Genomic DNA, 135203 nt, shown 5'->3' with positions numbered 1-135203 from the left:
CCAAGTTCACACAGCTGGTAAGGGGCAGAGCTGGGTTTGAACTCAGGTCAACTGGCTTCCCAAGCTCTTGACCACCATGACTGCCTTATTTACATTTACAGTATTTAGAAACTACCAGTTAAGATATTACTATTTTTTTAAGATATTACTATTGATATAATAATTACAATCGTGGCAACCATGTAGTTATTATTTTCAAGGCATTGTTCTGAAAGTGCATTCTTTATTTGATCCCTCTGCTAGTGCCAAGGAATGAGGACAGTAGCCATATTTTACTGACAAGAAACTGAGGCTAATGTAGGGAAGTAGCTGGTAGAACCAGGAACTGAACCCAGGCCTGGATAATTCTAACAGTTGAATAACTCCAGCCCCCTCCTGGTATCCACATCCTTACTCCTTAAACTTTCTGGCATTCCTATTTTGACTTTGCTCTTGCCCTTGAGGTTGTACTACACACCTCATCAGCTCTGTATGTACTATATTATGTTTTACTGGGGAACTACAGTCAGGACAATCATAGGGAAATACAAAGGCTTGATGTTGATCCCTCTACTCTCTACCCTCTACTGCACCTATCAGCCCTGGTTTTCTGCCTTTTTCCACACAATTATCAGGGCTACACTCTCACAAGGTCTTGAAAGTAGATGGTTGTTGGAAGGATGCTCCTGCTCTATGAGAGTATATCTGGTTAGAAAAAGTGTGATGTGGGGCATAGTTTCATTAACGAGCAGAATGGCTTCATCAAGGAGAATCTCTCTGAACATTCCCGTAACCAAACACTAAGCAACAGAAAGAAAAGTAAATATATGTGCAGATGCTAAGTGGAATCCCCTTTAATATGTAGGTTTAGGCCCTTTCAAATTATGTTATAAAAACCTATAAAAACCTGTTGGAAAATGAATAATTCAAAGAGATGCCTCTGGGTGTTTTCCAGAAATAAGCATGCTGTGTTGTTATCATTAGAATCAACATTGTCAGAGTGAGTCTTACACAGTAATTGAACTACCAAATGCTTCTGAGTATAACTTAAGCAATCAAGGAATGACGGTAACACCCCTTAACATCTGTATAAATTTATGGCGTGCAATATTTTTCCACATACATTGCATTGTTTTGTCCTTATCACAACCCATTGAGATCTATAGGATCTCTGTTTATTTTTTTAAAATTTTTAAAGATTTTACTTATTTATTTGAGAGAAAGAGCACACACAAGCTGCAGGGAGGGGCAGAGGGAGAAGGAAAAGCAGGCTTCCCACTGAGCAGGGAGCCTGATGTGGGGCTGGATCCCAGGACACTGGGTTCATTACCTGAACCAAAGGCAGATGCCTAACCACCCAGGTGCCCCAGGATTTTCATTTAGATAAAAAAAAAACTAAAGTTCAGATTTTAGGACTCCTGAATTCAAATCCACTGTTTTTTCTATTACTCTTAAATGTAGTAGTAGTAGTAATAATAATAATAATAGCAATAATGAAGGAAATTAAGGGAATGGTCTGAGAAAGGTGATATCACCCCCCACCTCCCTCACAGACACACACACACACAATTCTGTCTGGGTCTTGCCTGATATGTTGGCTTCTTGTATTTTACTAGGGATGGTGAAAAATAAGTTAAATAGATGTGATCCCTCCCTTCTGGATGATTATGTTTCAGTAAGGCAAAAGCGCTGCCCATCTAAAGAGTATACATTTATTCATTCATCAAATACAAGGACATATGGCTTTGCTGGAACACAAGAAGGTTTTGTGAAAATTATAGAAAAGTGCACCTCACCTTCTGAGGTGATGTGACCTCAGATAAAGGCACAACCACCAACCAGCACAGCCCTAGCCAGAATTTTAACCCCCTATTTGTCCCTCCAGCCTGACTCCTTTGTCCAGTGCACATATTTCACAACCAGAGGCAGAGACTCACACTCTAGAGGAGAAGACATCTATAAGTGGATCATTACAGTGATATAACCAATATCATAAGAGATTTGAAAAAGACACTACAGGAGTTAATTCCGCTCAGAATTTTACTCTAAACTATTGCTAAGGTTTGAGAGAGCCTGACTAGTGGTATCCTTTCCCTGCCTCTGAGCCAACTGAGAGATAAATTTTAGAAATAAGCTACTATCAGAGGATATGACTTTAGGTCTATGGATAAGTAGACTTCTTCATACTAAGCCCTAGAATGAAACCAGTTTACCCACCTGGTCAGTTGCAGGCAGTATCGGATTTTTACTGCATACAACCCCCCTAGACCCACACTGGGGCCTGGCCATGCCAAACTCAATTTTTGGAGAAGTCAAACAGAATGTGTGTTTCCTGAAAAGTGGATCATGTACCAGAGAAAGAGGGAAGTAAAGGTTGAGACTCTCATTCCCAGTTACCAATCCAAAATACGCAATTTCAAAACTTTGAAAGGCTGGAGTCTCCATGGAAAGAACAACCAGAAGTGGGGAAGAATTCCCCTCTACCCCACTCCCCATGTAACAAATATGATGACGTATTCATTCCTATTCCCAACACCACACCACGAGCAGGGACCATATCTGTTCCACTTTCCACTTTATCTCCATGGTACCTAGTAGGCACTCAATAAATATTTGTTAAAAAAATAATGATTTAAATGTTGACTGAAATGATCAGAAAAGGCTTCTAGAAAGGAAATAATGTTTAAGCTAAGCCTTAAAGAATCAGTAGCCAAGAAAAAGCAGAAATTAAGGGCAACTGCAAGCAGTTCAATGGGACAGTAGATTTTGTGAAAAGTGCAAGGTTGGAGGTGGCATGGGAGAAAGCACATCATAAAATGTCTTGTGTGCCAATCAAACAAATATTGGAATACAGAGAAAATTAAACAAGGATGAGCTGTGGATTCATGGAGTAACGTCTGGGTTCACACGACAGCAAGTTGTGACCTTACAGGTATGCCTCCTCCACACCTCCTATTCAAATGCCCAAAGAGATGCTCCAAAAGGTAAAAAAATCTTTAACAGGGTGAGCAAAAGATAAGGGAAAATTGTAAATCACATATCTTCTGGAAGTGATACATGCAGTGGGAAAATTGAGAAAAAGTAGAGCAAGGTAATCAGAAGTGCTGAGTTGTGGGACGGTAGGGGTGGGGCAGGCTACAGCTTTTGCCAGAGTGCTTAAGGCAGGCCTGCCTGTGGAGGCAGCATTTGAGGAAAGATTCAAAGGAACCGTGGAAATGAGGGGAAGTGTGCCAGGCAGAGGAAAAGCCAGTGCAAAAGGCCTCCACTGGGGGTGTACCTGGCCATTTCAGGAACCACATGAATTCCAAGGTGGTTTAGGTGGAATGGGCAAGAGGAGGTTGGGAGGAGATGAGGACAGGGGGTGAAAAGGGACCTCACCAAAAAGACACTTTGAAAAGCCTTTGACTTTCTCTGTAGGACTTTGGAATTTTAGGAGGTAAGGGGGTACATAACTGAGTCTATATAAAAGAGTCACTTGGGGTGCTGTATTGAGGCTAGACCATGGGGGTCCAGGATGGGAGCAGGGAAACAGCATAGGGGGCTATCACAGTAATCCAGCTCAGGGAAGGCAGTGGTTTAGACCACAGTGAAAGATGGGAGATGAACTTATTCTGGGCCTATTTTGAAGGGAAAGTCAGTATGATTTCCTGAGGGATTGCTTTAGGATGTGACAGAGGATCAATGATGATAACACCATTTGTGGCCTGAGCAACCAGAAGGAAGGAATTGCTATCAACTGCCTAAGTTTGGGAAGGCTTTGAGGGAGCAAGTTTAGGAGTCAAAAATGTTGAGTTCGAGAAATCCATCAAACATACAAGGGGAAATGTTGGGTATACAGTTGGATGTGTGAGTGCAGAGTTTGGGTGAGATGTCTCAGATGGAAATTTCAATCAGAGTTTTCAGCATATGAGTGGCATTTAAAACCATGAAGCTGGATGGAAGTATCAGGGGAATGAGTGTAACTGAGAAGAAGACCAAGTCCGATTCTTAGGGCTCTCCAGTAGCAGACGAGGGAACACAGAGGTAACAGAGAAGGAGCAGCCAGAGAGACAGTGGTACTCTAGAAGCCAAGGGTGGAAGCAAATTAAGGAGGAGAAAGTGATCAGCTGTGTAACATGCAGTTGATGGACAAGTAAGACAAAGGCTAAGAAGTGAGCCTTGGATATAGTCTCAGGTTAGGCATCGTGGACCCTGCCCACAGTACTTTCAGTGGAACACTAAGGCAGATCAGAGTGGGTTTAAGAGAAAGTGGGAGAAGAGGAGATAAAGACAAGGTATAGACAACTCTTTTGAAAGAATTTTCCTGCAAAGGGAAACACAGAATAGAAAGGCTTTGGGAAAGTAGAGTCATCAGTAGTTCATTTGTTTTTAAGATGGAAGAGAGAACACACATGCATGTTTGTGGGTTTGATCTAGCAAAAGAGCAAGATTGATAATGGAGGGGAGGGAGGGGAGAATCACTAGAAATATCATCAAGTGATTGGTTTTAGATTGCGTAGCGCATTTAGTGTAAGGACAGGGCAGGCAAAGAGGGTGGGGGTGGACCTGGGAACAGCATGGACAGCAGGGCAAGGAGGGCATAGAATAAAGGGTTGGGTGTGAATATAGTATGGTATTTATGAATAATCAGTGTATATATTTAAATTGAAAGCCCAAAACTATAATAAAAATAAGAATTATATGGTTTCACAAAAATATATGATAAAATATTAGTAGTGATGACAAGAAGCTGGCTCTCTAACTCCAGTTTAAAGTCGAAAAAAACCCTAGGATATAAGCGGTGAAGGGAGGCAGAAGATGAAAAGATAAAAAAAGAATCCTCATGGGGGCACCTGGTGGCTCAGTTGGTTAAGCATCTGCCTTCAGCTCAAGTCCTGATCTCAGGGTCGTGGGATTGAGCCCTGCATCGGGCTCCCTGCCCAGTGGGGAGTCTGCTTCTCCCGCTGCTCCTGCTCTCTTTCTCTCTCTCTCTCTCTCTCCCTCTCTCTCTCTCTGTCTCTGTCTCTATTTCTCTCAAATAAATAAATAAATCTTTTTTTAAAAGTCCCTATGGATTCAGGGATTAAAAGTAACTGGTCCTCAGCTCTGATAATTAGAGAGAGATTTCAAGCATATTATTATTTCAGAGGTAACAAAAATCTGTAGAATATAAAACAAGTATTTTAAATCTGAATGCCCTAGAAATCTGAGAGGTCTGATCACTCGTCCCTATAAGCCACATGGGACAGGCCACGGCCACACCCAGAATGAGGCCCCAGAGGTTAGAAGAGCTCCATGGGAGAAACAGAGGCTAGGTAGGAGAGTGGCCTACTTCACTTTTGTTTTTCCTTTCGGGGATATGAATCATTTGTGAGATTTGCAAATTTGAAGGCAAGCAGAAACTCCCACACATCCACTGGGTACAAAAGGACAGGTCTGTCACCTATAGCCATCATCATTGTCAGCAAGGATCATTCTCTTGGGGCACCCACTGAAGGCTGGCTGCAGGAAGGTCTCTGCTCCTTCTTAGAAGGAAGATGGGAAAAAGCCTGCATTCCTATTCTCTGCACTCTCAGAGAGCCCCACTCCACCCATCCTCCCTCCCCTTCTCCATCAGTCCTACCCCTCCCTACACACACACACACACACACACACAACAGCCCCACTCCTTCCCAACACACAAGCAGCTGTGTTCTCATGATTGAAATGATATGAGGTCTATTTATTTTGGTTAAGAAGAAAATGTTTATAATTCACAAAGTCAGTGAATGGTTTCCTAGCAACTTCTTGTATAACTATTGTGAAATAATATTCTCTTTCTCTCTCTCTCCTTCTCTCCCCCTTTCTCTTTCATATTCTCTTTCTGGCCACCAAGGATTTTTTTTTCTGTTTTAACTAACAAAACACATTGAAAATTTTTTTTTTTTTTAAATATTTTTTTTATTTATTTATGACAGTCACACACAGAGAGAGAGAGAGAGAGACAGAGGCAGAGACACAGGCAGAGGGAGAAGCAGGCTCCATGCACCGGGAGCCTGACGTGGGATTCGATCCCGGGTCTCCAGGATCGCGCCCTGGGCCAAAGGCAGGCGCCAAACCGCTGCGCCACCCAGGGATCCCCACATTGAAAATTTGATTAAAAATTGGGACTCTCTCTCTAGGAAATACATGTGAACACATACGTGTTCACTCACAATTCAACTGCAATATAGTCAATTCTATACATAACTCAAGAAGTTCCTAGAATTCCTGAAATGTACCCATGGAGCCCAGTTAATTACCCTGTCCTACACACAGATAATAAAAAATTCATTTCCGGGATCCCTGGGTGGCGCAGCGGTTTGGCGCCTGCCTTTGGCCCAGGGCGCGATCCTGGAGACCCGGGATCGAATCCCACGTCGGGCTCCCGGTGCATGGAGCCTGCTTCTCCCTCTGCCTGTGTCTCTGCGCCTCTCTCTCTCTGTGACTATCATAAATAAATAAAAATTTAAAAAAAAATAGATTTTCTGACTATGGCAAAGAAATTGGGAATAATTAGAGAATAACTACCAAAAAAAAAAAAAATTCATTTCCTACCCCTCTCATCCATGCAAGAAAAAAGATGACTACATGTGGTCACCCCTTCAAAAATTTGATGGATTCAGATCACTTCAAAACATCTCTTCCAAGCAGCCCGGGTGGCTCAGCAGTTTAGCGCTGCCTTCAGCCCAGGGCGTGATCCTGGAGTCCCCGGATCAAGTCCCACGTCAGGCTCCCTGCATGGAGCCTGCTTCTACCCTCTGCCTCTCTCTCTGCCTCTTTCTCTTTCTCTTTTTGTGTCTCTCATGAATAAATAAATTTAAAAATCTAAAAAAAAAAAAGATTTTATAAAAAACAAAATAAAACATCTCTTCCACCCTTCTCTGACATTACACATTTGAATCCCAAAGCATCAGTGGTCCTGCCGGGAAGGATCTGATCTGCCTGCTTTTCCCTACATTCTCCCAGCCAGCCAGCACTTGGGAAATGTGAACACACTTTATGATGGCCTGAGGAATATGCCATTGAGATAAGGCAACTTGAAAGCCTTCCAAAACCCAACAGAAATGGCATCGGTGGTTTCTTCACAAGGCTTCGTTCCACAGGCTCAGCCTCCACTAAGCATCAACCATCTGTGAGTGTCCAAGAACCAAAGCCAAGTGCAGATGCTGAGTTGCCCTTCTCTCCCTCATCCCTTAACACAGCCCAAGGGCCCAAGGTTGATTTCATTGCTTCATGAGGCCCAGGGGCCTCATAAACGTCAGCTGGACTGGGGTTAGTCTTAGATCCTTGATCACATCAGTGTCACCAAGTTGGAACATCTTGACCCAAGTCCTTTATAAAATGAAAAACACATTGAATAAAGGAAGATATGAACAATGATCTTGCCTTGCATGTGTTTCTTTAGTCTCATAAGCAATCTTCTGAAGTATCACTTCAAGGAATCCGTATGGCAATGGGAATTAAACAGGTAGCCTCTAGAGACAGAGGAACCTGGTTGGAAACCCATCACCACCACATACCAGCTGTGTGACTGTGGACAAGTTGTTTACCTCTCTGTGCTTCATTTTCATCTGTAAAAGGAGAATAAAAATAAAAATAAAAATACCTCTGGTATAGGGTTGTCCTGAGAATTAAATGAGTATAAGCCATTTGGAACAACCTCTAGCCATCATAAGTTCTCAGTAAATGTAAGCTGCTACCACTCTTCCCATTTCACAGGTCAGAGACTAAGGCTCAGAGGGCAAAATGCCTCTCTCAAGATCACACCATCTCTAGCAAGTGATTCTAAGGACTGGGATGCTGTTGATCTTTCTCAAACACCAAACTCTTTGAAACCAATCACCTTTTTCAAATTAGTCTTTATGATACTGCATTGTACCTGGGATATTCCTGCCCAAAATGCAAACCTGTATCTTACTATAAGGAAACATCACACAACCCAAATTGAGGGTCATTCCAAAAAAAAAAAAAAATAATAACTGGCCCATACTCTTGAAAAATGACAAGGTCATGAAAGACAAAGCCTGAAGTTTACTCCATATTGAATGAAATTATAGAGACATAATGATTAAGTTTAACACACAATCCTGGATTGCACTCAGAACCAGAAAAATGTGAGGGGGTTCTGCTACTGGGACATTATTAAGTCAATTGGCAAAATCTGAATAAGGTCTGCAGGTTAGTTATAGTATTATATTAGTGGAAATCACCTGATTTTGATTATTGTAAGAGAATGTCCTTGTTACTTGAGAAAATACACATTAAGTTATTTTGAGATAAAAGGACATCATACCCACAACTTCCTCTCAAGCAGTTCAGAAAGAATAAATAAATAAATAAATAAATAAATAAATAAATAAATAAATAAATAAAATATATATATATATATCTTAGAGAGAAAATAAATGTAGCAAAATGGCAACATTTAGAGAATCTAGGGAAAGAATATTAGGGAATCTGTGCTATTCTTGCAACTTTTCTCTAGATCTGGAATTACTTCAAAATAAAAATGTTTTGGGAGGGGCATCTGGGTGGCTCAGTCAGTTAAGCAACCAACTCCTGTTTTCAGCTCAGGTTATGATCTCAGGGTCATGAGACGGAGCCCGGCATAGGGCCCCAGGCTTAGAGTCTGCCCTCCCCTGCATGCTCTCTAAATAAGTAAATAATAGTCTTTAAAAATAAACCGTTTTGAGAAAAGAAACACAAGGAATCAATCTTCTCACTGCCAGTGATTGCCCCGAGCTACAAAGTCTAGAGCAGAATTTCTCTGCAGTGTCACCTACAGATACAGCTTCATTCCAGAGAAGCCTTCCTTGTTGATGTTAACATAGTGTATTTGTTTTTCCAAGAGAAAAAAATACTCTGAAGCCACTGGACCCTTAAAAAGAGAGACATTTTTAAATTAGAAGACATCATTCTCTGTTGTCCAAGAGGACAGAGAGATTTTTCACCCCTTCCCCCACTCCTAAAAAAATGTCCATGGTTACACTCATCATTTGACACCCACTCACAAAACCCTTTTTTGTCTGCCAGATTTTCACAGGCTTCTAAAGAATGTGGTGAATTTGCTGTTCCTGAATGTGGTTCATTTGCACAAAATTCCTCAACCCCTTTTTCTATCCCCGCTTTCATCATCCATGCCCTTTTGTCCTATAGGCCACTTAAAAACAGCACCACAGAGTGAGCCGATAACCAGGACTGGAGAGGAGGCCGCAGGTTGCTCAGTGGGCAAGCATTCATTCAGGGAGCACCTACTATGCACTGCCCACAGACCAGGCACCCAGGGAGCAGTGGGCAAGCCTGCCCCCCCTCACAGAGCTTCACTGGGGAGAAGTGGCCACTGCTAACCAGAGCTTGGAGGCTGTTGCAGAAGGAGAGGTACAGGGTGCCGGGGGACCCGTACAAGGGGGGGCCAACGTATCCTGCCCAGGACTGGAGAAATCCCACATCACATATTAGTTAGATCAGAGGGAGTTGGGTGGATAGTGGGGAGGAAAAATAATGCTTTTCACTCATAAAAATGAACACCCATACTTTCTCGAAGCAAAACGAAACAGCACTAGAGGTAGAAAAGGGACTGCTTCTTCCTTAGCTCTTTAACCCACTGGCATGGATACTCGCAGAGTCCCTGTCCACTTCCCCTCCTGCCACCCTGCCAGCATCAGGTCACCTGGCCAGAGCCAAAACCGGGTGGCCAGTGGAAGGAGGGCCCCTTAGTTGTCTCTCACTGATCACGACTCATCCCAGGGCTGGGTAAGGGCTCAGCCTCTCGGAAACAGCACAGCCACCAACATGCAAAACCAAATTGTTGTCCTGGCAGTGAGCAAGGAAGAATGGGGCTGCTGGGTGGGAAGCCAAAGGTGTTTGCCAAATCCGTGTCTCTAGCATTCCCCCACAACTCGGACAGCCCGATTTCACATGGAGCCTCGGAACAGTGATTCTCCAACCTAAACGCATATCATTGTCACCTGGAGACAGAAACTTCCACGCTTGGAACCCTTGCAGTTTTTGCCCTATGTATGACTTTACCAGCTGTTCATTTGTATCTTTTATAATGAAATGGTAATCATAAATATAGCACCTTCCTGAGTTCTGTAGGTCCTTCCAGTGAATTATCAACCAGGGAAGGGGCAGGTCATGGGAATCCCCAAGTTCATAACCAAGTCAGACAGAAGTGTAAGTAGCCCGGGGACCCCACTTGCAGCTGGCATCTGAGTAAGGGCAACTTTGGGAACCTTGCCCTTCAAGTAATGGATCTGATGCTAACTCCAGGCAGTTAGTGTCAGAATTAAACTGAACACCCATGTGTCAGAGGTCGGTATGGGAATGCACACGTGTAATCATTATACATATATAATATACATATATAATCATAATCCCCAGTTTAGACATGAGACGTGGACACTGAGAGGCTTTCCCATTCCCATGATCACACAGGAGACAGTGGAGCCCAAACCAACACTCAGATGTTGGTCTCCAGAACCTGAGCTCTAAATCCAGGTGACAGCTCGACACAGTGCAAAGGGTACCATTTACCTGTTGTGTTTGTGAACGATGCTCCAGTTTTACATGACAGAGAGCCCTGTCATCACCTCCTCAGTGCGGGTCAAACTCGTCTCATCATGAATCATCTAGGGCATTTGTTAAAAATAGGGCTTCCCAGGCCCTTCCCGGGACGATTCTGATTCACTAAGTTTGGGATGCGGCCTGGGAACTTTCATTTTTAACAGGCTCCCTGGGTATTTCTGACAGACAAGTTTGGCCAACACTGGGCTGTGCTGCACTCCACAGCCTCCTTCCCCAGCTGCATGGATTGGCCGAATAATCACGCCCTCCTGCCACCCAGTCTTTGTCTGGGTACCTGACACATCCCAATGCAGAGATTCTAAGACCTGGGATATGGTCTCCTCCGATCTCCACACTGTTGTTCAGTCTTCCACTTGGAAGAATTTGAATCAACTAGTCAATGAAACCAATGTGGCCTGGCCAAAGCCAAGCTCATTAACAGCCCCATTCCTTCCTGCTTCCTGCTCTTCCTCCCATGTTTTCCAGGGCAACAAATGTCCCACCATCTGCCCAAACACCAGAGCCTGAAATCTTTGGCACATCCTTGCTGCACTCTTTCCTTCATTCCTCATCTCCTGGTCACCATGTCCTAGCAATCTCTTCCTTCTACATGACACAAATCAGCTCCTCCTCTTCTCTCTCCCTGCCTAGATGATACCCCACTGCATTTGTCACCCATACCAACTTACTAACAAGACTTTCTGCTGTCCTCCTTCATCCTTACCCACCCCATATATGCCACCCTAGGGAGGTAAATTGCATATTCCAAAGATAATTGCAACACCATCTCCCATGTCACATGTTCTTTTAGAATCTTGCCACTATCCCATAAGAGGTAGGGTCTTTTTCCCTTTTACTTGAATATAGGTGCATTTTTGTGACTGTTTCAATTAAGAGAGTATGCAGAAGTCACACTACATGACTTCTGAGGCTAGTTCCTAAAGGTGACTCAAATACCCCTTTACCCACCATGACACTCACTCTTGAGGCCTTCCGTCTCCATCTGTGTCTCCATGTCAGCAGCCAGCCACCCTGAAACTGCTGTGCTGGGGAGAAGTCCAAATCAGTCCACACAGAGAGGCTATAGGGGATGGTTCTGGGGCTACACAAAGGAAGAGAGACACCTGATAGGCCCTCAGTGGCCTCAGCCACTCCATTCTTCAATGCCAGCCACCACTTGGCTACAACCACATGAGAAACCTCAAACAAGAATTGATAGCTACACCTTTCCCAAATTTCTGACCCAAAGAAATGATGAGAGATGATAAAATAATCATGGCAGGATTTTTTAAAAATATTGTATGTGTGTATGTATTTATTTGAGAGAGAGAGAGCACAAGCAGGGGGAGTGGCAGAGGGAGAGGGAGAAGCAGGCTCCCAGCTGAGCAGGGAGCCAGACACAGGACTCAATCCCAGGACCCTGAGATCTTGATCTGAGCCAAAGTCAGATGTTTAGCTGACTGGGCTACTCAGACACCCCAAAATAATTGTGATTTAAAACCAATAAGTGGGACATCTGGGTGGCTCACTGGTTGAGGATCTGCCTTTGGCTCAGGGCGTGGTCCTGGAGTCCCAAGATCGAGTCCCGCATCAGGCTCCCTGCATGGAGGCTGCTTTTCCCTCTGCCTATGTCTCTGCCTCTCTTTTTATTTATTTATTCATGAATAAATAAATAAAATCTTTTTTAAAAAATTTAAAAAGTAAAAATTAAATTTTTAAAAAAGCCAACAAGTTTCTGGAGTGGCGTTTGCATGTGGCAACTGCTAACTGGAGTACCCTTCAATGGGCACACAGTGGCCGGAACTGTATGAAGTGGTGCTACTCAGAGTGTGGTCCCTGGCCCAGGGCTAGAGAGCGAACTGTTAGTTATCACTCAGTATGGATATTGAGAGTAAGTGCCTTTGACAGGGTGATTTCCTCCTTGTTGGGTCTTGTTATAAAAAAAGGAAAAAAAAAAATCTTGGTCTTGAGCTTTGTCTGGTTTTGGGCAGACCTGGGTTCAAAGAAATCACTTTTGGTGGGTTGGTCATATGCTGCCCCTCTTGGAAACTGCACTGCATGGAAAGGATGAAGAGAGGCCATGAGGGAGGACAGAGGAAAAAGCACACGGGCAGAGGCAGTAGTATAGGGGGCAGGGAGTCCCTATCTAAGGCAAGAAAAACAGTGACGTGTTCATGGGACTGCAAGAAAGCCAGATGCCCTTATACAAGGGCTCATCTTGGGAATCTCTTCAGGTGCAAATAGCAGAAGACCCTGCTCCAGTGGCTTAAACAAATCAAGGTTTATTTTTCTCCCTGTATCAGAATATCCTCTTGGCACTGGACAACATACACCAGCCAGTCTTCCTACTGCCCAAACTTGCAACTCTTTAGGTGCTTTTCCCAAGTCACAGAGCTCACTCTGCCTTTGGGTGGGATAACTGAAATGTGTGTTCCACTCTGGCTCTGGCCATTCCCTTGCAGGATGAAGCTCCAGGTGCCCACAAAGGATTGTACATAATGATCCCCCTATTGCCTTTCTCCCCATCTTGGTCTCCTGTTGCATCTCCTTTCTCAGCTTTTCCTGGGATCATTTACCAAATAAGCTACTTGCATTCCGTGAAGCTGAAGCAGCAAAAGCAAGACGGAGAATGGTGGGTGCTAATGCTGGAAAAGTAGGTAGGGATCAGAGAGGTGGAGAGACAGGGACTTGCCTAAGGACACACAGAAGTTAGAGGCACTGCTGGAATGGGCCCTTGCCCCTGGAGTAGCACACCTGTCCATCTCAGGTCGCACTATGCTCACAAAGACCTAAAGAAACAAAATGGCAACTTAAAGTTGCCTCCAAAACAATCTTGGTGGTTTTTCCTACAGATCACTTCATCTGAATTCTTCTCGTGGTTTCCACACCAAGCAGCATCCACCACAGAGCCTTTCTCTAATACTGAGACTATCGATAGACTAAAACCAAACAAAAACAAAGACTCAGTAGGAGCTAGGAGTGTCTTACAAGTGTATCCACATCAGTCAGCTTAAAGTGAAAGCATAGCCCTTGAAGTCAGACTGCTCTGTGTGTGTCTCCTGCACTTGCTAGCTGTGTGGCTAAGCACATTTTTCGAAACTTCTTTACGCTTCCTCTGGAAATATAGGTACATTCATAATGCTACATTATTGGATCATTTCAAAATAAAATGTATATCGTGGACAGGTGCCTAGATCATGCCTGACCACAGTATATGTTTGGTAGTAGCCAGGCCCCTCTCTTCTTTTCCTACACAACAAAATGAAAGACCAAGTAGAGATGGATTGCCCAAATAATCGACTCCATTTGTCTAGTGTTTCTCAGCCACTTGCTTCACCTGATTATTTCTATGAGGCTACTACCTCATTACAATAACACTGCACTCTATTACCAGTGGGCCCATAAACAGAGGCCCCACTAAAATAAAACCATTATAATCAAGGCTCAGATTTAATCACTGGCTAGTGGGCTCCCTGGTGGTTTGACCAAGAGCCAGGCAATAGTCAAATAATCAAACTGCAGATGCTGGGATAGCAAATCAGCTTAAATTTAAACAGTGGCAGAGACCCAAACTACAGTGGGGAGAGGGGAGATGAGGAGGGGGAGATGCAGGCTTGCACAGGGTTGGAATTTCCCTTCTGCGGCCTCCCAAGCTAATTGGCCCATAAAATAACCAGGCTTGTTAATGAATAATAGGCTGGTTCCTGAGAGGCTCCTAGGTCAGGCTGTTACTCTGGGCCTGCTGGCTGTTGACTCTGTACTTAGAGCTGAAAGGGATCCTGGGGTGACATGAAGACAGAGGCATTATGATCTCCATCCTACTGGTTGCCCATGGGTGCTTGGCTACATGGGAAGAGGAGCCTGAGTCATGGAGCCAATAATAACAGGGAAGGAACCAGATCAGTTATGGTGGGCTGAGGCTTAGACAATTCAGGAGCCCCTTTCAAGAAAAATAAGACAAAACTGTGCATATAAAATATCTTGGACCATCCAGTACCATCTTACATGAAACAGTGGTAACCCCAACACCAACCAACCCAAAGAGAAGGTTGGTGGGGGCAAAATGGAGTGGGGAAGAGTTAGCAGTCTTAGCCTGTTACAGTTTGAATATGTAAAAACATAATCCACATAAATGTGACTCTGGACCCACTCCCAGGCAAGTGGGGGGCTCCAAAACTTCATTAGCTTCACGGTAAGCCCATCGCAAGAGGGATCTAAGACCATGAACTCTTAGTTTTTCATGTTTTGCTTCCTGATATGATTCCATCAAACCATGAACACTGATGCTATCTAACTTCAGAGACGGGCTGTCAGTAAGAGCATGATGAGCAGACTATATTCCAGGTGAGTGTCTCAGGGCACATCAGACTCTTTCCAAAACCAACACACCATGGGCTTTTGATTCCCCAGTTTGTAGTTCTCTCTGTGATCCGTAGGAACTGTGTATTTAAAAACTAGGTGCTTTGTGAAATAGGCAGACATTGAAGCCCATCGAAGAATGTACACCTGGACATTCAGGAGAACTGCAGTTCAGACCCTCACCAGGCAGGTGGTCAGTGTCTGGAAGCATCATGGCTAAGATTAAATTCAACAGATTTGGGTTCTGGTTCTGGCTCTGCCTCTTGGAGCTCTGTGACCTTACATACCTTACTTAACTGCCTTTGACATTGAGTGCCTTATAGAAAATTGAGGTAAGGAAAATATCTGTTTCGGGGCACCTCGGGGGTGCAGTGGGTTAAGTGTCTGCCTTCAGCTCAGGTCCTGATCCCAAAGTTCAGAGATTGAGCCCCAAGTCAGGATCCCTGCTCAGCAGGGAATCTGCTTCTCCCTCTCCCTCTGCTCCTCCCCCTGCTTATGCGCTCTCTCTTTCCCTCTCTCAAATTAATAAAGTCTTTTACAAAAGGAAAATATCTGTTTCATAGGAGAGGAAAAAGCCAATTAAGATAATTCATATAAGTCACTTAGCCTCATTTCTGACACATAATCATAGGAGACTGAGATTCTCTGGGATTAAGAATGAATCTACTGTCCCTCCCTGTTACAGAAGGAATGTTATTCCCCGGCCCCGGGCCCCGCCAAAATTCATACATTGAAGCTCTGGCCACCGATGTGACTATATCTTTGGAGTAGGACTTTTATGAAGGTAATTAAGGTTCAATGAGGTCATAAGGGTGGGTCTCCTGATCCAATGTGATTAGCACCCTTATGAGAAGAGACACCAGAGAGTTCTCTACCACGTGAGGAAGAAGGAGCCGGTCATCTGAAAGCCAGGATGAGGGCCCTCATCAGAAGCAGCTCCTGCCAGACTTTGATCTAAGACTTCAGTCTTCAGAACTGTAAGAAAATAAATGTCTGCTGTTAAGCCACTCAGTCTGTGGTATTTTGTTCCGACGGCCTGAGCAAACTAATACACTTCCACATCAGTCCTCTCCTTAGATACAATTACTGGCCAGGAGACCCTGTATGTCCTCTCAAACATTTGCAGCCAACACGGCACTTTCTCTGTGCATATGTGATCAGACCAGAAGGAAAGTACCATGCAGGGACACTTTAGGCAGGTCCTCCCAGATTTCATTCTCAGAGTCGCAAGAAGGAAATAGACAAGCATATATAACTATATATAAGAAGTGATGGCCTTCTTGCAAGGATCCTTGGAAATGTGAGGTGGAGGGAGAAATCAGCACACTGAACATCAGCAGTACGATAATCTCATCTCTCTCTTCTACTCTGAGGTGGCTGCAGAGTAAAGGCAAATGTCACCCACCAAGGCTCAGAAAGCAACTTAAGTGAAGGCACCTGTCTTCCCTAAACTGGGCCACCATTTGTTCTGATTTCAAGATTTGAACACAAATCTTGATTGTTGAGGATCTCTTCCAGTTGTGGATACACTCCTCCCCGGTCCAGGTGCTCTCCGGGGACTGCCAATCCCCCACTCCAGCTCCGGGATGACCAATCAAAACACTTTACCTCTCCAGTCACAGTGACTGTGTGAGAGGTGGGCACATGACCCGAGCCATGTGGGCTAGTCTTCACTGAGACTTTTCAGCTAAAACAATCTAGGAAGATCGCTTCCTGTTACAGGAGTTCTTGAGGGGATGTGAAGTCATGGTTTCTAGTGGTCACCTTTGCCCATCATACGGAGTTAACCTATCTTAGGGGAAGAAAACAAAAACAATGCAGAGAGGGAGGGAAAAGAGCAAAGAGATGAAAAAATAGAGTTATCTCTGAAGATGCTGAGGCCTGGATCCAGCTATGCCTAAAACCTACATGGACTTCCCAATCATAAGCCAACAAGTTTTGTGTTCCTTTTGAGGTAATTTGACTTGGTTGGTTTGGTTTGTGGTGGTTGTTGTTGTTTCTGTCACTTCTATCAAAAAGAGTCTTAATACATTTACCATGATACCCAACCTGACTGGAAAGTTTTGGCACGATTTGGTCAGGGGGTCACTATGGGGTGGCAAATTTCTCTCCTTACTGCATAGTCAACTGTGGTGAGACTCCCTTGCAGCCTCATCTTCCAGCTTCCCAGTCCTCAGCTGACAAGTGGTGCGGGTGGTATCACACCCACAGACCTATGCAAGGCCTGCTGCCCACACCACAGCAGCTAAAGTGGGGAAGCAGAGTGGAGGCCCCTCTGCTGAAGCCTGATCCAGGCAACTGTAAACCTGCAAATCCAGTTGTCGAAGGGAAAGTTTGTGGAGTCTGCCAGCCGAGCAGGGTCAGCAAGAGGGAGCAGCTGAAGTTCTCCTGTCACCCACAGATGGCTTCCAAAGCAGGCACCACATGTCCAGTGTTTGCTCTAGAGAGAGATGCAGTTTGTCTGCCTTGGCTTGTCTGTGTGCCATGGGGAGTGGAGGAGAGGAGGATCCAGCATCTCCAGCCACAGGACACAGAGAAGTGAAGTCAGCTTGCATCTGAAGATCATCCAAGCCCTGTGACATGTGACCAGGCCACCAGCTTCTGGGGGAAAGCACATTCCCACGTGTTTATTTGACAGCCCAGTACATACAAAACAGACCTGCTCCTGGGCTACCACGTCACCGTCCAGCCTTGCTGGGGACAGACAGCACATCTGGGAAACAAGAATCCAGAGCTTGATGGCATTTCCTTCCCTTGTGACCTGTGAGGGGCTTTCACAGACGTCAGCTCCCACCAAGTTTGAGGACAGGAGCGGGGAACAGGACAGGTTAAGTGAGATCACATCGCTTTCCCAAAGCCATGCTGTCAGTCCCATGCCTCACTTTCCCTTCGTCAGCTTCTCCCAGCTGAACCTCATCTTGGCCTACCGGTCCATCTACCCACAAAACCCATGAAGAAAGACTTAAGCAATCCTGTGGCATCCTGCCTAACCAGCCTGGATAGAGGCAAAAATTTCTTCAACACACATTCTTACACATATGCATCTACATGTGGGCATAGCCTCGCTCACGTGTTGGCACGCATATACATAATACGCCATACGCTCATGCATAGAGGCTCATCACAAGCACACATGCAAACATCCATGAAAACATGTAACAGAAAGACACCTCTGCTAGAGTTTAGAACCCTGGCATATTTTTTAGTCAAGTTCATAAAACCAATGCCAGTGTTCTTCCATTGAGCAGAGTCACTGAGCCTATAAATGCCTTTCTGACACCCCCCCCCCCAGATTCCAGTGATTTCATCCAGGATGAAGATCTGAGTTTTTCTTACTTACAACCTCTCACTGATGCTGCAAAGATGCAGATCTGTCATGACAGCCAGAATAAAATCTGTCACTAACATATGTGGAAATGCAACCGAGAGGAGGTAGGAAAGACTATGGATTCACTTGTGCCAAAAGCTAAACAAGGAGAGCACACAAATAAAAAACCATAGTCCATATTCATCAAAATAGATCATAAATTCCTAATGAATATTAATGGATCAGACCCAGCATTCTAACCTCAGAAATACAAGAATCATGAAGACATCTATTATTGTAATTCACTCTATTAACATTCAAAAATATTTATTGTATTATTTGAATATGCATTCTTTGCCAATGTAGTATTGGCTCAACTACAGAGAAATAGAGCAAAATAGATGGATGAACATGATCGAGCCTATAAATATATTAATGGAACAGGAGATTCCAGAGACAGACTCACATAGAGGGACAAATTGTAATGATAAAGGTGACAGTTTAAATCAGAAAGACGAAAGGAAAAACCATCCAATATGTGGCACTGACACAACCCTTCAGTTCACAAGGGGAAAAATAAAATTAGATCCTGCTCAACATCATTCAAAACAATAGATCCCAGATGTATGAAGCTTCAACATAAAAACCCAAACCAAGAAACCTTCTCTTAACTGTAGAGAATGAACTGATGGTCCCCAGGGAGGAGGTGGCTGGGGGGGGGGGGATGGGTGAAACAGGTGATGGGATTCAGGAAGGCACTTGTGATGAGCACCGCGTGACATATGGAGGTGTTGAATCACTATTTTGTACACCTGAAACTGTATGTTCACTAACTGGAATTTAAAATAAAACTTAAAAAAAAATAAAAAAAACCCAAACTGCAGAGTATGTCCTATAGCAAATGAATTCAGATAACGTTTCCAACAAGTTCTGCCCTTCAGCGCAATAACACTGAGCCCACATTTTGAATGATAATACTTCAGGCCCCACTTCTAGCACGATGAGGTTTTAGTAGAGTAGGAGAGAACCTGCGAGAATGTTCTTACAAGCTTGAGACGAGGAGGTCTTCCTAAGCAAGATGCAAAATTCAGAGCTGCAGAACACTGACAGATGTTCAATGCTCAATCAGTATTGAAAGTTTTATCAAATGGACCCCAAGTGAAAGTTCAAATGTGAAATGCTACCAACAATCCAAAGTGCTTTCAACAGAAAAATCATTAATAAAGGTGATTACACCATTTACTATACAGCCATTCTATGTATGGAATCTTAAATAGTGGTTACCAAAAAAGATGCAAAGCTGGACATGGAGTTTTGGTAAAAATTTCTAAGACACGGAGCTAAGGGTCCAGAACTGGCCACATAGGCAGATGGATCCCATTTGTGTTGAAAAAATGCACGTGCAACTTATTATAAGACTTCATGGGAAACGAACTAAACCCATCTGTAATGAACTGCTTGTGGTGGTTATCTCTGAGGAGGACGATGGGGTCAGTGGGTGAGGGATGAACTTCACTTTCTAGCCTATAAGCTTCTGAATTGTTCAGTTTTTACAAAGAGAAGGGATTCATGAGTTTCCTTCGTGTCATAGGTAAGAGACAAAGAAAATCCTAACATTTGGAATCAGGCAGGCTGTTGTCCTGGCTCTCATGTAGCTGAGCTTTGTCACCTGTGGCAATTGGCTCAGTCAAAATCAGGCAACAGCATCACCTCATAATAATGTTATGAGCACTGAATAAGAGAAATTATAACCACTGTTTATTGAGCACCTTCTGTATACCAGGCTTTTTAAATGCACTGTTGCCTTTTAAATACACCAGCAAGAGGATCCACAGCAGCAGCCTCATAATATAACTATTGTTACTGATTTGCATGTAAGGAAACAGAGGCCCAGAGAGGTGAACTAACTTACTCAAGGTCACCGAACGGGCGGGTGGGGAGAGGGTCCAGGGGAGGACCTGGATCTTTTTGACTCGGAGTTCCCCCATGTTCCCCACTCAAGGTCCTTTTGTTTTCTCTCTCAGAATGATGCTGGCACTGGGCTTAGACAACACCCCGGAATCAACCTTAAGCCAGCTCAGCACAGCCCCCAGGCTAGACCCTGCAGAAAGGGCACCAGGAATTCCTGACTCACAGCCGCAGCCGATTGCTCACAGACTGTGTCTGGAAGCACCCATCTCCCACTTCCTCTGAAATAGATAACAGTGATTTTAGCCTCAAACGCTCCTGGCATAAAACATGAACTGTAATAAATTTGGACTGAAAAAAAAAGCCCTCCTTGTAAAATAGCAGCCAGAGACTTGTATTATAAAACTCTCTACCCTGCTACATCCTGTCAAAACCCCCACTTCAGCCAAAGAAAAGGAAGAAAAGAAGAGGCAAAGACCAGGAGACAGGTACTACGGTCAGTGAGGGCTAATCAGAACCAGCAGCGGCAGCAGCTAAGCAGATGCTAAAGACGAGGAATGGACAATTGCGTGTTTGAATTATTTACAGCAGGGCATACAATCTCCTTTCTCTCTGTGAACCTGATATTGTCAGTAAAGCCCAAAATACCTATGAATATTAGCTACGCCCTTTTATGGGCTTACTAGGTGCCAGCAACTCTTAAAAATTTCCACAGATTAACCCATTCAGCCCCGCACGATGACTCATAATCCCAATTTTCCAGATGAGGAAGCTATGGCGCAGAGAAGTCAGGTAAGTTCCCAAAGCCTGGCCAGTCTGACATCAGCGTCTGCTCCCTTAACCACTGCTTTAGACTGCCTCTCAAACACCTGGTGTGGGGAGATTGTTTGCACTGAAATCAAGGAAGGAGCTGGACGTTGGGTCTGGATTTACATGGTGCAGAGAGGTTAGCCTCAATACAAAACTGACCTTGAGGCTATCAAGATACTTAGAAGTCTAGAGGAGAGAATTGGGCCGCCTGGGGAAGGGAATGAGGGGTCAGGCTTCATTCTACTACACCGCTGTCCTTGTTGGTTGCCGTGGGACTTAACAGGATCAATCTCACCTGGGCCCCGCGGCCCCCCTAAATACACCTAGAGATACAGATGCAGGAGTCCGGTGGGAGGTAGACCAGCGGCTCTATTAGTGAGTTGCCTGAATGGACAACACGGCTGATACCCCCGGCGAACTGGTTTCCATCACCTTTCCCAAAGCTCATGCCAGTGCCATCCAGTAGAACTTTTGGTGATGAAGAGAATATCTGCTGTGCCCATGAGGCAACCAAGCCACCTGTGGCTGTTGAGCCGTTGAAGGGTGGCTAGCACAACTGAGGAAGTAAATTTTAAATTTGTGCCTGATTTCAATTCTCAGTGCCACATATGGCTACTGGTTACTGTTTGGGACTACAGAGCTCTAGAGCTTGGAGCACACCTGCCGGGGAAGAGCCAGGGACCCTGGCAGCAAGAAGGGGAATCACAGCCTAATACCAACTGAGTCTATATTTGTTTCCTGTCACTGCTGTCATAAAGTACCAAACTGTAGTGACTTAAAGCAACACATCTGTATTACCTTATAGTCCTGGTTGTCGGAAACTCAACACATATTTATTTCACTAGGCTAAAAGCAGGGTGCCACAGGGCTGCATCCCTTCTGGAAGCTCCAGGGGAGAATCCTCATTCCTTGGCCCCTGGACCCTTCCACCGTCTCGCAGCTAGCAGCATCACGCGTTCTCGTCTCTGTCTTTCCTTATCACATCACTTTCCCTCTTATATGGATGCCACAATTCCACTGGGCCTGCCCAGAGAATCCAGGGTGAGCTTCTTGTCTCAAAATCCTTAGCTTAATCATATCTGCAAAGTTCCGTTTGCCATGTAAGGTAATATATTCAGAGCTTCTGGAATTGGGATGTGTGTATATCTCTGGGAGTGTGAAGTCAGTATCCTGCCTACCACAGAGTCCTATACTGGGACAGTGAAAAATGGACTTCCAAATCTGCCTCTGGGACCTGACCATTGAGGACTGGAATTGGAAGAGAATGCAGGGTACCCTGCTCAACTAGGAGGTGCCATTTGCTCCTTTTATACAAATGAGACCCCATGGAGTTTTGCAGTGCACAACCGGAGCAGCTGTACAAGGGGCTCTGGGAGATAGCTTCTATCCTACAGACAGGCCATCATAAAATGAGAAAGGAAAGGTGAGCATACATACTCAATTCCTTCTCCTGGTTCGGCTAATCAGATTATGCCTTCTTCCTCCCTTGGGGGAAGATTCAGTGAACAAAAGGGAGGAAATGCATTATTTCCTACTACTTTTCACCACCTGGAAAGTGGGGTAAAATTTCCTCATAGAAACATGAGGATAGGAGAAGTAGTTTCTCCTAAAAGGCTGTCTAGCTCAAAGCATCCAGCTCCTACTTGGCTGGAATAGATTCCTCCCCACAGCACAGCACATACCCAACACCTCCCCACCCCAAATGTTCCTGGACTGACGCAGCCAGAAGACCGATAAGACCAAAAGTCCCTCACTGGCAAGGATGACCCTTTATAACAGGCCCACAGGAATGTCCTGTGAGGTCGGCCTTTCCCCACCGTGGAGAACTGAGTGCAATCAGCATTCTCTACAGCTCTTGCTGCCTTAGTCCAGTTAACCAGATCCAGCTCCCTTAAACAAGAAGGGATGTAATTTCAGCCACAATTTTCTCCCCTTCCTAGTACCAAGAACAGTTTCTCTGGCTCTACCCCCACACAGTTGGGGAAGCTCCAACTACCATCAAAAGCCCCTCTAAGGGAGTTATGAAAGTCCTCATGGAGGGGTAGGGGCAGCTCATGTGTGCTCACCGATATCCCCTCCTAGCCACCAGGTAGCATGGGACATTCTTTTTCTGCTGCTCCAGCAATGACATCCCGTAGTCCCTCGGACGGTCTGGGTGCATCTCAGCCTCCCCCACTCCCTGGACAGTGTGGAAGCTGGGACAGCTTACAGCCTGACTCTGTTCCGGCCCCTCCCACACAGGCTCCCCACCCCAACCTGCCTTAGGCACCAGGGTCTGACGAGAGCTCCCACCACAGTTCCCTAAACGCTGCCTTCTATTCAGTCACCAGTTACCATGGCCTCTTTCCAGGGCTCTGCCTTAGACACCAATGAGTGTCAAGAAGGTGGTGAAATGTGAAGATAAGAGTATGACTTGAGGGCCATGAGAGGGCAACCTTACTGGGGCAGGCATGACATCTTCTCTGAGGAATGATATTTGGAGTGATCCCTTAACCTGAAGGAGGAAGAGAGGTAGCTGTGCAAAGGGCTTGGAGCAAGAGTACCCCAGGCAGAAGGAAAGGTTGTGCCAAGACCCCAAAGCCATGGCAGGCTGGCTTTTGGTCTGAGGAACAGAAAGAAGACCAGTGTGACTGGCACTGGGTGACAGAGGACAGAGGGCCCCGAGGCAAAGTGGGAAAGGGCAAGAGTAGAAAGTGGTCCAGGGGTGCCTGAGTGGCTCAGCTGGTTAAGCATCTGCCTTTGGCTTAAGTCATGATCCCAGGGTCCTGAGACTGAGCCCTGAATTGGGATCCCAGCTCAGCAGGGAGTCTGCTGCTCCTTCCTCCTGCAGCCCCTCCCCCGGCCTCTGTGCACATGCACCCTCTCTCTCTCGCTCATGCTGTTTCTCTAATAAGTAAGAAAAACCTTCACAACAACAACAACAAACTGGTCACATCATCGGGGCATTGTCAGCCATCAAGACATTTGAGCAACTCCTAAGTTTGGGGGTCTCAGAAACTGGGGAGACAAGACACTGTTCATTGAGGTGAAGTGGGAGAAGAAAGCAATGGGCTGCAAAGCCCGTGAGGTGGAGCTACGCTTTCTGTCTGAAGGAGCCAGTAGGACTGACCACCAGGAAGCTGGGTGCTTGGGACCAAACATTTGCCCAGTAAGATAGATGGTTTGCACAGCGTTGCCCACTGTCTGCCCAGTGATGTCTCTGGAAGTGGCCAAATAGCCTCCTGGTTACAAAAATAGAATGAGATTCACACATGCACTGACAAAGGACATTCTCACTCCTTTAATTAACCTCACCCTCACGGAGTCAGCTAACAGACTACTCTGTCCGAAACAGTAAATCAGCCACAATTTAAATCAAGTGGTCTTGTGCTCCTGCTAAAAATCTTCTCCTGGGATCCCATGCCTTCAAAGGGGGAAAAAATTATCTCTACCTGGGTGTGTAGCTATTGACATGGCCCATCTCCAAATCTCAGTGGCCAAACCCAATAGAAGTTTACTTCTTGCATATATGCTTTGGACTGAATGTTTGTGTGCCCCCCAAAGTCATATGTTGAAGCTATAATCACCAGTGCAATGTTGGAAGGTAATTAGGATGAGGTCATGAGGATGGAACCCTCATTATGGGATAGGTTACTTCTAAGAAAAAGAGACTAGAGCTCTCTCTCTGCCACAAGAGGATCCAGCAAGAAGGCGGCTGTCTGCAAGACAGCTAGCACTTGACCTTGGACTTCCCAGCCTCCAGGACACTGAGAAATAAAAGTCTTTGTTACAAAGCCACACAGAAAGGTCTTCATTGTAGCATCCCAGACAGCCTAAGATAGCACCTGAAGTCCTAACGAGGATCCTGAGAAATGGGCAGCTGACATCCAAATAGTGATTCAAAGGTTCAGGCTCCTGCCAACTATGGCTCCACCTTCTCTAACTTCTAAGGTCACCATGCTGGAGAAAGAGCAGCAAGCCCTGGGCCACTGGAGGTGCCATTGGCTAGAACTCAGTCACATGACCACATCTGACTGCAAGGAAGGCTGGGAAATGTAGTCTAGCTGTGTGGCCAGGAAGGTGAGGAGGACCATGCCTACTGGGCTCTGGCCTCCATGCTTACAGAGTCCCTCACAGTCTGGACCTGCCTACATCTCCAACCTCATCTCCCACAGTTTTTCCCTCACCTGCCATGCCCAGCCTCTTTCTGTTTTATGAACACCAAAACCCACACCTTCCAATCTTTTTCCGGCCTCAGAACCTTTGCACTGCTGTTTGTTAGCCTCTCGCTGGCTGATTCTTCCCATCATCACCCTCACTCAGAGATCCCCTCCTCTGCCCCACAAGAGCCCAGCCTCCCCCTATAGTTCTTTGACTTTGATTTTCTTTATTTCATTTTGCAATATTCAAAACTATGTAATGTATTTGCTTATTTATTGTCTCTTTCTGATTAAAATGAAAACATCAAAGGTACAGGAATTTTGCTTTGTTCTCTATTGTATTCTCTGCCAGAACACAGAGTAGCAGCTCAGTAAATATGTGTTGAACAAAAGGATGACTACCACCAGGATTGCACCTGCCTCCGGTCCCCTCGGCAGTTTCAAGGCAGCCTGGAGCAGAGCTTAGCAACCACGCAGCCTGGATTCAACTCACATTGCCACATGATCTGGGATGATAAATTCACAAGCCTCTAAAGTCTTAGTTCCCTTAGCTCTAAATCATGATACTGACCTTGGTTGTGAAGATTAGAAGTAATGTCTATAAGATGCCCAAGACTTTGTAGGTGCTCAAATAAGTGATGACTGCCTGCAATGGCAAGTGTTGAAAGATATGAATTGCTATTTCAGTTAACTTTTATAGAGGTCCCACTCCATGCCAGCCACTGGGCTGGTGAATGCCATGAGTAATCATGGTGATCATATCACGATTATGAGAAAGGGGGTTGCTGTTATTTCCTCTGTACAAATGAATAGGCTTGCCAAATTTAACACATAAAAACACAGGATACTTGGTTAAACTTGGGTTTCAGACAAATGAACGATTGTTCAGCATGAGTGTCCCGTGCAATATATACCTATTTATACACCTAATGAAACACAATAGTATAACTGTGTTTTACACTGAAATATGTATCACATATCTAATAGGTGCCAGGCATGGCCTAGGAAACAAAGATAATAAAACAGAACCCTGGTCCTAGAAGAATACTGTTGCCTCAGCTAAGACCATATGGGTCAGTCTTTTGAGTGGAAATTTTGCAACGAATATCAAAGGTCTTAAAAATATTCTTATTCCTTGACCTAGAAATCCCGCTGTATATGAATTTATGAAGTATCAGCTGATTTTCTATGTCCTTAGTATATTTCATAATTTTTTGGCACAGCAGGTTATAATTGTAACACATCACTAGTTTCATCAAGAAAAATAAAAAAGAAATGATTTGAAAACAAACAGGATTGCTGGAGTGGAGGTGGGGGCAAGGGATAGCTGGGTGATGGGCGTTAGGGAGGGCAGGAGATTGAATGAGCACCAGGTGTTATATGCAACTGATGAATCACTAAATCCTGCCTCTGAAAGCAGCAAACAGACAAGTAAATAAACTTTTAAAAAAATTATCTGGACTAATGTCCTTATGGTGGTGATCGGGAACTGTTATGGATTGAAATAGTCTTTACAGAGGCAATCAAGGTAAAATGAGATCATCAGGGTGGACTCAATATAACTGAAGTCCTTATAAAAAGGGAGGTCCAGAGATGGACACAGGAGAGGGATGATGATAGGAAGAGACACAGGGAGAAGGTGGCCATCCACAAGCCAGGGAGAGTCTGGGGTTGGTCCTTCCCTCATGGCCCTCTGAAGGGCCAGCCCTGCTGACACCTTGATTTTGGATGTGTGGCCTCCAGGACAGGGAGACAGCCAACGTCATTGTCTAAGCCATTCTCTGGGTGTTATCTTGTTAGGGCAGCCCTGGCAATCTAACACCAGGACATCTGAGCTCATTTTCAAATTTTGCAATGAAACAGATTGTGAGCTTCTTTTCCCTCCATTTTGTTTAATTTGGCACAAGTTGAAACCTGTCTACCCCTTGGGTTAAATGAACTGCAGCACAGTAGAAAACTTTGTAGCCATAGCTATGAACAAAATATGAATATGGCAAGATATTCCCATCTCTTGTTAAATGAAAATATTCTGGGGTCAAGCTGGCAAGATTCAAATGCTGGCTCCATCCCTTATGGGCCACCTTATTAACTTTTCTGTGACTCAGTCTCCCCATCCCTAAATTGGGGATGATCATATTCATACCTCCCTCATAGATTTGAGGATTGAGCAAGCTCGAACATACAAAGACATTAGAATAATGCCTGCATGTGGAAGGTCCTCTGTAAATATTAGCGATTATAATTAGTAGTACAGCTTGATTCCATATTTGGAATCAAAGATCACTTGTATAAATTATATATAGGATGTCAGGGAGAATATATATATATATACTAGATAACAGCTACTCATTCGGGATGGTGGGCTTACAGGTGCTTTCTATTTTCTTCTTTTGCTTTATATTTATTGACTGTTCTACAAGAAGCACGTGTTACTTGTATAATTCATTTGGGAGAATATTTTTATTATTTTAGAAATATCGTGTCTTTCGACATTCCTAAAATTATATTGCAACACAGTGATATACAAGGAGTTGATCAACAGCCAGTTAACGAAAGAACATTTCCATCCCAGTGACCTGAGCTTGGGGTTTGGTGCAGGGAGAGAGACCTGCAAGTTTGCCATCAGCAGAGCTTAACTCTTCTTCCCATTCTCGGGCTGGAGGGAGGCCGCAGAGGGAGGCTGCAAGTTCAAAGCAGAAGGGCTCCTGGACCACAGCCCACAAATAGAAGGACACGCTAAGTATCCTCTGCCAGTAGGTGACCTGACTGTTGCTGATTGCTTCCCTTGTGTGTGGTGTGTGTGTCTACACTAGCAAGGCTTCAAGTGTTAACTCACTTATGTTTATTCTACATATGCATTAGAAATATTTATGAAATATTTATGAAGGACCTACACACCAGGTCCTGTGTTAAAGAGACCCAAGATGATTCAGATGTAGCCCCTGCCCTCAAAAACCTCACAGCAAAGCCAGGTGACAGAGGCTACACCACGGGTGGTGACAATATGTGCTGAGAGCATAAGCGATGACCCCGTGGGGATGCCAATGAGGCCACCGAAGCTGGGACCCTGCAGAGCCCATTTGGTTGATTCTGAATGGTTATGCCCCGTATCAGACGCTCTGTACCCCTAACCCGGGGGAAAGGTCCAACATTGCCCTTGACATTCTGTTTGTTGATGTTTCTACAACCAGCGGAAGAGATGAACCCAAACCTCTGAGAATGAAAAGCATTCCAGTCCCACAGAACGCAAATGTTCCATCTCCTGATGCAGGTAAACCCCTGCCAGGTTAGTAATAGCCAATAAAAAACATTTGTAAGGCTCTTTGCAAATTCGATAAAAGGCATTGTCAATGACCCTGGCCAATGTGGAAAGATACGTAAATGTTCAATAACAAGTAGTAATAACTGGAGAGCATTCTACAAATTCACTCCTGAGTCTCAGGCCTCAGGCCAAGCAAATGCCACTGCTTCACGTCATCATCTCCCAGGCCCTGCCTTCCTTCCAAGGGCTGAGCGGAAGGAGGCACCCTATGGGCCGGCACTCCCTGTTATCCTCAAGATGCCTGCAAGATCCAGGGAGAGGTTCTGAAGCTGAGATGGGTCAGAAAGGAAAAAAAAACCTCTGAGCCTGGGAAGGAAGGAGGCGGTTAATGAGCCCTCTTCACCACCACCAATGTCACTGCCATTTTCAGCAGCAGCATCCTCTTCTATAGATTTGATTGAGCACCGATGCTGTGCTCAGCACCACAAGAGCTGCAGCTTGAGTGGCACAGAGGAGCATTCTGCCCTAGTGGAACTCCCATGCTCATGAAAGAGGCCATAACGAGCTTTTAGAAAATTCCAGATGATGATAAACCCTAGAGAAGAGATAAAACAAGGTGATGTGCTAGAGAAGAGCTTGGTTGAGCTTGGTTACCTATTGCAGGGCTGGTGTCAGGACACCTATGAGTCCGCCTCAATGAGGAGAAGAGAGGATGTACCCTTGGAGGTAATAAGGGGCCATGGGGCCAAAAATCCATTAGGAGAGTTCCCAATGCAGAGGGAACAGCATATGCAAAGGCCCTGAGGTAGGAAGGGGCTTGGCATGTTCAAAGAGCCAAAAGAAGATTGGTGTGCTTGCAGAATGTGCAATAAACTGTTAGGAAAGGGGAAAAGATGGGATGGTGGACATACTAAGGGCCAGATTGTGTAGGAACACAATTTAATTGTGTAGGAACACAATTAAATCATTAAATTTAATAATGGATTCTAACGGATTCTCTTTGACAAAGACCTGAACAGTCTGAGCATGGCTTGTAGACCATGACTGGATATTGGATTTTGCTCATAGCTTCATTGACCACCTATTGTGTTCTAGGCCTTTTACAGACAGCGTCTCTTTAAATCCTCATGCTAACCACCCAAAGTTGATGCACTGACTGCCACCACACTCGAGAGGACAACAATATGACCTAAGACATCACAGGGTGTGTTTTTTCTCCCACAGTAAATGGTAGAGCTAGAATTTAAATGCACGTGTTGGACTCCAAAGCCCATGTAGCTCACCACAACATCGTGCTTGGTCCAAGGACAGGATCTTAGTGGTGCCAGTGACCTGTGGGTTCCCCCTTGTCCCCTCTCCTCACCTCCCCAAGGGTCTGTCTCTTCTCATTTCCCTGTTCTTCCCTCACACATCCGTGGTACATGAACAATCAGAGGGCCAGAGCAAGGCAGCCTCCCTAGAGCCTACTGACTCCCAGAACCCGGGACCCTGCACCAACAAGCAGCCCCGATGTATCCTTCCATTTCTGCAGGATTCCCCTAGGAACACTCTCAGCCTCCCTGGACCCCTGTCACTCCTCCCTTCAGGGCAGAAGGGGTGACAACATGCTTGGAGAGGTTGAAAGGCAGCCCCTTTCCCTTGCCTTCCCTCCTACTTCTTAGGGTCACATTGCTCAGATGCAACCTCTGTTCCATTCTCCTACCTCGTGGCAGGCTCTGACCTCACAGTGTGCGTGGCCCTGAGCTACCTAGGGCTAGTGGGTAAATTACCTATTGCAGGGCTGGTGTCAGGACACCTATGAGTCCACCATCTGACCCACAGCTAGCTCACCTCGTGCTGCTTTCTGAGGAACAAATAGCAAAGGGGCACAATTAATCTTGCAGAGTGTGATGCCATCACGAGGCAGCCACTGTTGCCACCGTCATCCGTGGGCCTCTACTCAGGTCCCCGGTGCAGTGGCTGCCACAACAGTAACAGTCAGTAATCTTAGCTCTGCTTCCCTCCCTAAGCTACTGTGAAAACCTGGGGAAACATGGTAGTGAAGGGTAAGGTGGTCCATAGGCCAAGAAGCCCTATTAATAAGGGTAGGGGGAGAAGAATATGATTTGTACAAAGATACAGACATCCTAGAAATAAAAGGACCTCTAAGTCAGGAGTAGTCAAAGAGTGTGATGAGCAGAGAACACAAGGTGGCATGCCTCAGTTACATGTAGGAGAGGGGCGGGCACTTTGGGGTTCAAGATCTGGGTCAGAGGCTGGTGGCATTACTTACCAGCTGTAACTTAAGCAAGTGATTTAACCTGTTGGTCTAAACCTCAGTTTCCTCCTCTGTGAAATGAGTGAGGCATCTGTTCTGCCTCCCAGCATTTGTGCCCCTCTTCTAGAAAGAAGCTCCTGATTTTCCTTGCAAAACCACTCGCCCCCACTCTCAGGCTGTGTGCTAGAGCTGATCTCACCCTCAGGCCCAAGGTGGGCCTTTGACAGAGACCTGAACAGTCTGAGCATGAAATGGCGCTCATAGCCAAGGTGGGTTGCTCAGAAGCAGACACATGAATGTATTCTCATTCTGAGACTTTCATTAAAACTCTTAAGAAGTGGGAACATCTTCTGATTTTGAAGTGGGTGGATTATAAAACCAGAGCTGCTGGAAGACAGTTTGTCACAACAGGCAGCCTGATTGAGAAGCAGATCCAAGGGATGGAGAAAATAAGACCAGGACTTCATATAACATTTTCTGAACTCCTGGATCTAGCCATAATTGAAGCACAAGATTTTCCAATGCAAATAAATAAGTTATCTTTATTTTGATGATGCCAGTTTAAGATGTCACCTCTTACTGAAGGTTTCAATTAATAAATCATTTAATTTAATAATGGATTCTAAGTGCTTGAAACCATGCCTGGCACACAGTAGCTACTCAGTATCTGAAAGCTCATAGGAATCCCACCTTGGTGACAAGGCCTGAACTGAAGGTCCTAAGGAGGCTTAAGTTAAGTCTGTGTCATAGAAAGCAAAGGGAGCACAGGTCCCTCTCTACAGCTCCTTGTCGCATAGAGCCTGTGAAGCATCTCTGATCCTGGAGCCTCTGGCTGCCGACCAAACACTATCTGCCACACTAAGGTCTGCCATCCTCAGGGCATTGAAGGAAAGGTCTCACCCCTTCCCAGGCCCCAGAGTAGATCCAATGACTTCTTTCCTTAGTCACATCTAAGTCAGGATTTCTTAACTTTGGCACAATTAACATTTGGGGCCAGATGATTCTTTATTATAGAGGCTTCCTGTGCATTGGATGTTTAGCATATCCCTGGCCTCCACCTCCTGGATATCAGAAGCTCCCCTAGAACGGTGACAACCAAAATGTCTCCAGACCTTGAAAAATGTTCCCTGGGGCAGAAACCATCCCTGTTGAAAATCACTGATCTAGACCAAAGCCATGAATGTTCATTCCACTTAGAGTAACCTTGGCAGTGAAATGTGTAACCCAAACACCCCGCAATTTTCAAAGACACAAATGGTGTGAGGTTTGGAAAGTTTAATGGACAGCTTAGAAATGCAAATTACATGATAGTGATGAGAACAGCAACACGGGTAAAAAAAATACAACAAAGCTTCTAAAGCATCGTCATTGTCCAACTAAGTAGGAACCAACCAAGCACATAGTGAGAAACAACTATCACAGGAAAGAAGACACATCTTAAGTATCAGCACAGAGATGTGGAAGCAAATAATAGGAATACTTGACACAGGGCCCCTGGGGGCTCAGTCAGTTAAGCATCTGCCTTCCGCTCAGGTCACGATCTCAAGTCCTGGGATGGAGGCCTGCATTGGGCCCCCTGGTCAGTGGAGAGTCTGCTTCTTCCTCTGTCCACCCGCCATTGCTCTCTCTCTCAAAGAAATAAATAAAATCTTTTTAAAAATTAATTAATGAGTTAATCTTTATTGAAAAAAAGGAATGCTAGATGCAATGTGTTAGATTGAACACTAAATAAGACTAAAAATGTCAATTGGGAATGTGCTCAGGGGCCGGACTTTATCCAGAGAGCCAGTAGTTCCCAAACTATTTTGCCTGCACACACCATCAGTAACAAACTTTTATGCATGCCTCCACCCCATACATATACATATATATAGACACACACATTTGCGTATAAATTAAATTATGCTAACAGCTACTCTTCTAATATGCTATACTCTATAGGAAACAAACACAGAAAGAGAACTGTGTGGAAGATAAAAATGAAATAAGTGATATTTTCTCCCAATGGAATTATCTTTCATTAATTAATATCTATTAAATTAATGAGTACTGTGGGCCAGTTACTGATCAATAACTTATGTAACTTCCATAATCAATGAATGAGTATACTATGCTTCTATTGACAAAAACACGAAAAAAATTTTTAAAAAACGGATTGTCATTGTCACCATCACTATCATCATCATCACCATCATATATCATCATCAACATCAGTGTGTATTGGATGTTCCCAGGCACTTTTCACTTATTATCTTTTATAATCCTCACAACAGCCTTGTAAGAGGGAAAAAATATTAGACACAAATCACAGATGGTTAAACAGAGGTATAGAGAAGTCAAGTAACCTGGCAGAGGTCACACAGCCAGCGAGGGGCAAAGGATATGTCTGGGATTCAAACATAGGTAGTCTGACTTCACAGCCCAAACTTTTAACAATGATTCCATGCTTAGATTTTGTTTGAGATTTCATCAACGAAGTGCTGAATTTATTTGATAATAGTCATAGGTGACATCTAAGAAATTCCTGAGACATAAGCATAGATAGATGATAGATAGATAGATAGATAGATAGATAGATAGATAGATAGATAGATAGATCGATAGATAGAATGAGAAATATGGAGCCAGAAAAGTGTTAGATGTCATTAAGGTCTGGGTGCCCCATATCTGGTGTCCTGGTATGCCAATAGCTTACCAGATGCTGAATAGACGCCCTGTTTGGCTATCAGGGTCATCACAAGAATTTCTAAAAATGTGATTTAATTATATAATATTTATATAAATATAAGTATTTCTAAATCTGAATCATAGATAGCTGGAAAGAAAATTGATAACTACTTAACAAAGAGCCCAGAAGACAGTATCTTTCAAAACATGGGAGGGAAAGGAATCAGGAAAAAAAGAGCTCTGGCCCTAAAAAGTGTGAGACCTGCCTGCTCCAGTCTGACCTTGTTGCTTCTCATGAAGGTGGGAAATTATGTGAGTCAACTTGGACAAAACCATAAAATGAAAAATTCAATTGTCCTAAATGCATAGTCCTGAGAACACAGTCAGAGGAAGATGTGCGCATACGAATGTACTTCTTTTTTCTAATTGCATGTGGATTGAACTTTCCAATGAACTTCTTACTATGGCCAACCAGTTGGCCAACCTCTCTAGCAATGGAAACGTTCCCGTAGAGCCTCATTAGATGATCACGTGACCAGCAGGTGGCTCTGGAAAAGGCAAAAGAGCAGAAACACAGCCTCCTACATCCTGCCCAGACTCTGGCAAGGGTAGGAAGAAAGGCTGGATGTCCATTTCACCCAGACCATCCACAGGACATGATGTGCACATCTGTAGACAGGAACTATAAATCCTGACTGTTGGGGATCCCTGGGTGACTCAGTGGTTTAGTGCCTGCCTTTGGCCCAGGGTGTGATCCTGGAGTCCCGGGATCGAGTCCCATGTCAGGCTCCCTGCGTGGAGCCTGCTTCTCCCTCTGCCTGTGTCTCTGCCTCTCTCTCTCTCTCATGAATAAATAAATAAAATATTTTTTTTAAAAAAATCCTGACTGTTTTGCCTATTTACTGATCTCCCCTCTATGGGAAGACTATAACCTCCTTTTTATCTCCAGTGCCCAGCACATTTCTTGCCATGCAGTAAGCATTCCATAAACATTGGCTGAATTAATTCATTTGCATAGAAAAGTATATCACATTAGTCAACAATGATTAACATGGACGGAAAGCCCAGGGTTCAAATCCTGACTCTTACTGGAAAACTTTGTGACCCTATCTAGGACTTGTTGCCTTATCTGTAAAATGAGTAAATCTGTAAAGGAAAACTCTATGGTGTGTTGGTGAAAAGGTAAAGGATTACGAACACTTCAGGGAGCAACCCACCAGTCCTCAGTGAAATGGAATGTGTGCAAGTCCCGCTGCAAACATATATCCCAGAGAAATTCTGGTTTATGGTAATGGGTGACACCAGGGGGAAAAAGCAAAATTAAATGTAATGAATACAATCTGTGGGAAGCAATGGTGCAAAAAGAAGCAAGAAACTAGACATCCCCAGAGCAATGTGAAGAGATTTCACCACAGTATTAACATGCAAAACAGGCAAGCAGCCAGAAATGCATGGGAAGACCCTATACAAATAAATAGAACGGAAGCAAATTAATTTTCCAACAACAGGAAACCAGTGGAAGAAACTTTCGTGCTTTGTCCCAGTGGAGCACCAGGCAACTGTAAAAAGAATGAAGAAGATCTCTATATACCAATTTGAAGTAACTCCAGGATATATCGTTAAGTGAAAGAAAAACAAGCCTAGAATGCTGTTTACACGTGCACTACATTTCATATAATAAATGAAATAAGAATATGCATACATATATATGTAGATGTGTCGCTTTTTGCCAAAAATGGTCACCACAAAGAAAACCAGAAATCAATATTAATAACAGTTACTCTTAATGGCTATGGGAGCCAGAAAATAGGATTGAGGGGGAGGGATGGAAGGAAGATATCTCCGGGTGGACTTTGTAATTTACTTTTGTCTTTTCAATGATGTGTTTTACATAGTCAAGGAATGAACCAAAAAGGTGGAGGACACATACCTCGAAATTGAAAGCAAGTTTCTAAACACAATGTCCTGTTTATCCTGGGTGGGCTTTATTCTAAGAACCACAACAACAATCCAAAACTATTTTGCAAAGAAATCTTCAACTTCACTCAGCAGCTTTATTATTAGTAATAACATTTGTGTTTTTAAAAGCCATAGCATTGGGTGAGAAAATAAGGGAAGAATAAGATTTGTAGCATAATGCCATTTGTGAAAATTAGGAACACATACGCCGGTACTATTGTACAAGGACACACCCCTATTTGAGGATGGAGTTAGAGGGAGTGCAGTGGTAGGAAGAGAGGAGGTCGTGGGTGTTAGGAAAAGCAGGGGAAACAAAGCAAGACAGTCTTTGCAGGCACTACCTGGGACAATATGCTGTGAGCCTAGAGGAATGACTTACAAGAGTCTCTGAGCTTGAATGGAAGGTAGGATGGACATGAAATCAAGTGAAATGAAGGCTGACTTGAGTAACTGGGTAGGGTAATTTTTCCTCACTCTTATCTAAATTTTAAATAAAGAAAAACTGAGAAGTCGTGAGCTTCATGATGTCATTCTTGTACTTCCAGAACCCAGCACAATGTTTGGCTTATAGGACAGAGCAGATGCACACCAGCAATGAAGTACAGGGACAGGCACACAGAAGATGTCTGGAGGTAGGCAGTCCAGGACAAGGATGGTGGATCCCTGGTCATGAGGAACACAGACATTTGTCTTTCTGCTCCACTGACCCCATCCTATGGCTTTTGTCCTCAAGGTTACTTCATGGTCTAATACGAATGTCAGAGTGCCAGTCATTTCATCGACCTTACGGACGAGATGAAGGAGGAAATGTGAAAGACCAGAAAGAAAGAGGTTTGTCCCCTCTGTTTTAAGGAAGCTGAAACAGTAAACAATATTTGCCATTACATTTCATCTGCTATAACTTAATCACTTGGCCATCCCTAAGATATACAGGCCCAGTAAGGGAAGTTGTTCTGGATGATGTGCCCCACTGGAGATTGGAGTTTGTTACTGAGGAAGGACAGTGATAGTAAGAGAAGTTGGGTAGGCAGCCAATAGTCTCTGCCTCTGGAGAAGGAACCAAGACCTTTTGGGCGCTATGGGCTAGATGTTTAATAGAATTCGTACACCTATCACATGGCCATATTGCAGGAACACTTATACTAAAAAATTGTTGTTTATCTGAAATTCAGATTGAATTGGACATGCTGTATTTGGTTAGCAAAATCTGGCAATCCTATATCCTTAGGATGCAGTAAAGGTTAGCAGTCGATTGGGAGGCGTATGACTTAGCCATTAAAGCAAGCAAACCCCAGAGTCTGACTGCCGGGGTTCAAATCTGAACTTGAGTAATAATATGAACTTGAGTAATTTCTTAGCCTTTTCCTATGCTTCGGCTTCTTTCAATGTAAAACGAAGATAATGATAGTCTCTAACTCTTAGGGTGTGGTTGTTAGGATTGGATGAGCAACATGAGCAAAAGACCCAGGAGAGATGGATAGGAAGTGGGTCAACAGACCCCATTGGGACCACAGGTCCCATCCACCATCTTGTAGTCCCACTGCTCGGACACCCTACAGGCTGTGGTCTGGGTAACACCTGTTATCATTGACCCTCTACATTTCACAGTCATTCCTCTTGTAAAATCAGGGTAATAATAGTCTCTATCTCTTAGGATGTGGTTGTTAGGTTTTTGGTTCTTTCTGATGTTGGCATGCTCAGAGCTACAGGGATATAGGGCAGAAGGAGAGAACTGTACTAAGGTTGCTAGATGGTGCCCAGAGCTCGGGACACACCAGGGGGAATCCCACACCCCTCGAACGCTGGGATATTGTGCTGTTGGGCCAGGCACAATCCTGGCTGAGTGGGATTCTCAGGACTCCATCTCACTTCCCTTGCAAGGCCAGGTGGGGAAGGACAGCGAGCGGGGGTGGAGGGCTGATATCCGGTGAGGTGGGCAGGACAGAGGAGGGTGAGCTCTCCCCATGGCGGTCTCACGAGGAGAGCCTCAGACATCCCTTGTAGGCATGTGAGGTGGACAGAGGGCAGGCCGCACCACAGGAAATAGCAACTTAAGGGCAGCGACCCAGAGCAGACGTTAGAAAGCATACCTCACCAAATCAAGTTCTGTCATGCCCAGGACCCCATTCCCTCCATCTCCCCACAGTCCCCTGAGCCGAGGACTAAACGGTGTCCACCTGATCCGTCTTTCCTCAGAAGGGATCTGAACCGTGATGCTCACCCAGCTGAAGTCACAGCAGGGACATCCCGGGTGATGTGCTCAAGGCTCAGGTGGGCTGGGTTGGAGTAGCTTTACCTCTCTGGGGGGACTCAGTTTCCTCACCTGTTAAATGAAGAAAAGAAAAGCCCCCTGTTAGGTCATTAGGTGGATCTAACAAGATGACACGGGATGATTTATCACTCGTTGTGGGTCATCTTTTGGCTTCCCAGCATCTGAACCTTCGAAGCCTACGACCCGAGCCAGAGCAAGCAGCCACATCTGCCCAGGATTTCAGGTCCCCGAGTAAAGGGCCACAGAAGCAGGGAAGAGGAAGAGGTCACTCTGGCACCTCTGACCCGACCGACTCCTGGCCCGGGGCGGCAGCGCTGCGTGGCTGAGGTCAGCTGCGGCTGCGGGAGCAGAGCAGCCCTGAACGTGGCAGTGCTGTCTCCCCAGCAGGCTGGCTCCAGGGTCTGATTTGGGCTGAGGGCTGGCCACTTGCTTCCTTCATATTCCCAAGCCTTCAGCTTGCCAAGCTTTGCTTCTCAGGCTTTCTGGACGTTCTGGGGGGTTATCTCATATGCCTTCCTAAATTCCTTGCCAGCTGAGACCAGCCGGAGCTCCTTTCCTTTGCTTTCGGGGTCCAGGTTGGCCGAACAGTGGGAAGGACTGGCCACAGCGCCCCGGAGGCAGCAGGTGCGCTGGGCGTGCTCGGAGCCGGTGCCCGGTCTGTATGCTTTGCTAGGGCTGCCAAAGCACAGGGCCGCAAGGTTCGGGACTTAACACAACACCCATCCGCTCTCTCCCAGCTCTGCAGGTCGGAGGTCTGTCTTGACGGGGCTGACCTCTGTGCTCAGGGGCTCATACGGCAATAAGCAAGGTGCTGACAGAGCTACATTCATTTCTGGAAGCTCTAGGGAAAACCCCACTTCCGAGCTCATTCGCAGTGTTGACAGAATGCAGTTCCTTGCAGCCATAGGCTTGGGATTCCCATGTCCTTGACCTGTGACTCCCTTCCTCCTCAAGCCAGCCATGGGGACCGCTGGATCCAGCTCAAACTTCCCATGTCTGAGGCTTGCCCTTCACCTTCCTCGGCTGCTATGAAGGGTTCATGTGACTGCACTGGACCCTCCTGGGTGGTCCGGGATCATCTGTGTATCCTAGGGTCAACTGATTCTCACCTAAAGTACGTGTGCCAGGTGCTTTCTGCCATCAGGGCTGGAATCTCATGGGGGCCCCTAGTGTGCCCACCATACCCTCTTCCCCAAAGCCACTCTGCAAGTGTCAAATTTCTCTCCCTGCTAAGACTGTTGATGTCACCTAGAAAATGTCTTATTTATTTTTTTAATGATAAACTTATTTTTTATTGGTGTTCAGTTTGCCAACATACAGAATAACACCCAGTGCTCATGTTTTAAAGTGAGATCTGATCTGTGTTTTTGAAAGACAGCTCCTGAGGGAGTGTGCAGGAGACAGTGGAGAAGGGGCACAGCCGCTGGGGAAATCAGCTCCCTTGGAAGAAGATGAGGGTGAAAATGAAGGTGGAGCGGGCCAGGGGGAAGCAGAGGCAGCTAGAGACAGAGAGGGGAGGGGAGGAGACGAGAGGGGTGGCAGGAGCAAGGCTGGCTTCCCAGGTTTCTTTCCTGCACATCTGGTGCCATTTAAGCAACAAGGACGAGGAGCAGGTTTCCTGAGTGGGAAGAATTGATTTTGATTTGAATGCCCGGAATTGGAGAGGCCTGAAGTATATCAACGTGAACACGCCTCCCCTCACCCTGGGATGCTGCAGGTGAAACTTGCCAACACCAAAGTGAATGCAAAAGAAAAAAGAGAGTGGAAGCAAAGGAGGGACTGGGGAGGAAGCAAGAGAAACCGCAGTCGAGGCAAAAAGGAAGACAAGCGTCTCAAACATATGATGGGGCAGCTGGGGAGGCAGATGCTGCTCCATCTGCCGCCTATGGGTGCACGCAGGCCTCTTCCCCAGCACTGGAGCACCGGGCTCACGTGCTCCCCGGGAAGCTGCCCCTGCCTCAGCCTGCTCTCCGGATTCTGCAGGAATAACTGCTGCTCCAGAACTTGGTGGAACTCCAGGTGGCGCTCCGGGACTCCCACCCACCTGTCTGTTGCTTCCCGGGCCCAGGAGGGTCATCACTGCCCGGATTCCTATGACTCCTGTCCGTTCCCAACTACCTTCTCCAAACATCCTGCATCATAGCCACTTCGTCTCGCTCCCCTTCCCCCTTCCTCTCCCTCTTCACACCCCTGTCCTGGAGGAAAGGTCCTGGGCCTATCTTGATTAAGTCCCAATAGTTAATTTTTACTTTTATAGATGTATCTTGCAAGAAGTTGCCATGGCCAAGTTCAAAAAGGGTGTTGCCTGTGTTCTTCTCCAGGATTTTGATGGAATCTTGTCTCACATTTAGATCTTACATCCATTTTGAGTTTATCTTTGTGTCTGGTGTAAGAGAGTGGTCCAGTTTCATTCTTCTGCACGTGGCTGTCCAATTTTCCCAGCACCATTTATTGAAGAAATTGTCCTTTTTCCAGGGGATATTCTTTCCTGCTTTGTCGAATATTAGTTGACCACAGCAAAAGAAACAGTCAACAAAACTAAAAGACAACTGACAGAATGGGAGAAGATATTTGCAAATGACCTATCAGATAAAGGGCTAGTTTCCAAGATCTATAAAGAACTTATTAAACTCAACAGCAAAGAAACAAACAATCCAATCATGAAATGGGCAAAAGACATGAACAGAAATCTCACAGAAGAAGACATAGACATGGCCAACAAGCACATGAGAAAATGCTCTGCATCACTGGCCATCAGGGAAATACAAATCAAAACCACAATGAAAAAAAAAACCACAATGAGATACCACCTCACACCAGTGAGAATGGTGAAAATAACAAAATAGGAAACAACAAATGCTGGAGAGGATGTGGAGAAAGGGGAACCCTCTGCTCTGTTGGTGGGAATGTGAACTGGTACAGCCACTCTGGAAAACTGTGTGGAGGATCCTCAAAGAGCTAAATATTGAGCTACCTTACAACTCAGCAATTGCACTGCTGGGGATTTAACCCAAAGATACAGATGCAGTGAAAGACTGAGACACCTGCACCCCAATGTTTATAGCAGCAATGTCCACAATAGCCAAACTGTGGAAGGAGCTTCGATGTCCATTGAAAGATGAATGGATAAAGATGTGGTCTATATATACAATGGGATATTACTCAGCCATTAGAAACAGCAAATACCCACCATTTGCTTCAATGTGGATAGAACTGGAGGGTATTATGCTGAGTGAAGTAAGTCAACCGGAGAAGGAAAATGATTATATGGTTTCACTCATATGGGGAATATAAAAAATAGCGAAAGGGATTATAGGGGAAAGGAGAGAAAATGAGTGGGAAAAATAAGAGAGGGTGACAAAACATGAGAGACTCCTAACTCTGGGAAACGAACAAGGGGTGGTGGAAAAGGAGGTGGGCAGGGGGATGGGGTGAAGGGTGAAGGGCACTGAGGGGGGAACTTGACTGGATGAGCACTGGGTGTTATAATATATGTTGGCAAATTGAACTCCAATAAAAAAATATACATTAAAAGAAAAAAAGGAAAGGTCTTGGGCTGTGAGATCCCATGGACCAAGGTTAGTACCTGACTTACTGCTGTGTGGCTTTGAGCAAGTGACTTCACCTCTCTGAGGCTGAGATTCTTCAAACATAGAATGGAATCAGTAATACCTGCCTCAACAGGTCTGTTGCAATGCCAGTAATTGCCTAGGACTCTGGACACAGAGCAGAAACGCATCAATGTTAGGCCCCATCCTCCAGCCTAGCACACAGGCCTGCAGGTCTCTTGGCAGAGACAAGAAGGTGCAGCCAGAAGTCCCAGGGCCAGAATGACTGCTGAGTGCAAGCTTTATAGCAAGGGGATGCCATCTGTCTTTGCCACTTCTTACGGATGTAATCTTGGGCTTGTCATCTATCCAAACTCCATGAGCCTTGGTTTCCTGGCCTAGAAAACAAAAGCAATAATAGCATGTGCCTCTGCTGGGTTATTTCCCCTTTACACTCCACCCCCACCCCTGCCAAGATATACTCTCCACCTTGCTCCACCTGCACTGGGCTCACCTGTTCTAAGGTGACCCGCGGCCATGACGCCAACAGATATACCTGCCTTCTGGCTCCAGCTGAAGTTGAAGCGAGAGGCATACTGGCCGATCAGAGGAAGGGAGACAAGTGGACCAAGGTGGTCATTTTCAGGTATCCTCCCTGCAGGGTCGCTGTGGAGCAGGAGTCTGTGCACCAGCTCCAATCCCAGCAGGGACTCGAAACATTCCTACCCTCTGCATCTTGGTATGGAAGTTGCAAGAACACAACTGGCCAAGTGTCGGATGGAACAAGGCTATAAGTTTACAGAGAAGAGCCAGAGCAGGGTCAACTTCAATGGTGGGTGTGGATCCCTCAAGGCTAGTAGGTCTCTCCTCTATCAGTGACTGATAGAGGGAAACTGGCCTCCATGTACCCCTCTGTGCCACAGCAGAAAATTGTCCCCTTCCTGTGAAGGACAGATAATAATGGTGGGGTTGACCAAGTGCCACAGGATACACATGCCTTGGACAAAAGAATACATCCAACGTGCCTGAAACGGGAAGATACTCCCACACAAGGTGATAATCTGGCACAGGCTACAGAGGCTCCTTATCTCTCAGGAAGGAAGCATTACAGGCCCAAGAAGTCCCGTTTGTACATGGCATAGGAGGACTTGAAACACTACATAGGACACACCGCCTTTTCCCACAGTCACCTCTGGCCAGCCACTTTGCCTAATGACAGGTCCTGTCAAGGAGGCCTTCCTGACACAGCTGCGTCTCCTTCTGGAGCCCGGGACCTGCCCCATCCTCACACCTTCTTCACTATCCCTGAAGCTCCCCAGCATCTGCCCTACTCCTGCCCATACTTTTGGAAACTGTCCTTTTATTAAAATCTCCCCAAGTTATTCCATTTCATGCCATAACCCTGCCAGTGAGGAATGAATGAATAGATGCCAAGGGCTTAGAACATTTGCTGGCACAAATACTAAATAAGAGTTAGCTCTTACTATGTTATTTCATCAGGTTTTCATGAAAATTCAATGAGATCACTTTTATAAAGTGCTTAGTAGTGTGTCTTACACAGAGGAAGACCCCAATTAATGATGGTACCAGGAGAGCACTTACTGCTCCTGTTTTGACAAAGGGGAGAGAATGCCCTTCCTACTCAACAGAAGAGAATATTGGCAAGAGGGGCACATCTTGTCCTTCTCTTTTCTCCTCTCTCCTCTGGTGCACAGTGATTATCTGGCTGGTAAGACCAGAAAAGGGGTGTAGGGCAAGCTTGCCTGGAGCCATTTGGGGTGACTCTTTGGCTCACCATCTACCCACAGGAATTCCAGTTTCTTCCCTTGGTCCCAAATGAGACACCCTGCATGATGGAGGCTGTGTTTATCCAGATTTTCTGCCTCTCACTGCTTCACTTAAAGAGAAAAAGAGCAACAAGCCCTATATGGCCTGGGGTCCAAGCCAGGGTCTAAGTTTGCTTTCTCAGGAATAAAGCTAATAATAAAGCCGAAACATGGGTTGGTTTCTCAACAGACTCAGAGCCTCAAGTGGAAAAACTGAGATTATTCATTACTTTATCAGTCTTAAATGGAAGTTGATTTTTGCCTCATGTTTATTATTATGATCCTACTAAAAGATAATTTGCAAGCAAGAAAGAATGGGCATTGGTCATTGGCTTCATGGGGAAATTGGCCACATGGGCCTACTTTGCAAAGTTTGTCCAACCTGAGTCTTCCATGGCGCATACTTCACGGTTTTTGTAGTTGGGGCCAAAGATGGTGTGTGCTCAAACTTAACCTTCCCTAATATGGCCAATACTGTGGGTATTTGTCATCCTAGCTGGCTACCTAACATTTTTAAGGCATGTCCTATGTCCAAAGAAGTCCCCATTCTATGAGGTGTAATGTAAGGTAGAGGTTACTATAGAAACCAGATGGTCACCTCTCTTGCCACCAGAGCAAGGCATGCAACCCAGACCCCACCAATCAGACAAATCCATGCTTACCTTTGACCCAGAGGCCAACCCTGCAGGGGTTCTATTCTAGGAAGGGTGGTGGTGGCTCCCTCTAATTTTCAGAGGCAGCCAACGTGACAAATATTCTTATTAGTGACCTGTCCCCAACATCACCCTATAAGATGTTGGCAGTGCAGGGAGCCATGTCTGTGACCCTTGGGACTGGCTGGGGATGGGCGGGGGAGGGTCTCCACCTGACAAGTTCTACAGCAGAGTTTTGTTGCTGCACCTGTAGTCTCAAAGTCTGGCCCTCCTAAAATGTCTGTGCTTACTGGATCACCATCAATAATTTCCATTTCTGCAAAAGAGAACCAGAACTTGTACCTGAAGTGTCTGAAGCTGAAAACTCTGACTGATAAAGCCACTGCAATGACAGCCCCTTGGACTGTGAACAACCAGGGCAAAGGGCAACTTATCTTCATCACCGCCGTACTACTACAAGTTCCTTTTGGCTTTTTATTTCATGTTATGCTCAGAAACTGTATCAGTCAAGAATCCTTTGGCTTCAAGTGACAGAAACCCAAATCAAACTAATTAATCCAAAAAAACAACAACAAAAACCAAGGACTAAGTCTCAAAGTTGTAAAGTCTTGGGTTAGTGTTTGCTTTAGGGACAGTTGGACCCAGAAGTTCAAATGAAGCTATAACACACATTTAATTTATTTTCTTATAATTCTGTTTTGTTCTTTCTTGGGCTTCAGTCTCAGGCCTGCTGATAAAACCGCCCACCATTAGTATCTCTGGGTTTACTTCATTCTCATGGCAATTCCAGAAAGAAAAGACAGAAGGAAAAAAACCTAATCCCCTCTCCCCCGACATCCACATCTAATCACCCAAATGACACCAATTGGCCATGTTCAGGTTTTGGAGTGAGCCAAGGACCAGTTGTTGAGGCCAGGAGAAAAAGAAATCCAACTAGTTAGGGTGGGTGAAGAGCTCATTCCTACAGGGTAAAAGGTTGTTACAGCAGGTGATGGCCTGCTAGAGCCACCCTGCACGGGGAGGTGTAGGCCCCCAAAAGAAGTGGTGTAGAACCAACAAAGCAGATTTCTACTACCAAACTCAAAGTGCCAGCGTGATTCTAGAAAAGCTGCTAGAATGGAAACTGTAAGGGTTCTCCTTCTAAGATTAATACCTTTCTCTTTCTCCTCTCTCTCTGTTTCTCTCTGTCTTTTCCTCTCTCTGTCTCTGTCTCTGTCTCATTTGCCCCATCTTACACAGGCAGACAAGGAAGAGGTTTCTTTCTTTTTCTTTTTTAAAGAAATTTAAGCGATTTTTAAAAAAGATTTATTTATTTATTCATGAGAGAGAGAGAGAGAGGCAGAGACATAGGCAGAGAGAGAAGCAAGCTCCTCACAGGGACCCTGATGTGGGACTCGATCCCCAGACCCGGGATCATGCCGAGCCAAAGGCAGACACTCAACCACTGAGCCACCCAGGGGTCCCAAGGAAGAGGTTTCAAGCAGTCCCTGTGGCACCCACAGGGAAATGCCATGAGGAGCAGTTCCAGTGTTACTCAGGGGATACAGCTGAAGTCTCTGGTTACGTCAAGAGGAAAAGAAAAATACTGAAGTAAAGTATTAGAAGGACCATGATCAGAGGGCAGAGAAAACCTCCTCATTCTCCAACAGGCAATCATCTTCAGGAAGCCTTCAGTAAAAAAAACAAAAACAAAAACAAACAAACAAACAAAAAAACGCCACTTTGACATGAACAAAGCGAGAAGAGGTGGGCTGTTCTGCCCCAGGAAAGGCTGACAGAGAGAAAAACAAAGCTTGTTTCTGGGGTCCCTTCATATCCTCCTCTGATCCAGACACTGAACTCAAGGCCCCACAATGAGCCAAGTATCAGATTCTTGAAAAATCTGCCAGACATTCCTGCCATTGCAGCTTTATTGAATTACTATGGAGTGCAGGCTTAGAAATATAAATCACAGGGAAGCAGGAAGCGCATTTATTTCATTAGCCCATGTAGCCTCCATCTGAAGCCTGCCCGTGCCTCTTCTAGAAACAGCCTTGCAACCTCGCCCTGCACATACTTCGTGTCTTGTTCTCCAGCAGCAGCAAGCCTGGGGCTAGGCTATCACTTTGTTCCTGCCTCTCCTCTAAAGTGCTTTCTGACCAATTGAGTTGCTCAGATGGAGTACAGAGCCTTAAGATGAGAATATCTTTGTGTCCTTTTGTTTGTCATCTCTTGGTCTCCCAGGCAGTCATTGGCCAGACCTGCTTTTCACTTCTATTCCAATAAACCAGCCACAAAGGGGAAGAACTCGTCCCCAAGATGAGCCACCAACATCTGGAGGACATGCAAGAACCCAGACAACCTTTGGCACAAAACGTTGTGCTCTGTAGAGGGGCTGCACAAGCAAAATGCTTCATGGATGGCAGGGGTAAGAAAGGCAGAGACAGGTCTGGTCAAAGGGAGCAACTGTGCATGCTGGGATGACAGCGTGACATTCGGATGGGAAGCCCCGAAGTCAGATGGATTGAGTTCAGATTCGGGCCACGCACTTAGCAGCTGCATGACTTGAGCTTATGATTCTCTCCTCCAAGCTCCCATTTCCTCAGTGGTATTAAGGTTTACTTCCAGGGACTATTGAGAGGTAACTGCAAGAACACAGAGAGTGTGAGGGACCTGTAACCTACAAAAGATCTCTCTCCTTTGTCACTATTATGACATCCAGACAGAAAAGGGTGAGAGTCAGATACCGAAGTGACTCAGCTTGAGGCAAAATTTCCATCTAGCCTTGCCACCTTTCTTGTGAGAATGCCGGTGCCTTCACCTCCTGTCCTGTTTCCTGAAGGGCCTGTGTTGTTCTCCATTCCTGCTCCCAGTGAGCACTTAATAAATAAATCTCTCCTGAAACGTTAACGGCTGCCTAAGGTTTAGCTGACAATGACTTCATGTGTGATTCCTCCCAAGTTTGCTGGCATTTATTCTGATAGGACAAAAGGCCTAACTTCTCTCTTAACCACTCAGAAGCTCCCCCGGAGTCCAGGGAGACATCCCTAAAATGTCACCATCTGGGCCCTTCTCACATGATCGTCACATTGACGGTTTGGGAAAGCGAGCAAGGAGAGGGAAAGGATAGCAAAAGAAAGTCTTCAGGAGTTCCTTCTGTCCTCCCAATGTGAACAGATGCCTAATGCCTGGAACACATTAGGTGTTCCATAAATAAGTTTGAATGGATGGATAAATGACAGAATTACTGAATGAGTCAGCAAATAAATGAAGATCTGTCCAATACTTTCTCCACTCACTCACAAGGAAAAAAATAAATGAAAGTTCACTTTGGCAGAGCACCTCTGCGAAGTAGCCCAACTATCACAGTGAACTCCTCTCAGCTAATCCTTTTTACTGAAATTGCCAGCAAGCAGAATAGCAATTTGGCTTTTCACTGATAGGATTTTTACCTGACATCTTTCTGGAATGTGAGATTTAAAAGAAGCTGGGGAGTGGGGTGGGGAGAAAACAGGCTCTTAAGAATGAAAAGCATAGGCTTTGATACCCATCTCTGTGATTGGACAAAAATGGCTTAATTCCAACTTTTACTTCTATCCATGAAGGAGAGACTCCCATGAAATACTCCTTGCCCCATTGTTAGAACAAAATACAAAACATAGCAGATTATATTCAACAATTGCTGTTTTAGGTGAAAAGCAATATAGAACTATGATCCTTAGTAGAAAGGAAAAATAAGGTAAACCCTCCAATTGAATCAGCTTAACCTGGGGGAAGTTTCTGGTGAAAATCTTTTCACCAGAAGGAGGAACCCAAACAGAGACCAACGGCAGCTAGATTTGGGGGCATAGAATACTGGAAAGGAAGGTACTACATAATCAAAGAGCTCCAGAAATCTGCATAGGGTCACTCTGAGCCTCTAGCTAAATACTAATCTGCTCATGTATAGGGAGAAAGCCCATGAAGCTGGGCAAAGAAGAACAGGAAAAAACAAAGACAATGACTGGGGAGCTGCAAGCTGAACAATTCTCAGAGTTCACCTATGGCTGGAAATATTCAAGTTCCCACTAGCCAAAGTACAGAAACATTGCTGAATGCATATGTATACCAAATGGAATTTTTTAGGGGCGAAAAACACAAAATCTAAATACAATTTTACTGGACGGAATTGAGAGCATATTAAACACTACCAAAGAAAAGATTAATGAATTTGAAAACATACAGAAGAAAAAAATCCAAAACAAAGAACAAAGAGAAAAAAAGATTGAAAAGTGTCAACAGTCTTATTGTCAAAAATGTCCACAATCTCAAAGGGCATAACACATATGTAACTGGAGTTCCAGAAGGAAAAGGAGAGAAACTATTAAAATACACAATGGCAATTTTAAAAATCCAAGTTTTTTGTTTGTTTTTTTTAACATTCTTAGTTTATTAATCCTTTCATGAAAAATCTGCACAATCAAAAAAAAAAAAAAAAGAAAAGAAAAATCTGCACAATCACCACAGATAAAGCCACTGCAGAATCTTTACTCCTTCTGTTGTCCAATCTCCAGCTCACTTTTTGCCAGCACCAACGTTGGCTTTTGCAGTCCCCCTGACTTTCTTCATTCTGTTTTTGTGTTCTTTGTGCTGTTTTCTTAAAGTCTTTTTCTTCTCATATAGGCCATGTCTTGCAAGTCTATGTTTGGGTTCATTTTTCTTTGCATAATCCAAGGAATCATGAATCGTGCCAAAGCCAGTTGTCTTGCCACCACCAAAATGGGTTCTGAATCCAAATACAAATATGACATCTGGTGTGGTCTTGTACATTTTGGCTAGTTTTTCCCGAATTTCTGTCTTAGGTACTGTTGCCTTCCCGGGGTGAAGAACATCAATGACCATCTGTTTCCACTGAAGCAGTCAGTTGGTCATGAACTTCCTGGTCCAGATAGTTACTGTGTCATTCATGATGGTGGCCTAGTTTCAAGCAGCTGGGGAGGAAAAGACTGAAAATCCAAGTTTTGATGGAATCTATAAAATTATAGATGTAAGAAGGCCAATGAACCCAAAAAGGATAAACACATAAAAAAAAGTATCAAGAGAAATCATAATCAGATTGCCAAAGGGTAAAATGATAAGCAGAAAATATTAGATGTTGCACAGAGAAAAAGAATGAGAACAAAGAGAAAAATTATCATGGACTTCTAATCAGAAATTATGCAAACCAGAAGATAGTAGAGTGGTAACTTCAAGGAATAAGAGATAAAAGCTATCACCTAAAATGTTACAACCAGAGAAAATATCTTTCCGAAATAAAGGTGAAACAAAGCTTTTTATTTCAAACAAACAAAAGCTGAAAAGAAGTTGTCGCCACCTGACCTTTACTACAAGAAATGTCAATGAAAGTTCTCCATGAAGTAGAAAGAAGATTGATACCAAAAGGCAGCTTGGAACACTTCTCTGTGAATGAAAGATATTGTCTGGTTTTTAATTTTTAAGATAATTCTATTTATTTACTTATTTATTTAAAAGATCATCTCAAGGTCATTTAAAACAAAAACAGTAATAATGTATAGTCTTCTCAACATATTGCACTCCAACAACTGAAGATCTGTATGCAAAAAAAAAAAAGAAAAGAAAAAGAAACTCAATACTTTTTCCACATGATAAAAAAAATTACCTCAAAATGCATCATACACCTAAGTGTAAAAAATAAAATGTAAATCTACTAAAAGAAAACAGAGAAAATCAGTACAACATTGGCATAAGCAATAGTTTCTTAGGACATGAAAAGCACAAACTATTAATATTTTATGAAATGGATTTTGTCAGAGTTCAAAACATCTGCTTTTCAACCCACTCTGTTAAGAAATAAAAAAGGCAAACCCACAGAATGAGAAACAATATTTGCAAATATGTATCTCACAAAAGCTTGTGTCTAGTATATATAAAGAACTCTCACAATTCAATATGAAGATGATCAGCCCAATTTCTAAAATGGGCAAAATAGGGGTGCCTGGGTAGCTCAGTCGTTTTAAGCTTCTGCCTTTGGCTCAGGTCATGATTTCAGGGTTCTGGGATCGAGCCTTAGGACCCTGAGGGTCTCCCTTTTTCTCTGCCCCTCCACCTGCTTGTGTTCTCTCTCTCTCTCTCTCTCAAATAAATAAATAAAATATTTTTTAAAAAATAAAATAATATGAGGGAAAATATTGGGAAGACACTTTGCAAAAGAAGATATTCAGCTCAGAAGCACATGTAAAGATAGAGATGCTTAATACCATTACCCATCAGGGAAATTCACATTAAAACTATAATTAAATTCTCCATACCCACTAAAATGACTAAAATTTAGAAGACCAAAAATGTCAAGTGTTAGAATGGATGTGAAGCAATTGGAGCTCTCTTTTTTTTTAAAAAAAAATTTTTTTTATTTATTCATGAAAGACACACACAGAGAGAGGCAGGGACACAGGCAGAGGGAGAAGCAGGCTCCATGCGGGGAGCCCGATGCAGGACTCGATCCCGAGTCTCCAGGATCATGTCCTGGGCTGAAGGCGGCACTAAACCGCTGAGCCACCCAGGCTGCCCAATTGGAGCTCTCTTATGTATGTTTTTGGTAGTAATGCCAAATGGTACAACCACTATGGAAAACTCTGTGGTTCTTTTAAAGTTAAGCATGCATGTACCATATAATCCAACAATTCTGCTCCTAGGTGTTTACTGAAAAAGATGCTAACATATGTCCACATAAGGATTTTTACACAAATGTTGAAAGAAGCTTTATTATAATAACAAGTTGTAGTATGTTCATACAATGGAACACTGCCTAGCAATAAAAAGGAGTGAACTACAACTACTTGCAACCAGACGGATAGATCTCAAAAGTACTGTGCTGAATTAAAGAAGCTGGACACAAAAGAGTATGTGCCATATGCTTTCATTTATATGAAATGGTGTCAGAAGGCAGGTTGGTAGTTTAGTGGAGACTAAAGGTAAGGAGGGAGGACAGACTGCAAAAGAGCACTAGAAAGACTTTGGGATGGTGAAAATGTTCTATATGTTCACTGTGGTGGTGGTCACAGGCACATGTGTATTTTTCAAAACTCCTCAAAACTAAACTCATGTATGTTTTATTGTATTTTAATTATATCTCAATAAAGTTTATTTTTAAAAAGACACCTTTTTCATACTTATATGGATAATGGGATAATAATAGCCTCTAGCCCTTTAGGTTGTGGTGATGAAGAGAGAGGGAAAAGGCATGCAAAATACAGTAAATGCCAGGATAGAAAGTGAGTTTTTTTCCCTACAAAAGTTTGCTCAGAAAAGAGATGATTGCCTATCGTGCTGTTCACCTGGCATTTCCACTTTCCCAGAATAGGATTGCATTTGTCTGTCCCCTCTTCAAAGATAGGATACATCTACGTGACGTGTGCTATCCACTGATGGGTGAACCCCGCACCACGTATCACTTCCAGTGGAAACGTGAAGAGCCAGGATGCATTTCCCCACACTCCCTTTCCACTGGCACACCAGACATAGAAGCACATGTCCAGATGCGCTCTCATTAGCTCCAACTCAGCCTCAGGGGCAGCATCATCCCACAATTCGAGATCCCAAAAGGATCTGAGCATGTGATTATGAGTTGTTTTCTCTGAAAAGGGGAGTCGATGTTTCCCAAGCATCCATGACTCTTTACTTTGTCACCATGGTGCTCAGCTTTACATGTTTATGAGAAGCCAGTTGAAGCCTCTTCCACTGCCAGGAACCATCTGTACTTCATAGGGACTGAACCCACAAGCATGGCCTCTTAGGAGCTGACCAGCAGGCCTGGTTCAGAGGTCTACATCTGCCTTTCTGCTCTCTACACATATCCTTCTGTCTGGGTTCCAAAGCCTCATGGCTGAAGCTTCTGGAATGCCCCAGGAACTGCCACATCAGATGTTTCTCAGCTTCGGTGATTCACAAATTCCTATTTGAAGGACCTTCCCAGGACAGCTATATTTTTGGAGCCCCTTTTCTCCAGCTGCCTCCAAAATAAGCTCTTCTCCACCCTCAGTTTCAGCTGACGGTGAGATGTCTGATTTGAGGCCATGCCTGTATCATCACCCTGCTCTAGGCTTTGAAGATGTGGCGATGCTCTATTTTATGTGATGGAAGTTGTTGCAATGCCGGATGCCAGACAGGTCTGTGCCACTAGCCTGGCATCCTGTTTTTCCATATGGCTCCAAAGCAGTTGCTTTGAGCTCTCAGTCCCCAGAAGTGGGGCTCCCCTGAGGTATATCAGCACAAGAAAGAGCATGTAGAGCACAGTTGGGTGTGTATGAGTACACAGCTTTGGACAGAAGAAACCCAGCCACTGAAGGCCTACTGCACCCTCTACTGAGTTCGGAGCCACATCATGTGCTCAGGATGGAGAAAGGCTACTCCTCCATCTCATTTCACTCTAAGGGAGTTAAGAAACCCAAACCAATTCTATTAATTTTATCTTCTGAGACTGACTCTCCTAGAACCTGACACCATATTTCTTGGACAGTGCACTGACTGGGGCCAATGTCATCATTCCTGATGGGGTCCATTTAGCTTCTGCAGGAAAATGCCATTTACATGGACAAGGATGGTGACAAGATGGGGCTTATGATCAAGGGGTCTAACTTGAGGAAGGATCATCCTGAGGGTGCAATGGAACAGATAAGAGCTTGGGCTCAGAAGCTGGTCAGCCAGGCTTGTGTTTGAATCCAGCTCCACATTTAATAGTTGGGTGACTTCGGCAAGATACTGCACATTTCCAACATTGTTTCCTCACCTGTACAAATGGAGATCAGGGTATATCAAAACATTAAAGGAGCATTAACAGAGATGATGCAGGGTCACCCAGATGGCTCGGTCAGTTAAGTGTCTGCCTTGAGCTCAGGTCATGATCCTGGAGTCCCAGGATTGAGACCGAAGTCAGGCTCCCTGCTCAGCAGGGAGCAGGTTTCTCCCTCTTCCCCTACCCCTCTCCCTGATCCTGCTCTCTCTCTCTCTCTCGTTCTCTCTCTCTCTCAAGTAAAGAAATAAAATCTTTAAAAAGAGAGAGATGATGCCTACAAAGGGTAAGCACACTGTCTGCATGCAGCTCAGTAAATACTCAGTTAATATTTATTGATATTATGCTGGTCTTCCCTGTGGGAAGCAGACACAGGCTGACAGAGCCATCGTCCATCTGACTCCATTATATTTTCCACTTTTTAAATACTACACACTTGAAAACTACCCAGGAAGTTAGGTTGGGGTCAGGTGACTGAGTAATGGCCATGGGAGGAGGGTACACGTGATGTACCCACGTTTGGGCTTGACCCTTAAATGGTCTTCACCTGTACCTCATTTGCACAGCAAGAAAGGAGGACCCCAAAGATGGCAGCTCCACAGGATGGAGAAACTCAGAGCTCTGTGTGCCTGTGCAAAGACATGACAGAGAGTTGCCCAACACATACTGGACTTGGTAATAGTAAGAAATAATCATTTATCATTTGAGTCACTGACATTCCAGGGCTTGTTACTTTAGCATAATATAGCCTCTCCAGATTAATTCACAAATGAAAACTGGCATAGGGAGTGGATGGGGAAACTAGTAAGTCAAGACACAACACATAGTCCCCAGTCAGGTAGAGATGAGCACCATTAATTTTTGATCACTAGGACAATAATTGGCGCAATGTTTAAAAATTGATTGCTAATTTCCCCGACAATTCCCGACTGGAACTAGACAGTTGTGATAGCATGGGGCAGGTTTTATGACACAAAAACCTTAGTCTGCACTATCTGGTATCCATAGAGCACCACTGCTGCTCCACTTCCATGCCCAAGCTTTGCATGATTCTGTGGATTAAAAACATCTTTTCCATAAATTTCAATAAATTGGCAGTGAATTTTTGCTGTGGAAACATATTCTTATTTAAAATTGCATGCCATGGCATGTATCTCATCTGGGGACCACCTGTCAAAGGAAGCGGCTATATGTAATTAAGGGGACACAAAGTCATAAATGATCATAGCCAGTCCACGTTAGAACTCAGCCACATATGTTTAGCAAAACACCACACTCTCTGGACCATGATTGCCCTATGCCAATGGACCAGAAATTAACCCTATAAAGCTCTGTTTTGAAGACCGTAGGGCCTTTGTATGTACTATGTACTGTTCCCTTTGCCCAGAATACTCACTCTTCCAATAGCTAGTTTTTCAAATCTCTGTTCAAATATCATCTCTTCAGAGATGGTTTCCCTGACTACTCTTTCTATAAGAGGTAACTCCTCCCTTAATTTTCTATGTTTGCACCCATTTCCTTCATAGCTCTTATTATAATCTGTGATTTTGAGTGGTTTTATTTAATATCCATTTTTCCACTAGATCTAAGTAACCATGAAATCCATCTTCTTTCTAAAATTCAAGGTATATGAGTTAATTAAAACTTTTTCAGTGTTTAAACCAGTTTCTGCTGGATTTTCTCATAACTGATTTGACAGCAAATATCTTCCTAACAAATATATCACCTCTCTATAGTGTTATATTGCTGTCTTTCCTGACACTATCTGTATAAATTAGAAATTTTCTGATGTCAGGGTACCTGAGTGGCTCAGTAAGTTAAGCATCTGACTCTTGATCTCGGCTCAGGTCTTGATCTCAGGGTCATGAATCCAAGCCCTGTGTTGGGTTCTATGCTGGGCATGGAGCCTATCTTTAAAAAAAATCTATCTATCTATCTATCTATCTATCTATCTATCTATCTATCTATCATCTATCTATATCTTCTATGTGTCAAGCCCTGTACTAGGTATCTTATTTTATTTAATTTTCACAATAACTCTGAAAGTGATGGATTATTTAATGCCATTTTATAGATGAGATATTGAGACCCAAAGGTGTAACTTTGTTTCATTAACTCTGTGTCCCTTCTTTTGGGGGAGCTGCCCTCCCCTGACGTCATGTGGTTCTGAAGGAGCTGTCATTCAAGGATATCACAAGGGTGGGCACATGATCCAGGTGGGCCAATCAGAGCATCTCTCCATCTAGACCCTTGAAGGGGGCAAGAGGGAGACACCTGACCCCAGCAAAGACAATCACACTCCTTCCTTGGCTCATAAATGCTAGAATAGTAACATCTCTCCTGACTCTGGGATCACACACTAAGAGGACCTCATAACACTGCCACTACCAGGAGGTAATTTGCTGCCATGTGGAGAGAGCCTGCCCAGGAATGAAAGCCACATCCAGGGAGAGTGAGTGAAAAAGAGGCCGATGGCATCTCTTGAACCCCTGGATCTAGCTGTGCCTGAGACATACTCCTTAGACTTCTCAGCTACACAAAGCAATAAATTTGTCCTATTCCTTAACATGGTCTGAGCTGAGTTTCTGCCACTCTCCATGATAAGAATGAAGTGAGCACCCTATAGAAGCTCCATAAACGTTAGCTTTCTCAATGTTCCTCCTTAAAGTGACCACTTCGCATTAACCTCACCAACCTATCAGTTGCCATGTAAGCCATGCCACTCCAGCCACTCCTGCTTCCTCCCTTACCCTATAGGTCACATTTAGTGCAGTCTCTAGGCCATGCACATGCTATTCCCTCTATGTGGCCACTGAATCTTGTCTTACTTTTCCCCTTTGTTCCTTTAATAGTGGCAGGAACCACCACAAGAATTAACAACCAGGATGATTGCCTTGAAACGTCCTATTTTAAGAAGCAGTGAATGCTGCCCTGTGACGAAAGGACTATGGTTTTCTGTCATAGTGAGTTTTACACTCAAGGCAACTTCACGGAAATTTTCATTCCTTCTTCGCAGACCCATTAAAGTTGGGTAAATTCATATACCCACCAGATAAATGAGAAAACAGAAGCACAGAGACTCGAAGCAGTTTGTTTCATAGCAATCAGCAAGTCCAAATCAGAATGGGGATTCTTCCCACCGCAGCCCAGCTGGAGACCAGCACAGACATGTCCTAATTTGGCAGCCCGCGTCACAAACATCCATTCCCCAAACTTCTACCATACCAGATACCTGGTCATTTCAATTAAGCTCCCTCAAATTGGCTTGCCAGATAAAATACAGGAGGCCCAGTTAAATTTGAATTTCAGATAAAAAATTTTTTTAGTATAAGCATAACCCCAAAATTGCATGGGACATACTTATACTAAAAAATTATCCATTGCTTAACTGGAGGTCCTGTGGCCTTATTTCCTAAATGTGACAAGCTCTATCAGATGATCTCCCAGTAGACCAGATAAGAGATTCAAATTACAATTTCTTTGGAAAGTCAGACTTTTCTTGCATGGATCCTGAAACACAGCTATTCAGCAGAAGCATGTTTGATACTAGGGTACGGTTTGATGTCATTTGCTATTGAGACTGGGGATCCAGTCTTACACTATTATTCATTCCTCTTTCTAAGAGCTTCCTGGAGGGTCTGTTTGAGATAGGAATAATGCTAAAATGGGACTCAGGATGCCATTTTATCAGAGCAGTGGCCTTCCCCACGGAGAAATATGGCCCATTGATCTTGAACTCTGAGCCATCAGACTAGCAGTCTGGCTGCCCTGGGAACAGAGGGGGCTGCCCAAGAAGGGAAAGGTAGAGGAAGCTGAACCGTGAAGGGAAAGCATGACTGGTGTTAACCTCCGATGCTGTCTCTAGTCCAGATTGAAGGAACCCAGTCAATAGTGTCTTCTGAAACCCAGAACTAAGAGCATGTCAATCTGGGAGCTATGAGGTAAACCAAGGTGGGTCATAAAATCAGGGATAAAGTGAGGCTGCCAAAGGAGGAGAAGGATAAAGCTGCTGTGCAAAGAGGAGCAGAAAAAAAGGGTCTGTAGTTCTGTTGGCTCCTCCTCCTCCAGTTCGGGTTCCAGCTGCATGGCCAGCTACATCTCCCTTTTCAAAAACTTCAAATAAATTCCCATTTTGTGCTGAAGCTAGCTTGGGTGGGTTTCTGTTACTTATGGCCATTCTGTCACTTACTTAATTAACGAAGAGGAAAACAACCAAATAAAGATACAAGGGCCCGCTTCAGTTCATTGCAATTTATTTAATTTAAAAATAAAAATGGAAACAAAACAACAACAAAAAAAAGAAAAACAAAACAAAAATCAGTTTCCAATGAAAATACAAACACTTTGGGTGGTTATCCAGCTTTTCCCCCCCCCCGTCGGCTGTTCTGGGCTCAAACCAATCAAATGACCGAAAACCAATTTTGACCAGAGCCATAAAGCATGTTGCACCAATTAAATTACACCAATATATTATTATAATACCTTTGAAATGCCTTTCAGACCAATAAATAAAAAAAGACAAATTCAAATAAAAAAGTCAACTTTTTATTACCAAAAAAAAAAAATAGAAATTAAATAAAAGTCACAACACGGATTTAAAAAAAAAAAATGTGCAGTCAAGTTTCTCTCTCTCTCTTTTTTTTTTTTTCTTCTAGGAATGATACCATGCCAGTAAATCCCTACAGAACATTTCCAGTTTGGCAATAAGCAGTCGATCATTCACATTTGTACTCAAGACCAGGCCATGGCGACATTCCCCTGAATTTCCCCCTGAAAAGCGCTCCCCATCATCTGAAGAAGCAGCACCTTTTAACAGGGATGGAAAGTCAGGGAGCACTTAGATGTTTCATTTCACCCAGGGTCTTGAAGCACATCCTGAAAACTGATCATGCCTTAAAATTTACCAGTACAAAAGAAGTATAGTTCTACTCCTTTGGCAGATCTGTAAACTAAGACACAGAGAGGCCCTTGGAGGCCAGGAAAGGACCGGGAGAGCTAATGTGGAATCTCCTGCTTGGTCCACCGGGTCATAAGAGTGTCTCTCACTTGTAATTCCATGGAAATGAATTAAGCATGACTTTCTTGGTTGGGGATTGGCTGGTAGGGATGATAGGACTTAATCACGAAGCAGGGAAGCTGCATGTCAGGGCTTTTCTCTCTATTCCAGGCTTTTCCTTAAAAGGCCAGTCAACATGGCATCTAGAATCAGAGAATGTTAGCAGAATGTCAGAACCAGGCAGGGCCTGAGAGACGAGCTAGGCCACCCCTCCAGCCCTCAATAAAGGGAAACCTACGGCTCCAAGATACTGCAGGTGCCTCAGACCAGCAGCTGGTTAGCAGCGCACCAGGATTCAACTCAGAACTTCTGCCTCGAAGTGGAAGACTGTCTTTGCCACAGTCCACTGTCTGGGTTTATTGACAAAAGAGAACATGCATGTGTGGGGTATTCTGTGGAGAGAAAGATGAGAAGTAGAGTGATTTTCCTTAATAGTGTCATTTTAGAAGGATGGCAAGTATTAAACAGATAGGATCACTTGGCAAAAGGAAAAAAAAACATATCAACCAGTAGGTTGGTGTTATACCTTAGGCATATGCACAGCTACCAACTAGGCCAGCTACCACGCATGAGGGACCAGCAGTGTGGCAGGACAGTCTGTCCAGAACAAATTACATAAAAATGAGACAAGGCATGGGGAGCCCAGAGGTTGTGAGATGCCCCCCCCATGCACCCACATATTCCCCACACATAATTTGCTATCTAGATTTTTTTTTCCCTTTGAACCTATATTGGAGCTCAGGAAGAAGGTGGAATTGAAAGAAAACAGAGATGCTTCCCATAACACCCTGCGCAGCTCAACCTGAAAAAATGCACAAGCCACATCCCCAGAGCTGGTGGCAAGGGGGAGAAATGGAGCCACCTCCTTAAGGAAAGGGCAGTTTCACTCCAAGGATTGCCTTCAGGTGAATTCTTTCGCATCTCCCTATAAGCTACTGTCTGTTGGTTTACCCCAAAATACCCCCCAAAACTAGTCTTCCTTATCTATCTTTGTGGCTACCAGAGGTTGACCATCTTGAAACAAGGCTTTCAATTTGCCCAGGCCAGTAGGCTCTGAAGTCATCCCAAATTCCCCAATGAGATCATGAATTCTAAACCCAGTATCTGAAGATGTCCCATTGTGGGACTAACATCTTATCACCTATAATCTGGGTGTCTAGAAGTTAAATCCCTAGTTATGTTACTTTTTATGATAAGAAGTCCTGCTATACCTCTTTCCTGCCTACCTCCAGAACCATCTGGATAGCTTCTGAGGAAATGTTCCCTTTTCTGTACATTTCCTCCCAACCCACTCTCCTCTTTCAACACCTTATTCATTTAAATGGGTGGAACTTTCTTTTCCCCCAAAGCCTAGGACTTCAAACCCATGACAGAAAACCTAGATACAGGGGGAGCACCTTCTGCCTACCTTTCTTTTCCTCATCCAAATATCCCAGCTACACACTAACTCCCTAGAAGCAAACTCGCCTGCCCCTGCAGATTCTACACTTGGTGGATGGGAAACCGTCTGCTGTTAGTAAACAGGGTAAATGGTTGAGCCAGTTACTCTTTTGGAGACTGTGGACAGCATCACATCTGAATCATGCAGGTAAGAACCCAAGAGGCAGCATTCCAGTTAATGATGAGATGTTAAAGAAATCAACAAGTTGTCCCTTTGCTGGTGTGGATCGATTTCCATTCATCTGTGCAGAGACCACAGAGGGTCCCTAGCTCTGTTACACACCAGAGTTTTGACCTCTGACACCACCAGGTTTTTCCCTGTCCATCCTCGGGAGGTTGTGCTGAGGAGCAAGGCAGACATCAGGAAAGAAGAGGCAGACAGCAAGAAGCCCAAAAATCACCATGGGCCAACTCTTAAGTCCTTAGTGGTGTTCAGAGCACTCTCTCTCTGACCGAGGCCTTGTCTTCCATTCAAGGTAGAGTGGAAAATTAACAAAGGCTGCACTAGGGGCGTGAAAGACAAGCATAGATCCCACAGGATGCCTCGACCCAACACTTCCAAGGGCTTGGCCCTATCAAGGAGGGCAACCGCATGGCATGAGTGCTACTGCGCCCTTCCTGTGCCCAAGGCAGCCGCTGCTATTCAGTCACAGCACTCCTTCCCCCAGTGCCCAGGCCTCTCCCCCAGCACACCCAGCAGCCATTATCAGTCAATCACCCATTCAAGTTCACGTGGCTGAACTCTACTTGCCAACCCCATGCAGTCAGACCAAGCCTGCTAGTGCAAGGAGGGAAGCAGTGAAGTCTGAGCTCACCCAAGGCAGATGGCCCCAGCCTCTCTGTCCCTCCTCCAGAAGCGTTTGGATGACTTTTAGGGATCCGTTCCCTTTCCCATATGCTTCCTCCCCATCCTCTTCGTGCTGGCCAAAACCACCTCCCCTGGACAGCTGGTCCTCTCGGAGGTGCCACAAAGTAAATGCCAATTAGGACCCCAATTCAGAATGGCAGTTGGCAGGGCTGGCGGAGCGCCCACTTCTCCCTTTTAGGTGCCGGCTCAAGCAGGCAAACTTGGCCGAGCATGACGGCACCGAGCCGTTTCTTCAGTCCATGGTCGCTGCCAGCAAAGAGGTACCCAGCCCGCTCGCACAGGGTCATGGGTCCCGCTCCTCCCCGAGCCCACCCACAACCCAGCCCCGCCCCGGGCAGCTAGTTAAGCTTGTTGCAGATCTCCAGCGCTTTCTTGTAGACCTGAGTCACATCGTCCATGTCCATGAGGAGGGAGAAGCTGCTGTCTCCCAGCCGGTTCCGGTACCGCTTCAGGTACTGGGGTCGCGGCCGGTTCTGGAGCCCCTCGAAGTCCTGGATCTGCAGGAAGTTCTCCGCGGACACGCAGCTGCGCAGGCGCTGGCGGGCCGGCCGGTTCTCCTGCAAATCCAGCAAGTCGAAGGAGTCGCTGGACAGGACGCTGTCATCGCTGATGACGCTGGAGGGCCGGCTGTAGCTCCGGGAGAGGCCCTCGGGGGGCGCGCCGGGCTCCAGCAAGGATTCCAGTGTGGGCACATCGGGGCTGGCGAGGGCCGGGTCCGTGCTCCCCGCCGAGTACTTGCTGCTGTGTTTCAAGATGCCCTTCCTGCGGCAGGAGAGGCCGAGGACGGGCCCCCGGGCGGGGTCTGGGGGGCTGGGGGAAGGGAGGCCGCTGCCCGGCCCGTCCTGACTGTCCAGCAGCTCCGAGGACTCGCTGCGCTCCGGCGACGAGTAGTAACCCGACTCTCGCTGCTGCGTCTTCTTGAGGATGCCCTTCTTGGGCATGGTGGCCGACTGCTTGGGGCTGAGCTTGCCGGGCACGTCGGCCTCGGGGGAGCTGGGGACGGCCACCCCGGTCCGGCACACGTCGGGCTCTATCTTGAAAGCAGACGGTAAGGCGGGGCTCACCACACCTTCGATGAAGCCCGTGCTGTGGGAGCGATGCTCGCTGTTGCTCCGCTTCTTCAGGATCCCTTTGGGCCTCTTGGAAGTCAGCTTATTCGGGCTCTCCGGCATCGGGTCCTGGCCAGACTGCGCGAAATCATTCTCTTTCTTGGACTTCTTCAGTGACCGCTGGCGCTCCAGCATGACCTCAGAGGCGCCGGGTTTGGCCAGGCCCTTGATTTTGGCATCGGCCTCAGCCTGCAGCCCCGTGGACCGGTGGTGCCAGTCAATGATGCGAGCCAAGAGCGGGGACTCAGAGTTGTGGAGGGCGTCGCAGTCACAGACGCTGCTCTTATAACCCCAGTTCACCCACCAGTGGTTGGCAATGTCCTCGATGGTGGCCCGGCGGTCGGGGTTCACCATCAGCATCCACCGAATGAGTCCTCGAGCGTCTGTGGCACGAGACAAAAAGAATGATGCATCACATGGAAGCCTTTGGCCTTGATGGGGGCTGACACTGCAGGAGTGATATGATATTTCATATGCATATGAAAAAATATATATGCATATACATATGTATTCTTATGCACAGAAATTGTGTTATAAATTCTCCTGCTCACTAAAATGTATTCGTAGCCCCAAAACCAATACCCGGCCACTCTCCCTATCATTCGCTTACATTCACAAAGTGGCAAATAATTGGAGTTACCCGCAGCATGTATGCATGTTCCCAGCTGAGGTGAAAGGAGGTGATAGGGCCCTGTCTTCTTGGTTCCACTCTCCTACTGTAAACAAATGTACTTTTCACAGCCTGTCTGGTCCATGTTTTTCACATTTCTGTCCTTTCTGTTGGTGATTTTGCTGTGTAAAATGGCCCCCCAGCATAGTGCTAAAGTGCTATCTCTGGTTCCTGAGTTAAAGAAGGCTGTGATGTGCCTTTTGGAGAAAATGCCTGTGTTAGATAGGCTTCGTTCAGGTAGGAGTCATAGCGCTGTGGGCTGTGAGTTTGATGTGAATGAGTCAACAAGACATTTTAAATGAGGTGTCTTTCAACAGAAATATACATGAAATGAGGTCATATATTGATCAGCTGACACAAATATTGTGACCAGAGACAGAGCCCTGTATTTGCCCTGGGAGCAGTGCTGCTTCGTATTCACTAACTCGGTGTGCATAGCAACTTTGCAGGACATAACCGCCACAAAGGATGAGAATCAACTGTGTGTGCATCCGCATGTGTAGCATGTCTATATACAAACATCTGTGTTAACTATTTTCCAAAGAGGGCCACCTGGACATACATGCTCTCCATCCGGTTTCCTATCAAGAGATGGAGCTTATGATCTTGGTTGCTTTGACCCATAGAACATGGCAGGAATGGCATTATCTGGCTGCCCAGCACATACATTAAGAAGGCCTGGAAGCCTCTTCTTCCTCCACCGTAGAGCCCTGAGCTGCCATAGAAGATGTCCAGGACTCCTCCTGGAGAGACAGGCCTAGAGAGGCACCTCATGGAGAAGGAGCCCACATGGAGGAGCACGGAGCAGCTGTCCCACAGCCAGACCCAGCCCAGATGCCATCTGAATGCAACCGTAGGAGAAACACAAGTAAGGCCAGAGGAGCTCTAGCCAACCCAGGGAATGGAGAAATGTGGTACCTAGCTGTTTAAACCACAAGATTTATTCAGGGCGGTGGGCGATAGAGTTGTTATAGCAATAAATAATGCAACAGTGCCCACGTGCCATGCCCCTGGCTGGGAGCTTAGTAGTGAAAAAGAGCAGTTGCCACTCTCATGGCACTGAGTCTAGTGAAGGTGGTTTATACGACCACATGGACTAGGAAGGATTTCATGTGATATCTCTTCCAGTGGAGAAACTGAATCCAAATGGTAAGGGACTTGCCCGGGTTCACATGGCAAGCAAACAGGACTCCTAGCCTGCCTGTTGTAGAGAACATTTGTCCTTGAAATTCTATTCGGGAAGGTTTTGGCAAAGCACCCTAGCAAGCTAGCTTTGCCGGTAGGCAAAAATCTGGAGAGAAAAAGAAGAGGAAAAGCAGGAGACTCCTTACAGACCTTAAAAGGAAGCAGAACGAACCTGTGAGCTACAGCAGGTAAACCAACCACTCCCGCTCAACCTCTGACCCTCTAAGGGCACGCACCTGACGGCTGCGTGGGCTCCCGGTACTCTCCACTGCTGATCTGCCGAATGAGGTTTTTGTGATCAAAACCATCGAAGGGCATTGTTCCATAAACGAGAGTGTAAAGCAACACACCCAGGGCCCAGCTGTCCACCTGGAGCAGAGAGACAGGACACACAGGAGCTCAGAAGCAGGTTCTGGGAGGCCTTCCGGTCCATTAGCATCACAGCTTGTGGGCAGCCACCCCCAACGACACCAGGAACTGAATTTAGCACCTGGTAGACAGGATCCCAGCACAGCCTGACAACTGATATGTGGTGTAGCTGTGCGCTGCTTCAGTGCCTGACCTTCCCATTTCAGAGACCAAGAGTCTCAATCCACAGAAGAACTTTCTTAAAAAGATTATCTTCTTGGATCCTCAGTATGATGTTGTGAAACAGGTAGGGCCTGAATTATTTTCAACCCCATTTGACAGATGGGAATACTGAGGCATAAAAAAGCTAAATGATTTCTCCAGACCCCCTCCTTGCCTCCATGACGGGTGCAAGACTGGGACACGGGGCTCTTCACTCTGCGATTCCAGGCATCGGTTCCTTCTTGCACCTTATTCAAATAGATCGGGGGCTGCAAACCCAAATGCTAACAAGAGCCAGCCGTGCAACAGCCATGAACAAAGCAGGAGAGAATGTGGGATACACCCAGGAGTGCTGGGGACAAAGACAAACTGTAGGATGCGTGGACCCACCTCAAACAGGCAGCCTCGCCTTGGCTAACTGCTGCCACACAGCAACGTAGGCCAGGCCCAGCACTGCCAGATCCTTTTGAGAAGTCAGAAACCAGACTGTTATGTGGTATCTCCTAATTATTAAACGTTTAGTTCATTTGCCTTTAGAAAGACTAATGCGGCCAGATAAAGCAGGCCTGCTGGCCAGATCACAAGCCACCAGCTTAGAACCTCAGGGAGATCATCAAAGATCAAAGAAACATTCATTACCTACGATAAATGTACAATGTCAAGTTTCTAGAGTCTTGTAAATCGAATCCAATGCTCCTCCCTTACATTCTTATTTTAGAAAGACTTTCTCTTCACTGCAATTGGTAGAGGCACTTGGCACCCTTCTCTTCACCCTCCAGCCCTGCCTTCAAACACTCTTAGACAGATAAATATTTGGAGGGAAACATTTCAACTCACTGAGCGGCTGCTATTTAAAGGATAAGGAATGGATGAATTTCTCTGTAAAGAGAACCATCCTTTTAAAGAGAATAATCACTCACAACTCACCCATTTTCAAAATAACATTTTCACATACACATCTCTTACAGTGGCCCTGAGAGATTTAGGCATATAAAGAAATGTATTTCTTGTGCACTAGAAGGTGTAATGAAAACTGTATTTCCTTAGAAGAGCCTGGTTTGAGTGTCTGCCTCTTGGTTTCTGCTCAGTCGTGATGTCATGGGGTCATGACAAGCCCGTGTTGGGCTCTGCATTCGGCTTGAAGTCTGCTTGGCATTCTCTCTCTCCCTCTCCCTCTGCCCCTCCTGCTCATGCTCGCTCTCTCTCTCTCTCTCTCTCTCAAATAGATGTATAAGTCTTAAAAAAAAAAAACACTCTGTATTCCTTTAATCAAAGGTATATATTATCAAAAATGTATGCAAAAAATATTTATTGCATAGTTAGGGGTTTTGGGTTTGTTTTTTGGTTTGTTCCAACAGAGAAAAACTGAAAACAATCTGTCTAATTCTAGGGACATGATTAAATTATGGTATTCATACAATAAAATATTATGTCATCATCAGAAACCATGTTTTAGGTAATAACAAATTCCAAAAATGTCACAATATAATTTTAAGCCAATAAAAGGCCACGTACACATAGGTATACACGTATGTATAATGATTGCAATTTTTTTTTAAATGCAGAGATCAACACTGGAAAAAGGTCTAAAAGAAAAGTCACAAAAATATTACATGGTTATCTCTTGAGGGGAGATTACAGGCTACTTTATTTTCTGGGTTTTTCAAATTTTCTTCCAGGTGTTTATATTATGGCTTTTACAATCATATAGTGAAAAGCTTTCTTTGCTTGCTTGCTTTTTTGTTTGTTTGAAGTATTTCTTAGATCCACTTCTTGCCCTCCTTCCTTCCTTTCCTCCTGCACCCCACCCCCATACATAACAGCAACATGCTCACCTCTGGCCCCCGGTAAGGTCTTCCATTGACAATCTCAGGAGAAGCATAGAGTGGGCTCCCACAAAATGTTTGCAAGAACTTGTCCTTCTGGTACAGGTTGGAAAGCCCAAAGTCAGCAATCTACAAAAGAGAAGCAAGACTCAGAGAGGCCCATTAGCGTTCTAGAGTGTGCCCACGGTAGATCATGTGAGCACCCGGGCACCGGGGTGTATGTGCTGGCTGGGTCACCATTTTTTCCTCCAGTCTTCAGTCTTTATAAAAGAACCAGTCCACAGGACAGGGCCAGTGACTCGCATCTGCAGTCCTGGGCATGCATAAGGTCAGCCATATCTGTGCAGTACACACTCTCTTGCTTACTCAAAACTGCTCCTTGCATGGACTTGACTTTCACTTCAGTTTGGACCTGCCCTGAGAAATATCCACACAATCACAGGCTTGGCATTCCTGATGCATACAACAGTGCACAAGTAGTACCATCTGTAGCCCACCTAAAACCACACGGCACCCACAGGGACTTTGGAAAACCCTGAGCAGTGCCAATGATACCGCCTACCTTTTCATCCACCCCCACTCTAACCAGAACTCTAGTTTGCCAGTGCATGACCCTAGAGGAAGTGGACCCAGAGTCCTGGATTCTGAGTCACCATATACCAGCCCAAACTCTGCTACTAGCCATCTATGTGACAGGGAGCAGGCCCCTTAGCTACTCTGAGCCTCAGCATAGCCACCAGAAAATGGAAACCCAGGATCTTTTCCTGTTCTGGATCGCAGGATTATTGTGAGGGAGGATGGAGAATCAATCAATCAATCAATTAATCAAGATGAGACCATGAATGTAAACCTTTAAGTCTTCAAATTCCACACAAATGTTCTACCTAACTCTGCTTCTCTTATGCTGCATATCCCTTGGAATCACTCCTCTGTCTCCTGGTTTCTTGAAGCATTTTACTCCTTGTCCTTCATGGCAGCACTCTTCCCTGTGTATGTGTGCACATAAATATATATAATCACATATATACACATCACATATATATGTTATATATGTCCATATACACATATATAGAATATATAAACATATATACACGTATATATACATACATGTATACATAAATAATAAATTCTCCTTGCCCATTAGACTCTGAGTCCCATGAGGCAAGTGGCATGTGCCACATTTTCCCTCATCTTTGTGTCATCCACTGCTTAGCACCTGCCCCCCCAATACTTTTCACGTAAATAGGCAAATACTTTGAAAAGCACAAGACGGTTAATAGAAAATGCAGAAGAAGGGCAGCCCTGGTGGCTCAGCAGTTTAGCGCTGCCTTCGGCCCAGGGTGTGATCCTAGAGACCTGGGATTGAGTCCCACGTTGGGCTCCCTGCATGGAACCTGCTTCTCCCTCTGCCTGTGTCTCTGCCTCTCTCTGTGTGTGTCTCTCATGAAGAAGAAAGAAAGAAAGAAAGAAAGAAAGAAAGAAAGAAAGAAAGAAAGAAAGAAAGAAAGAAAGAAAGAAAGGAAGGAAGGAAGGAAGAAAAAGAAAGAAAGAGAAAATACAGAAGAAGAAGAAACTTAGTCACCACGTCTTTACTGAACCACCTCCAAGTACTAGGCACTGTTCTGAGCACTTCACCCTCTCTAATCTAACCCCACCTAAAGCCCATTTACACAACAAAGCGAGTGTACTTCAAGCCACTGAACTGTACAGCTAAAAATGGTTAGGAGGGCAAATTTCATGTTACGGCTATTTTGCCACAATGTTTTAAGCCGATCAGGAAAGTGAGGTTTAGGGAGATGTGGTGACGCATGTCAGGAGAGCGGACTAGGAGGCGGCTATGTAAGGCCATGTAAGGCCGGGCCTGCAAAGCTCCCGTGCACCGGGCACACAGCACTGCCCCAGGTGACCTGCAAGCTTCCCTCCAGCCTTCCGAGCCACCGGGCTTCTGCCATTCCCCAAGCTGATTTCCATTTGCGGCTGAGCGATTCACATGCCCAGAGTGCAGCCCAGCCCCAATGGCGCTGAGGCTCTGTTTTGAATGCAGCCCCAGAATAAGCCTATTTTCTAAAAAGTCGCCCCTGAATGAATGAATGGAATGCCATTGAAAGCAGCTGGTGTATAACCGCCCTCAGAAAACGCATTCTCTGGACTCAGATTGCATTTAATTGCCCTGAATTCCACTTTCTTATCAAGGCCTCTCATTCGCTTGCAGGAAGTTGGTTGGAAGCTTATGAAGTGTGCCCTGTCCATCAGAAAAGGAAGGGAACGGCCACAGCCCCAGAGCATGTCCCGAAGTCCCAGGGCTTCATCCTCGGCAACCGCAGCCAAGGCGACGCCCAGACACTGCACAGTGTGCGTCCCGAGGAAAATAATCCCCTTCCCACCCCTCGATGTCTGCGGCTTCCAAATACACACACACACACACACACACACACACACACACACAGACACACACACACTCACGCGCGCATGCGGATCTACCGCCACAGCGTGCAGATCCCTGCATGCACACACGCACACACAGCGGAGTGCTCCCCGTCTGGGCGCCCTCGCTCTCCGTGCAGCCGGCCTGAGAAGTGTGTTTATGTTAAGGCCCACTCCCATCCCCACAGACTGATGTTTATCAGCCTCTCCCAGTAAAACTGTCATTGCAGCTGACAGAAGATTAATAGAAATGTAGATTAGTCCGTGTTCTTGGCACTTCAACGGAAAAGAAATATTAATCAACACACACACACACTCGCACACATGCACGCACGCATCACAGTTCTCAAACCTTGAACCACCTACACTGGAGCTGCAGCTCTTAGATTTCACACCCTATGGAAATTCTATCGACTATAAGAGCGGAAATGGCCACTGGTTATAAAACTTCTCAAAACCTCAGTTTCTTATCTGTAAAGTGGAAGTAAGAACAGCAGTGACCTCCACAGTGTTGCTGCAAAAAGTAAATGATGAGAAGTATGTCAAATGCTTACAACCGTCATTGGCACAGAGTTGGGCCTCAAGATATATTTGCTTCCCACCCTTAAATCCGTATAGTAGCTTTATCAACTTTCACGATACTTAAAGCAACACTGATTTTCCATTTCAGGTAATTACTTCAGGCTTCTTTCTCAAATAAATAGACTTTACAGAAGGAAACTGAACTACATAAAAATATTAAGTAAAAGATATGAGGCCAAAGGCAAAAGCCAAGAAAACAGTGAAAGAAAAAAAAATTGAAAAAGCTGAAATTTTGGGAAACAGTGATAACAAAACAAAAATAACAATTAAAATTGTACTTTGCTGACACATGGGTAACCTCTTCAGAAAGACAACTACTCTGCATTTTTGCTGGTGATGGGGTTGTCTACCTGCCCTGTACAGGCTCAAAATCATGTCCCCATGCTGGGCTGGTATCCCACATAGCTTGGGCTCTGGAAAGGAATGGGAGAAGCCAACATTCAGGTCCTTAATTTGGGGGAGTTTTTTGTCATCACCAAGCTGTTCTAGAGGTGTGCCCCGCTGGATAAAATTCAGAGTTAGAAAGATGAGGTAGGAAGTGATTATCTACATTTATAAACAGCCTCACTGCAACCTCCATGCACCATGAAGACGCTGAGCTGAGTGAAGCCAGGCAGGTGCGAAAGGGTAAATACTCCACAGGTGCACTTACACGAGGTACCTGCAAGGGGCGGGGAGGGGGTGGGTGGGGGGGTTAACCTCAGATCTCTGTGGATAATCACTGTGAGTTCGCCGATGAAAAAGGAAGTACCTGCTTACTGGTGGGTAAACGCTGAAAATACTGATGAGGTCGATAATATAAGCGATGGGCTGATGGTCATTTGCAGTGTCTGAGAGGAAGTGCCATGGACTGAACAGATTGGAAGACCGGGGGCTAGCCTTGGACCCGGCCCTCCTGGGTGATGGGCAGGCTCTGTAAGTGACTCAGTCTCCCCATCTGCCAAGTGGGAATAATAATAGAACCCACTTCAGGAAGCTGTGTGGGGACCAAAGAACAGGCACAAAAAGCCCTTGAAATAGTCCTAGTCCTGGCAACTCTAGAGTACAGCAGTCATGGCACAGCCGGCAATTGGTCTGCTGAACAATTGTCTGTTAAGAGCCAATGCCCACCAAAGCCCAGGGAAATTATCATCTCCCACTTCTGGAATAGGCATGCCCAGAGTGAGAGGCTGCCCTGCACAACGGGACAAGTAAAGGATGCCAGTTTGAGGGCTTGGGTTCAAATCCCAGCCCTATCTCTTACCAGCACTGAACTTAGGTGGTGACAGACCAGCAGCTTTAGCACCAGCTGGGAAATGACCGCCCCGAACAATCTGGGGAAGCTCTTAACTGAGGGCACCTCCAAAATGCAGCCTCTCAGGGGATGCTAACGAGCAATCCGTCACGACTCACCACACATTCGACACAGGCATCCCTATGTGGGTGCTCTGGCCACTGCGGCCCAAGCCGCCTGGCCATCAGCCACCATCAGCACTTGGAGAGTCCCTTCCAGGAACAGCTGTCTACAAGCTGCCTACAGCTTAGACTGAAGCAAGAACCAAAAAAGTGTCCTTGTGTGATGTTCTCTTAGGTTTGGGGCAAATGTGGATGGTAGGGGTAGAGGGTAGAATTGATAAGACACCTGGCCTTCTTAGTCGAATGGCCTTAGGTTTGCAGCCAGGCCTGTTGCTAATATTAGCTGCGGGAACCTCCCCATCCATAAAATGGGGATAATCAGACCCACCGCAGTGGGGAAATTCTGAGAGCCAAATGGTAGAAGGCATGGAGAAGGTCCGCATGGGGCTCAGGCTGTCTGCAGAGGCTCAGTGAGGGTTACTTCCTTTTTGCCTCCGTGTCCTATTCCCGTGCTTGCTGCTCCTTCCCTGTAGAAGGCTGTCAGCACATTTCTATCAAACTCCCACCCATCCTTCAAAACCTAGTTCAATCACCACTGCCTCAGCAAAGGCATTGTTGGTCCATTTATAGCTAACAGACCCACCGCTTCCAGAACACATAACACAGGGCACTATGAGGCACATAGCAGGGCCACTGGCCCCGCCAAGAAAGGAGGATCAGTGAAGGCTTCCTGGAAGAAGAAGCAGTCAAGCTGAGACTGAAAGGAGGGCCAGGCGAAGAGCAGTGGGAAGAGTGCACCAAGCACAGGGAACCATGTGTGCAAAAGCCACAAAGCCAGAGAGAGCTCCATGGGTTTGAGGACTGAGTCCTACACAAGTTGTCTTTCTCTGACCACCCTGGCTAAAACGGCACCTGCAGCCTCCCTCCATCCTCACTCTGCATGGATTGTCTTCACCACCAGACAATTATGTTCTGTATTTATTTGTTTGCTGCTTGTGTCCCCAACTGGAATTCAAAGTCCACCAGGGCAGGCACCTTGTCTTCTGCATTCACCTCTGTATCCCTTTCCTGGTTCCTTGTTACTGCCAGCACCACAACCGTGAGATTCCGAGTTCCAGAGGACAAGCACCTGGCCGTCTGGTTCGCTGTTAAGTCTCAGCATCCAGCACAGGGCCAGATGCACAGTGGGAACTTAGTAAACGTCCGTAGCCCAGTAGGTACTGCCCTCAGGAGACCGGGCTGCATAGGTGCAGAAATAGACGAGTGAGAGCAGGCGTGCAGAGGATACTCACGTATACACACACACAACCATAAATGGATGAACAAACCAATGGATTAACTAATGCACGAATGCAGAGTTCTCACATTCATATAATCAAAGCCCAGAGGCCATATCCCCAAGCCGCCCCATTTGGCCTTGTTAAGCCTCAGAGATTTCTAGCTCATCTTAGCCCTGGGCATTCAAAGCTTCTTTTCTTGTCCGCAGCAGCAGCATTTCCATTGTCATCAGGGGCGACAGGCCATTTCCCCTATGCCCCTCTACTCTGAGCCCTGGGAGCTCACCAAATTCCCAGCCCTCTTTGAGGAGGCGAGCTGACCCTAGTGTTTGGACCTCTTCTTATTGTTAGACAATTTTACAGGACCCTTCTATGGGAATTGCCGGCATTCCATTCTCCCAGAGAGTGGGATGTGAATCTGGCCCATTTTTATTAATTGCAAATTCATGCTATGCTGGGTGTCTATTTTAGTAGACATAGGCTTACTCCACAGAGGCTTTAGCAGGCTTCTCCGAAGTACGGAATGCAACCCAAAGAAGCACATTGCTCTCATTTTTTCTGCCAGCAGACTATGTGAATATTTTTAGAAGCCACGCCCTCTCGCGCTGCCCAGATAAATAATTTCCAATGCCAGATGTGCTCTTTGCAAATCAACATCAGGCAGAGAAGAGGGGAGGAACGAGCTCCATGGCTCACACAGTGACATGTGACAAGTTTAAACCAGTAGCATTTTTATAGCCTTCCTGGGCAAAAGCCCCCCACCTTGGGATACGGAAGCTGGAATCACAGGTACCTAGGGAGGCACCAGAGGGGGCTCCAAGAGGGACCTGGCTGCTCATAATCCCTCAGCTTTCTCTCCCAGGGTCAGATGCTAATGCCATGTGCTTTTCTGGATATGGAGCCCAGCATGTGGCCATGTGTCTGCTGCCTTTGCCACCAGTGCCCTTTCTAAATATGTTTCCAGCAAAATGCTGAGTCAGGAAGAGCGCGGCAGATACAGTCGGAAGATAAATCAACATCAGCTGAAATGCATTTTTAAAAACTGTTGGAAGTGCGTGTGAGATGATGAAAGAGAATTTGTCCAGAAGTCAGTCATGGGAGTTCTTATCCTGGCTGTCATCCCTTCACCCCAAACCCAAACAATTTAAGGGGACCTACTGTGTGGCGAGCACTGGGCCACACTCCAAGGAAACGGAGACATAGGAAGCCCACACTGATTTACCGCGTGTGATCTTGGGCACGTCACCTAGACCTATTGGGCCTTCATCATTCAAACAAGGGCGTTCGAAGATGACCCTCAATGTTTTTCACGCTCTAGGATTCTTAGATCCTAGCAGCATCCTGAACAAGCAGAAGGAAGAATGTGTCGGGGAAGGGAAAGGTTTGGTTTCTGTTCGGGTGTGTGTGGGCTTGTGCACCTGCTTTTCACCCCAGGAAATGCCAGGAGGAGAGATTCTTAAGGAGAAGACAAGGAGAGAAAAAAGTGTGATGGAAAGTTCAATCTTTATAATGTTCTGCGTGTCTGCTATTTACCTATACAGTGGGTGGGAGTGCAGATCAAAGTGTGAGTCCCGGGAGCTACAAGCCCAACACCACAGTTCCATTGCTCATGCAAACGAGCCATTCCCCCAGGCTCCTGCCCCATTGTTCCCAGCACAATTGCTTTCAGAATTCTAACTATTCTTCTCCTCCATTGGGAAATTCTATGACTCCATAGGAAGCTATGTGCCTTATCACTTCTGGGACTACATCAGGGGACCAAGAGGTCACACTGTCCCACAGAACCCAATCCCAGGCCAGAGGCTCAAATTCCAGGCCTTGTAAAGACTACATTTCATTCTGAGAGCTCCGGGGGCAGGTGGCAGGAAGAATCTGCAGAGAAAGTTACCAGGGTGGATGACACAAACCCTTAGAAATGTGCCCCTCACACCAGAACCCAGTTCTCTAGCCAGGGCCTGGCCACCACTCTCTAGGGCCCAGGCACCTGCACAGCAGCTGACTCCCTAATTCAGTGTCCTCTCCGATGACCAACTATGTGCGCAGGCGCCTTGGATGCTAAGAGTTGAGCGCTAAGTGCTCCCGGTATTGTCTAAAATCCTCCTGTTTGCCTTGACTCCCCAGGCACGGGGCACGGCACACAGTAACTGCTCAGGAAATGCTCGCTGAAAAGAATGAACAAAGAGACAACAACCCGCAGAGGCAGAACCAGCATCTCTACCGGACAGGCAGGAAAACTGAAGGTCAGGGGAGTAATTTTTCCAAAATGCTGCCATTAGTCAGGGACAGGGTCGTCATTCAAATTCAAACTGCAGGCTACCCAGCTCCAAAGCCACCGCTCTTGACTCACTGCACAGTGCTCAGCAGTGTATGAAGCTAAACACGAGGTATCTTAGTCCTGAAAACAAGCCTGTGAGCATTACTGTTACCCCTAATTTATAGTCACAGAAACAAGATGAAGATGCTTTCCCAAAGGCAAGCAGCTGGAAAGCCACACAGGAGGGGATTTTCTGACTGCACAGCCAGTGCTTCCGCTAGAATAATCCAGAAAGGGAGAAACTTTGAGATCCTCCTTCCTGATTCTGGAAAGAACCACTTTGACCAATTGTTTCCTCCTCATCTTATGGCCTAACACAGAAATAAACAGCCACGGTCAACTACTGGCAAAAACGTGAGGTCATCCTGACATGACTTCAAGGATCCTCTCAAAGGACACTGGTAATTCACGGTTGTGCCATGATCTGCAAACAGAATGGGAACGCCAAGCAAGGAGGCAGTCCCTATGCTGCACCCCCACCGAGGACCACAGCAACCAGAAAAGGGGACAGTGAGAGGTCATTCCCATGCTTTGTCTGGGGACCAAGGATGAAGTGCTCACGTCACCAGCGGCCAATTAGAGGGATCCCCCGGTGTCGGGAGGACTGAGGCCATTTCATAATGAAACCCATGCGGCGAGCTCCGTTTATTTTGAAACCGTATTTGCTTATTTTGCAGACGTGATCAAAAGGACATTCAGAGCACTCCGCAGGAGGCACTTGAACCCTGAGGGCCAGGAGAGCTTGCTTCAACTCCAGCGGCAGCCAGCAAAAACACTGTATGGAAGTAAAGCCCGTCACTGGATGGCATGCTCCTTCCCAGCAGCTCAGGCCACCAGAGTCAGCCTCCCAGTTCCACGGCTGGTTTGGGGGACAGGAGGGCTGGGAGGGAGAAGTACGAGGCATGGCATGGCAGTGACAGAAGAGTGGCAGGGAGAAGGCTCCAACTCTTACCCAACCTGGGGCCCTGCTGGCAACTCAACCACATGGGCTCAAACCCCAAGTCCACTACTTACCGTTGTGTTACCTCGGGTTGGTTACTTAACTTCTCTGTGCCTGGCTTTCCCTATCTGCAGAATGATGCAAATAACAGTGCCCACCTCACAGGGTGGTGAGGATTCAATGTAAGTGATACCAGGCAGACGTGACATGAACTATACAGGCAGTATGTTATTGTTGTTAAGTATTTTTCTGGTGGTCATTGTAGACTCCAGGCTTCCTGAGGACAGTATTTTAATCACCTTTTTATGCCAGCGTGAAGATCGATGTCCAGCACGTAACTGGAGGTCGATCAACACTGGTAAAACTTATGTGTTGGACCTAAACTGGGGTGACTCCCTGCACTGCCTGCCAGGGCAGGACGTGGCCACACGACTGGCAGCCCGAGGCTCCTGCAGCATGCCTCCCTCCCCCCTGGCCCCCAGCTGCGGTCCCCCAGGCCCTGTGCATCCATCAACCAGGCCAGAGCTTTACCTTAATATTGCAGTTGTCATCCAGCAGGATGTTTTCCAGCTTCAGATCCCGGTGGACCACACCATTCTGAAATGAGAAGACAGAAGGAGCGGGAGGGTGAGCAAAGGGAAGTATCTGACAGATTAAAGAAATGTGCCAGCCCGGTGGTCTCTGCCTCCATCCTTCAGGGCTTCTGTCACTGTCATGAAGCTCCCTGCCAGCCAGCGACCAGCGACAGGGGAGCATTAGTCACTTGCTGTGTGGTTAAGGGAAAAATGACTGGAATCCATTCTCCCCCAGAGCCTGTAAAACAGCAGGGGGATTCTTTGTCGGAATGTAATTCCACTGTGTGAACGCACTAGAGTCGCAGGCGGCGGCAAACAATGTCTGTCTGTGAGCTGTGCTTCCCAGGGAAGAAGCAGATTTCTCTGCTGGAGATTCAGAATGTGGGGCTCATAGGCCTCGCTTGTCTGTCTGCCTGACTGTCCCCTGCAAGGCTCACTCAATCTATTATTCAGACCCATGAAGTTAATCCAGATCTGTCCAGAAGGTAACAAGAAGCCCCATGGGCATTTGCTGAGCGGCTAGCTGGAAGGGAAGGTTCTGCAAGTCCTTCTCTGCTCAGCTGGACTCCCGGGGGGGAGGGGGGGGAGGAAGGTGGAAGGGGCCAAAGAGACCTAGCCACTGGGCTGACCCCAGCCGGTGGCTGCCGACCCCTGTGACCTGTCCATTCAAGCAAACTCCAGCAAATCTGGGAGCTGACCTGCACTGACAGGCCAGCAGCCTGCTGCTGAGGCTGAAAAGGAGTCATGAACCAACAGGCTGTGAGGTCTATACCACAGGAACAACTGGTGTGCACCATTCTTTATAAAACCCAGTGATCTTTGCAGCGGGGGAGGTGGGGGTTGGACATGGACAGGGGTAGAACCCAAAGAACCAGCCACATTGAGCTGCGCAAACAGCAGGGAGTAAGTTTTCTTATCATTCCACATAAAGAACATTTGCAACAGAAGCTGCTCTTTTAAGCAAACCAACTGGTTAGAACATCCCTGTCTTTCAATCAAGATTTTTAGTTCAGAATCTGCGTGTTTATAGTTGGTGCTTTATTGTTTGTTTTCCTTTCCATGTGACAATTCCTACTATCTCCAAAAGCACCGGCTGAAGAAATGAAAGCTCTATTTCTGCTACTCTTTTTCTAACGCAAACCTTCAAGGATGTTTTTGAATTCAGAAAGACACAAACCAAGGCTCCCAGAAGAAAGATATAGAATCTAAGATCCCCAATTCCTTCTAGTTTTAAAGATTGGGGGCAGTTTTTAGTTTATGTTATTACATTCCTAGTTTTCAGAGTAAGATGGAATGAATCTGCTAAAGCCTTGCTCATACAAAATCTCAAGTATTCACACACCTCATATAATGAAAATATGATCTGTAGTACTTTACGCTGATGCCTGATGATAAGGTACAAAATACTGCATTGACCTAAGTAATCAGTGCCTTTTGAGCCCGCAAAGGTAACTCCAAAAGTGTTCTCATGGATTAAGGATTTTAGATTTGAATATCTTCCAGTAACTTACGGAGCCACTCTCAATTAACCAGAATATTTAACAAACCAGGAGACTCCAGGCTGCAACCATTGAATGAAGAAGCTGACTCTATTTTGGATGCTATGTGGGATTCAAGTCACTCAAAGTGAAAGACACTTCCAGGTGTGACCATTCTGAGGGAAAGTACAAGTACAATGGGAATCATGACTAACATGATTAATGACAATGATGGCTGAAATACGTCTTGGAATTACCAGTGTACTTCATTTCCTTTTCCAGAGACAAAGGGCAGCCTATCAGGCTCTATTATGAGCACATCGTGTTAGGTGTGTTGCAATAAAATGTATGTGTAGGTATGTAACCTATGTGGATATAACCTATGCAAGGAAAGATACCAAGAGCATAGGAAAGTTCACAACCAGTAACTCCACTTCTGGAATTTCCCTCAGTCAATCATTCAAATGAGAGGAAAAGGTTAATATATAAAGATGTGGATCACCATATATATTAAACAGAAATAGGAACCAGCCTTAGTGTCCAACAATCACAATAATTACAGAGAATTTTTAGTACAGAGAATTTTACAGAGAAATTTTAGAATTTTTAGTAACACAGAAGCATGTTCTGATTAAAATACTAAGTGAAAAGGCAAGGCACAAATGTAAAAATACATGCACTGAGGTACTGTGGATCCTGAAATAGAGAAGGGTCATTGGTGGAGAAACAGGGGAAATCTAAATAAAATCTGGAGTTTTGTTAATAACAGTGCCCAAATGTTGGTGTCTCAGTTTCGAAAAACATACTACAGCAATGTAAGCTGTTCCTGTTAGGATACAGTGAGTGAGGGACATATGGGAACTCTCTGTACTATCTTAGAAACTTTGCTGTACATCTAAAACTATTCAAAATAAGAAATCCAAATTTAAAAAAATAAATTAGGAGTGGGAGGAAGAAGATGGGAAAGAAACGAACAAAAATGTCCATCACAGGTCATGCCTGGATTCTGGAATTATAAGTGATGGTGATTTTCTATTTCATAAATTCTCCATGCACACGACATGAACCGACAGCACCTGTATACTATGAAAAGAATCACGTGGCACCATCAAAACCGTTAGTGACCAAAGCTCTGGCAGGGCTCGCCGTACCTTGTGACAATAGTGCACAGCGGAGACAATCTGCCGGAAGAAGTGTCTGGTCTCCCTCTCGCTGAGGCGTCTCCGCTCGCTGATGTAATCGTACAGCTCCCCCTTGCTTGCGTACTCCATGATGATCACAATCTTATCTTTGTTCTCAAACACTGTGGGGGGAACAGCAACACACAAACACCCTGTTTATCCAGAGCTCACTTATGACTACAGAGGGTGCGAGAGAGGACAGCGGAGATGTCACTGAGCAGGGGCCAAGAGCTGCGGGTCAGGAGGACCAGGTGGATGATGACATCACCGCTATTGTCACTGGACACACCTCTGCACCCTGAGGGGAAAAGTGCCTTTCTTTTCTGAGGGCCCCACACATCACCAGGATGGTTCTGCTAGGCCCTGCCCACCTGAGAAGCCCCGCCCACCAGAACAGCCTGGCCCCGCCCACCGGGGCAGCCCCCTATAGACAGGACCATGGGTGAGAACACCTGCCTTCTATTTTTTTTTTTAAGATTTTATTTATTTATTCATGAGACACAGAGAGAGAGAGAGAGAGAGAGGGGCAGAGACACAGGCAGAGGGAGAAGCAGGCTCCATGCAGGGAGCCCGACATGGGACTCGATCCTGGGTCTCTAAACCGCTGAGCCACCCGGGCTGCCCAACCTGCCTTCTATTAACCTCTCCATACAGACTACCTACCTGGACCTCGGACCTCATAAGCTACTCTGAACCCAAAGTGGGCGGCTGAACTTGTATTTGGTCAAAACCTTCTAGACTTTCCATCTCACCCGAAATAAAACCCAACATTCCAAATGTGGTCTAGCAGGTCCCATGTGATCCTGTGCCCTTCCTAGCCCTGTGTATTCTGTGTATTTAGTCAGTCAGTCTCCCCGACTAGAATGTAAGTGAGGGCTCAGCACTCAGACCACTGACAGAGGCACAATTATCAAATGAGCGAACCCAGAACTTCCTAAGTGCATTGCGGGCGATTGCAGTGAATGATTTACATTAACCCTTACTATGCGCCAGGCTCCTGTAAGGTTTTGAGTACCTGACATGTACTGACTCATTTAAATCTTACAACAAACTTTCGGGGAGATATGGGTAATTTTACCGCTTGAAAATTCGGACACAGAGGCCTGGAGAAGTTAAGAGACTTACACAGTTTGGCTGAGCTGCCAGACGGAATGGACGGAGCTCACCTCTGGCTTCCGGTGAGGATGGGGACCCATGATGCCACAGCCTGGTCTTGCCAGGACCACTGCAAACACCCCAAGCTGGGTCCCCTGCCACAGCCCCTTCCCACTCAACCCCCACACCTCCATGGAAATTGTTTTCCAAATGCTTATAAATGCGTTTCTCTCCCCAACTCTGATATTCCAGTGGTGATGTTCACACTCTGCTCGACTGTGTCCTTGGGAGGAAGCACTGGGCACATGCCCATAGGGGCAGGTTAGGGGAGGCCACAGAGCACAGGTCCTCAGCACCACCTCCATCAAAGCCGCCACTACACTGCTATCTGATTCCTACTTTGGGCTTTCACATAGATGTCCATTGAGCAAAAACAGCATAAATAATAATTGTCTTGAAATCCATCACTCCCAAGGGACATGGTATAAAAACCTATGTAGGGTACCCAAGACCCTTCCTGAAGGACCCCTGCCTACGTCCCTCCATCTCATCAGCTTGTACCATTCCCCATCAGGCCTCTGATGTCCACCAATGCTGGACCATATGGTCTCTCTCTCTCTCTCTCTCTCACACACACACACACACACACACAGCTGTTTCCCACCTTACCTCTGTCTTTATTTCTTCTTGCCTTACCTGCCCAGGAAACTCCAACCCATCCATCAAGATTGAACTCAAATATGGTTTCTGTTTTGCCTCCCTCTGCCCCTCACTGTGCTCTTCGATACTTTTATCACAGTATTTTCAAACTGCATGGATTTATTTGCTGGTTTACATACCCATTTCCTCTGCCTGGACTTTTAGATATAAAAAGTCTGGTTTTAGAATCAGACACTCCTAAGTAGGATTTCTGGTTCAGCACAGCCTCTTACTTGCTGTGTGACTCTGGGGGAGTTGCTTGCCCTTTCTGTGCCTCAGTTTAGTCAACTGTAAAATGTAAATAATACTAGCAAGTACTTCTTAGAACTGTTGGGAGTGTTTATTGATATTGGGTATGTTAAATGCTTAGAACAAGGACTACACTCACAGCATGTACTCAGTGATATTAGCTATTATTGTCACCATTGATATTATTGGACCCCAGGGCCTTAGCACTGAGCCAGACTCCTAGACATACTCAATGAGAACGGAATTGAACTAGAACATGCCCCAGGCCTGGGTCCTCTGCCCTCCCACACCTTGTCACTGGCTGTTAGAAGCTCAAACCCCTCCAGTTCCTTCTTGGCTCCTTCAAGTCCAGCCAAACCTCTCTGATAAAATGAAGGGGGAAGGAGGAGGGCAGGGTGGAGGAGGAAGGAGAACAGCCAGATAAAATTGGCTGCTCCCGTGTCTGCTGGCCTCGGTGTACCCTGCAGCATTGGCTCCTGCCGGATTTCAGCCTGTTGCGCCCTTTTCATTAACAATCAACTCTGGAAACTGGAAAAGCTGCCTCGGAATGTGTGGCCTGTGCTCCAGAAATGATGGAGTAACGGCCCTGGAGAGGGCAGTGGGCCTTCTCATTTTAAAAAGTGGGGAAGGAAGAAAGAGGAAAAGTACTCTGACAGGGAAATAAACAAGAAGCCTAACATCCCCTGAGAGTCTGCTGTGTCCCCAAAGGAGGCCAAAGTCACTGGTCCCATCAGTGACTATCAGAAAGTATAGCCCACTTTCTGCAGACAAAAGGACTTGTTTCGATGACAGGATTCCACGCTTTCCAGGTGGCCCACCTGATATCAAGCAGGGATAAGATGATTCATTTCAACACTGCTCACTGCACCAAATATTTCACTCCACAGCGAGGCCTACCTCGGTCCTCCTGTCTGACATCCCTACGCACCCCTTGCTCTGCGCACATCCTCGCTGCTTTTCCTGCCTTTCTCTCTCACTCCTCAGCTGACTTTCTGTTTTTAGAGGGGGCTGGGGAACAGTTCTAGATGCATGTGCCATGGAGCACTAGTCTTGAAAGATATTCTGGAGGAAAAAAGCACTCTGTGATTGAGTGTAGGCAACATATTTTGGAAAATACTAACACCACTAACACCTGATTGCCCTTGGGCGGGGGGGGGGGGGGGGGTCTGGCTTCTTTGACTCTGAGTTTTGTAGATTGATTTGGCCATAGCAACATATCTACTGACCTCCAGAGGAACGAAGGAGGAGCCAATGTGGTAAACGACGGGTGAATGAGATGGTATCCAAGTTATAAAATCGGCCCGTTACTGTTACAGGTGGGAATTGTGTGTAGCCAGGTGAGAGAACTGTCCAAGTGGCCAGGCAGGGCTCCGGGACACCACGCTTACCCCTCTCACAGGCCCCGATTGTAACCCTAGATTAACTAAATGCAAATAGCTGTTCTATACTTGGTACATCAGTAATTCATCAAGGAGGCCCCATGGTGTTACATATGAAGCTTCTAGTCCTTTCTGATAACAGCGGCACTTACCAAAGGTCTACTAGGTGCAGGCAAAGCACTGAGCTTATTAATAAGTATTTTGCATGAATTATGTCATAGGGCTTTGGTCCTATGAGAATCCTCATCGTACACATGAGAAAAATCAGAGTACAGCCAGGTTAGTAACTGCCATAGCCACAGAGTGAGTCTGAGGCAGAGCCAGGCCTAGGCCTGTAGTCTGAGTGCACATGCCACTCCTAGCCACAACCCCATTTTACATATACATGAACTCCCTGAACCTAGGTCCCCTCATCAATCAAATGCAGGGCACTCAGTGAGCTCATGGGTCTTGCTCCCTTGGGGTGGCACCTGCCTCTTAGCTAGCTCCTGCAAAACAGAACCCTAAGCCTTTTCTCTCCCTGCTGCCATCACTAAAACATGTTGTGGCTGGCGTGCTTGGGTGGCTCAGTCAATTAAGTGTCTGACTCTAGCTTCAGCTTGGGTGGTGATCTCTGGGTCGTGGGATTAAGCCAGGCTCTGTGCTCAGCACGGAGTCTGCTTGGGTTTCTTGCTCTCTCTCCCTCTCCCTCTAACCCCTCCCCACCTGCCTCACATGTACACTCTCTCACAAAAACACATAAATAAATCTTAAAAAAAAAAAAGAATGCCTACTTTTGAGAAACACTGGTACATCTAAAATATATATATAAATTAAAAAAAAATAAAACATGTAGTGGCTGCCACAGAATCATAAAATTTTCGAGCAGAAAGGGCCCTAGGGATCAACCATTCTTTTTCCAGAATAGCCCAGGATTTCTAATGTATAAGAGCAAGGCCTTGGGAATTTGTCCTGAAGAATGACCATCTTCTGCACTCTTGGCCCAAGGCTCCTTGCCCACGTTAAGGTCACTATCAGCGAGGTGATAGGAACACTCTCGGCCATTCTTCTGGCAAAAAGGGCCACTTCCCTTGGGCATTTTTACAACTGGTTATTTATAAGCCCAGAAATCTTGTCTGTGTTTATGTTATTAGTCACTAAGCAAAAGCTTATTTTCCACCAGTTGGGAAGGGTTTCCTTTCTGAAAAATGAAAGCCTGTGTCTCTTGGCCAGACAGTTTTACCCAGAAGCCCGGTGGCTCCAGAATGGTAAGGAAAACTATGGCCCTTGACATGCCAGGCCTACCAGGAAAATCAGAACCCTGAATAGAAACTTAGCTCAGCAGGAGTCAGCCCACAGCACTAGGGCCATGTCCATTTGCTGCAGATCCAGGCTTGAAGTACAACAATACACTTTTATAAAGTACTCGCTCTGGGACTGGCACTGGGGATACTGAGAGAAGATGTTACTGGGTTAAGAATGGGGAAGGCAGGCCAGGCAGAGGGAGCAGCATGAGTAAGGGCAGAAACAGGAGTAGAACCACCAGCAGCTGGCAGGTATTAGGGATTAAGAGACAAGAAAGGAGAGGCAGCCTAGGAACAAGCCATCGAGGCCTTGTGGACCATAGCTGCCCACAAGGAGCTCTGCAGGGAGGGAGTCAGATGTTCCCGAACATGCCAAGAACAGTAAGTAGATGGGACAAAGGCTAAGGCAGCACCCAGGATCCTGGCCTGTGAAATAGCAGCGTCCCTTTCTTCCTGAGAGCCTTCTGCCAGCTCTCCTTCCTCAGAAAGCTTTTTTTGTGGTAAAAATAGATAATATTTATTGAACAATTACTGCATGCCATGGATTGTCACATTTAATCCTAACAATCCTGTGAGATAGGTATTAGCAGTACCCCTCCTTCATAAATAGGGAACCAGGACTCAGAGAAACAACATGGATAGCACCCAGCAAGGCCTATCTCCCCTGGGTCCCCTTTCTTTCACTAACCATCTCCCTGAGGATATATATATATATATATATATGCCAATACCATGAACATGGTGACTATAAGTCAATACCATGAATATGACAACTATGAGCCAATACCACAAACATGACAACTGTAAGCCAATAGTATGAACATGGTGACTGTAAGTCAATACCATGAATATGACGACTATGAGCCAATACCACGAACATGACAACTGTAAGCCAATAGTATGAACATGGTGACTGTAAGTCAATACCATGAATATGATGACTATGAGCCAATACCACGAACATGACAACTGTAAGCCAATAGCATGAACATGGTGACTGTAAGTCAATACCATGAATATGATGACTATGAGCCAATACCATGAACATGATGCCTGTATGCCAATACCATGAACATGGTGACTATAAGTCAATACCATGAATATAACTATTAAAATCAATATCATAGTCAATATATAAAGTCAATACCAAAATTCTGCCCATTTTTTAAAAATGGAATTTTGCAGTATGTATTCTTTTGTGTCTGGCTTCATTAGCTCAACACTGTAAGAATAATCCAAGTCTGTTCCATATAATGGAAGACTGTTCACTTCCATTGCTGTTGAGTACTCCATTGAATGAAGGTATCAAGGCTGTATCCATTCTACTGTTGATGGATATTTGGGTTGTTTCCAGGTGATGGTCATTATGAATAATGCAGCTGTAAATATTCTTGCACATGTCTTTCGATGCTCATCAGTAGGCATTTCTGTTGGGCAGTTAGCTAATAAGGATTTGATCCCAAATGTTTGTGGCTCAAAAGCTTCTGTTCTTCCCACCACCTTCCTCCATCATCCAGTTACTTTCCTCAGGTAATACTCAAGTCTCTTTAGTGACCACCATCACTGCTTTTTCTGAAAGTGCTTTTCTATCAATCTGGAGCATGTTCTGCTTTGTGTTAAAGGGGATACAAATGCAACCTAAAGCACAGTCTTTGTCCCGGAGGCATTGCAACATAGCTGGATACAACTAGTAGTGCGCTTACAAAATAAATCAGTACTAACCTGTATGATACAGACTTTTAAGTACCTAGATGATCAGAGAGAAAAATTGGTGAGATAACCACATGCCTGAGAAAGTTCCTAGAAAAACAAGCATGGAACTGAACCACCTAAAATACCTTGGTTTTTGCTCTCATGAGATGGTTTTACCATTGTTTCTGCATCGACTAATATCCAAATTCTGTCCATTTTCTTCTACTGTCCCACAGAGACACCTTCTTCCCAGACATCAACTTGAATGATTTCTCTTGTTTTCTGTTTATTTTCCATTTCAAGGGAGAGTGGGGATTGGTTACCATAGCAACAGCTACTTCTCCAAATTAATTCTGAATTTCATCAGATGTTCAGTTTGACAGTCCAGCTCTGCCTTCTGATTGTCTGGCTTTCACAACCGTGCTAATTACCCAACTCCTAAAGACTCCCTCCTGCTGCCCCCAGGGTGAATAACACAACTTGCATAACTTGAGCAAATGGCTATTACAAAACAACACCCTGTCCTGGGAGAAACACTGATGAGTGAGGAGATCTTGGGATTTTAACCATCCTCCAGCCATTCTAGAACCAAATACAAGAGACCATTTGGAAGAAAATGGGCTTGGGAAGGAAGGGGATGGGAATCCCTTTACAGGATGCTCCATGGAGAACAGGTTACAAAAAAAGGAAGACGTCTGTCTGGTTTACATGTAACCTCAGAAGAGGAAGATAAGTTTGTTGGTTTCAAGCAAAAAGGCCAAGGGCCTAAAGTGGACCAATCAGTATTGTCCTCATGCCTTTGCCTTCAGTCAACTCTATTATCTTAAATTAGTTCACTCTTTCCATGAGATTGTCTCCCCACGTGACAGCATTTTTACTGCTTTTCTGAAACCTCTGACAGGTGTACCATTCTACTCCTCAAAGTCAGGGGTGCACTTTTGTCAAAAATTGTAGGATCCTCATGAAAAGTAGCTTTTTTTTTCATTTTGGAAATGAGTGATCTTTTCTTGTGCAAGAGCTGTCTGCAACCTCATTAGGTCCTTTAATCAATACAAGATCCATTCTTCAAGAGTTTCCTCCCCAGAACTAAATTTCAAGCACTTCATGGGCTCATGGCTTCACAAAATGGTCTTCTGATCCCTTAAGTCTGAAAGCTCATGGCAGTGAGAGTGAGGAAATTACAGCGGGCTGGCAGCTCTCCCACTGTCAATGAGTCGGTCAAAGTTGAATCAATGTGTTTCTTGGTTTGGACAGTGAAAGGCTCTTTTGTTCACTAGTTGTCTTTTCTTAAACCAAAACTCTCTCTAGATGTTGGCTGGCATGTGCCAGGAGAACCATAGCCAACCAGTCCAGCAGTGGACTCCACAGAAGGCAGAAGAAATGATAAGAAAGTATACAAGCTACCTATGGAAGAGGGGATGCAGAAGGCTTGTCAAGGACCATTCATTCCTGCTAAGACCATCTGTGCTATTTGGAGGCCTAATAAATCCTGGGAGGGCAGGGGATGTGGCCAGGATAAAGGAAGGAGCTCCATGGGAGACAGAATCAATGGCACCATGTTGGAGCAGCCATTGGATTCCATCCTCCTTCCACAACCATTCCTGAGGTATTTCCATGGAAACAAGCGGGGCTATGAGGCAATGTGCTCCATCAACCATCACCACATACTCATCAGTCACACCTCACAGTCTCCCTGAGCATTTTCTTTATTGGTCCATCTGGGCCTTTTTGTCTCACACACACAGTCACATAATTCTGAGTCTGAGAGCACTGACAATTGGTCAGAACACCTCAGAACTACCAGAGGCTAATGCTAAAGCTCTTATACTTGACACAGTGAACTCCCAAGAAAAAAGCATGCTCCTCCAACTCAAGCAATGAATGTGGTAGAAATTCACCCCCTGTGAAGATAGCCTGGCTCTTCCTGGCTTTGCCACCAGGGCTCATTCCATTCTTACCAGCAGCTAGGGTGGAGAAGTCAGTCCTGTGGTTATCACACCTCCGCTTCTAGCCATTGCGCGACCCACCATGTACAGCTCAGGACTATCCTGTCCACTCTAAATTCTGGTCCACCTCATTATGCAACATAGTGTCATTGTTAAGGGACTGACTCCCAGAGCCAGACTACCTGAGTTCAAATCCAGGCTCTGCCACTTCCCAACTGAGTGACCTTGGCAAGTTACCTAAACAATCTGAGCCTCAGTTTCTTCATGTGTTAAGGTGAAGACCACCTACCCTCACCGTGAAGATTGGCACAGCATATATATATGTGTTAGGCTGTTGTTGGTAGGCAGAAGTCAAGCCTGAATCAAATCCAGGATTCTTAAGGATCTGTATTAGCAAAATCTGTGCCTGAGATCACATGTGTGCCCTCAAGGGATGAGAGGAAGGGGCGAGATCAGAGAAATAGTAAACTAAAACTCAGGGACATCAAAGGACTTGCAGCCAAGCCTAAGGTAAAGGCAAGCTTAGCTCTCATAATTAGGGCCTGTTCCTCAGACCCCAGTGGTTTTCCAAAGTATGGATCCCAACCTCAGAGCCACCCCTGACAGATGAACCCACTGTCACAAATCATCTGGGGAGTGGGCCTCCTCCATGCCTCACGAGTCTTCCCCAATGCACGCTGTTCATCACCAAGGCAAATTAACAGAGCCATCACACTTCAGTTCAAAAGATCCTACATCATACGACAACATAGTTCCATTTTTTTTTCTTTAAAAATTAACTTCAAGTACAAGTATTATTTGAGCACCAGACAATATTGAATTCCAGGAAATCTGAGAGGGCGAGGCAGGACAGCCAGGGAGTAGCACTGGTTTTTAGTTGTTTTATTTCTAATCTCCAGCCTCTAGAAAAACGACTTGGGTGTAATCAAATGAAAACAATGAAAATAATACACTTGAAGGTCAAACAGCTAACTTAATAGGAAACTCATTAGAAACGTGGCTGGACAGATTCACAGCTGAAGAGCCCATTCGTGTGATGAAAAGTGAAGGGAGAGCTGGTGCTGAGTTACAAACCAGGGCGAGTCCTTACCCTGGGCCCAGCCTGCAGAGCCTTCATGTGGAACTTGTGGATTTGGCCGCACAGGGAGTGTGTTAAAATACTCAGCGATTCGCCATGGGTTCAAAAGAGTAAACACAAGCATAACACACCACTTCGCCAAGTTCAACAAACTGTTTCATGGGGTTCTGAGTCCCTGATGAGGGCAGCAACCGAATGGCACAGTAAGTAAACCCAAGCCTGAAAGTATCACTCACTGCTCATGGGTGATCACGGCCAGACACACATTCTTCTCTGGAATTCACTAATGACAAATGATCAGACCAAGACAAGTTTTGAGAGTGGGGCTCATTTCCTCTTGGTTGCAGGATTAAGTCTGTATTTCTCAGTCTGGCCAATTAAATCTGAGTCTCTAGGGGTAAGGCTCGGCATCAGCATTTTCTACCTGTGTCCCACAAGATGTTAATGTGTGTCCAGCCCTGAGGCTCACCGATGTAGGCAATCTGGCCTCAACCTTCTCTTTTAACACCTCCCAAAAGGTGATAATCCAGCCATTAAGGACCTCTCAGAGCCCTAAAGGAATAATCCCATCAGGAATAATCAATACTATTTATTGATACTGTGCTTAACAATTTTATTCATTATCTGATTTAATCCTCACAACCTTATCTAGCAAGTAGTGAGCTGCTGGTCTCACTTTATAGGTAAGAGAACTGAGCCTCAGACAGGTTAAGTCACTTAGCCCAAGGTCATGGAAGAGCAACTGGCTCATTCAAATCGAAGCCTACTTGGGACAATAAAACACCTACTCACCCTACTAGAATAGTACCAGGGATCTAAGTACTTGCTACATTTTTATAAAAGCAATGAGTGATCAAACGAATCAGTGGGACCACTGGGTAGAATTAAGCACCATAAGCCTTATCAGTCAGATCAGTTCAGCCATTCCCTGCCTTCAAAAAGCCTTCCTCGGGAAGGAGGGCGGGGGGTGGGGGTGAATGGGTGACGGGCACTGAGAGGGGCACTTGACGGGATGAGCACTGGGTGTTATTTTGTATGTTGGCAAATTGAACACCAATAAAAAATAAATTTATTATTAAAAAAAAGACAATTGCTTAGTTATGGTATATCCGTTCAATGGAATATCATAAGGTAATTAAAATTATATTTAACAACAACAACAAAAAAGCCTTCCTCAATCAGGATCTGCTTGCAGGATAGAAGGCTGGGTTAGGGCACTTGAATCTGAGAAGAAGAACTGTAGGTATCTCCAAATAACTGATGCTAGACACGAGCCCTGCCTTAGTTTCTGACCCAGTGAGCAGCTGTTTCTCTAACATGACGGTTCTCAAACTTGAGAGTGCATCAGAGTCACCCAGAGGGCTGGGTATTACACACTAGGATCTAGGGTGGCCCCAAGCAACACGGATGCCGCAGGTTGAGGGTCCTTCTGAGAACCATGGCTCCCATGCATTGTTGAGCAGTTAGTTAATCAGGGTCCTGCCATTCTCAAGGGGTCACTTTGCAGGGGCAGCCAGACTTTGCGACTCTGGAACCTCTGCTCTATCCTGTGAACATGTCTTGCACCAGCCCCACTGCCCCTGACCAGGGAGAGGAGAAGGCAGGAGGTAGAATGACCAGTCATCCAAGCCTGCAGCTCACAATACAGCCTACAGGCTCTCCCACAGACCCTGTCTCTTGGTTTCTCCTCTACATCTCTGGGTGGATTTTTAGAGCAGTGATTTTCGCCACCAGGCAAGAACCATATGCCCTTCCAGAAAAACCTAACAAATTCTCAGGGGGCTTAGGTAGCTTTAAAAAGCACAATGTAACATATACTTCTAGGAAGATGGAAGACCTTTTAACTAATAATAAAAAAAAAAAAAAAACACCTCATCCAAAGTGCCTTTATAGTAGGAATTCAGAGAATTTTTTAGAATATAGACTCTTTTATGTCTTCTCCTAAGCAGCAGGTTTAAAGCTCACAAGATATACATGCTTATCAAGGGAGGCACATTTGCTTGTTCTATTTGGTTTTTTTAAGTTTCAGACACTCTTCCAAAGGTGAGAGATCCCAAGTGACCAAGGTCCAGTAGGCTTCCCACTTTGTTCCTGAAAGCCAAGACCATCCTTCCCTAGCACAGGGAACATGATGAAAGGGTTGGCCCGTTCTAGCATATTGCAATGTAAAGGCTGATGAAACAATGTCATCTTGCAGGGCCAGGAAGAGAATCTCCCTCACTCACTACCACCCCCTCCGCCCTCCCCTTTCATTCCTGGCCTGGCCTAGCGGGACTATTACCAGATGGGGTGCTAAGTTTCCCTAAAGTGTTGTGTGGCAAGATGTACATTCTCGTGGTTTTACAGATTGGGTCTCCTAGGCTTTCAAGGGGAAGCAAAGGCGAGACAACGTGCCTTTGATGTTTGCACTTGGGTCCTGAAATCAGAACCTCAGGCAAAAACTGTTTTTATCTCTTCCATCCTAGGCAGCCAAGTTGAAAGCTCTGGCGGGCACTTCCTTTTCAGCTGTTCTTTCCATATTGTCAATTCCCACCCTACTGAGAGAATGGAATTCCTTTGACTGGAAACAGGGGTCCATCTCAGAGATGGAGTCAGAGATTTCTTTCTTCCTTTTCTCTCTCCAGTTACGTTATTACCCTTAGTATCATACACTGGAAGGTACATGTCTATCCTCTTTTATTTACTTAGCATTAGAAACCAGTTATGGTTTGTGTTTACACAGAGTTGACAAATTTGAGGGTTAATCACCTTCACCCTTAGGTCAACAGGAGAGTAACCCCAGGGTCTGGTCTGAGGAAGAAACATTTGAAAGGAATTATTTTTGAGATTTGGTGAACAGCAGCATTAATTCAGCAAAGCCGCAGATTTTGTGAGCCTGTGGGTATTGTGAATAATGTACAGAAAACTTACATTTCCATGGACTGCAGTTTAGAAAACACTTGATCTCTGAGTTGACTAGATTTGGGCTCCAAGCTTCTTCCTGAGATGGATGCAGAAATATTTTCTAAAATACCCATGAAGCTGGCCTTTAATGCTCTCACGTAGTTCAGACAACAACCCCTGGGAACACCAAGATACAGACACCTGTCTGTATCTCAGGGTCCCGAATAATGCTCACCCCCAATTAGGGATCGCTGCACCACCAAACTGACCTGGCTTATATTAGGGGCACCAGCTTCAGAGTGACAAGGTTCAGTTCTCAGACCCACCACTTATTAGTTGGTGTAACCCTGGAAGATGTACTTATTAGCCTCTCAGACAAAATCACTTGGCCATAAATGAGGGATATTAACAGTTTGCATTTCAAGAACATAAGAATTAACTGAGATAATACAAGCACACAACCTAAAACAGGGTAAAACTCAGTAACTTCTAGCTAAATAAAAGCTACTTTCTTCCTCAAAATCAGTGGCTTTGCCCTATTCCTGGTACAAAATCCACAGCCCTGCTGTGGTCAAAACCTGGCCTTCCCTGACCTCCTCTCTCCACCACTCCCTCGCTCCCTCAGCCTCACAGACCCTCTGTCACATCTGCCAGCAGGAGCTCCTTCTCTCCTCTGAGCATCTTTTGTTCACACATTCTGTTGCCTTTGCCTGGAATGCCCAGGTCTCTGTGGGGCTCCCTTCCCGCTCCACTCAGGTACCAGCTCAATACCTAGGTCACCAGACTACTCATGGAATGTCAGCCCCATGAGACCAGGGCTTGTCCTGCTTGCTCTGTACCCCTGGTGCCTAGAATAGGGCCGTGCATGTAATACACACTCAATATTTGTACTTTTTTTTGAATGAATGGATTGCTTTTCCTCTGGAACTTGTATTTCAATATCACTGGATAGTATAGTCCACGATCATGTGTTCCCTTCAGGAAGGCCCAAAGTTCCTAAACACAGGGGGTCAGATACATTGCTTTGCCATGTTGCTGCTTTTGCTGCTGCTGCTGCTATGTGTGCATGTGTGTATTTTAAACCACCAAAGTCCTGGCTGAAGAAATGCTCAGAAGGTTCTTCCACAGTTCCATTCATTTGGCTGATGTCCACACAGCCCGATCAATGCCTAAGCACTGATTTTTCATTCAGCAGAATCTGTGCGTTGCTGCACCGGCCACGGCTCCTGATTGGCCAGTCACACAACCAATCAGCTGCCAGGAAGAAGGTTCCTTTTCACACTGGGGTTGGCAGAGAGACCACAGACTGCATCCCCCACCCCTGCTGCCACCACCCTGCCCCTACCACACCTCAGGGCCAAGGAGAGAAAAGGCCAGCCTGAGGAAGGTGCTGGGAGCACTCAGGTGGGCTGCAGAACATTACACAAGGTCGGAAATGCAGGGCGGAGGGAAAACTAATGAGGTCATGAGGCCTGTGTGCCAGGTACATGAGCTAGCCACAGTACCCAGTTTTGTGAACTGCATTGGGTCCCCCAAATTCATATGTTGAAGTCCCAATGCCCAGAACCTCAGAATGTGACCTTACTCAGAGGCAGGGCCTTTAAAAAAATAATTAAGGGTAAGTGAGGACATTAGGGTGGGCCCTAATCCAGTGGTACTGGTATCCTCATTGAAAAGGGGAAATTTGGACACAGACATGGAGGGGACAGCATATGACGATGTGGGGAGAAGATGGCCATCTATAAGCCAAGGAAAGAGGCTTGGAAGAGAGCTACCCTGGATCTTGGACTTCTGGTCTCCAGAACTGAGAAATAGCACACTTGTGTTGTACAAGCCACCCGGTCCATGGTGTTCTGTTGTGGCAGCCGTGGCAAATAATACACCAGGTGAGTCAATCTTCCAGGGCCTCAATCTCCACCACTGCAAAACCTGGCCTGCCCCTTGCACAGGTTTGCTGTAGGGATCAAATGAGGCTCGATGTCAGGGAGCCTGTAAACTGTACAGGATTCCATGGATGACATCCAGAGGTCTAATTTCACTCAGGGCTGGGTCCTGGGCTCCTGGACAGCAAAGTAGATAAAGTCAGAAGGCCCTGGAGACTGTGGGGTCCCAGTTTGAGGTGAAGGAGCTGGAAGGGTGCCTTGGCGATTCCCTACTCCAAACCTCAGGGGAAGGGAGGGGAGCTGCCCTCCTCCACAGTTATTCAGTGGACGTGGGAGAAACAGAACTTGCGTGGGAGAAGGGAAAGAGAACAGAACAGAAACCAGAGATTTCTAAGAAATTAAAAAGGAAAAAAAAAGCCACATTTAAGTCTCTGGGCGTTTTCTGGATAAAAACAATATGTTTTATTTGTATGATCCTCTGCAGGTCACAGAATAACTTGATGGCAGTAGAGGTATTTTTTAACCTATTTGAGGTCAGGAATCCCTTGGACAATCTCATGAAAGCTGTGCACCCTCTCTCTCCTCAGAAAAAATTAACCCATGCACTCAACATCTAAAGCATTAAATACCAGCATGGTCCTATCCTGCAATGATGAAAAAGTTCTGTATCTACACTGTCCAATATGGCAGCCACTAGCTGCATGAGCCCTTGAAATGTGACTAGTGGTACTAAAGAACTGATAAATTTTTAACTATTTTGTTTTATTAATTTGGATTTAAATATCCATCTATGGCTATGGCTTCTATACTGGCACAGTATACAACTATATAGCTGTATATAGGCAACTATACAATATTCTAGAGGACTTACAAACACCCTGCAGTTTACCCATTGACCCAGGCCAATGGACCAAGTTAGGTACCATTTGTAATGATTATACTATCTTCACAACAATTCCCTTTTTTGAGCTTACCAGAACATGTATCATATAATTGAATCCTATCAACAACACTAAGAAAAAGATAGAATTGTTATCCTCATCTTATATGTGTAGCTATTGAGGCCTGGGAGTCCCCCAACTCACCCAAAGTCTCATGTCAAGGCCACAGTCAAGGATTTGGGACCAAAACCCAAGAGCCTGATGTGAGAACTCCAGCTCTTTCCTGATTCCCCAAAACCTGTTGATAGGGTTTTATGAATGGAGGCCCAAGCTCCCACCTGAGGCCTCGATGGAAATTATTTCTAGTCACTCAAAGAACTTTAAGTTTTGTGGTACCTATCTTTAAAATTACAAGCAAGGGCTTCTCTTCTTCTTGAAGTCTCCAGTGGGGGCTGAGCTGAGGCCAACTTGACCTTAATAATAGAGTGCTCTTCCATTCAAGTTCATCTCTGTCCTTTTCTTGGTATGAGTACAGATTCCTGTTCCCCATACAACCTGCAGGATTCCCAAGGCCAAAGCGAGCATGATGCTAGTCAAGGAGTCAGGCCTCTCTGTGCCAGACTTCAGTTACCACAGACCGTCTCCCAATTAAGAAGCCTGAAAACTCTGTCCCACCTTCCCAATAAAGAAGGCTCCTTCTCCACGCCAAGCAATCCCAAACACAGTGCTGCTCCACAGAACATGTGACCCACACTGGTTCACACTGGAGAGGACATCCTTCACTAGTGCCTTTGGATTTCCATGGTAACCATGGAAGCCACGAGGAGCAAAAACACTCCGAATTTTATAAAACTCACTCTCATCCTGCATTTTGCATCTCCACTCACTTGAACCTTTAGATGTTCCTCTCGTTTGCAGGCATATTCAGATTTGTTTTATCAACCTAGAATTCTACTTTCCCCAATTCTTCCTCAAAATAACTTTTCAAAGCCCAGCTTGACAGCCACAAAAACCTCTAAGCTCCAGGACTCCATTGTCCCAGAATATGTTGCTTTGCATATCTACATAATATTTTTCTTTTCTTTTTTTTTCTTTTTTAAAGATTTTATTTATTTATTCATGAGAGACACACAGAGACACAGAGACACAGGCAGAGGGAGAAGCAAGCTCCCTGCAGGGAGCCCAATGTGGGACTCGATCCCAGGACCCCGGGATCACGCCCTGAGCTAAAGGCAGATACCCAACTGCTGAGCCACCCAGGTGCCCCTACGTAATATTTTTCTGTCATGCCTGTATGATGCCTTGAATATAAGGTCCATAGCCTATTGTGTCTTTCGGTGTCTAACCACATATAATCCAGTGCTTAACCAGACTCGGTCACTCAGTAGACCAGTGGTTCCCACACTTGTGAAAACACAGACAGCCGAGCCCCACCCCCAGAGTTGCTGATTCAGCACATCCTTGTGAGGCCTTAGAATCTGCATTTCTAACAATCCCAATTCATATGATGTTACGGGTTCAGAGATTGCACTGTGAGACTCACTGCAAAAGATGTTTGTGAAATTCTGCAAATGAATAAATGATTGAATGAATTAAAATGTCCCTCAAACACCCTCTCACCATGGGCTCCAAAACTGAGTTTTAGGAAAAATCAAGATAAAAACTGTTACCAACATTTACTTCTAGATGAGGAGCAAAAATAGAAGGCACAGTGGAAAAAATGGCCAGAAACAGCAGGGAATCAGAGGGAAAACTTGAGATAGGTATCAGAAAAACTTTCAGGCTACTGTCTGGTTTCCTCTTAGCCATTACTGTGCAACGTATTATGATCAGACCACAATTAAAAATACTATGATGAGACTAAATTAGAAACAGGTTCATTTTTCCGACTCAACTGTGTATATTAAAAAATATTCTGGGGAAAAACTTTGACTCAGTAAACCCAAGCCTAGAAAATTTTTCATAAGAAAAAAATAATCGTCAGAAATGAATATATAAATGATTATAAGGAAGGTCCCTAAAGCCCCGCTGATAACAAAAGGAATTAGACCCAATAAATTATGGTACATCCATAAATGGAATACTCTAAAGCCTTTTAAAATGTCCTTACAGGGGATACTTACTAGCATAGGAAGAGATATATGATATAATACGTGAAAAAAAAAATTAAGTCAAAAAAACATTATCAATAGTATGATCTAACTTTGAATAAAAGTCAGGTACAGATATAGAGAGGCAGATAAAAATATAAATATAGCTAGAGTGCTAATTTATCAAACTGAGGGTGAGAAATGAAATTATTTTGAAACTTTAATTTGTGCATTTCAGTCACTTCTGCAACAAATACATATTGCTTGAGTAGTATTTTTTACAGATTTAAGAGAAAAAAAAATAGGCTATAGGAAGTTCATACTTTCCATTTCTTCCCAGGAAGGAGCAACCAGTTGAAGCATGAGCATTTTTCTTTTTACTGACGCCGCTCTTGAATTCCATTCGTGAAGCATCTGCCCCACCAAGATATCCCTATTCTTTCTCGGACCCATTCAAAGATACTCCCAACTCAAACAGCCTCCACTTGGAATAACACGTGACTCCACCATGACCCTGGTCACCCAGCAAACTGCCATTTTTCAGAAACCATGGCTGTCTCGCATGCTGGCTTTTAATAAGGCCAGTTGCTTAGCAACCACCAAAGACCTGGCAAGGAGCTAGAAGAAGGCACTAGCCAGAGCTATTTTATGACCATAGTGAGCTGTGCTTCGTGTGTCTGGTTGCATTCAAAGTAACCAAATAAGAGATAACACCCAGCTATTTTTGCATCATGAGGAAAAATACTTGGCTCCTGCCCAGAAGGACAATTACCTAAAAATCTTGGCAGGCCTCGTGGTATGAGAAATGGTAACTGATACGCGAGTGAAAAAAAAAAAAAAATCACTGACCTTCATAAATACTGATGATATGAGGATGGTTGAGGGATGACATGATCTCAATCTCTCGTCTGATGTGAACCATGTCTTGTTCATCCTTAATTTTGTCCTTACGAATGGATTTTATAGCAACCTATAAAGTCAGGAAATGAAATGTTACCCAGAGAACTAAACAGATGCAAATCAGCCATTGGGGGAACTTGGGAAATAAATACAGATGTTACTTGTTGGCAGAACCGACAATAACCAAAATAAAGCTTCAAAATACCCCCTGTCACATCTTTCGTTTATAGCAAAAACACCCTTCTCCCAACAACAGAAAACATCAGGTTCCAACAGCCTGGGGTTTGGGATGCAGGGTTGGTTTTTTTTATTTTGGGCTTTTCTTTTTTCTATAAAGTGGACTGCTTCACGTGGCCAGATTCCTTTACTCCAGGAATCCTTATCCTTTTGAAAAAAGGAGAGCTCGGTTTACAGGGTATCAATGATTAAACATGGATGGTTGAAATCAGTATCACTCAGCTCCACCGGGCAGCTGCCGAAGGCTAGCGAAAGCTCTGCTGCATGGGGCTTCTCGAGGCCAGTTCTGCCCCTACATGGGGTCTTAGCACTGCAGCCTACGCTTTTTGTACAACTGCTCAGTGGCCAAATCCTTCCTTCATCCTTCCTCCTCCAAAGCACCTTCGTTTGGTACACGTGATGAGATAAAAAAGGCTCTGCTATAGAAAAGTCAGGATAAGACCATAAGGCAATGACTCCCTGCCCAGCCCCAGTTGATCTCCATGCCAACGTCTGCAAATGCAAACTGTAGAGCGCTGCCAGGGCCAGCGCACAGAGCAGTTACTCAAAAGAAACACATAAATAAAAAAGCATTAAATGACAATGGGAATCTAATAAGGAAAATCAGATTTGCCAAAGGATTCATCTTTGCTTATGAACAAGTTGCTTCGTCATTTAATCCTTGGCCCTGGCTCCAAAGGAGGCAAAAAGTACTTTGGATGGGGATGGCCAACAAGGAAGCCTGCCAACCAATGTGTGGCCAGTTCCCAAAGCCGGCTTCGTCCCCTCCGAAGTGGTCCTTCTGTGATGTCAGTTCCCACCTGGACCACTCTCTCTTAGATGAAAGGCACTTAACCCCAGGACCACAAAGGCAGGAAGTGCTCCAGAGACAGCATCCTGGTTACCAGCAGGACACCACCACAACTAAATTGAGATGGGGTGAAGCCCTGCCAGCCTCAGCAGGAACGTCCTCACACCTACGAACCATTGCTTCTTCTGGCTTCCACCAGGTCCCCACCAACCACGATACATGGAAACATTTCTAAAATGCAATCAGTCCATCTATAACTCAGTAAGAATTGGGCAGCTATCATTATTGTTGTTGCTGTTGTTGTTGTTGTTGCTGCTTACTGACCTCCCCACAAGTGAGGTAAATGGACAGGCAAGTCCCCATATTTCTGCTCTGCAGACTCCCCCCCACCCAAGCTGTAATGAAATCAGTATTTGTGTCGTTACTTGCCTCTGTACTAGTGGGAATCTAACTGCTTTTTCTGCAGTGCTTAACTCCGGGTTGGCACGTGGCAGGCCTGAGAAAAACCTTAGTGTGGGAAGGCTGGCAGGTGCTAGGTGAACAGAAAGGAAAAGAGGAGGGAGGAGGCAAAGGAGGGGGGAGGCGAGGGTGATGAGAGCGTTAGGTTATGAGAACACGGATGGGAGAAGTGCTAATGAAACTAGAGCAAAAAAGGAAGGACCACCCCAGTCAGACATCGCCACCAAGACAGGCACCCTGGGAAGATGCTTAGTTTTTCTTTGGCATCCTACCCATGAGAGCAATTGAGGAATGGACAAAACAGACCGGAAACACGGGTGCCTGCTGTAAACACAGGGACAGGCACCGCCCTCCCTGAGACTGGGGGCAGACCCCAGGCCGGATCAAAGGAAGCGGCCCAGAGATGAATGAGCTTCCAACCTCAAAGCCCCTTTTCACCAGGGTGCTGGGCTCAAAGCCACCCCAGGCCCTCCGACAGCCCTATTCAGTATGCAGCAAGAAAAGCCTCCCCATGCTGACGTCAAATGTAAAGATATGACTGGAAGGCTTTATTTTGTCTGAGCGGGGCCTGGCACCCGGGGAGCTGGTTCTTGGGGGAAGCAGTGAACACACACAGGCCGTGGAGGATGTGGGTGGCTGTTGGACCATCTCCTGCATTCCTCCATGAATTAGATGGGCCAGGGGGAGAAACCACCCCCTTTGATGATGCAGCAGGCTGAACTTGGCCTCCAGGAGGCTCTATTGTCAAATGACAATAGGCACAAATTCTTTCCCATCCAGGGTTGGGGGAGGGTAGTGACATTGTTGGGGGTAGAGTGGGCTTTAAGAAAATAAGGCCACTTGTCGGTTCCCCCCAACAGTGGAGCAGGAGGCTGATGGTCTCAGGGCATGTTTGCCAGGGGGAGGCTTCCAGCCCAATATGAAAAGGAAAATGCTCCCATTCTAATAAAGCCCCACTCTGCATTAAGGAAACTAAAAGGGCTCCATACTGTTAATAACCATGGTGGCTGTCCCTCCACAAAAGTTCCCCTCTTCCTGCAGTGAATCTTCTCTTGAAAATGCAAAAGGGGGCTCCATCCTGCCCTATCTTCCAAAGGGCTGTAGGGAAGTCAGTTTGAGACAAAGGCTACAAATCACTTAGAACCATGCAACTGTCAAGGCCAGGAGGAGACATCTCAGTTCAACTCCCAAGAGCCAAGAGCTGACTCACCCAAGGCTGCAGAGACAGTTCATGGCAAATCGCGGACGCAGAAGAACCACAGTAATAACAGCAGCCGGTGGGGAACACCTAACGGGGGCAGACCTGATGCAGACCTGGGCCGAAGTGCTCTTCAGGCCGCGGATCTTTATATTCTTATTCAGGTGTCAGCTCCAGAACCTTCTGGGGCGGCCCTCCCCAACCCCTGGAGCCCACAAGGCCTCTCCAGCCATAGCCACCTCCCTCTCTCCACACCTTCCCCCACCTTATCTTCTTAGAGACAAGTGGCACCTTCTGAAATTATCTTGTGCTTCTTTGTTTGCTGCATATTCAGCCTGTGACCAAATCCAGCTTGTTTCTGTAGGACCTAGAAAGCTGAAAATGGTTGTCATATTTTTAAAGAGCTGTTTTATAAAAGGACAACGAGATCTGGAAATGCAACTCCTGTAACATAAGGTAGTGCCTGCTTCAGGAAGTCGGGGGGATAAACTAAGCCAGCACACGGGGAAGTTGCATAACGGTCAGGGACAGGGCTTTGAGGCCTGCCTGAAACCATTCACTAGCTGTGTGACCTCAGGCAGGTTGCATAACCCCTCTGTGCTCATCCATCAGGTAGGGATCCTGTAAGGATTAATGTCAGGAGGTTAAAACATGCCTGGCCCATGATAAGTGCTCAAAAACTGTCAGCATGTTTAACCTGAAGGGAGGCCCTTCGTGCCTTCCTGCCTTTCACTCTTGGAGCACACTAGGATTCCTCCTGGCTCCTCATGGGCCAGCAAGCCAAGGCCTAGGGAATGGAGACCACGTTTGTTCCCCAAAGTACATAAAGGCCAACGGAATCTGTCTCCTGGGTCTTTGCACTGTAGCTTCATCTGAAATGTCAGGAAGCTCCAAGCGGCTGAGGCTCACCCACCATGACCATTCATGGTATCTGAGCCCGAGACCAGATGGAAGGATGAACAACCTGGAACCCCAAAAGCAACCTCAGGACTATATTCCTCCATCTTCTCCTCATGGTCACCTGTGCAGGTGAACAGGGGAAAAAATATTCTCACTCGAATCAAAAGCCTGCCTCAAGATCTCCACTGCAGCTTCTCTGAATCTGGACTGTTGGTTCACTTATTTTTTTGGAGCACCTAGCAGGTACCAGGCACAGTGCTGCCATGACAGAGAAGGGACCCAATAAGATTCTGTCCCAGCCCTCAAGGTTGGGGGGAGGATAGGGGATGGACAAAGACATTAGCACAATGACACAAATAATTACATACTTGTCCTAACAGGGTGGGGGCATTCTGGAGAAAATCTCCTCTCTGGCTTGCCTTAGTCCTCAGCCACATTGACAAAGAAAGAGAGAGGTAAGGAGAGGGCCCAGCAGGAAGAGATTACCAAATGTCTGAAATCATACACCCTCAAAAAAAAAAAAAAAAAGGCAATTTGTTGCTGCACAAGCCAGAGAGATGTCACTCCACCTTCAAAGTGACGGGAATTCCTGTGCAGTACAGCCACTTTCATAAACGTTCCCAAGTCTAGACAGCACTGTGTGCCTTATAAAATGGTCTGCCTTTAAATAAGGCCACCCTATAGTTTAATGTCTAAACCGTATGCAGCGGCACATCTGGCCGTGGACCCGGGATTCCGCCCCATGGTGCCGGCCTGTGTAAGAGGCATCAGCCCAGCCAGTCCCCATTCCTTGTTAACCATAACAGGGCCAGCCTCCTCTTGCATTCACGCAGTTTCTCCTTTTTGGGGTAATCATCACAAACCACCTATTCTGCAGCCTGCTGGGCGTCCTTTCCTGCCACGGCTGCTGTGAATGTTAAGAGCTTGGTGGCTGCGCGCAGGGCTCTAGAAGGCCGCGGGGATAAAGCTCAGGCTACTGCCAGCAGGCCAACCTCAGATGAGCCCCAGCATTGCAAGTCTGTTTCCTCGTCTGTAAAATGGGCCTAGGATAGCCCCCCTCTTGGGGTAGTTGTAGGGTGTGGGAATAATGTGAGTAAAGTAACCAGCACACAGTAGGTGTCCACTGAATGGTGGTGACTATACATGAGGCCTGGCAGATACGGGGCCATGTTTTTGGGGTGACGAGCCCCCAGCAAATCCTCTTATAGGCCTCTCCCCACCCCATCACCCACACACATCCTCCCCTTCCCCACATTTGTGCTGAGGCAAGAGCAGGTTAAAATTCATACCCAGCCTGCCTGCCTGCAGAGTGGGGCAGCCAGCTGTCTTCCCGGCCTGCTCTGGGGAGTGGGGAAGGTTCTGGGCAGGTTGTGTGTCTGCCAGATTCAGACTGAGAGCGTCACTGCCCTCATCCCTCCAGAGCACCTCCCATGGATGTTCATTCACTGCCATATGTCAGCCTGCAGGGAGATCTTAGTGCTGTCTTTGTCTCTGACATATCAGCATTTAAAAATCAGTGACAATATTCTTCAAGATGGTCATAACCAGCATTTCTAAGGTGTTAACCATGTGCCAGTGAGCCTTATCTCCTTTAATCCTAACTAAGGCCCCATTTTACAGGGGAGGACACTGAGGTGCAGAAAAGACAAATACTTCTCAAACTCACCCAGTCTGTAAAAGATAGAGAGCTAAGGCTACAACTGAGACAGCCTGAGCCCCAGGATTCTGGCTCTAGAGGTTACAGGTAATGCTGGGGTGGACAGCAAACATGGCAGGTGACAGGATCCCTCCAAGGGTCTCAAACAGTCTCCACAACCTGGAGATAAAGCTCAGGCCCCTCCAAGTGGATAAAGTTTTATAGGGTCCTAGGTGAGGTGCCAGGGGGCAGCATTTGGGGTCTGAGAAGCAGGGAAGAAATAGGGCCTGCCCATCTGTAAACACAGCATTAGCATCACTTAGTAGGAGTAAGTTTGCATCCTAAGCCAAACAGCCCCTTGGGTCACTTGATGGCTTCTATTCGGACAGGCAGTGCATGGCCATCACCATAGGGATGCCACCCAAGAGGCCACCTTGCAGCCAAAGCCCCTCATTAATTAAATGACCCCCAGCTCTTGGTGAGGAGCATGGCCAACTCAGGACAACACTTGAGCAAGTTGCCATGATGCAACCGCCCCACAGGGACCTAAGCCAACTCCTCCATGGGGCCCAAGGGCCTCTTCCTCTCCGGCCTGTTGATTCATGTCACTACATGGATGTTTCTTCAGGCAGAAGCAGATTAGAAGCCAAGAATTGTATCAAGAGGCACTGAGGAGATGCACCCCCAACACCAGGAAGCACGGCACGGGTAAGAAAGAGCTTTTTCTTCAAAGAACAGCATCCACAGTGCACCACCAGCAACCTTTTAGTCTTGTGAAAGGTCCTGAAAATAAACTCCTCTGTAAGTTGGTTCTCCAGCCTCAATTTACCAAAACTCCCCATCAGAGATGACATGGCCTCAGGTGATGCTGACCCTTCTCCCACCATGAAAATGTGTTCTATTTCCAGGAGAGCCTGGGTGGCTCTGTCAATTCAGTGTCCTACTCTTGGTTCTGGCTCAGGCCATGATCTCAGGGTCATGAGATCCAGACCCACATCAGGCTCCGTGCTCAGTGAGCAGTCTGCTTGAGGTTCTCTCTCTCCCTCTCCCACCCCCTCTAGCCTTCTGTACACTGTGCAAGTACCGGTCCACACTCTTTCTCTCTCTCTCTAAAATAAATAAAATTTTTTTACAAAAATGTGTTCTATTTCCAGAATTTGAATAGCATATCAGATTCTTATCTGACAGGGCCAGGGCCTGCTCAGAAGGACCTCAGAGAGGCAGGGAGGTCTTTATCTACACGTGTGGGCTTCCCTGGCTCTCCACACCCCCTTTTCAAGGACTGGCCTAAGCATGTCATTATTGCACGGGGTAATGCCACAAGGGAGGTGGAATTCATGGCTTAGAAACTGTGGGCACATTCACACTCCCTGCACTGTGCCTGGGTTTGTAAACACTAGATAGTGGCCATGGCTGACCAGGCAGGAATCAAAGGAGCGGAAAAAAAATAAAAATAAAAAAAAGGCCCATGGAAAGTTAACAACAGTGACAATGCCAAAGCAAGCAATGAGCCAGCTCAGAGCACACAATCTGATTCTCTGGGTGAGCAGTTCCCCTCAGAGTGCTGAGCACACCACCTGCACCAGAGCCAGGGGCGGGGGCCTAACTGTAAAATGCAGCTTCCAGGCCCCACTCCAAATCTACTGAATTCCAGCATCAGCATTTTTTACAAGCTCCCCAGGTGATTCTGCGGCACTTTGACATTTGAGAACCGTCGGAGTAGATGTGGCACCATGGTACTTCCTACTCCGAAACTTAGACACTATGCAGCCATGTTAAACATTAGGTGATGAATGAGAATTAATGAACTGCCCACCCATATAGAGGGGAATTAAACACAAGCTGCTTCCCTAAGGGGACTCTGTGACCCGAATTAATGTGCCCCTGGCAAATGGGAGGCTTGCTCCCAGCGGGGGGCAGTTTCTGGCTGCAGACCTGCGCATGCTGTAAGGCCCTAGAGGCTGGCTGGTAATGGGCCTGGGGCTCCCACACCTGGAACCATAAATGTCTCCAAAGGAAGAGACAAGAAGTGAGCCCTGGAGCCTCACGTTCGGCCCACTCGGTGACAGAGGGTCTGGCTGGGACTGCGAGGAGCTTTCTCCCACCAGGATCCTCCAGAAGTCTCTCCAGGCTCTCTGCCCCAGTGAGTGACCCCAAGACCCGCCACATGCAAAGGCCTCTGGTAGCACAAGACATGTGACACAGGCAACAGCAGAGCCACACAGGGAGACTAAATTCGCAAGGCTGTTTAGCTAGAACTCTAGTGGCCAGGCAGCTGTTTATTTTTGGACTTTCACGTTTCCGAAAACCAAGTGCAGCACCAACTCAGAACTCTAAAGCACAGCTGCTTTCTTCCAGGTTCCAACTGTCCTGGGGAGGGAGAGGAAGGGCCAGACCAGAGGGCTGTGGCTGGACAGCCTGGACCGGTAGCATCTGATCACTCTGACACTCTTCACAACCGGGCTTGGATAAGCTTAGGGTTGTGCAACCTTTATTTATCAACCTCTGAGTGCAGCAGAGCCCCCACCGGAATGGCTGAAAAACCACATCAGCACCTTGGCCTTGTCTTCAGTCACAACAACATGGCCAGGCGCCCCTGCAGAGAGGCAAGCACGCCATAGGCTCATTTCCCTCATCCGCAAAGGAGGATGCCAAGGGTGCCAGCTCCACGAGGTTGATGGAGGCCTGGAGCAGACAGTGTACAGGAAGGAGGACAGAGAAGGAAACCGGCACACAGCACGAGAAGTAGCGATCAGCCGATGGTAGAGCTCAGGATGTTCTATGCCAACCCCCTCATTTTACAGGTGAGGAAACTGAGTCCCAGAGAGGTCAAAGCACAGGCCCTGGGTTCACAGAGTTAGTAGCAGAGTTAGTAGCAGCACTGGAGCTGCAGCGAGAGTCCCAGGTCTCCCTCAAGTCTGGGATTAATACTCTGGGCAAGTGCTAACCCACTTCCGAGCCACAGCTAGCAGGGGGACTAAGGTTGCCACCCAAAGATCTACAGTGCATACGCGAAGCATGCCCCAGCAGCCAGGCCCCGGACTAACAAGCTGAGATGGTGAGCAACAGCTACTCCTAAGCGTGCTGGCGAATTGTGACCTGTTCCTCAGCATGACACCTCCCTCTCGTGCCAGGGGGCTGTCCTCCCACAGACAGGCCAGAGATGCAGTCTGCTGTCCGAGTCAGTCCAAATCTTGGTCCAATTTCTGAAGCCTGATTTGGTAGCACACATGAGGGGCATGCGGGGCACGCGGGGAGGCTTTTATCCCATTATTTCTTAATTCACTGAAAACATTGCTTTTAAATATTAACTTGAGGCCACTACTGAATCGCTGACCTTGGGAACAATGCATAAGGGACACAAAAGACCTAAGAAACAAAATTGATTTTCCAAAGTGGAGGGAAAAAATTAGTCAATTGAATTTAACAGAATAAAGAGAAAAAGTTTTTTAATTTCTTAAGATGGTAAAATATATAGGACAAGCAAAAAAAATTATATTGCCTATTTCAAGCTTGAGTGATTCTATAAATAAGTGAAAGGGAAGATTCTTCAGGTGTTATTCTTATACCAACAAAACTCTTCCTCGGAAAGCTGATTCGTGGCAATCAGAGTGTGCAAAGCACTCGGGACAGGTAAGGAAGGACAGCGGGGCTGTAATCTGACTCCTGGAGGCCTCCGTTAGCATCTCCTCACAAACCAGAGTTTCTTGTCCTTCCAAAGGAAACTCTCACTGTCCGTTACCCAGAGAGAGTCAGCAGGCTGGGCCCTGCTGCAGAGCCCCTGCTGCAAAATCCACCCCCCATGCTTATCAGCCCCCTAACCACCCCCCCACAAACCTGCCAGGGAAGCTCATCACGGCAGCGCCTCCGGCTACATGCACACAGCCTCAGGCGATGCCAGCCTGACCCCCGAGGAGCACGCTCAGTTCCCCTCGGGCATTTCCTGCCACCCGTCAGGCAGGAGAGCTCTGTAAGCTTCACCCAACACCCAACACTCAGTTCCTACCCTCAGGGAGATGGGGTGGAGGTCTGTGGCTCTTACAGGGATCCAAAGAACAGGCTGGACGGAGAATGTGATGCTCCTGGCCATTCGTGCTCCAAGACCCCTCCACACCGATCATCTCAACTACTGTCTTCAGCTGACCAGCTCCTCCCTCCATGCCCTCCCCCAAAGATGAGCCCCCATAATGCACCTAGAGGTCCACTTCCCTAACCTCAGTCCCATTCACACAGAGACCATTCCTGTGTTATTCACTGTAGCTTCAGTGCCTCCCCGGGGCCTTGGCATATAGTATATGCCAAAAAGCTGTGGCTCATATGGTCTCCACGCATTAAAATGGAACCTTAACATTTTGCTAAGTGATAAATCTGACAGGGAGAGGCAAATACTGTGTAATCTCACTTATACATGGAATCTAATAAAGCCAACCTCATAGAAATAGAGAGTACGCTGGTGGGTGCCAGGGCCCAAGGGATAGGAGGGAAATAGAAGATGTTGGTTAAAGGGCAAAAACTTAAAAAAAAAAAAAAAAAAAAAACAAAGGACACAAACCTCCAGCTATAAGCTGAATAAATTCTGAGGATCTGATGGGCAGCACAGTGACTATAGTAAACAATACTGTCTTATGTACTTGCAAGTTGTTAAAAGAGTAGATCTGAAATGTTATCACCATGCACACACACACACACACACACACACGATGATTATGTGAGAGGACAAGAAGTGTTAATTAACTTTATAGTGGTAATCATTTTGCAACATGTACGTGTACACCTTAAACTTACATATGTTATATCAATAATATCGCAATAAAGCTAGGGGGAAGGACCCTTAAAAAAACAAAACCAAAGCAAGACATGTTATCATTCTACAGCCACCTGCCATGCAGTCTTCTTTTACTTACTTGTCTCTCAAATGTTGAATCCCTACTTGTTCTGAAACCACTGAGCCTGAACTTGCTCACCCCTAAATTGGAGATAATATGATGGTATTTAGAAACAGGACCTTAAGGGGTTGATTAGGTCCTGAGAATGGAGCCCTCATGAATGGGATCAGTGCCCTTAGTGAAGAGACCCCAGAGAGCTCCCTTGTGCCTTCTGCCAAGTGAGGACATGGTCGTCGATGAACCAGGGAGGGGGCCATAGCCAGACACAGAATCTCCAGGCACCTGATCTTGGACTTCCACGCTTCGAAACTTTAAAAAATAAATTTATAAGCTAATAAAGAAAGAAAATGGAGATAATTATAGTGCCCACTCCAGAAGGGGCTGAGAGATCATTCCCAACAATAGCTAACAGTAAGCCTAATAATTACCAGCTATCAAGCCCTGACAATGAGCCAGGCACTGGGCACCATCCTATTGCTCAACCTTTCACTCATTAAATTCTTGCAGAAACATTATTATTTCTACTTTCTCAGTGAATATAAACTGAGTCTCAGGGAGGTGAAGTAACTTGCCCTAGGGCACACAATTAATAAATAGAACAGATGGGTCTCGCAGAACCCAGTACCTGTACTCATAAGCTCTGTACCACACCCACAAGGCAAGTGCCATGGCACCTGGCACATAGCAGGTATCTGATAAATTTGAGCTGAATCAATCTCTGAAGACACTGCCCTGTCCCCGCCCTAAGTCTTGTTCTTAGTTAGTATTTAAACTGCTTCCATCTTCAAAAGCACATCCCTTAGTATTCCTTGCTTTTCTCTGTGAGGCCAGCCAATGCAGTTGGACAAAAGGCAGAATTGGAGGGGGTGGGGGGAATCTGGGAGGTGTGTCCCTAAAAATGATGCAATCATGAGTCAATTCGCCAGCAAGTAATTTTGGCAAATCTGCTCTGGATAAGGCAGAGATCCAGGTCTTACAGAACATGATCCAGACATTCCCTTTAAGTTGCTTACAATCCTACTGGAAAGGACAGTGGACATAGGGGTTCCTCCCTGCCTGCACCCATTCACCCTTCAACTGATAGAAACACCCTGACTTTGCTCTGGGGATATCATTACATGCAGTTTTAAAGAGACTGTCAGTCAATGGGTAGACCCATTGCCAATGCCAATGGGTGGACCCATGATTCTAGGATTTGGCTAAGAAGATGTTCGTTCCCCAGAATTGAATTCTAAGTGGTCTGAAAATGGCTGGGACATTCATCCCAACAATAATATCCAAGAAGATATAGTTCCTTGGGGCTTCCTTGGGTTTTATCTTTTCCCCAGCCTGGTCCTGTGGGATACACCAGGCCTTACAAATTTGTTTTCTCCTCAATGAATCATGGAGTCCATTTCTGTCAGTAGTAACCAAAACCCCTAACTTCTACCGGGAGATACCAATGAGTCAGGGTAGGAAAGGAGAACAAGGTTACTAAGCAGGCAAGCACCTGCTGTATTTGGGTTTCGAGAAATCAAGGCGGGCTCCTCAGAGGAGGTGGGATGGGGCACTGAACCAGAAGATACACAGGCTTTGCACAGACAAGGAGAAGCGCAATTGAGATACTTCACCCTCCTCATGACCCTAGAGTCTGGCCAGGATGATGCTTTTTCTAGGACTGTAAGACCCTTCCCAGCAACATGTCTTTTTGTGCGATCACAGGCCAACTGATGTGTATGTGCAGAGGTGGGGCCTCTGAGAAATCCTTCCATGTGTCACCCCCCATATACACCATTTCTACCTCTGTCTCTCACTCACACTCCTAAATAAGACCAAAACTGAGTCTCATTTTGCTCATTCATTTCCCATCTCTAAAAAGGGCACATCACCACTGTCCCCTTTGCTCACACATACTGCATGCCCACACTCAGTCACATCCTCCACAAAATGGGCCATGTCTCACTTGACTGGTGTGAGTCAAAATGCCAATCTTCAGGAAGCATCCAGATGTAATTTTTACAATAATTTCCCCTCAGACCACAATAAAGCTGTACTAAATTGTTTGGAGTTTTGCCCTTTTTCCTGGCTAATTGGGGGTTCAGCAGGATAATTTTGACCTATCTTCAAAAGTGAAGAAAGTCTAGCCATATTCTCTGACAAATAATATTCATAATATTTTATAATAGTTACCAGTTGTTACAGGTGAATTGTATCCTCCTAAATTCATATATTGAGGCCCTAACCGCCAATGTGACTATAATTGAAGGCAGAACCTTTAGGAGGTAATTAAGGGTAAATGAAGGTGGGGGCCCTGATCCGAAAGGGCCAGTGTCCTTATAATAAAGGCAGAGACACCAGGAGCATGCCCACACCCGTGTAAGAGCATGTGGGGACACAATGAAAAGGTGGCCATCTGCAGCTAGGAAGAGAGGCCTCCCTACAAATGAACCCTGCTGGCACCCTGACCTTGGACTTCTAGCCTCCAGACCTGTGAGAAAATTAATTTCTGTTATTTATGCCCCTCAGTTTGGTGGAATTCTGTTATGGCAGCCTGAGCACACTGATACACTAGTCCTTGACAATGGTACCTAAATCACAGTCAACATAAAACCCAATAAAAGGGAGGGTCATTCATGGTCAACACCAAGCACAGCAAGCAGAGCCTACAGGACAGAAACCCTAACTACTTTGTTCATCCCTGTGCCCTCGATATCTGAGAAGAAGCCGGCACCATAGCAGACATTCAATAAACATTTGTTGAGTTGAATTTAATCAGACGTGACAAATATCATCTTAACTTTTGTAAGAATGAGAACACCCATCCACTCGTAACCACCAACCTGGCCCAGTAAACTGCAAGTTGCCAAAGCCAGACAACCTACCCAGATAATATCCGATTCCACTCTAGTCCACACCACTTCTATCCTTGTGGGTAAGACCACAAACCCCAGGATGCAAGACCAGGGTGTGTAAATGACCCACACACACCATGTATACAATGCCACCCCACTTTACCATACTCTCCCCTCTGCCCCCTGAGACAGGCTTCTCGTTTTGCAAGAGAGGAAATGTGAAACCAAGAAGGGACTCCCCAAGTCACAGGTCATAAGGGCTACACTCAAGTTTCAACCAGGTACCTGGATTTTTCTGGCCAATGTTGCCTCTGCGAGGCCACACCTGTTCCCACAATTTCATCAAATCGACAGAACCACAGGGTAAAAAAGAAGAAACACCCTGAGACCTGGCATCGTGATGCTTCCTTTCTTGGGAGGTTAGGCCTGGGGGGAGACCAGCTCAGATAGCAGACTGTTCAAATTCCGTGGACGATCTGGCTGGGGAGTTAATCAGAACAATTTGAGTGTGCAGCTAACCAAAGGCACCCCTTCCTGAATCAAGCCCTGCCTATATGGCAACACTTCATAAGAACCATTCCCTTACAACAAAACTGTCAAATCCAGCAACCACAGGCCAGAAACATCCCAGCTGAGCCCCACCAAGCTGCTTTCTGATGTACTGTACACACAAATACCAATAGTCCCCAGATGTTCTCTATGTAAAACATTTGGTTTGAGACACAGCCCTGCTTTCCCAAAAACCCTTACATTTGTTTAATGGACTCATACAGTTCAGCTAAAATGTCCTGGATCAGACATCCGAAGCCAGCCCGGCTCTGATGCAAGCATCCCATCTGCAGAAAAGACGATCAAGTAAATAAGACAGTCTTCCCCCAAGATTTATGCTCCCTGCATCTTTAAGCAGGTCATAAAATGTAAGCTATGTATGGCTAATAATGCAAGTTCCTTTCAAGTGTGTTTCTCAGTCCATCTCCGTACTAATCTAAGACTGATGTTCAAACAGAGTCGGCCCGGCATGCGGAACAGGAGACCACGTCCTCCGTCTTACTTCCACCGGAAAGAAGGTTAAAAATCTGTCATTTGAGCAAACTTAAGGTAAAGGTAGGTTTTTCCTGGTTTTAGTTATTCAAATATAGCAATATCCCCTTTGTCCCAATGCCACTTAGCCCTTAACCCAAACTCTAAAACCCAGGTAAGAGACGGTGAAATGGAAAATGTACTGGACCCAGCTGGGCCACCTACTCCCTGAGTGACCCGGCCAGCCCTCCTCCCCTCACATGGCTCATCCTGTCACATGAGAAAACAGAAGTTCACCAGATTCACTGTCAGGGCTCTTTCAGCTGTGAGGATTAAACGAGGATGGGAAATAAACCCTTAGAAAAGCCACCCAAGAAATGTCATTGAATCCATGTGCTGAGCCCCCACAGATGGCAACCTACAATTTTCCTACTAATATTTATAATAAGCTTGGTCACAGCATATCTTTGTGGAAATGGAAAAATGGATGTAGAAAGCCATCAGAGGGATCCTCACTGACAGAACCAGGACTGACACCTACCTCTACCTTTCATCTTGAACTTCTGTGTCTTGTGAGTTTTCAGTATTGGGCAGGCATTATTTTTGCTATAGGGAAAGAAAAATTCTATCACTTGAAAGATCACAGAGAGGAATGAAAGTTGATGAGGGAGAAAACAGACAAACAGCAGACATGAGAACCCCAAAATAAAGTTCTAAGGACCAGTTAGGAGAAGTTCCCCCAAAGGCATCAAGGAAAGGTCTAACAGGCACCTGAGTGGCTCAGTGACTGAGCGTCTACCTTTGGGTCAGGTTGTGATCCTTGGGTCCTGGGATCGAGTCCTGTATCAGGCTCCTCTTGGGAGCCTGCTTCTCCCGCTGCCTGTGTCTCTGCCTCTCTCTGTGTGTCTCTCATGAATAAATAAAATCTTTAAAAAAAAAAAAAAAGGTCTAACTTTCAAGTACTTTGTTGTAAGAAAGTATACGTACACTTGGAAAATATTTCCCTAATAAATGACTATCATTTTTTTAAAAAGGTTGGCTCTTAAATGGATAAGCTATAATTACCTAAAAAAACATACTTAGAATTTCTAAAACATAATTTAGAATTTCTGTTATAACTTAGCAGGTCCACTTACCCAGGGCATCACATTAAGCAGTATTCTCCATTTCTCTGACTGAAGCTCGTGGCAGGTTAAACACTCGGGGCTGCACAGCTACTCTCTGCTTTCCCTTGACCCTCTTGTTCAATCAGCCAACTACCCATCTAGCCATCGTCATCCCAGCCAGTCAACGGCCCCAATATTGCAGCCTCCACAGTCCATGGAATCCCTCATCCTCCAACATGGCCAGCGAGTCGTGACAAATCATAGGCCCTCCCGCCCCAAGGATGAAAAGCCTCAGCTTTCAGACTTGTCTTTACTCTCTCACTGCCAAGCAAAGGCAAAATGTAGTAAGATAACATGCAAAGAACACTCCGTAGAAGGCCCGACAATGCTGAATGCTCCGAAATGCTTTTACGATTATACTTAACAAAGTGCCCTTATGCAGGGATACATGTAAGTAAGAAAACGACTCCAATGAGACCTTCAAAATCTTGAGAGGTCGAGAGGACAGTGTCAGAGGGCAGAGCAAGAAGGGGTTGGGAGCAGGGGAGCAGCTGTGGCCTCTTCCGAGAGGACATTTCAGGTCACCCGACTAAAAGAAGTCCCTCCAAATGTACTTCAGCAGCCCCCAGGGAATTGATTTTGCAGGATGGAATTATTTCCCTGAAATAAACAGACACACAAAGGTCGCTACAACTGGGGCCTCAAAAGAAAACAAGCCAGCTGCCGATTTACGGGCAGCCTCTGATGCAACAGGAGCAAAAGGTCCCGGCCCAGGTCCAGGGGGATGGCTTTGGACGCACCAGTCTTCCCTGGAGAATGCAAGCATCCCAGGGGCAAGGCGGGGGAGAGGGGGCTGGCCTTCCCGAGGGTAAGGTCCCCACCTGGCCAGGCATCAATGGCATATTCAAGAGGGCAGACCCCACCAGCCAGGGGCTCTCAACTCAGGGCACAAAGGTGACACAAGGGACTGGTTAACAACACTGCTGCCTGGGGCCTAGCCCCAGAGAGTTTTTAAAAGGTTATTCTAATGCTCAACCAGAACCAAGAACCGGTGGTGTAGGAAAGTGCCCTCGGAAAGTGCCCTCGGCGGGGTCGGATGGACGGAAGGACCAGTGTCAGCGCAAGTGTGACCTTGACCCCGCAGGCAGATCAGCTGCTCTTTCTGAGCGCCAACTTCTTTAACTGCAAAGTGGTGGTTAATGGTCACCCCATCACAAAGCTGCTGTGAAATGAGAGGACAAGAGTCAGCTGCCTCCTTAAGTGTGTCTTGCAGAAGACACACTCGGAGTCCCCTGTAAGTGTGAACCTTTGTCTTTCTTTCAAAGCTTGCAAGTGGGTCGGGAATCCCCAGCCACTCCCAACCCTAAGGGGTTTCCTGAATTGCTAAGTGGTTAAAAAAGGTGGGGAGAAAGGCACATCTTTCCATATGTTGGAGCCCACCAAATTCACTTCACGTATCAAATTCACATTCTCACACACACACACACACACACACACGCATGCACATGCCCACGCTCATGCACACAGAACCCCTACTGGGTGAAATGGGCATGTTCTACAGTAAACTGTACAAAATAGTCACAAGCAGCAAAATGAGGGAATGCCTGGTTTCTAAGATTTGCTTTGCTTTTTCTGTCCGGAAGAAAACCTATCGTGGGTTTGACACTCTCTCAGGAAGCCCCTGCCCATCCCTCATCGCCCCTATTAGGCCAAGTGCAAATCTCTTACACCTGGCGGCCCTGAACGGGACTGGCACAGACAGGGCCCGAGGGTATGTCTGCCAAACGAGTTAATTATGCTCCCTAAGGCCAGGGATGCCCGTGTTGATGCCTAACCGGGCATTTCATAAACACACCTGAACTTTGATTCCATGCAACTGGCAGAAAAATACATAAAGGTCCATCCAACATTCAAGAGGCAGCTGCTCGAAGCCTAGCAACCATAAGCAGCAGTGTCACCACATTTCAGGGTTTGAATTCCACCTATGAGTACTGCAGATGTGGGCAAGTGACTTAATCTTCTGTGCTTCAGTCTATCTAAGATGGGAATAGTTGTGGTGTGTACTTCTTAGGGTTACCACCAGGATCAATTTAGGCCACTGATTTAACATGCTTATCCTATGACCAGGTATAACCACTGCTATGTAATTGTTTGCAATCATTATTACTCCTTGGGAAGGTATCAGGCAAAGAGACCTCAAGTGTCAGGTCCATTATAAGAACCCCAACATCTGAGGCCCCTCTTGTTATCACATGAGAAAGTGTAGAATGAAGAAAGTAGGGTGCTATATCCCCAGAAGAGTACAGCAACTGGCCTCCCATGGTCCAGAGCTCTGTTTTTCTTTTTTCTTTTTTTTTTTAAGTTTACTTATTTGAGAAAGAGAGCACACATGGACGTAGGGGGCAAATGGAGAGGGACAGAGAATCTTAAGCAGACTCCCCACTGCGCATGGAGCCTGACAAAGGTCTCTATCTCATGACGTAAGCATCAGGAGCTTACCTGACTGCCACCCAGACGCCCCAGAGCTGTGTTTTTCAAAGTGCAGACCATGGACCAACCCCATTACATTTACATGAGTTGCTTGGTTAAAATGCTGCAGATTCCCAAGTCCCCTAAGTCCCACCCCAGCCCTGCTGGATCAGACTCTGGGATATATGCCAAAGATGATGCATTTTGACAGGCACACCCAGGAGAGTCACAGGTCCCCACAAATCTAAGAACCGTTGGCTTGGTTAAGCTAGGGGATCCGTGTCTGTATCCCCCAGAGCCTTGCACCATGCCTGACACACAGCAGGTGCTCAATGAACATCAGGTGAATCCATGCAATGGTTATAATTCTCTTAAGTGTTCATTTAATTTGTTGAAGGCCCACTCTCTATAAGGCATATGCAAAGCAATGCTGATCAGACTTCATTCATTCATTCTGAAAACCTTTATTGGGTGCTTACAACATGCCAGGCAGCATTTTAGACACAAGATACAGAAACAACGGTGGATGGTGTTGCTAATTACAGATAGTGACAAGTGCCGAATACGGAGCTAATAAAGCAAAGCAAAGGCACTACTCTTTAGCATGGCTATGATGCTGGAAAAGACCTTTCCGGCACTGTCCAATGGTAGCCACCAGCCACAAAGAGTTACCAGGCACTTAAAATGCAGCTAGTGTAACCAAGGAACTGAAGTTTTCATTTTAATTGTAATTAATTTTAATAGCCGCACATGTCCTTATTAGACAGTGCAGGTCTAGAGGCAGAGTTAAGAAATGTAAACGGGAAATGATAACACAGGCAATATGTACTACGGGAGCAGGGGGTAGGGGTGCTTAGAGGACCATGTGTTATCAAATGCCTCTCACCCAATTACCAGATGCCCTGATGTGCTCTGACTCCAAAAATTGAAAGAACAAGGTCAGGTACAAGCATTGTACTTGGGCTGGAATTTTTATAGCCCATGATCAGTTGGAAGAGGTACGCAGCCCGGCCAAGCCTCAGAGCCTGCAGTTCGGGAACACACTGCTGCTCGCAGAGCCTGCCCACAGCTGCCTGAGGAGATCTCTTTCAGCCCCGCCACTCTGTGGATGGTTGGTCATTCTGTCCTTGGCTAGAACGTCCCCCTGGGCCCAAGACACTGCACGGATTTTATGAGATTTCTCTGCTTCAAGCATAAGTATGAATACAAGCCTTCTAAATTCCACTGGAAAATTGGTGGCTAATCCAAACATTTCATAAAATTAGAACTCATTGTGGGGCTGAAAGGAATTCAGACTGTGCCGCCACCAGAGAAATGCAAGATATTTGTTATAATTTTTTCCTTCATGAGCTGTTTTAAGAAGCAAGTGCTTTTTCTGCTTGGAATAAAGAAGGCATGAGCAGGGGAGGGGGGTGAGGGAGGAGAGGAAGGAGAGAGTTTTTGTTTTTGTTTTGTTTTCTCTGTGGTTTGCAAAAAGCATCACCAGATGACAAATTGGAGGAATCTTGCCTGACTCCCTAATCCCACAGCTAGTGGGGATAATGAACCTTCCTACCCAATCCTGACTGCATCTTGCTTTTGTAAAGTCGGTTTTTTTCCTGGAAATTTGTCCTTTTGCTCCTTCATTTTCTTCTTGGATTTGAGCCCCAGGACTTTCACATCCAGAGACTTCATGAGCAAGAGGGATATCCGAGTCATTTGTCCAGGCATGCGGGCATTTGTGTCGCCAGCGTTTATTCACCAGACAGTGGACTAGGCATTCGGGATGCATCTGTAAGCAGAACTGATGAAAATCCCTGCCCTGGTGGAAGCATACATTCAGGTGAAAGGACACAAACAAGGGAAGATTCAGTGACTGGCACTTCAGAGCAATGTGAGGACTAGACATGAAGACTCGCCCATGCAGGTTCTGGTGAGGCTGGAGAAGGGGCTATGGGAGGGCAGGAAGCCCACCGTCTGACTGTCACTTGCCCCTTTTACCCAGAGCAGAGCAGTTTTGACACACAGCTGGCCCTCAACAAATATTTGTTGAGTGAATAATGAACCCTGACACAAAAGTCTGTCCCAGAGCTCTCATTTACAGATGAGTTTGGTGAAGCTCTAGAAGGGATGGATCTTGCCCCAGGTTCATGCAGCTCAAGTCGTGGCAATGATGGGACTGACCTCAAGTTTCCCGACACCATTATGTAACACATAATGCCCCAAGGCCATTCAGCAAGTATTGACTGTATTCTTATTGTGTTCTAGGCTCTGAACTAGGCACTGGAAGGACATATGAGTAAGATGCAGAATAACTGAGATTATGGAGCAAAGTTCTTCCAATTATCATTGTCACAAGCTTGGAGACAACTTCTCTGAGCTTTAAGTCAGGGTTCGGGGCGTATCTACCATCCAGTGTGCAGGTAAAAAAACCAAAGCAGGTGGCTGTGGAAGCTTCCAAGGTCCCGGATCCAAGAAAGGCTAGGGAACCCAGTGGTTATGACCGTGACCCTGAAGTCAGACAGCCCGGCCCTAAATTATACAGGAGAGGGAGAGAAGGTGTGTGCAGTACTCAGTACAGCACCGGGCATACACTCGTCACTCAATACATGTTTCCTGCCATGAAGACTGTTAGAGAAGGGACTTTCCCTCTGCTCTGGAGCCTCTTACACACGTAAGCAAGTGGACAGGACTCAGGGGAGATTTCCACTTAATTCCTCTGCTCTCCAGGATTTCTGCTACCAGCTGCTCGCACGCCCCTCCACACACCGGTTCCCTCCCTGAACATCCCCCTTGATTCTGCCTGGGAAACAGATATCATCTGACCATGAGGAAGATGCAAGATAAGGTTCTCCCTAGAGTGAGCACATCCCACCTCGCCTTTGCATCTGACACATTCACATGCTGGGCTTGGAGCCCACCGGATCCATGCAGGGCGAGCCTCTTCCCTCCCGCTACTCCTGCTAGTTGAAGGAAAAGTTCACTTTCAAATCTACCAAGAACCATTACAAGGTAATTAAGTGGCATCTGGGACCACTGAGAGTTCCTTAAAGTTTGTCGGCATCTTTGTAAATTGATGCTGAGAAAGTCAAGGCCGCATGATGGATGTACTTAAGGCCAAGGGATGGAATTCTGAGAGATTAAAGCAACACCTCCCCCGCCCCCCGCCCCCCGGCAGGGGACTGGTCTCCCAGCTAAGAAGGGTAAATGTGGACCACAAAAATCAGGATCCGAGGGGCGCCTAGGTGGCTTAGTCACTTAAGCACCTGCCTTCGGCTCGGGTCATGATCCAGGAATCCTGGGATTGAGCCTCGCATCAGACCAGGAGTGGAGATGCCCAGTGGAGAGCTTGCTTTGCCCTCTGCCCCTCATCCTACTCGTTCTCAGTCTCTCTCTCTCTCAAGTAAATAAATAAAATCTTTTTTAAAAAATCGGGATCTGAAATAACTATAAATTCTAGAACCAAGAGGTAGTTGAGCTCCCTCAGGACAGAGGCTGTATCTTTCTCCTTATCTCCTCCCCAGTGTCTAGCATGGTGCCTGGAACACAGGAGGAGCTTATCAACTATCTGAATGGTTTTCAATGTTACCTGGAAGAGGCAGAAGGAACACCTGCCACAAGAAAACATGACAGCAGGTACTTCTAGTCCTTCTTGGGAAGCTGTCTAGGCTCACAGTGGAGAGCTGGGACAGACACAAGGTTCATTCCTTCCATCTTCCCCAAGTGATAAAGAAGGTGGCCCTGGGCCTCAGTTCCCTCTGTAGTGAAGCAGGAAGAGCTTAGCATCACCTCATAGAATAGGTCTAAGGACCACAAGGACATCAGTGAGGCGATGCAGGCCCCCAAGGCCTGGCAGATATAAAGTGCTCCATGAAGAGGAGTGTGATTGATCGACTGATCAACTGACTTCATCTTTAAGGATAAAATAGTCGTAAACACATGAGTCAAGTCTTCCTTTTAAGTGAAGCTGCCGAAGACCTCTCTTACCCTGGGAAGAAGGCCTCCTGAGTCTTTTCCTCAACTCTTGAGTCCTGCCTCCACCCCACCTGTCCCACCAGGATGAAGAAGCCCTCCCTGGACAATGAATGTTCCCACCACTACCAAAGCCACAGGGAGAAAAAAAAAATGTTGTCTCTGGGGAAACCCACAGGCATAACCAAGAGCAGAGGCAGCCACAGGCTCCAGCCTCACCAGGACCAACCAAAAGCCCTACTAAACTCTAAATAGGGAGAAGCAATGATTCCTCCAAGCCACCCAACAGTATGAGATCTTGCCCTACTCCAAACCCCAAATGATAGCAGCTAACATTTATCGAGGGTTGGCTATGCATCAGGAGCTGCTCTCAGCACCATCCCTGAATCCACAGGACCACCCAGGACACACATTCTAGTATCACCATCCCATTTTACACATGAGAAAACCAATAGGTTCTTTGAAAGTGAGAATTTTCTATCTCACGCAGAATCTAGGGCAGAATCCACCTCACAGACATGCTTAAAGAAAGCTCTGCAGGCCCTGCGCTAAAGGGGAGTGGGGACCAGAGGGCACCGGAGAGCCAGGAAGGTAAGGCCTCCCCAGTGCGCGCTGACCCTCCAAACACTGGGAGACTCTACTTACACTTGTCAAACCTGCACAACACAATCTAAAATGAACTTATGCTTTTTTAAGATTTTATTTTTATTTATCCATGAGAGACACACACACACAGAGAAAGAGAGAGAGAGAGGCAGAGACACAGGCAGAGGGAGAAGCAGGCTCCATGCAGGGAGCCCAACATGGGACTCGATCCTGGGTCTCCAGGATAGCACCCTGGGCCTAAGGCAGGCACCGAACCGCTGAGCCACCCAGGCATCCCCCTAAAATGAGTTTAGAGAAATGAAGATAACTTCCCTTCCCCCACAAGAGCCCTTCTGCCAAAGACCAAGCAGCAGGAAATGAGACCTACATTTCACCGATTTCATTCAGTGAATCCCAGGATTCTCTTCTTGGAGCTTGAGGAACAGTCTGTGTCAGCCCGTAGATTTACAGGTGAAGAGAGGGGGCTTGACACTGGGTTCCCCCGACATATGAAGCCCAGCACCCAGGCTGCCTGTGGTATAAGTGTAGCCATGCTGCTGTCCTGCCCTTCCCAGGGGGGCTCCTTCCAACAATAACACTTAAGGAGCATTCACTGCGGACCACACACTTCTCTAAGACCTTGATACACACCTCATTTATCCTCACAGCCACTTCTATTTCACAGATGAAGAAACTGAGTCAGGCTGGTCATCTCAAGCTTATACAGGAGGTTCGAGGGCATTCTCAAACCCAGGGAGCCTGGCACAGAGGCCAGGCTCAGAACCCACCCTCATGCTCCATTTCAGATCCACAGGTTGGATCATCACTTCCCTTCCACCATCCTGCAAAGACGTGAGAGGATCCCTGTGAATCCTACCTGAGTGGAGCCCAATGCATGATGACATGACAAGAGCCAGCGAAGACACCTAACCTGCAGCCATCAGTTGTCTTTGCAGCTTTGGAGCCACAAGAATAATGAGGAGCTTCACAAAAGCAGAGGGAATGGGGAGGAGACAAGGCCCTAGGACATTCTAGGACAAAGAGGCAAGTCCCTCCTGTTCACTGGGAAATTGCCCTCTGCCCGGAGCCACTTGAACACTGCCGTTCCCCCCCCCTCCCAGGGAAGGTTTCCCTGAAACCTCTCGCTGTCTCAGTATCTCTAATGAAAGTAAGCGATGCGAATTCTTCTCTTGAGTTTAAGAGGCAAGTCATGATGCTGTTTTTTCCAGACATACATTAATTCTGCACTCCAGCCGGTTTACAATTCTTAAAGTACTTGATTTACAACCCAGGGAGAAAATGTTTTGAAAATCTTGCAAACATACTTTGCATCTAAAGCTTGTCTACACTGCAGAGCTGATGGCCAGGGGGCCATCTTCTTCATGGGGGGCTGGGGTCTCCTAGGGAAGATGTCAAAGTATGGGAACAGCCCACGGAGGCCTCCGGGAGCAGCTGCCCAGGGTGGGAAACCAGTTCCCCCAACCTCTGGCAGGGGTGCAGAGTTGCAGCTAATAGTGGTGGGCTGTCGGGCGCCTGGGCGGCTCAGTTGGTGAAGCGTCCGACTCTTGTCTTGGGTTCAGCTCAGGTATGATCCCGCGATTGTGGAAGTGAGCCCAGCGTTGGGAGTGCTTGGCACGGACGCGGATCTACTTCGGATTCTCTTTCTCCCTCTCCCTCCTGCTCACTCTCAAATAAATAAATGAAATCTTTTAAAAATTAAAAAAAAAAAAAAAAAAAACAATGTTGGGCTCTCCACACCATCTACACAGTGGTGTGAAGTGGGGGGTATTCAGAAAGGGAAGGAGGTGGGGACTCAAGGGGTCTTTCCTGCAGCCTCCCCTAGTCACAGAGCTCCCCCTCTCAGGATTGCTGCTGCACTTCTCTCTCATTCATTCATTCACTCATTCATTCATACTTACTGAGCACCTACTATAGGCAGGCACCAGGCCACAGGTCAGAGAGCACTGAGGGATAGGACAGCACCCCTGCTTCCCTTCCAACAAGGGAAGAAAAGAGTGGGTATAGAGAGAAACCATCAAAGCTGCACAGTTGACATGTTCTGAAGGAAACGGACAAAGGGCTGAAACAGGGGAATAAGGAAGTGGGAGTTTAGACACTGGTAGAGGCCTTCAAGGACAGAGCAAATTCCGAATTTGGTTACCATGCAACCCATGGCAGGGTTTTAAGCTGGAAAGCCATGATTTGGGAGAAAAAGACCACTAAGTACTCTATGCTGGGGCTTCTCACCAAAATAAATAAGAATACCAACCCTGGTTTTCAAGAGCCTGCTAGTCACCAGGCTCTGTGTCAGAAGCTTCCAAATCCTGTTTCTCCTGGCAATCCTACCTGGTAGGAGGCTGGTAGCCGCACTTCCTAGATAAGGAAACAGAAGCTCAAAGAAAACATGCAGCTTGCCCAGGATCATCTAGCCGCCGAGTAGCAGGGATGAATTTGAACCCAAGTCCTTCTGATCCTACAGCCATGACTTCTTCCTCTACACCTAGTTTAGGTACTACCTTGCATTGTTCCCAGATTATTCCAGATGTATGACTCACATGTCCCAACTAAACTCTCAGTATCTTGGTGCAGGACTTGTCATATTCTCTGAAATTGCCAAGAGTCCTGAGCACTTAGGAAGCACTCATTCACTACATCTGGTTTACTGCTAGATTAAAAGGAAAAGAGAGTATGCCAACCCTCAACATATGTTGTGTCTTTATCGTGTGTTTTTAGTATGTTGTGTCTGAATATCACTATTCAGCCACAGAGCAGTGATGAGTGCTAGCTGATAAGAATGATGAAGGCCCTGACCAGGGCTGCCAGGTAGGGGCCTGCAGACCATGTACACACAGGCACCCTGTGGAGAGACAAGTGAATGGAGACCAGTTCTCCCAAGGCCACCAGTCTGGGGGCTACTTCCAGCCAGGAGGGGAACCTTTTCAAATTCATCCACCTAGAGGGAAGCCGTTTACTCATTCAGACAAATGTACCTTTTATACAACAACAGCCCCAGAAGCACTGAATATGCATCTACTGTGTGTCAGGTACAGGGCTAAAGGCTCAGCCAAATCACATCGGCTCATTGAATCTTCTCAACAGTCTAGAAGATAAGAACTATTACAAGCCCCAGGTGAGAAAACCGGTTTAAATTGAGAAAACAGGTTTAAAGGGGATTAGGAAGTAGCCCAAGGTCCCACGATTGTCAAGCAGTGGGATGGAACATGCACTCGGGCCTTGTGGCTCCGGTGCTTTCCTGACCACGGCACACAGGACACTGCTTTCCACTTCGGACACAAAATGAGTGTGAGAGTTCTCCAGACTCACAGACTGGAATCTTCAGGGCCTGACAGATACAGCCTAACACTCCAATCCCCATTCTCCCCACTACCCCGAGCCCCGGTTTAGTTTTGTTGGGTTGGTTTGGGCTTGTTTGTTTGTTTTTGTTTTTTTTAACTAATAGCTTTATTGAGATACAGTTTCTGTATCACAAAATTCACTCATTTAAAAATGTACAATTCAGGGACTTCCAGTATATTCACAGAGTTGTGCAACCATCACCACAATCAATTTTAGAACATTTTCATCACTCCAAAAAGAAACCCCACACCCATTAGCAGCTACTCCCCATTTACTTCCAACCCACTCGAGCCCTAGACAACCACTCATCCAGTTTCTGTCTCCACGGCTTTGCCTATTTTGGACATTTCACAGAAATGGGATCATACAATATATGATCTGTTGTGACTGGCTTCATTCACTTAGCATAATGTTTTCAAGACTCATCCATGTCGTAGCACGTGTCTGTTCTGCGTTCCTTTTTACCGCAGAATAACCCATAAATATTCCATAAATAAAATATGGGAAGGATCATATGTAATATTCCATAAATAAAATGAACATACCACATTTTATTTATCCATTCGTCAGTTGATGGACATATGGGTTGCTCTTACTTAGGGGCTCTTAGGAACAATGGCACTAGGAACATCTGTGGGTCCGTTTCCGTGTGGACGTGTGTTTGCCCTGCTCCTGGGCAGGCCTAGGAGTGGGACTGCCCATCCCCATTCTAAAACGCCGGTTAAGAGTTTACCAAGAGCCCCAACCCCACCCCATCCCCCCGCACCGGGAAGTCAACATCTGGCTGCTCCTGGGCCGTTTCCAGAGAATTTTATCAATACAGCCAGACTCCACTCACGGGTGGGTCATCTGGCTGAGCCTCTCCTATGCTGGGGCCTGGGATCCTCTCATTCCTGGGCTGCTTGGTGTCCTCTGGGCCAGCGCGATGATAAATGCATTCTGCTTTAAAACAGATACTTCACAAATCATAACTCACAGATGCTCCGGGACTTTCATGTGGGAAACACAAATGAGACTTAGGCTGTCTGACTCCAGAGCCACTGAGGACAGGAAGCCACGGCCAGGAAGCCCACAGGCCCTGGACAGACAGACGGCTCGCCCCTCAGGAGAGCGTGAGCGCCGTAACAGGGAACCCGCGCCCGGAACCCTGTGCCTGGCTTTGCCAGCTTCGCCATGTAACCCGCCATTCATTTCCAGCCATGGCCTTTCAATCCCGAAAGGTCAGAGGGCCCCTGAGGTCGGAGGCCATGCATGACCTACACAGACAGCCTTTCCATCTCCTAAGATATCAACGTTGCAAAAAAAATATATATATATATATATCAACGGGGATCCCTGGGTGGCGCAGTGGTTTGGCGCCTGCCTTTGGCCCAGGGCACGATCCTGGAGACCCGGGATCGAATCCCACGTCGGGCTCCCGGTGCATGGAGCCTGCTTCTCCCTCTGCCTGTGTCTCTGCCTCTCTCTCTCTCTGTGACTATCATAAATAAAAATAAAAATAAAAATAAAAAATTATATATATCAACATCGCTCAGTTTATTCCCATCAGTTCCCGTCCTGGAAGCCTTTGCTGGGGACCTACGATGTGCTTGGCACCGTGCTGGGTGCTGATGAGAGGCTGGAAGACCAGACTGATGGACACACAAGACACCTTGTCCCCTGCCACTTCCCAGGAGGAAGTGAGATGTCCTGCGTGGCGTGGGTGCGCCAGGGAAGTGAACCGCCGACCTCTCCAGGCCTGCGAGGGATTCCAGAATCTGGGGCTACTCAAGGAACAAAAAAGTCAGTGTGTGTCCAGGCAGAGAGCTCCCTGACTTGCTTCATTAAAACAGACTCATGGCCCAACGAGCAGACAGTTTGCCAGAAGCAGACCTATTAACGCAGTTCCGATCCTTATCTTCTCATACCTCAACTCTTGCGTAAACCCACAGGCTAGCCTCCCTGCTCCCAGCCAGCACCCCAGACTGCTGGGCTCAGAGCCCCACTGTGACCAGAACCCAGCTCAAGCCACCTAGAGGAAGGTCTCTGTGTTCACGATGCCTGGGGCCGAACCCTGGCTCTGCTGCTGCGTGTGACCTTTTTCATCCGGAAAATGGGATGATAACAGGCTCATGAGGAGGATTAAGTCAGTTAATATGTACCTAGAGCTGCAGCTGGCCTGTGTTGTGTGATAAGCACTCAAAAAGCCTCCTCACCCTAGAATCCCCTTTTGCCTGAAATGCCCCGTATCTCAGTCTCGTGAAACCCAAATCAAGGATCATCTTCAACATCATCTGCCCTCCCTAATCCTCCAGAACGCCACCGCCACTTCTCTCGATCCCTTTCCTGAACAGTGCAAAGAAACCGCCCCCCCCCCGCCCCCAGGAAAAGAATTACCCCATTGCTAGTCTTCCGGACCCTGTGAGCAAAGTACCCCGCCCAAATCCAGAGTTCACCTGTTGTGCAACATAAGGAAGGTTCTCCACTTCTCCAGCAGCAGTGAGTTTCAAAACAGACCATTTGACACTCTCCAGCTGTATGACCCTGGGCAAGTTACTGAACGCCCCCATGCATCATTCTGCCCACCTGTTAAATGGGTCTAACTTGAGTACACACCTCTCAGGGTTGTTGAGGGTGGTAAATGAAAGAAAATGTTAGCACAGCTTGACAACACCGCAACCTTTCAAAAATGTCAGCTGGTAGTAATCACGGCAGCAGTGACCGTATGGGGAGGGAGGTATTCTTGTCCAGGATCAAACGCAACTGAAGGAACTCAGCTTCAGTGAGCGACATTCCAACCTGAAAATCACCTGGTACAATCCTGTCCTGTATAGCAGAGGCACTCAGATCAGTAACTGCTTACTGCCTCTTCCACCAGATGGGTCCCTCCATGGGCCTCAGCCACACCTGTGTCCCAGCATGTAAAGTGAAGGGCAGCATACAGGAGATGGTAATAAATCTTGGTGGGACTGCACAGAACGAGTTTGCTCTTTGTAAGTATGTTTTATCTTGACTACGAGACTGTGAGCTCTTTAAGAGTGAGCATCCTATCTTGCTGTAGTCAAGATTTATTAAATGAGTGATGCAAAAATACCAAACCGAGAATCAGGTTGCTTACACCCAGCTGGGTCACTTACCAGCTGCTGTGCAGCCCCAGAGAGCTCACTTAACACTTCTGTGCTTTATTTTTCCCATCTCCAGGATGGGAAGTTTGGATCACATGTTCGCCATCGTGCCTTACGCCCCACAACTGGGTTTGGGCCTTAGCTGCAACATGGCATCTGAGGCACCACAGATGACGGCCCCATGACCCCGGCTCAGTAGGCCAGCTTGCTATGTGATAGCACCCCTCATTTGCAGTTTCCCAGAACCAGGCTGGGAGTAACTTCGGGCCAGTGCTTAAAAGACCCATTTTTGGTCAAATCAATGCCTTTGCTGAGTGAGGATGCCCCATTACCCAGGCTAGAGCTTTGGTTCCCAGGGACACCATGGCAAAATGGGGGTACGCTCTACCCACTGGTCCTGTCACTCCCACGCAGACCCCTCCCAGAGCCCTCGCCTCCTGTTCCTGTCACACAACATACTGCTCACAAGAGATAACCCGGTGCAGAGGGAAAGTTGAACTTGGCCCTTGACAGTGAGGTGATCACATGACCCCTCTCCTCAAAATGTTGTCTGTTTTGGGTTTGGGTTTTTTGACAATAGTTTGTGCAGCCTGAAGGTCCAAACAGCTTGGCTCGAAGAAAATGCACACCATATTATGCCACAGGGGCTCCACTTAACAGCCCTGCCCAATGCTATATCAAAACAAAAGTTGTGCAAGAAACAAAGCCTAAATTCAGGGCTTTAGAAACACATTCAGATGCTATCAGAATCTGGCTAATGGTCTTGGCTTCTTATGGGCTCACTTTTCTGTTCGCCTCACATTCATTAATTAACCTGAAAAGTTGATTGTTTCCCCTACCACTGTCTGAGAGATATGAGGTTAATTTGTCCCAGGCATCCTGGTCTTAAAACCTAAATGAAAAGTCCACATGAGATGAGAAAAAAATTCGGTTGAAAGAAGAACTAAATTGGCTAATTTCACCTCTGGAGGCTTTCCACCCATTATTTTATTTAACTATTACACAAATGCATGCAACTGGTACTACTGGTAGCCCATTTGACAGATGAGGAAGCTGGGGTTTCAGAAAGTGACATAGCTTGCACAAGCTTGCACAAGCTCACAAAGCCAGGGAAAAGTCAGAATCTGAATGTCAGCCAGGGCTCTGCGCCCTTCTGCAAGAGGGCTTCATTGTTGGGTGTGTGAGGCTCTGGAATAAACCACTTGGAGTCCTTGTGTCATGGACACCCTCAGGCAGTGGCCACAAACCACATCTGGGAATTCAGAAGGGAGTCTGCCTGGATGAAGCCAGGTCGAGGGCCACTCCAAGCTCCTGATCCTGCAACATTCTTCGGAAGTGGCTTTCACAGAACACAGAAGACGATGTTGCGTGGTGCTCTGTTTGATTCAAAGGGCCCTTCCAGATGTGCAATTAAAAGCCACAACGTTTTCATTTTTAAACACTTCGCTGTCTCTGAGCTGCTTTCCACAAGGAGTGCTGATCCCACAGCCTCTCCTACCCGGGACACCACCAGCAGCGCTGGCAAAGTGGCTTAAAGGCCCTGCTCCTCTTGGACGGTGCCATAAAAGACATGGGTACAAGTGAAATCACCACGTCACTTCGGAACTCGACCGAACACTGAAAAGGCAGACCTGAGGCGGCGCCCTCCCCACTCACCTCTACCACACCCCAGAGTAAGTGGTAGATATTCGGAGAATCCTTAGAACCAGAAGGAAACCCCAAGTTCATACCTCACATAACAATTTCTTGCTGCTCTTGACAGATTCTGAGTCACCAAGTGCTGTGCCGGCAAGGACAATTTGCTGACCAATTTTTTGGCGTGTTTGTTTTATTTTCTGTTCAGCCAGGCACACAGAATTTTCCACCTGACAGTTCCTGTTTCTCACTTAAGTTCTGACACCATCTGTGGGCACTGTGCTCAGCAGGGGGAGGACTCAAGGCCAAGGAGGACGTCCCAGCACCAAACCTCAGTCATCCCATCTGGTTACTGCAAGCTTTTCTCCAGAAGATTCGCCAAAGGTTCTAAGTTTATCTATCAACTAGAAAGTGGTCTGAAGAAAACTAGCGTCTGGGCCTGGATCTACCGGATTCAGAACCTTTACATAATCATTGAGTAAAACAAGAGATTTTGCTGCAATTCATAGCACAATGGGAAACCAAGGAGCAGGGCTGGACAACAACAGAACAGGAACGGGACTGGAGTCTCTGGGCTGAGAAATGAGCCTCTCCCATTCTCAGCGCGCCCCCGAGCGGCCGTTTGACTAAATCCCGACAGAATGTTCAGAGTTTCTGCAAATAAAGGAAAGACACCCACCGAAAGAGAAAGGCAGGCTCCCGTCCACTGATGCAATCCCTTTCACTCCAGCCTCGTCTGCAGATCAGACGCGAGACCAACACCGGACAGGAAGCCCCGGTGAAGCTCAGAAAGGGGTCTGCCCTAAGACGCGACTTCATTCTCTCCAACAGGGGCGGCAGCGCCCGGGCTTCCAGGCAGCGGTGCCCCCCGCAGATCCCAGACACACCCTTACCACTCAACCCCTCGAAAGCTCACATCCCCAACCTGCAGCTCCAGCCGCGTCTGTTTTTCATTATTCCTCTTTCCAACTTCCCAGCGCGATTCTTCAACAGCTATTAAGACAACACGAGCAAGGAGCTGGGCTTAGTTCTTGCTTATTCAACACCCAGCCTGGGGAATATCACCTCAGAAGAAAAGCATGAATGAAGTGCACGTTTCTCAGCCTCTTCTTCCACAAACCTGAAAGTGTGTTCCTCAAAGGACATCTGTAATAACCATCTCCTCTTTAAAACTTTCAACCTACAAAAAAAAAAAAAAAAAAAAGGCACCTGCCCAGAGTGAATTCTTAACTACTTGCTGCCTATAGGATTTGTTTACTGGAGACAGCTTTAAAAATACAATGTACAATGTTTCAAATTTCCAATTAACCTATAACAGACTTTTTTTTTAAGCTATAGAAGACAGCTGGAGCAACCCAAACAATGAACCTTAGGATGAGGGAGTTATTCCAGGTATCCAAATGTCTGAGAATTTCAGAAGCTAAACCCTCTGATCGGCTCCTCATTTTTTCCCACAGAACTGTCCCTGCACAGATTGAAAAGAAAAACACCAATGTCAACCAACCACTTCATTCAACAGTTCGTTTTGCTTTCTTTCCCCTCTGGTCATTTGCTAAGTTTATGAGCAACCCCGGGGCCCCCCCAAAAGCGCACACGAGGAGTACCATAATGAGTTCCTGACTTTGGCCCCAAATCGATTAAAATACATCTGATAGGCTTCAAATCAAAGAACCATGTTAATTTTCTACCACACACCACACAAAATCTTTGCGAGTCAGTCACTTTGAACCCAACCCTCTGGCCACAAGCAGTGTGGATTTCAAGGGCCTGTTCCCCAAGCCAAGTTGGGAACAACGCAGAGACCCTGCTAGGCGCTAGCCACTCCAAATGGGGCCGGGACCCCCGCAGGGCTTCGGCTGTCACTAAGAGCAGGGCGACCGGCCAGTCCCCTGGAGCAATTCAGTAGCCGGGCAACCAGGACCTGAAAAGCAGTGGGGTCTGCGGGGATTCAGCATCTGTGTGGTTACGCCTGCCCTGGGCATTTCAGTCTTCCCAGGAGCGGGAGGCAAACTGTCAGAGCCCTCAGGCAGGCAGGCAGCCGCCTTGACTTTGGCTCCCTAAGGGGCAGGAGTCCACCCTCCCTTGCAGCTACAGCAGCACCAGGGTGATGAGGAGTAGGAGTGGGAGGGTGGAGGGTCGCCTTCGCCTAGAGGACACTGCTGGGGGAGCGGGGGGCACCCGCTCTCCGCCCAGGACGTGGGTCTGTTCAGAGTTAGAGCAACAAGGCATTCCAGGGCATTCCAGGGCTCGGTCTGAATGCGTGCCCGCGAGGGAGACCTCCACCGTCCCAACGTTGCAAAGTGTTTGCAAATCATAAACACTACTTTGCTGCTGGGAGAAAAACCCCCAAAATATGCGCAGACAGGATGTAACAAGTGTTTCGAGAGAGACACGCCTGAGTCACGGGGAGCTGGGGGGAGAGTGAGGCGTCTGTCTGGGGGTTCCAGAGAAGCCCCCTCGCGGACAGGCGAGTCTCGGTGCCCCCGCCCCCCGCCCCCCGCGCCCCCGGTCGGCAGCCGCGGCGGGCCCTCGCCCCGGGGAGGGGGGCTCCCCCACTCACCACTCGGCCCGAAAACCTCTCGGTGGCCCTCTTGACTTTGCCGTAGGTGCCTTTGCCCAGGGTCTCCTGCAGCTCGTAGCGGTGCTTCAAGTTGTGCTTGTGGTGATGCCGCTTCACCCCGTGCGGCTTCCTGGGCTCGGGGGCCGCCGCCGCCGGGGCTGCAGTCGCCCCCGCCACCACCTCCGGGGGAGAGCCCGGAGCCCCCGGCCGCAAGTCGGGGCCGTCCCGGGCCGCGGGAGCAGCGGCCCCCTCCATGTCGGAAGGCAGGGCGAGCCGGGCTGGAGAGGGCAGGACCGGGCACAGCGTTCGCGGGGTCGGGATCCCAGCCGAGGAAGCCGGGCGCGCTCAAGGTCGCCCCCGCAGCATCGGGGAGGCGGCCCGACCCCGCTCGGGCTGCGGCGCGGTCACTGGCGGCGGCGGGGACTGCACATCTGGCGCCCCCGGGCGCGCACGGTCCGCGCACCGCCCCCCGGCCGCGGCGAGCTGCGGCGCGTCGGGCGAGGTGGCGGCGGTGGCAGGGGAGGCGGCGGGGTTTGCAGGAGGGAGGGGAGAGGGGTGGCTCCGAGAGCAGGAGGGGGAGTGTTATGTGGGGCGCCGCACCCCCGACCCCTCCCCGGGAGGACGCGCAGACGGGGCGGGGGCGGGGCGGCGCGCTCGGCGGGTCCCGGGGGAGGGGAGGGAGGGGAGGGGAGGGGAGGGGAGGGGAGCGAGGGGCGGCGGAGCCGGGGCTTCCCCACCTCCCTGCCGCCACCCGGGACCCGGGGCCACCCGAGCCGGGGGGGCGGGGGGGGGTGGCGCGTGGCGACTCGCCCTTTGTGCGGCGCGGCGTAGGCCGCGGCGGCGGCCGGGGGGCTTTGTCCTCGCTCGGCCGGGACCCGCGCCGGGGCGCTTCCAGGCCCGGGCGCCCCTCCCCGGACTCGCCCGCCGCGGCTACCGCGGGCCCGCCGCCGGCTCCCGCTCCCGCCGCTCGGCCTCCCTGCCTGCTGGCGCCCGGGCGGCGGCGGCCGCTCGCCGAGCCCCGGGGCGGGGGAAGCGGGCGCGCTCCGAGCCAGACGCAGCCGGGGCCCGCTCGCGACCCGGCCGGGGGCGCCACGGGCCCGCGCGCCCCTTCATTTTGTTTCAGGTGTCGCCGCGGCCGCCAGGCCGGAGACGCGGAGAGCGGGGGGAGGGGAGCGGGCAGGGTGTTGGGTTACAGGCGGTGAGTCACGGCCCCTCCGCCGCAGTGCGCACCCCTCCCGCCCCGCCGGGCTGGCACCCCGCCTCCGGGGCCCCCTCCTCCGGCAGGGGCGGCCGCGCGCCGCGGAGGACCCCGAGAGGGGCGCCGCGACCCCGGCCGGCCCCGCGCCCTGGCGCGGAAGGGCGGAGGCGGGAGGAAGGGAGGCCGGGAGGCTGCACCCGGGCCCGCCGCGGGACGCTCAGCGCTGCGACACCAGCCGGGCCTCCGGCCGCCTGGGAGGGGAGGTCAGCCGGGGCCGGGCCAGAGGTGGGGCGCGTGGGGTGCTAGGACGGAGCCGGGGCCGCCGGGCCCGCCGCGGCTGCCTTCGGAGGGGGGCGAACCGGGGACCTCAGAGGGAGCAGGGCCGGGAGCCTCCTGAGCAAAAGGAGGCCTCTCGGGCCCCTTGGGCCTTGCGAGTTTTCCTTGCACTGAAAGGGCCGGACCCTGGCGATGGTAACAGCGACTGCGCCCCACAAGTAGACGGTCGGGCAGCAAGGGCGTCCGACAGCGGGGAAGCTGCCTCCCCCCCGCCCCCCCCCCCCCCAAGCTGCAAGGCAAGAGAAAAAGAGGCCTTGGGGAATTTTTTTTATAATGGTGCCATACAGCAGACCCGGATAGGAAGAGTGAGGTATGAAGAATGTATGGTACGTTGTACACATCGCCTAGTTGTTCTTTACTTTTTCACCAGTGCACCCCTCTCGACCTTCCTCTGCAGCTCTCCGGTCTACGCCTTCTGCATTCCTGCTGTCTTCACTCCTGTCTCCCCTGATCACCTTACCCTGGACCCCTGCAACAGCCGGTCCTGCCCCGGAGCCCGCTCCCTGCTGCCAGAGAAATGGCCAAACACATCACCATACCCGTGCCCACGCCGTCCGTAGGTGTCCAAACTTATCTTCTACGGATGCTGACATAAGCCCTCTCTGCCCCTTCCTGCCTTCCCCAAGAGCGCACTGGTTATTGCATAATACCAAGACAAAGGCCCTGTCTCTTTAATTCCTGTGCTGTCCTCCACAATTGCAGGGCCTCCCTGCCCCCATCCTGAAAGTATGTTCTGTTTTATACAAAGTCTGTAGACATTGTGCATGTGAATTAAAGAGTCAGAGTGAGCAAAGTGCAGGGTGATCCCCAGTGGATGGCTGTGTGACCCTGGTCAAATGACTTAACCTCTCAGAGCTTCTGTTTCTCCTTCTTAAAATATGGGATCTGTTTTACAGGTAAACAGACTGTATCTGTAGTGCTAATTGAAACCGTTCACCAAATATTTCCTGGTTCTTAACCTCCTGAGGGATGTGCTAGGCATCCACCACCCTATAGGACTCACTTAGGCCAATGGAATGAGACCAGAAGCGATATGCATTGTTTTCACATAGAAACTTTTAAGGGCCAATGGGCAAATCTGTGTGTCTTCTCAATCCCAAAAATTCCATCTTGGCAATCTCATGTTGACAACTATGGAAGTGCAGTGAGAGAGCCTACCCCAGGCACTGTGGCTCTCTATAGATGGCAGAGCAGGCCCAGCTAGCCTGCATTAGAAAGCTAGTGTGAGCAAATTTTAGACTTGTGTTGTATTAAACCAATGAGGTTTGGAGGTTGTTTGTTACAACAGCATAATGTAGTTTATTCTGGCTAACAGTGTTGCTCCCAAATGCCTGGACTTAATTGGTATTTGGTGAATGAATAGCCCTACCATAATCTGATACTATTTTATGATAGTAAACCCTCCTCTGTAGGATGGCTCTTATATTCCTTATTTTTAATTAAGGACACTTTACCCGAAAAAATAAGTAATTTGCCTGAGATTGCACAGGTCATAAATAGCAAGGCCAGGACTTAAACCCTACCTGTGCAGTTCCAAAGCTCTTGCTCTTCCTCTTCTACATATGCCATGCTACCTCTCCTTAAATGGGAAAGATGGAAACACCCAGTACAATGCCTGGCATACAGTCATACCCAAGCACTGGAAGTTCCTCTCCAGACTGAATTCCTATAGCAGTCATAATTTGAGCCACACTTCAGCACAATGTCATCATGCATTGTGCTCAAGTGCTTTCACATAGATAAAGCATTTCCTCCAACAAGAGCCCAGGCTGCCTGATTAAGAGCTTGAGATCTGGAGTTAAACTGCCTGAGTTCAAACCCCTATTCTGCCACTAGTAACTGACCATCTGGCCAGCTCTTTTCCCTCTCTATGCCTCCATTCTTTCATCTTCACAATGGTGGTAGCCATCACATAGGTGGTATTGGGGTGCTAGCAATAATATGCATGTGGGCTCATGTGAGGATTAAGGAGTATAATATATGCACTCAATAAATCATGGCTATTAATATCATACTTGTTTTTATTATACTTATTCTTCATCTTGCATGACTCGTCCTGGCATTGAGGCAATTAGAAGCAGTTTAATCATATTACTTACTTGATTAAACTCTGATTTCTGGCTTCACTCTCATTACATGACAGAGGTAATAACATATGAAGTTGGAAGCATGACTTCCACACTGCCCTACAACTTATATTTACATAAGATTCATTACTTGTTCTTTATTACACTTTCTATTTTCAAAGCAATTTAAAAGAAAGTATGCTTGCTTTCTTGAGAAATATTTGTTCAGAAAACGTAGTAATACCAGTATCATTTATCCACCATCTACTGTCTGCCAGGACCTTTATATGTATTACCTCTAATCATCATAAAACTGTGAGGTGGACGTTATGATCCCCAATTGGCTGTGAAGAACAGGGAGCCTCCAGGAGGTTAAGATGCCTATGACCAGGCAGTACCTGCCCCGGTCAGAATTTGAACCCAGTTCTCCGACTCAGGTTTTGCTCCCACCCCTATTCTAAACTGCCCAACATCCCAGTTCATATCGATGAATGCCTATGCTTTGGTTGGCATTCATCTTCTATTTTTAAAGATTTTATTTTTTTAATTTTTATTTATTTATGATAGTCACAGAGAGAAAGAGAGAGAGAGAGGTAGAGACACAGGCAGAGGGAGAAGCAGGCTCCATGCACCGGGAGCCCGACGTGGGATTCGATCCCGGGTCTCCAGGATCGCGCCCTGGGCCAAAGGCAGGCGCCAAACCGCTGCGCCACCCAGGGATCCCTCATTTTCTATTTTTAGACGAGGTTTTGGAAAGTTACCTAAGAGTGTGACTTTTTATTTTTACTTATTTATTTATTTTTAGCGAGAGAGAGCATGTACACATGCAAGTGGTGGTTGGGGAACGGGAGAGAGAGAGAATCTTTAGCAGAGCACAGAGCCTGATGCAGGACTTGATCCCATGACCCTGAGATCATGACGTGAGCTGAAAACCAAGAGTCAGATGCTTAACCGACTGAGCCACCCAGGATTGTGACATTTCCTGCATGAGGATGTTGTCTGGTAGGCACCATACACTAACAAACAACCTGAGAAGGTATGTCTTCTTCACTGTGGCAGAAGACTGCTAGCTGACCACCAAACAGTCATGTGTGTCCTCCTACAGGGGAGCTGAGAGACAGCTGTTCAGCTGGGGATATACCTCCTAGCCTCCCTTGCATCTGAGCCTGGCCACGTGAATAGTTCTCTCCAGTGGAATATGAGCCAAGTGATTTCACTTCTTCCTAGGCCGAGGTGTTTAGAAAATGCCTGGTTGGGAGCTGAAGACTCCCAAGCACCAGAGGATGGCAGAGTCACTAGACAAAAGAAGCCTGTGTCCTTGAATCACTGTAAGGAATAAAGCCACCCTCAAAGCAGGACATTGGACTGGTACATGTGTGAGAAATAACCTTCTATTAATTCCCTGAAATTAGAGGGTTTATTTGTTACAACAGCTAGTCGTGCCCTAACTAATACACATGCTTACACTAAGTCTGTATTCATACAGCAAAAGCCAAACGGAAGACCATAACAACCATCTGAAGAGGTGAAACCCAAAATGCCACTTTTATGTTTTCCGTCTACTTGCTTACTCCAGGAGAAAGCAGATTATTTTGGGCCCGAATTTTTCTTTTAGTTTTTCCTGGATTACATATACCAGAGATCAAATAAGGGCAATATCCAACAGCCATAAAACAGTAAGACAAATTGCCTCACTCCACAGTATCTCCTATTTTCCTACTATACACCAGGCATCTGTGGTTGAGGGTACACCAGGATGTGACAGGCACGATCTCATCTTTCTGAGCTCCCAACCTGTGGGTAACAAAAACAATTTACAGCATTCAGCTGTACTCAACCAACTGCTGGCCACCACACTTGTGGGGAGAACTCAGGCTATTTGAATGTGAAACAGATAACTGAAATAAAAGCTAAAATGTACTCACAAGTCAAAACAGAAAGCTCTATTTCTTCCCCTGCTGAGCAGCTAGAGAAACGGTAAGAAGGGTGGTTAAGAGCTTCATCTCCAGAATCAAAACCAACTCAGGGGAATCTCTGGGTGGCTCAGCGGTTTAGCGCCTGCCTTTGGCCCAGGGCGTGATTCTGGAGTCCCGGGATCGAGTCCCACGTCAGGCTCCCTGCATGAAGCCTGCTTCTCCCTCCTCCTGTGTCTCTGCCTCTCTCTCTCTCTCTACATCTATCAAAAATAAATAAGTAAATCTTTAAAAAAAAAAAAACAACAACAACAACAACTCGGTTCAAATCCTGGCTCTACCATTTTCCAAGGTGTGTGATCTGGGGCAACTTGGTCTTGGTGTCTCCGTTGTCTCAACCTTTCAGAGGAGGACACTAATAATGCCCAGCTCAAAAGGTTTTTGTTAAGAATTGATTGAGTTAATGCAATAAAAAGCACTAAGGACAGCATGAGATGGTGGTAGCACCCAATAAGTGTCAGCTGTTCATATGATTTGCCACCTTCCCTATTATACATTATATTCTATTTTGTGCACAAAAGAGTACAAGAGAAGGCCAGGCACAGAATCATAAATAGAAGCAGTTACTCTTACAAGGGTTCCACTGAAATAATCCAGACCGAGTGTTCACTGGCAACATTTCTCATCTGTTCGGTGATTGAGAGGACAGAGGACCCCACTGGAAAGGAAGAACATCAGTGCGGGCATCCACCTTAATAAGGAGACAACCAACAGGGCAAGACAGGCTGACTGGCCTCTGCTGTTGGCCCTGGGGGTGCCACCTCACGCAGGTGCCTTCATCTCTTTGTGGAATGAGATTACCAGGCGAGATGACCTCTGAGGACCCTCGGTGCTGACAACTCTCAATTGGGCAGCCCCGATGGCGAAGCAGTTTAGCGCCGCGCCACCTGCAGCCCAGGGCGTGATCCTGGAGACCCGGGATCAAGTCCCACGTCGGGCTCTCTGCATGAAGCCTGCTTCTCCCTCTGCCTGTGTCTCTGCCTCTGTGTGTGTGTGTGTGTCTCTATGAATAAATAAATAAAATCTTTTAAAAAAATGAAGATTGCAGTTTCACACTCCTTGCATATTCCCTCTTCTCCTCCCTCCTTTGCATATGTGTGCAGACGATGGAGCAAGCAGACAACTGCTGGGAGTTCCATTTGCTTCGTTTTCTCTCTCCTGAACATTGCATTGAAAAATAAAACCCCTTCTCCCTGAGGGGATAAAACAGTAGGGATTCATTGGAAGGTTCCCTTCTAGAGAAAAGAAACTGAAATGTGATAAATTCCCCATCCGCAGGAGAAGCACTGGCAGGACTCCAGAACGGGGAAGCAACACCTTGCCACCCTGGAAAGGGTGGCTGCCGGAATGTCGGAATGTTGAGAGTAAATATGTCACATGCTGGGGTGGTGTGGGGGGAGAATAACTCTAATTGGCCATAATGGAAGAGACATTGGGTTTCGTTGAGGTTAAATGAGGGGTTCCAGGCAAGGAGTGGAGGGATATAAAGAGCTCATTTCTACATTTCTCTCCCTGGATGGGCAAATGCACTCACCCATGATAGCTAAGTGCCCACCATGGGCCCAGGACAATACTAGGTCCTGGGGATACAGTAGAACAAAAACAAAGTCTCTGCCTTCATTAGGTTTACAGATAAACAATGAGCCATGGACAAATCAATGTATTGTCTATCAGGTGGTGGTAAGGTCTACTAGAATAAGTCAAGAAAAAGAGGCAGAAAATGATGAGGGTGGTAAAGA

At 46.6% G+C, this 135203-nt stretch overlaps 1 protein-coding gene, 1 long non-coding RNA gene and 1 pseudogene across 3 annotated transcripts; 1 reads left to right on the top strand and 2 right to left on the bottom strand.

The window, feature by feature from the left end:
- Positions 1 to 47949: 47949 nt before the first annotated feature.
- LOC112675034 (40S ribosomal protein S24-like) lies at positions 47950 to 48453 on the bottom strand (annotated as a pseudogene).
- Positions 48454 to 56515: 8062 nt separating this feature from the next.
- On the bottom strand, positions 56516 to 130066 carry NUAK1 (NUAK family kinase 1). Of its 2 annotated transcripts, none has more exons than XM_025462066.3 (7): positions 129965 to 130066; positions 95117 to 95237; positions 77080 to 77231; positions 74407 to 74472; positions 65013 to 65132; positions 62844 to 62976; positions 56516 to 61135 (listed from the first exon to the last, which is right to left on the bottom strand). In XM_025462066.3, exons 1-7 carry the CDS (start codon positions 130016 to 130018, stop codon positions 59982 to 59984), a joined length of 1800 nt encoding a protein of 599 aa, XP_025317851.1. In that variant the 5' UTR covers positions 130019 to 130066; the 3' UTR covers positions 56516 to 59981. The 2 variants fall into 2 exon arrangements, with proteins under 2 accessions (XP_025317851.1, XP_025317841.1); XM_025462056.3 differs by lacking the exon at positions 129965 to 130066 and adding an exon at positions 127892 to 128549.
- Positions 129383 to 131437, top strand: LOC112669175 (uncharacterized). The gene is made up of 2 exons (XR_007413511.1): positions 129383 to 129735; positions 129823 to 131437. It is a non-coding gene; the product is annotated as an uncharacterized LOC112669175 (long non-coding RNA).
- Positions 131438 to 135203: the final 3766 nt, after the last annotated feature.

This window comes from Canis lupus, chromosome 10 (assembly GCF_003254725.2).
Source record: "Canis lupus dingo isolate Sandy chromosome 10, ASM325472v2, whole genome shotgun sequence".
Taxonomy (NCBI): domain Eukaryota; kingdom Metazoa; phylum Chordata; class Mammalia; order Carnivora; family Canidae; genus Canis; species Canis lupus.
Note: the sequence above shows the minus strand (reverse complement) of the source record. Positions and strands in the feature narration are given on the sequence as shown.

Coding starts and splice junctions, on each gene's coding strand:
- NUAK1 (XM_025462056.3), bottom strand. CDS start 128,146: ATGGAGGGGGCCGCTGCTCCCGCGGCCCGGGACGGCCCCGACTTGCGG. Junction 65,133..74,406: donor ATGACAACTGCAATATTAAG/GTAAAGCTCTGG, acceptor TCTCTTTTGTAG/ATTGCTGACTTTGGGCTTTC. Junction 61,136..62,843: donor GGAGCCCACGCAGCCGTCAG/GTGCGTGCCCTT, acceptor CTCGTGCCACAG/ACGCTCGAGGACTCATTCGG.